General features: G+C 37.1%; 6 protein-coding genes across 8 annotated transcripts; 3 read left to right on the plus strand and 3 right to left on the minus strand.

Annotated features, from left to right (window-relative positions):
• The first annotated feature begins 890 nt into the window (after positions 1–890).
• On the plus strand, positions 891–27,663 carry rab3ab (RAB3A, member RAS oncogene family, b). Its single transcript, XM_067431185.1, has 5 exons — positions 891–1,023; positions 14,804–15,031; positions 23,679–23,797; positions 23,896–24,020; positions 25,324–27,663. The coding sequence occupies exons 2-5, from the start codon at positions 14,804–14,806 to the stop codon at positions 25,512–25,514; spliced, it is 663 nt and encodes a 220-aa protein (XP_067287286.1). The 5' UTR covers positions 891–1,023; the 3' UTR covers positions 25,515–27,663.
• Positions 27,664–31,282: 3,619 nt separating this feature from the next.
• Positions 31,283–46,956, minus strand: lsm4 (LSM4 homolog, U6 small nuclear RNA and mRNA degradation associated). Of its 2 annotated transcripts, XM_067431723.1 has the most exons (6): positions 46,804–46,956; positions 41,944–41,985; positions 39,078–39,176; positions 38,781–38,982; positions 35,994–36,074; positions 31,283–31,542 (listed from the first exon to the last, which is right to left on the minus strand). In XM_067431723.1, exons 1-6 carry the CDS (start codon positions 46,804–46,806, stop codon positions 31,538–31,540), a joined length of 432 nt encoding a protein of 143 aa, XP_067287824.1. In that variant the 5' UTR covers positions 46,807–46,956; the 3' UTR covers positions 31,283–31,537. The 2 variants fall into 2 exon arrangements, with proteins under 2 accessions (XP_067287824.1, XP_067287823.1); XM_067431722.1 differs by lacking the exon at positions 31,283–31,542 and having other exon boundaries at positions 35,974–36,074.
• A 137-nt stretch (positions 46,957–47,093) lies between these two features.
• ddx49 (DEAD (Asp-Glu-Ala-Asp) box polypeptide 49) lies at positions 47,094–55,349 on the minus strand. The gene is made up of 13 exons (XM_067431636.1): positions 55,098–55,349; positions 54,268–54,391; positions 54,051–54,136; positions 53,310–53,431; positions 53,017–53,204; positions 50,700–50,840; positions 50,225–50,300; positions 50,066–50,142; positions 49,857–49,954; positions 47,895–47,969; positions 47,648–47,736; positions 47,493–47,564; positions 47,094–47,332 (listed from the first exon to the last, which is right to left on the minus strand). The coding sequence occupies exons 1-13, from the start codon at positions 55,210–55,212 to the stop codon at positions 47,186–47,188; spliced, it is 1,410 nt and encodes a 469-aa protein (XP_067287737.1). The 5' UTR covers positions 55,213–55,349; the 3' UTR covers positions 47,094–47,185.
• A 63-nt stretch (positions 55,350–55,412) lies between these two features.
• Positions 55,413–79,210, plus strand: klhl26 (kelch-like family member 26). 2 transcript variants are annotated; one of them, XM_067431632.1, is made up of 4 exons: positions 55,415–55,683; positions 55,813–55,932; positions 59,949–60,134; positions 73,229–79,210. In XM_067431632.1, the coding sequence occupies exons 2-4, from the start codon at positions 55,883–55,885 to the stop codon at positions 74,808–74,810; spliced, it is 1,818 nt and encodes a 605-aa protein (XP_067287733.1). In that variant the 5' UTR covers positions 55,415–55,683; positions 55,813–55,882; the 3' UTR covers positions 74,811–79,210. The 2 variants fall into 2 exon arrangements, with proteins under 2 accessions (XP_067287734.1, XP_067287733.1); XM_067431633.1 differs by lacking the exon at positions 59,949–60,134 and having other exon boundaries at positions 55,413–55,683.
• A 176-nt stretch (positions 79,211–79,386) lies between these two features.
• On the plus strand, positions 79,387–98,326 carry crtc1b (CREB regulated transcription coactivator 1b). Its single transcript, XM_067431634.1, has 12 exons — positions 79,387–79,602; positions 81,932–82,048; positions 85,992–86,117; positions 86,202–86,263; positions 86,353–86,456; positions 87,506–87,611; positions 89,051–89,387; positions 91,043–91,255; positions 91,337–91,423; positions 91,818–91,898; positions 95,429–95,603; positions 96,669–98,326. Exons 1-12 carry the CDS (start codon positions 79,477–79,479, stop codon positions 96,878–96,880), a joined length of 1,746 nt encoding a protein of 581 aa, XP_067287735.1. The 5' UTR covers positions 79,387–79,476; the 3' UTR covers positions 96,881–98,326.
• A 21-nt stretch (positions 98,327–98,347) lies between these two features.
• Positions 98,348–114,937, minus strand: comp (cartilage oligomeric matrix protein). The gene is made up of 19 exons (XM_067431637.1): positions 114,835–114,937; positions 113,206–113,279; positions 112,349–112,400; positions 112,108–112,256; positions 110,056–110,193; positions 109,898–109,972; positions 107,759–107,911; positions 107,577–107,681; positions 107,347–107,454; positions 106,422–106,581; positions 106,232–106,350; positions 105,979–106,031; positions 105,700–105,893; positions 105,161–105,339; positions 105,023–105,071; positions 104,741–104,937; positions 104,483–104,655; positions 104,237–104,376; positions 98,348–101,328 (listed from the first exon to the last, which is right to left on the minus strand). Exons 1-19 carry the CDS (start codon positions 114,908–114,910, stop codon positions 101,273–101,275), a joined length of 2,250 nt encoding a protein of 749 aa, XP_067287738.1. The 5' UTR covers positions 114,911–114,937; the 3' UTR covers positions 98,348–101,272.
• Between the last annotated feature and the right edge of the window lie 2,665 nt (positions 114,938–117,602).

The following is a 117,602-nucleotide window of genomic DNA, read 5'->3' on the forward strand; positions in this document are numbered from 1 at the left end:
ATTAGGATACAGTAGTCCTTAAAGGTATTAGAAAGACATTTTTAGGTCATTTTTGTGGAAAATGATGAATGCAGGTTCAATTTTACATTTGAAATGTTCAACAAAAGGCAACTGTGTGTGCGTGCGTGTGCGTGCGTGCGTGCGTGTGTGTGTGTTTCAAAGGTGAAAAGGTAATTTTGCCAAGGTATTACACTAGATAAGAACATAGATAACCTCAACGCGAACCGGCATGCCACAAAACTTAGTTTTATTTTATGGGGTCATGTAAAGAATTACTCATAATTTTAGTTAACATGAATTGAACACTGGATGGCGCTGAGAGAGAGAGAGAGAGAGAGAGAGAGAGAGAGAGAGAGAGAGAGAGAGAGAGAGAGAGAGAGAGAGAGAGAGAGAGAGAGAGAGAGAGAGAGAGAGAGAGAGAGAGAGAGAGAGAGAGAGAGAGAGAGAGAGAGAGAGAGAGAGAGAGAGAGAGAGAGAGAGAGAGAGAGAGAGAGAGAGAGAGAGAGAGTTATATTATATTATTAAATATAATAATATGATTAGGAGGAAATAGCCTAATGCTTTTGTCAATATTGTTTTGTACCCTACTATTTAGGGGAAAACATCACCATGCTGACAATTATTATAGGCAAAATACAAATACAATAGTTACCACAGTTATTGTTACTACAACATGAGAGTCAAACATTGGTTACATATTAGGGTGACACTGACCTGCACCGCTAATGTAAACAAATCCCTGTGTCAGCTGCTCGTTTTCTACGGCCATTTTAATTGATTAATTATGGAAAGACCGAGGCCAGGCTCCTAAATAATGAATGATGCAGGTTTTAAAGCGTCTTGAATATTTTACGTCCTGTGGGTGGGATTGCATTGTTATTATTAGTTCTCAGAGCCGTCAATCAAAGCTCTGAGCCCCGCCCCTCTTGGCGTCACACGTCTTTTTCAAGTGACGTCAAATTGTCTGCAGGTGTTGGAAAAGGCGCAGTATTGGCGTAAGTGACGCTTCAAACGGCTTTTACGGTAAGAGAACGGCAGTAATATGTGTTTTAAATATTTTACGCGAAATAGACCGCAATCTTTGTTTACGTGTGTGTTTGTCACTGGGAAACATTGAAAAATGAGCTGATTGAAAGAAGTATAACCTTCATTTGACATGGACATCGCGCATCCCATGTTTCTATTTATACTCCCCATGGAAGATAGATCTGACACATCGCTTTTGAAGCGTTGGCATTACATTGTACGGATTCGAATGACCTTTTGCCTTTTCGTTTTTATATCGAAACGAGAATATTGAATTCACGACCGTTGTGGTCTTTAGCATCATCCTAGAAGATGGTGAATCAGGTGAAAATATCGTCCGCAGCAGCAGTGTTCCATGTACATGTGCTGTTTCCTATTATGTAAGGATGCTCAGATTTTTTTTTTTTTGTGGGGGGGCTATATTTTTCCTTTTTATAATACAGGGCTATATTTTATAACCTGTATTATATAATGCAGTAGTATAGCATTAGGCTACCATTCACGATATTGCACATGTTGTGTGGCTCTAGTATAGGCTATTAACCTCCATAATTTAGCAAAACCAAAGTCATTAGTGGTTCTGTCCTTGTTTTGGACAAATGTCTCATGTTTGGCACTGTATATATTAGGTTGCTATGTTAATTATTTGCTAAAAACGTTTTAAACCAGCCTATAATGGCTGTTGGTCTCTCAAGCTGGACTTTTGGCCGGGTTCAGACAGAGGGTTTTTGTGCACTTTTCAGCTGGTCAGGCCACCAGCTTAGCCAGGCTGCGAGACCAGCTCGACCTGCTTTTTAGGCTACTTCTTCTTCAGTAGTGTTATCTGGCTAGTATTTTAAATTTTTGATTTTGAAGCAAATCGGTTTGATGGTTATTGGACAGAGCAGCTCTAACACACTGTGTCCAGTAGTGCTGTCAGTCTCAATTTCTTTTGCATTATTGAGGATTTGAGTCTAAAGGAAAAGCGGTCTCTAGTCTAGAGCACAGCCTGAACATTTCCTGTTGTGTAATTGCTGCTGAAAACCTTTTCCCTCCCCAATAATATATAGCCATAAAAAAGAGCTCAGTCCCCTTCCCCAAGGCGGTCCAGCAGTCTGCTTTTGTTGGGCTGAAAGAGCATCTGATCTAAAAGTTAGCCTCTATTTTTAGTCAGTTCGAGCCGCGTTATCAGGAGAGATGCTGATAGGATGCTTCGGTGTTCTGTGAATCTTCCCGACACACCAGACGTGGAGTGCTGAATCGCAGAACAGTTTCCGCTGTCTCCTGAGGTGAAGCCTTTTTTCTTGAGTTTGTGCTGTGTCTGGTGGAAATCGTTTTCATTGTGATAAACATACATAACCAGATCAAAGCTGAAGTGGATTAAACTTGTATTCGAGATTTTAAGGTGTTTTTTTACATGTTAGAAAAAGTATAGGAACATTGTTTTCTCTTTAACCACCCTTGAGTTCTCTATCTAAAGATCATGTTGCCCTTTAAGTGAAATGCGATGCCAATCTCCAATCCCATTGAGTTTTTTTTTTAACCAGATTATTCCAAATGTCTCTGTTCAGAGTTAATTACTTGGTACTGAGTACTGCATAATACTTTGAACCTAATATGTGGCATTTAGTAGCATCCAATTATGCAGTGGAATCCAGTTTTTGATTTGTAAATAAAAATACAAAAAAAATATATACTTTTTTTTGTGTAAAAGTAAATTAAAATTGTAATTGCATGAGCAACCTGCAGTCTTTAAAACTTGTTGACATAAAGGTGAATAAATGGGAGAATACATTTTTTCTTAGTAAATTCAAACTTTAACATTAAGTGGCCTGTTGAAATAATGACTTGTTTCACTCTGGAAATATAAGGTCATGTCAAAGTGCTTTGCGTTGCGTGATACAGTAATGAACATGGGCTGAGTTAAAAAATGCTCCAATCCCTTAATCACCATTCCCTACCTTAGTCAATTAATGTAGTTCACTTGAAGGAGTCAATGAAACCGAGTGAATTTGGACACTGAGTGCAATGGAAGGCCTGCCGCTTTTGCAGTTTGTGCTTTCTGTTTAATAATTATTTGAAACTTAGCATACCGGCAGCTCCATTGGTTATGAAAAGATTTATCTTGAACTCTGCCATGGAAACTAGCATGTATAAACTGTAATTAAACAATATAATAATCAATCAAAAAGTAATTTATAATGTATGCTATTACGCTTTACCTACATTGGACCAGTGGTTGGGAAAAGTGATTGATGATGATTCCGCTGTGAACACTATCTTCTGGTCAGACGGGGGAATTAATTCAGCACACGGCCCTCGCAGTGCATTACGGGTATTCTCTAGCCATTGAGCGTGCATCAGTTGTACATTCGTTATTGTGGTACATTGTGGGAATGAATGAGTGCACTCATTAATGTCCAGTATGGTTTTGGACACCACTACAAATGACTGTTCCCTCAAATAGTCCCCTATTTAATGGATGGCCGATTTTGGTGTTTGAATTAACAGAGGCTATATTGTGAATGGAATACTAGCTTTTTATTGAATAATATTTTGCCTAATTGTACTGTTTATTATCTGTTTTCATTATCTGTACAGAACACATTATCCAATGGTAAACATTACGGACAAATTACCTTGTAACCCTGCATATTAGTGGGATCCTAATTAAATTCTCCTTAGATGTTAAAATGTGAACTTAAAGACATCATTTTACTAAAGATTACTATTTCTAATAGCTACATTCTATTATTTTGAACTTTCTATTTGTAATAGAATCCTGAACTTTGCTGTTTATATTCATATAGCAGTACAAGCTTTTTTTATACATTGAAAATAATAATAAATGTTACTTGAGCAGCAAATCAGCATAATGATTTCTGAAGGATCATGTGACACTGAAGACTGGAAAAATGATGCTGAAAATCACATGTTGAACATCACAGGAATAAATAAAAGATTTTAATATATTAAAGGGTTAGTTTACCCAAAAATGAAAATGTGATGTTTATCTGCTTACCCCCAATGCATCCAACATGTAGGTGTGTCTGTTTCTTCAGTAGAACACAAATGAAGATTTTTAACTCCAACTGTTGCTGTGTGCCAGTCATAATGCATGTGAATGGGTAACAATTCTATGAGAGCAAAACAAACAAACAAGAAAAAATGGTTAGACAACATGCACAAAAACCCTACTGCTCGTGATGACACATTGATGTCTTAAGACACGAACCCATCGGATTCTGTGAGAAACCGGACAGTATTTTTGTTATTTTTTTACCTCATATCCTGACGATTCTCATCTAGTGTTCCCATCCGTCATTAATTCCGTCTGGTGAGGTCAAACTGGTGCAATCATAGAAATACATATAGTTCCCTCATTAGCGCCTATGTGGAGCGGCTGAATGAGGCATCTACATAATATATATGTTTCACGCTAGTTTGACCTTATCAGACGGAAGTAATAGCGGGTGGGAACACTAGATGAGATTCTTCGTTATATGAGGTAAAAATATAACTATACTGTTTAGTTTCTCACAAAAAACGATCGGTTCGTGTCTTAAGACATCAATGTGTCGTCCCGAGCAGCAAGGTTTTTGTGCATGTTTTCTTGTTTGTTTGTTTTCTCATAGAATTGTTACCCATTCAAATATATTCTATGACTGGCACACAGCAACGGTTGGAGTTAAAAATCTTCATTTGCGTTCTACTGAAGAAACAAACACACATACATGTTGGATGCACTGGGGTAAGCAAATAAACATCAAATTTTCATTTTAAGTGGACTAACCCTTTAAAACAGAAAACAGTTATTTTTAGTTGTAGTATTTTTTATATTCTTAATCAAATAACTACAAACTTGGTGAGCATAACAAAAAATCTTACAAACCCTACATTTTGAAAGGTAGTGAGACTAAAGATTTTCACTAAACTATAGAAAGACAAAAAGAAAACAATTAATGTTTAAAAAATCCCACTTTTCCTGTATATTGCATGTATTAAGTCAAACGGCATTAAACAGCCCTAACATTTGAAAGTTTGCAGTTAAATCAATCCAATGATTTTACTACAACGGCACATCTGCGATTTAGGCATGCAATCCTTTCCAGGCATCTACTATTTTTAAGGTTTGTGTATTGATGATGAAATAACGAATCAAGGTTGAAAAAAAAATATATTGTCTAACTATCTGTGACCAATCAATGAAAATGCATAGTCAAGTCATTTGCATTGTATTTATTTGACACAGTAAAATACAGTGCTTCATTGTGTGCTGTAACTGTTTGGTAAATACAGTAGGTATTTATTCAATGCAATGTATAACCTACAATAGGTTATATTCAATGCATTTGGAAAATATGCTTACTTGCATATTACATTATTCTGCAGGATTAGTAATGATATGCTGTTCCGAATATATTCCAGCATCAGTATACGTGCATGGCATGACTTTAGATGAGCATCAGCCTATTTGACATTTTTCTTCCCCTGTCAGAATTAGCTTCATTTAATGATGTTGAACATTGCAAAGGTGGAATGGCTGATCAATTCTTCTAAGTAAAACCTTCCTGAGACAGCTTGATAAGAATCAAAGATCTGTTCTTGTCAATGTGAAAGACTTGCACAGTGTTTCAGCTCTTCAGCATTTTCTTTCTTTTATACCTACATTTGACTGTCTGTCAGGCATCCGTAAAGTCTGATTGTTGCTTTTCACTTGATCCCAATCTGATCTTCCAAGCTTTGTTGAGTCATTGTGATACGTTCAGTGTGTTACATTTGCCCTCTTTAACTTTCTTCTCTGCTTACCTTCAATATCCAGCCTGGTACTTGTTTTAAAGAAAAGAGTAATTAGTAATAATTCAAAGTTAACATGCTAACATGATTAATTAAATGTTTCATGCCATTACCGTTTTTTTTGAAGGTAACTTTGTTACAGTGTAACTACATATAACTTACTGTAGGGTTGAAGTTAGAATTTGGTTTAAGGTTAGTTGCTTGTAATTTATGCATAATTTGTTGTTAGTAAGTGAATTTAATGTTATATCACCTGAAATAAGTGTTTTATCCTTTTTAATCAACGTGATGTTAATTTCTTACAATTTTCTTCGATTTTTATAGGTTTCTTAATATATCATTGTGATTGTAATATATTTTAAGCCATTACATTAAGGTTATACAATCAGTGACCATCATTACATCAGCTCATGTAAACTTCAGATGGACTGTGGATAGTCATCTTTGTCACATTCTGCTGGAGGTGTTAAAAAGACTGTTTTATATTCAGAAGGTCCTGTGCCAAATATTGATCTGACACCAAAAAGAAAATGTCAGATAAATGCCAAGGCCTGGCAGGCGCTGAGACTTTTCTTTTTGTCCAGGGGATTCTTGCATGACTGATTTTCAGTAGCTGGTGACTCTACCGCTGCGGTTTGGTCACAGGTCTCAAGGGATGAGTGACAGACAGTGGATAGGACAAAGATTCACTCAGCCATAGTGAATCAAAATAAACAGTCATCTTGAAGTTGAGTCTGCTTGTCCTGTCATCTTCCGCAAACTCCTAAATGTACTAAATCACAATGGCTCTGTTCCAAAACTGTTAGTGGCCTTGCTGTCAGCTCACAAGGGAATTTCGCATAGGCATCATGCATCATACAAATGGTGCTCCTTATGTAATCAATTGTGAGACTTATCTCATTCTAGCAGCATAATACCAAAAAGCATAATAGGAGTGGACGAAACACTATATTACCAAGTGTATTGTGAATTGTGACACCCCTCCAAATCATTGAATTCAAGTGGTCCAATCACTTCCATGGCCACAGGTATATAAAAATCAAGCACCATGCAGACGCTTGTACAAACATTGTGAATGGATCGCTCTCAGGAGCTCAGTAAATTCAAGTGTAGTACCATGATAGGTTGCCACCTGTGCATTAAGTCCATACGTGAAATTTCCTCACTACTAAATATTCCACGGTCAACTGTAGGTGGTATTATAGCAAAGTGGAAGCAATTGGGAACATCAGCCACAACATGGTAGGCCATGTAAAATCACAGAGTGGGGTCTGTGCATGCTGAGGCACACAGTGTGCACAAGTTGGCAAGTTTCTGCAGACCTCCAAACTTTGTGTGGCCTTCAGATTATCTTTAGGAGACAAGTCTCAGATTAGGAGACTTGTTCTCTGGTTTGGCGGTTGCCAGGAGAACAGTACTTGCATGACTGTATTATGGCAAGTGTAAAGTTTGGTGGAGGGGTGATTATAGTGTGTGGTTGTTTTTCAGGGGTTCGGCTTGGCCCCTTATAGTTCCAGTGAAAGGAACTCACACAAAATCCTTTGAAATCGTCACTTGAATTAAGATTATAATCATTTTAATATTATATCACAGCAACCACAAAATCTGACTTTAGCACCTTTTTTCACTTTGAGATAGTTCTGAGTTAAAATTATTTTTAAATTCCCAGCACTGGAATGCATTTTTATCACTTGTCATGGTGGCAATTCTCAGACAGATTGTAGTACAGATTTCAGCTGCAATGTGGATTGATGTAATTGGCAGATGTGTTGCGCTGCAAATTCAAACAAGAGCCAATCAAAAGCCTCAGAATAGCATCACTAAACTGCTTTTAAATGGCAGGAGGCATCACTCACATCAAAGACAGGCAAAGCAACACATTTTATATTATTCATATCTAGTACTGTTTATACTCGGTACTATGATATATCATGCTAATGAATATGGATGATATTGTTATCTAGGGCTGTGTATTGCCAAGATTCTGGTGATACAATACGTATCAAGAATCACGATACAGGGGTTACGATACGATATATTGCAATATATTGCGATATTGTAAGAGAGGCAATATATTGCGATATTTCTTTTTTGTTTTTTAAAATTTAAAAGAATAAAGAACACAACCAGCCTAAAACACGAGACAAAGTATTTTATTCAATTAATACAGTATACATTTATATCACTAATCATATGAAATGTGCAATCTAAGTTAAGGGAAATGTAAAGTAACTGCAGGATTCTTTATGTGTATATATTTTAAAGGTTCACAGTATAGCAGTGGCTATTTAAAGGGATACTTCACCGTTTTTTCATATTAAACTATGTTATTCCCTTAACTAAGATGAGTTGATACATACCTCTGTCGTCTGAGTGCGTGCACTTAATCTCTCTGACGCGGGGTGACATTCTGATAGCATTTAGCTTAGCACACTAATCAAAGTTCATTCCTATGGAACCAAACAGAGATCAAGTTAGAAGCAACCAATCAACTCCACGTTTCCCCTATTTAAATACAGTTGCACGAATAGTTGGACGATCAAGTATGGTGACACAAAATAAAACGTGGCGCTTTTTTAACCGAGTTAAAAAGGAGAACTATAATGTATGGCGGAATAGCACTTCTGAGAGTACTTCAACTCGGCGCAGTAAAAAGTCCCGGCCGAAACATCCTCCCTCACATCTCCCCCTCCCTCTCTCATTTCCGTAAATAGAACCAACGTGACCTGCACGCCTGCATCAGTAGTAGTTTGAGCAGAGTTGACGAAGTACCAGTTTGTAGGAAGATAGTTTGAACAATCATGGGTATAATGTGCGTCGTAAAGGGTTGTGAGAACAAGGCGAAGGTATTTAGTGCCGTCATGTTTTACCGATTTACATCGCTGGAGATTCTGAAGAAATGGCGTGTTTACATAAAGTCTGATAAAGTGAAGGGAGAAGAATGGGGAGAAGCCTATAGTGAGCCAAAAGCAACGGGAGAAAATATTTAAACAACGTGATTCAGATTTCACTTTCCACAACTACTAGAAGACCTACAGCTGTCAGACAGGAGGCTCACATCACATCAACGTCGTCAAGCTCAGTCTGAGCCTGCGCAGTTCGCTCAGCCATCAGGAAGTGAGTGCTCCTTTACTGACATCACTTTCCACCGGTCAATGGGATAGCTCTATGCTTCAATGTGTTTCCCGAGTATTAGATTATAACTTGGCCTATTTTGCAAACAAAATGATTCTTGTCGATTTCCTTATTGGCTTCTTTTTAGCTGAAGCCAAAATGAGTCCACACTTCAGCTCTGTATACTGCAGGAGCGAATTAATGCTATCGTCTTGAGAGCTGGGTTTGCTAATGTAAACACTAGTGATGCACGCACTTTTACCTTGCGCTTCTCTGGCTCTGCGTCAGATATACGTTCTGAGATAACATCCGCCATCTAGCGGTTGGGTGTTATACAGTCTGTGGTTTAAACCGAACACAAAGCCACAAATCTTGGATGTAAATAAATAAATAAATAAATATCGATTACAGCGTTTTTGAGAATCGATACAGTATCGCCAAACATAATATCGCGATATTCACGTGTATCGATATTTTCTTACACCCCTATTGTTATCGTGGGCACCTCAAAATACCGTAAATAAAAATGTATTCACAATTATTACATTTTTTTATAATGCACTTAAGAATACTTTGCCCATCAACCGTATAAAATTCTCAACACTGCTGAATTCTGTGACAGAAGGACGTGTTCAGTTGTAAACAAGCCCAACGTGCAAGCTCATAACTAAAATCAAAAGAACTTATTTAATGGGCCTGAGATAAAACTAACAATGATCAGTTCTATTTCTTAACTTACATTAACAAAATACTATCTGCAACAAATGTAGCTATTGCTCAATCTTAGTTAATGCATTAAATAATGAGACTTTATTTTAATGTGTTGTTGTTCTTTAGCCTAATTCTTTTGCACTTGAATCTGTTTGAAAATGTTACTTTTGTATATTTTTGGTGGATTTTATTACTGTATTTAAACATTCAGAGTTATTTTAGTTATATAAACACTTTTTGCAACTTATTTTAATATTGTGGTAATATCGTGATAAAAGATTAAGCAATTAATTGCAACATGAGAAATTGAGACCGGCACAAGCCTATTCATATCCATTTTTGGTTTTTGTACAAAAAATATGCAGATGTAACCCCTTTATAACTGTTAACATTTTCATAAGTAACACTGATTTAATTACACATTTCTTTCTTAATAACTGTAACAGATTACAGTTACATTTATAAATTACGTAACAATGTTACATGTAACTAGTTACTCCTCAACACTGATATAATGAATGGGAGTAGTCACACACAGTATAGCTGTTCTTGTACAAGGAAATACCCCCTTCTAAATAAACAAGCCAGTCCCAGTTGGTAATGCCATTGCTTCACTGCAGCTGCTGCTAGAAGATAGAAATAGTGTTCTGAGACGCGCTCTTATTTAAGTGAAACTGTTTGAGACTTTATTGCTGATTAGAAAAATGTTATTGAAATGTGAGTTTAGTTAACATTTTTTGGTATTTTCCCATTCAAGCAGATACAAATACGTTTTTTCCTGTCCAAATATCTGCCCTGGAGTCATGGCAGTTCCTAGTGATTTGGATATGCTTAAATTAACCTAAATCTTTAAGTTGCCAGCAACCCCATGGTTTCATTGCTTGTTTCTGCTCCTTTTTCTTGTGTTTTGATTCCAGAGATTTTGTGGTCTTTCAGAAGTTGCGTAATAGCGCCCGCTACCGTACGGCAACAAAATGCGTAAAGCCTAAAAATTGTCAATGGCGGAAAAGTATTGTCTAATGAATGACAGAAAATTCAGAAAAGTTAAAAGTAGTACACACATATTGCAGGAAAAGTTCATGTTGATTAGCTTAAATAAGATGCGTTGTTTAAATAGCAAATGCATTTGTGCGCCCATGGGCGTGCTAGTCTGAAGCAGTACACAAACCTGCCAAATATTAAAAATAAAAGGATTATTATTGTGTACATAAAGATAAAAATGCCTACATGTCATAATGGATTGTCATTGCATGCATCAGAAATACCTATTTGCAGTAGTGACTAGGGATGGCGGTTTCTTGACCGACCACCGAGCCTCATTAGCCGGTTGAAACCGGTTAACCGATTAGTTTAAGATATGCTGCACTATTTGAAGTAACAGCCGCGAGCTGCGCCTGCAATTTCGCAACTCCGTCGTATCTCTCTGCCGCTCCGCTGAGGAGCTTGTTTGAAATCCGAGGACAAATGGCTCCTAGTTTCGAAATGGTTTGGGTACAAGGGGATCGCGTTTAAAATAAAGGCATTTGTCTAGCGTTAGAAGCTCATTTGAAACATTGCCGCGGTTCATTTAAGAAAATGAGCGCTGCATTTTCTTCACTTTTGCTAATTTTTCCTAAAAATGGATCCTCCAAGCCTGTCATCCACAGACTGTAAACAACAGTATTGCGCAGCATTACGCATAGCGCGTAAGCATTATATCGAGAATTTATGGAACTGTTCTTATCGTTTTATCGAGGAAAATTATATAGTGATAATTATTGTTATCGTTTTATCGCCCAGCCCTAGATGTAATATATTTCCAAATGTAAGCCCATCTTATGCGTAATGTTGTCTAATAGACTGCAACACGATATAACTAACTGTAGTAGTGTTTAGTTCACTGTCTATAATAGCCTAATTTAGAGATCACTTTTTGTTTTAACCGACAACTTTGATCGGTTAACATTGATACGGTCAACCATCGGTCAAACGGTCATCGGCTAACATCCCTAGTAGTGACGAATGAAAGTGGCTACTTACATGAATGAATCGTGGCAATACACACATGCATTTAAACTGACTCATCAAGTTGAGGGTGTCTATATTTCAGCATGTACAGTGAGGAAAATAAGTATTTGAACACCCTGCTATTTTGCAAGTTCTCCCACTTAGAAATCATGGAGGGGTCTGAAATTGGCATTGTAGGTGCATGTCCGCTGTGAGAGACATAATCTAAAAAATAAATAAAAAGAAAAACCTGAAATCACAATATATGATTTTTTTTTAAACTATTTATTTGTATGATACAGCTGCAAATAAGTATTTGAACACCTGTCTTATCAGCTAGAATTCTGAACCTCAAAGACCTGTTAGTCTGCCTTTAAAATGTCCACCTTCACTCCATTTATTATCCTAAATTAGATGCACCTGTTTGAGGTTGTTAGCTGCATAAAGACACCTGTCCACCTCATACAATCAGTAAGAATCCAACTACTAACATGGCCAAGACCAAAGAGCTGTCCAAAGACACTAGAGACAAAATTGTACACCTCCACAAGGCTGGAAATGAGTCTGAAAAGAGCTGGGACCACCGTTTCCAAGGTTACTGTTGCTAATACACCAAGACGTCATGGTTTGAAATCATGCATGGCACGGAAGGTTCCCCTGCTTAAACCAGCACATGTCCAGGCCCGTCTTAAGTTTGCCAATGACCATTTAGATGATCCAGAGGAGTCATGGGAGAAAGTTGTGTGGTCAGATGAAACCAAAATAGAACTTTTTGGTCATAATTCCACTAAACATGTTTGGAGAAAAGAAGAATGATGAGTACCATCCCAAGAACACCATCCCTACTAAGAAGCATAGGGGTGGTAGCATCATGCTTTGGGCATTTTTTTCTGCACATGGGACAGGGCGAATGCACTTTATTAAGGAGAGGATGACCGGGGCAATGTACACACTCAAAAAAAGGTAAAGTGCTGACATTGGGGCGGTACCCTAAGGTAAAAAATTGAAAAGGTACATCTTTGTACCTTACTAACCCCTAAATGCACATATCAGTACTTTAAGAGTGCATGATATTTGTACCTTAAAGGTACATATTATTACCTTTTCAGTTTTGTACCTTAAGGTTCCGCCCCAGTGACAGAAATGAACCTTTTTTTCTGAAAGTGTATTGCAAGATTTTGGGGAACAACCTCCTTCCATCAGTTAGACAACATGACAATGAAGCACACAGCCAGGATAACCAAGGAGTGTCTCTGTAAGAAGCATATCAAGGTTCTGGCGTGGCCTACCCAGTCTCCAGACCTAAACTCAACAGAGAATCTTTGGAGGGAGCTCAAACTCTGTGTTTCTCTGTGACAGGCTAGAAACCTGACTGATCTAGAGAAGATCTGTGTGGAGGAGTGGGCCAAAATCCCTCCTGCAGCGTGTGCAAACCTAGTGGAAAAACTACAGGAAACGTTTGACCTCTGTAATTGCAAACAAAGGCCACTGTACCAAATATTAACATTGATTTTGTCAGGTGTTCAAATACTTATGTGCAGCTGTATCATACAAATAAATAGTAAAACAAATCATACATTGTGATATCTGGATTATAATTTTTTTTAGATTCTCACAGTGGACATGCACCTACGATGACAATGTCAGACCCCTCCATAATTTCTAAGTGGGAGAATTTTCCTCACTGTAAATAGGGAATCCGCAACTGGTTTTTAAAGAGAATGGAAGATGAGACTAATTGGTTTATTGCATGTTATGCTCAAAACACACCCATGACTCAGTAACAGAATAGTGACGATGTACCAGGCATACCATTCTTTCCGTTGTGTGCTTTAGACCATGCGCTTAGATCGTTAAAATAAGGCCCATGGTCTTTGGGTTTTAAGCATCTCAGAATGACTCTAAGGCTGCATCCAAAAACCTAGGCAGCTGACTTGTTGCCTCGCTGCCTCATCAGACAATGACTCTGCAGGCAGCGTTTGTGCACGAAGGCACCTCACGGAACTAATTTCGGAAAAAAACATACATTTACACACAAACTGACCTGCAAACGCAACTTCTGGACGCCATCTTTTCCTCCCAGCTCAACTGTCACTGAATGGAAAGCACAGGATTGTGGGATATCAAAGGCAGCGAAGGATACATGAATGATGCCTTCAAAAATCATTCAGATGAAGGTCTCTCAGGAGACAGGAAGTAGAGCAAACATTAGATTCGGACGTGGCTCGATGCCTTCCTTCCTTGAAATGTGTCCTCCGAAGGCAGCATTTTCCAGGTTTCGGATGCAGCCGATATTCTGCTCCACACAAGTGCTGAGAATTTGGGTTGTTGCTTATAGCGTGCATTTGAAAATGTATAAAATATTAGAAGTATTCTTTTTTTGAATTACCGTTCAATCTTATTACTACTATTAACATTTATTTGACTTATTTTTATAATTTAATAAAACTATATATATATATATATAAAATGCAGAATTATTAAATAAATCTATTGGGGATATTTGTTTTTCTTAAACTCCATTAAAATGTTATATATATATATATATATATATATATATATATATATATATATATATATATATATATATATATATATATATATATATATATATATATATATATATATATATATATATATAATATACACATACATACATACACAGATACACACATACACACACACACATAGCAACATAATCACAATATGTTTTGGGGGTTAAACTGTGCCCTCACAAGTGATCCTGGAGTGCTTTAAAAAAAAATGCAATATACTTTGTAATCACAATTTCAACAAAATCACATTTGTTTCATGGGCAGTATATTTTCTCAAGTCACTGGCCATTGGCAAGTGTGTCAAAAATACTTTTGGCCCCTGGATATAAGTGATGCTGCTTTGATTAAATAGAATCCAGAAGGTATCTTAGAAGGCAGCTAACGTTTGTCATTTACAATGCTATACAGCGTATGCTAACTAAGCATTTTTCTCTCAGTATTTATTATTTCAAAACGATGTTTTTTTTTTGTTTTTGTTTTTTCTGTTCTGGTAGGATTTATGGTAGATTTTGGAACTTAACATTTTTGTTAATCAGCAAGACGAGAGTGGTTATAAACTGATGCCACTACAGCCTGAATGCAGTTATGCAATTATGTATAAATATCCTCTTTTTTTTCTTTTCTACATCCTATAGATGGCTTCAGCTACAGATAATCGTTATGGACAAAAGGAGTCTTCCGACCAGAACTTTGATTACATGTTCAAAATCTTGATCATCGGGAACAGCAGCGTTGGGAAGACAAGCTTTCTGTTTCGTTATGCAGATGACTCCTTCACCCCAGCATTTGTAAGCACAGTGGGCATCGACTTCAAGGTGAAGACCATCTACAGGAACGACAAGAGGATAAAGCTGCAGATCTGGGTGAGAGATTTCCCATCAGCACTGAATGCTTTGAGTCCTTCTGACAGATAAATGAACATATCTGTACCGGATTAAGGGCTTTTTGTGATGAAAAAAATGCCAAGATTTTTGCAATGTAGCTATTTTCTTACTGGAAAGTCCATAGTAGGTGATCCATTGATATTATGCTGTGGTTTAAAGCCACCATCATGGATCTAAGTGTAAAAAAAAACAACAACAAAAAACAGGCATTTAACAGAATGCAAAATTCGATCAATTGCATACAATTGTAATAATGTCATAAACCTAAGTATTTTAATTCAGCCATTGGAATCAGTTAAGCCATTGTGGTGTAATGAAATGTGGTCTACAGAGAAACGGAGAGATGGTCTGTAGCTAGTGTGGATGGGAAGGTTTGCTGATGCACTAGATGAGTAACCAATCAGAATCGCTTGCGTTACATCAGGACCCCTCCCCCAATGCCTCAAGTTTCCCTCTGGTGAAGACGACCCTCCCCCACCCCACAGACCGCAGTAAAGTCCTGACCAGATTTACACACACTAGAGAAAAGCTTGCTCTCACCATCTTTACGATGGATAAAATATACTGTGTGGCATACAGTATTAAATGACAAATTTGGCAATATTCAGAATTGAATACTATTGCTATTTATTAAATACTGAACAGTATATGCCAACCTCCTCCTCCCCCATTTATTCAAAGTATGCATCGATAAACATTTCACAGTACTATGCTATATTGTCGTCACATGACCTTAAGCATGATTCATAGAGTTGTGCCCATGTGTCACCTTGGAAATATACCATGTTATTTTTTATTTTATTCTCATTTTGTGTAAAAATGTCTGATCAAGTTATTTCCCAATAGATGTTAGGTATTGCAGTTGATACTGCTCCCAGTTCATTCATCACACTAGAAATGGAAAATCTAGTCAAGTGCATTGTATACATTGTATTCAACGGTGCTTCTTTCACCTGCATACTGTGAACTGTACTCTTTGAAAATGGCTCAGGGTGAATGTAATAGAAAACTGAAACACTTTACTGGATTGCTGCGTATTGTTGGAAAGATGCTGATGTATTACTGTGGTATCAGAGTCAAGAGCCAAAAATAGGCTTTCGTTCTCACAGATATTTTGGTATTAATAGGACCATCAGTGCTGCTCAGTAGACTCCATTTTGACCTCATGAGGACTATACGAATGAGAGGTTACATGGTCGTTGAGGATTTATCCTATTGATTTGTTAAACTAGGCTGATGTCCTCATAGTTCCATCCTCCTCATGTTTCTCTTAGAAAGTCTGATCATTGAATCAACTGGAGTTCATTATTTACTCACCTTCATGCCAAATGTTTTCAAATCTATTTTATTTTATATTTTTATTTTTTATTTTCTGGTAGCCTAATCAACGGCATGTTGTCGATTGTACAAATTGGAATTAATAGTCATTCAATGAGCCCCTGCACTTTCTTTTTACAAAAAACAGAAAAACAGGATTTAGCCGTGGTTTTGTTTTTTACATGCAGCTCCTCCTTATCAAGAAATATGAGAACAAGTATAACAGCATTCACCATGTAAGAAGCTGACCCCTGCATCACTGCACCAGAGAAATTAGCCTGTTAATCATAAACACACTCAGTTCAGTCATAAGAGGCCTGACTTATGCAGGAGACCAAACGAATGCTGGTCTCTGGACTAACAACAAACTACAGATTTTCAAATAAAGTGAAAATTAAATAATTTTGCAATATTTTTATTTCATAAATATTGAAAATGCATATTAAAAAAATATTTTGGTTGCTTGGTGATTTACATTCTAGTCCATAGATATGGCTTCAGCCCCTTTTTCAATGTAAATCCATTCGATTTTTCAATAATTGTATTGTCCACCAAAGACAATACAAGACGAGACGAGAGGCATTTTTTTTTTTTTGGCAGCGGCAATTTGTTAAAATAAAATTTTCTATGCGATAGACGATATTTACACTAAGGGAAAATAGTGATATATTCTATTTACACAATGTAAAAGTTCTTTGCAATATGCAACATACTATTTGCACCTCAGTATTGATGTACATTAACAGGATGCAATAATAACAGTGTAAATAAATTATTATATTTATTAAATGGATGCAGCCCTAAAAGCTCTCCCTACACCTACCTCTACTCCTAACTCTACCCCTTAAATACTTTTACAATCAATTTGTTAACACACTCCACAGAACCACCCAGTGCATTTAGTTATAACTGTGAGTTTTAGTGCTTGGGATTTATCATGGATTTACTGCATTTATGGCCACCAAAGTAAGTAAAATTTGCATAGTGTTTTTATTCTTAGAATTATAATTGCATATTGAATATACAAATATTCACGCACACCCCTAGTAGGGATGGGCAAGAGTACTCGAACGTGACTGCACGGGTCAATCATGAAAACGATTATTGCCCTGAAATATATTTGTCCAATTTTTCTTTTTTTTTAGGCAGTGGCTATTTGCACTAATTGTAATTTAGTGATATATTCTAGGGATGCCATTACTCAATATAATATTAAAACGTTCGGTACGGCATTCACAGTTCAATACACTCTTGTGAATTGCATTTTTTTTTTTTTTTCGGTTTTACATTTAATTAAAAAAAAAAAAAATCTATAAATTCTATAATTTGCCTCCAACCCAATATACTGAACAACGCGAAATACATTCACATCACATGTTAGCGTTAGAGTTATACTCATGGAAGACTATAGTTATTCACAATTGCGAAAGTTAATTATTTTCATGCGTTTTGAAGCCTTGTCGGTTAAACATTTAATTCGCGTCGATTCCACTTTTTAACATGCGCTTTTCCAGCGTGAGCTCTAAACGCCTGTCAAACACGTTTACAGGAATAAGTAATCGTATTACTGCGTTACTGTCAAATAAACAAAAGGTTTACATAAACACAGTCGGTTATGTCTAAAGTGAAAAATCGGCATGACATTAGATGCACGCAGGTCTTAAATTGACAGCAGGACAGCCTAGTGAACACGCTGTGCTTAAAGGGACAGTTGACCTCTAAAATTGTCATTTACTCACTCTAATATTGTTCCAAACCTGTTTTCATTTCTTGATGACCGGTTTAATTTTTGAGTTCACTTTTCCTTTAATGTTAACGACAACAAATGATAGAGAAAATCTATCACTGCTCTTGACTGAAAAACTAATACAGTAAGAATCAATGTATATTTTATAGTGAATATGTAGTGTTTTTTTTATATTTATTAATTTAATTTCACACTTAAATGCTGCTGTACAGCTCTGAGCTGCCAGTGTAACTCTTTTTGTATTCTGTATTATACAATAGCCTACACTAGGAATGTGTACACAGGTTTTTAAAAAAAGGTAAAGTTCTTAGTTTAAGTAAGGTTTTTTTTTTTAATTATTTTAAGTAAAATAAAGAAAGATTATTGCAATCCAAAAATGGTCTTTTTTCTCCTTAACTTCTTGCTGTTCCTGTGGCTTAAGAATGGCAAAAAACAAACCGAAAACCGCGGTTAAAAACCGAGGCATGTATTGAACCGTGGACTAACTGTATTGTTGCATCCCTAAGTAGCGGTTATTTGCCATATAAATAGTAATTAAATGTTATTTATAATTTTTTGCAGATACGTACTATTATTTGCACCTCAGTATTGTTGTGCATTGCAATAAGTACAAAGATGCAATAAGCGTGTAAATTATTTGTATTATTTAAATTATTAAATGCTGCCTTAAAGGGACAATAAAAAAGCCCTCCTTACACCTATCTCTAACCCTACCCAATAAATGCTTTTATTATTATTAAACATTTAGTTTGGCACTTTATTTCCACATTTAGATATTTTTTCTTAAATTTGTATTTAAAGTAAATGCCTTTCCGATATGATTTGTGATGAGAAAAAAGAGAAGAGCAAGCTTTGCAAAAGGCAGATACAAAGCAGTGTTGATTTCAGCAAAACAGTGATCTATTAGCGATGCATTCGCTTTACTGTCTGCGCCACTGAGGATGTTGAACTATGGGCGTTTATTTTAATCCTGTTTGGCACAGCCAGACATTTTTAGGCGGAGCTAGTGCGAATAGCACTTGCCAACAAGCCAAGCTATTTGGTGTGAATTTATGGAAGTTCATTCATTTCCAAAGTAAAAAAAATAAAAATAAAAAAATAATATATATATATATATATATATATATATATATATATATATATATATATATATATATATATATATATATATATATATATATTTATTGGTTATTAAAGCATTTTGGGCGGTACCTGAGGTCTGATTATTACTATGGTTAGACAGCATGCCTTCGATACTGGCAAAATAAAGTGAATCTGGATTTGAAAATGCTCTCTGCAGTGATGCCTGGAATCAGTTTTATCTTGAAATACAGTTAATTCCAAGATGTGCAGCACAAATCTGTCATATACATGGCATTATAATGAGAACAAGATTGTAATAAAATGTTGTAATTCTCTGCGCTTAATTTCCCAGTGTATCAGCGCACTGTTAAAGGAAATCCACAATGAGAGTTGTGTCAGACTAGCACGGTCAAGTTCACGTGTGCACTTGTGTCCTTTTGTGCAGATGAAAGTTCTAGGATTACTTTTGTTGTCGATATCTGATTAATCTCATATAGGACGTGTGGTTGAGTTTATTAACCAGCTAGCAGAATGCTGTGTTATATTCACTGCAGTTTTCTGCTCAAATGCAATGCCCGACAATATGCGTTATTTCGAGATGGTCATATTCTTTTTAGATAGGCTATTTATTTTTCAATCTCATTGATGATATTAAAGGGTTAGTTCACCCAAAAATTAAAAAATTGTCATTAATTGCTCGCCTTCATACCGTTCCGGACCCGTAAGGCATCTTCAGAACACAAAGATATTTTTGTTGAAATCTGATGGCTCAATACAGCTCACTACAGTGGTTCTACAATAATTTTATGATGTGACGAGAATAGTTTTTGCGCAAACACTGAGTTTCAGTCAATCTTGAGCACCTATAAAGTAGTATTGCATCCTTCATATCTCCGAAAAGTCTTTAGTTTTATTATATTTATAAAAGAAAGATAAAAAACAAACCGGCTACAATTTGCACAAGCTCACCAAAATTGGACATTTGAAGACTGGAAAAATGTTTCCTGGTGTGATGGGTCAGGATCAGTGGAGAACCGGCGACAGGGTCATGGGCGGCCAAGGCTCATTGATGCACATGCGGAGTGTGTTCCGATCAAACAGACGAGCTACTGTAGCTTAAATTGCTCAAGAAGTTGATGCTGGTTCTCAGAAAGGTGTCAGAATACACAGTGCCTCGCAGTTTGACGCGTATGGGGCTGTATAGCCACTGACCAGTCAGGGCTCCCATGCTGACCCCTGTGCACCGGCGAAAGCACTAACAGACCATGGAACAATAGAAGAAGCTGGCCTTGTCTAATGAATCACGTTTTCTTTTACATCACATGGATGGCCGGGGGCATCACTTACATGGGGAATACATGGCACCAGGATGCACTATGGGAAGAAGGCAAACCAGCAAGAGGCAGTGTGATGTTTTGGGCAATGATCTGACCTCAGGTCTTGCTATCCATGTGGATATTACTTTGACATGTACCACTTACCTAAGCATTGTTGCAGACCTTGTACAGCCTTTAATGAAAATGCTATTCCCTGGTGGCTGTAGCCTCTTTCAGCAGGATAATGCACCCTGCCACCAAGCAAAAAAAGGTTTAGGAATAGTTTGAGAAGTACAACGAGTTTGAGGTGTTGACTTGGAATTCCCCAGATGTCAATCCAATCACGCATCTGTGGAGTGTGCTGAACAAACACATCCGAACTATGGAGGAAGTTGCAAGACTTAAAATATCTGCTGCTAACATCTTGGTGCCAGATACCACAGTACACATTCAGGGGTCCAATGGAGTCCATGCCCTGATGGGTCAGGACTGTTTTGGCAGCAAAAGGGGGGGACCAACACAATATTAGGAAGGTGGTCATAATGCCATGACCTGTGTACTCACCAGATGCATCTCAACTCTCCATCTAGGCTACCACGCAATGTTTATATTGGATTTTTTCGGTTTTCTCAAATGCTCAACTTTCAGATTTATCAGTGCTAGATATCAAAACCATCTCTTACTTCAAAGAAAGAACAATTTATGAAAAAAGGTAATTTATTATTTTTAATCTCATCGCCAATTTAGCTGTACCAATCTCTTTTAGCCTACTTGCATTTTAGAAGCTCACATGCTAAATTCCCATCCGACTGGCTCTTCGCAGACTACTCCAATCAACCATCATTTTTATTAAATCCAGCATCCCAGCAGATCACTTTTAAAGTCATTCATTTCGCATGGATGCAGCAACCACAGCTGTTCAAAAAGGTCTCTCCTAGTATCAGATTCAAGCACTCTGTCACTGGTCGTCAGAGGCTTTCAAGAGCTATATTCGATCCAATCACTTCCACATCAAATAAGCTTAACAAACCCTTATCATCTAAATTTAGCTTCATCTCATTTTCATACACTCAAACCTACAGGCTCATCATATCTGCCTCAGTTTTAACACCTTGAATCCACTAAAATAGTGAAAATAATTGTACTTCACTGCCACAGCAGTGTTTTCCCACCCGCTCCTGCAGGAGCTCTTTCACCTAACTTCATTCTTTCGCTGCCACAGCAGACATGTCCCCTCCACTCCTCCAAGAGCTCCATTTCTCCATGTAACCTTCCCTTCACTGCCGCAGCAGTGTTACCCCCTCTGCTACTGCAGGAGCCCCATTTCTCCCTCTAACCTTGCCTTCACTGCCGCAACAGTAATATCCCCTCTGTTTCCACAAGAGCTCGTCCCATGCATGACCGTCTCCAGCCAACTACCTGCGAGGTTTACCCATCTGAAGCTATGAGTATCAAACTCTGTCCTGTGAAGCGAGAACCCTCCCTGTCCAGCAACTAACCCTCTCTCTGCCAATGGTGCACCATCAGCCTTGCACTCCACAATTTATGGGAGTTATCAGTATCTTTGCCTGGCTGTTGTCCCACATTGGTTTTGCATCTTTTTGGGGGGAGTGCTCTGGGTTTGGGCCAAAATACCATGGTCTGAGCCCTCTCCTCAGACAAAATGCTCATACTTTTTACTCCTAATATTAGAAAGTGAGAACGTAAAAAAATGTAATGAACAAAGTTTGGGAGGAACACATTTGAATAATCTATCCAATCAGCATGAGAGGAGGCCTATGTATGTATACGTAGCCAACACGCCTATGTTTCTCGAATAGTTTTCTGCATCCTTCCGCCCCCACCACCACACTCTGGTTTCCGATCCTAGCCAGGGATACGAGGGGAGTACTCTGGGTTCAGGCCATAATACTGAGCTCAGAGCCCTCTCCTCTGCAGCATGCCAAATACTCTTTACTCTATCCGATTATTTGTAAGTGTGAACTTGTGAAACTGTATTTTAAATATAACAAAGCAATACAGATTATTATTGTTTTTCATGCTGTTTGGTGAACCATAAACACCTATTTCACATGCAGCTGTGGAACAGTTCTTAAAGGGTTAGTTAACTCAAAAATAAAACAAACTGTCAATAATTACTCACCCTAATGACCTCCGTTCATCTTTGGAACACAAATGAAGATATTTTTGTTGAAATCCGATTGCTCAGACCTTGCTTGACACCAATGTCATTTCCTCTCTCAAGACTCATAAAAGGCACTAAAGATGTCATTAAAAGTCCATCTCACTAAAGTGTCTCTACAATAATTTTATGAAGCGACAAAAAAAGTTTTTGTGCACAAAAAAAACCCTAAATAACGACTTGTTTAGTGATGGGCCGATTTAAAAAAAAAATTTTTTTCGAACGGTTATGAATCAGCATATCGATTCAGGATTCCTAACACCAATGTCATGTGATTTCAGCAGTTTGACACGTGATCCCAATCATTAATCAATTTGCTGATTTATAACCGTATCTTTGTTTTGAAATCAGCTCATCACTATATAAATTTAGTTTTTTTTTACAAAACTATTCTCGTCGCTTCATAAAATTATTATAGAGACACTGTAGTGAGAGAGTCTTTTTAAACTACGTCTTTAGTGCCTTTATGGGTCTTGAGAGAGGAAATGCATTAGTGTCAATGAAGGCTTGTCTGAGCCATCGGATTTCAACAAAAATATCATCATATGTGTTCCGATGACAAACAGGTCTAATGACATGATGGTGAGTAATTAATGACAGAATTTTCATTTTTGGCTGAATCTTTTAAGACACTAACAGTTTACAGGCAGTAGACAATTAAGGTCACAGTTTCAATACCCTAAAGAGACCTTTCTGCTGTCTCTAAAAAACAACAAGGGAAAAATGGCCAGGGCTAAACCATTGATGGATGAGTAAAGTAACATCTCGGGCAAATCTGGTTTAGTCAATAAGAATTAGATGCACTGTTTGAAGCAGCTGGTGGACACATCAGATACTGACTGCTACTTTTGATTAATACATTTGAAATGTGTAAATCAAAATTGTTTATACAAATCATATTCTGTAAATTTGAAATGTTAAAATTTTACGTTTTGCATTTGTTCCCTTTTCATCTTGTGAGTTACGGCTATTTCTTTACAGGACACAGCAGGACAGGAACGCTACAGAACCATCACCACTGCCTACTACCGCGGAGCCATGGGCTTCATCCTTATGTACGACATCACCAACGAGGAGTCTTTCGCTGCAGTGCAGGACTGGTGAGTTTACTAAACATGCAATACATTCGGCCTCAACTGTAACAGAAGAAATTATTTAAAAAGCAATCATTTAATCACGTGTAATTGGTCTCCTGCAGGTCCACACAGATTAAGACCTACTCATGGGATAACGCTCAGGTGCTTCTAGTGGGCAACAAGTGTGACATGGAGGATGAGAGGGTGGTTGCCTCTGAGAGGGGCCGACAGCTCTCGGAGCATCTCGGTAAATCATATTTGGCATAGCTGTAACAGTCGTTTTATCAAGGTTATTTGTATAGCACATTTCCCACGTGCCAGTAGTTTTTTTTTCTCTTCTGTTTACATGATTTATTTTTTAGTGAGGACAACTAAAATCCATGTTGATAGTATTTATAATGTTAGCAAACATTTTGTTTTTTCACAATATTTTGTTCTTTTTGAATGTGACACTACTGTGAATTATTTGCAAAATTAGCAAAGCATTTGTGAAGCCACAACATGCACAACTTTGAGGTGGATGGGCTACTACAGCAGAAGACCCCACCGGGTACCACTCATCTCCTCTACAAATAGGAAAAACAGGCTACAATTTGCACAAGCTCACCAAAATTGGACAGTTGAAGACTGGAAATGTTGCCTGGTCTGATGAGTCTCGATTTCTGTAGAGACATTCAGATGGTAGAGTCAGAATTTGGCGTAAACAGAATGAGAACATGAATCCATCATACCTTGTTACCACTGTGCAGGCTGGTGGTGGTGGTGTAATGATGTGGGGATGTTTTCTTGGCACACTTTAGGCCCCTTAGTGCCAATTGGGAATTGTTTAAATGCCACGGCCTACCTGAGCATTGTTTCTGACCATGTCCATCCCTTTATGACCACCATGTACCCATCCTCTGATGGCTACTTCCAGCAGGATAATGCACCATGTCACAAAGCTCGAATCATTTCAAATTGGTTTCTTGAACATGACAATGAGTTCACTGTACTAAAATGGCCCCCACAGTCACCAGATCTCAACCCAATAGAGCATCTTTGGGATGTGGTGGAACGGGAGCTTCGTGCTCTGGATGTGCATCCCACAAATCGCCATCAACTGCAAGATGCTATCCTATCAATATGGGCCAACATTTCTAAAGAATGCTTTCAGCACCTTGTTGAATCAATGCCATGTAGAATTAAGGCAGTTCTGAAGGCGAAAGGGGGTCTAACAACGTATTAGTATGGTGTTCCTAATAATCATATAGGTGAGTGTATAAACTCATTCAATATTATCACCAGCTATCGCACTTCTCCAAAGTTCATTTACCCTCCTCCATCCCCAGCTCCTCTAGTCAGTCAGGATTTGGTATTCTGCTTCCCCTTGGATTAGACTAAATTTCTGAATTATTTTGTACATTAAATATTGTCATTAATGATATCTGCAATACATTATGTTTACCCTAAGATGATCAAATCTTAACTGACAACTGCTAAATACGGCGCTTAAATTAAAAGCTGCTTTTGTCAGTCACTCGTCTTGACTTGGTATCTTCTTTTATCCCCAGGTTTTGAGTATTTTGAGGCCAGTGCCAAGGACAACATTAATGTTAAACAAACCTTCGAGCGGCTGGTAGACATAATCTGCGAGAAGATGTCAGAGAGCCTGGATGCTGCTGATCCTGCAGTGACGGGAGCCAAACAGGGGCCGCAGCTCACAGAGCAGCCCGCCGCTCCGCACCAGGACTGCGCCTGCTGAAAATCCCATGGCTCTTTCTGCACTGCCTTGCACCAACACACACACGCGCACACACACAAAAACAAGTTTAGGTATTTAAAAAGATCAAGAAACATAAAACCTTCATTTCCCCTTACCGCCTCCTCTGGCCACACCCTCTAGCCCCTCCCCTCCTCTCTGATTTTAACACCTCAAACTTTGAAGTGATTTTATTCATCCATTACATTTTAAAATGAAAGCCATAGCACCCTTTAAGGGTTTGATTAGGCTTTATTAAAGATTTACTAAAGATTTAATGATTAGGTCCAAGTTAACATTTTTGGGGTGTGTTATTAAAACCAAGTTTCTTAAGCACACAGAATCTTAAGTTATCTTTTAAGTTTTCGATGCCTTCATTTCACGTCATATTCTTTTCTTGTACTCTTCGATATCCTTATTTATGAACAAATATAAAAAAGAGGAATGGATTTCTGTATATTTATTATCATTAGTGTACATAATGAATACAGTTCAGTATTTAAATGATACAGTTAGATATGCATATCTAAAATGTTTTATTTATTTTTTATTTTATTCGAAAATGACCAATTCAGTCAAATATAAAGAAAGTTCTAGAAGTTCATTAATGCTGTTTTTATGGTAATTCCTTTGCAGTGCGTGTCATCAACCTTGCTTATTTGTATCTGTGACATTGTATCTTGTTTACTGCCTTGCCTCATGCAATTTCAGTCCCAAGACTGAAAGCCAGATATCATACACAAACATTCCTTAATGTAAATTTGCATGGAAGGAAATAAAGCCATTTAGGCAAATAGTGGTAGGATTCCTTTCTAAATGCTTCATTAGGTCTAGTCAAGAATATTTCTAGTCAGTACCAGAGTCTGATTTGCAGCCATGTTGTTGCTTCTTTCATTACAGCAGCAGAGCCATAAGCTCAACCTACTTACTATCAATAATACTCTTATACACTGTCAAAATTTATCAAAGATTTCTCTGAAATTTCCCATAAAGACTTTCTAGACTGGCGTGTCCTCGTTAAAAAATGTATGTGGCTCTGTATAATACCAGGCCTGCAACTATAATACAAAATCAGTTTGCAAAAAACAACAACAAAAAAAGTCCATGACGAGTATCGACGTTTACATGTGTAAGACCCTCCCTTATTCCCGCATCTTTCCTTTGCTATTCTGTCTTCCTTTGTGAAAACTTATTGTAAATACATTTGAGTCTTTAGTTTTATGTGTGAACTGTGTTGTATCAATTCTAGGCTTTAAAAAAATCTAGGTGATATTAAGAAGAAAAAAATTCAAAAAGAGGATATAAAGGGTGTTCTTTACCTGCTGTTGTGTATGCCTGCTTGTGAATGAATGTTACTTTATTACAGAGCAATATTGAGAAAATACCTTTTCATGTGTTGCAGATAATTTATCATTCTGTTAACATAAACAGAATTTTTTTTTTTTTTTTGTTGGGGTTTGATGGAAATGTGATTAAGTGGTTTAAATCCTAGTTGAAAAGTACTGTTGTAAACCAAAGCAGGCAGATAGACTGACTGTCACATCTACCGTGGAGCTGGTCTGCTGGAATTCTAAAGCTTGACTGTATTTGTGGCAAATGCTGTTCATTCTTTAAAACATCAAATCATGTTGAGAAAAAACAGTTTGATTGGTTTCATGTAGAGTCGTTGCTAATTATTAGAACCATTGCTAAAACCCATGAGCCCTGGAACAAATTGTTTGTAGGTGGGTCCATCTCTACGACCATTGAGCAGACAATACAATACATAGAGGACCTTAGGGAGCCCATCTTGTGGCCCTGGAAATCAGAAGCGAGAAGATATGACTGAATCTTTATCAACATTACAGCTCACCGTGTAAAGTAGTCGCTCCACGTTCAGATCAGTTTATCATCGCTGAGTTTTCTCCATTTCCTACATTATCAAGAATTATTTTCATTCATGCTTTCCATTGTGATTTTTTTCTTCTTCTGATAATCGGAGTGTAATGTACAAGGAAAAAAAAAAACACTAATATGCAGTAGTAAATGTACTGTACTTACAATAAGGGGTTTGGTGTCAAAAGTGTCCAGTGGTGAAATTTACCAAATCAACTGTCTATGTAGTGAAAATGACTGAACTTATAAAAAATAAAGGTTTGTGCTGTTTACTTGAGTTTGTTGAATCTTTGCCTGTTTTATTGATTTGTCAAGTCTAGGGCCTAAATCAGGTGTCATATTCAGTTTCTCCAGCAGACTTTAACACCAACCCTAATTAAACACACCTAAACCAGCTGATCAAAGTCTTCAGGGTTAATAGGAACTTCCAGACGGGTGTTTTGGAGATAAAATTTGCAGGGAAGTGACCTGCGGAGTTTGACAAATGGGGTGCTTCTCAAAATCCTTCCTTGTTTCCTCACTCTATCCTATGACCCGGAAACCGATTGAGATCAGCCATCTTGTCATCTATTTCTAATTAGACCCCATTGACTTGCATTATACGAGCAACGGGTTGAAGTTAAAAATCTTAATTTGTGTTCTCCTGACGAAACAAACACACCTACATCCTGGGGATAAGCAGATAAACATCAAATTTTTATTTTTGGGTGAACTATCCATTTAAAGCTGCAGGCTGTACATTTTGCGCTCTAGCGGTTAATAAACAGGACAGCATGTGTCTTGCGGAAGAACATTACAGCCGGAGCTACTTCTCTCTTTTTATGTCCATGGCGAGTCAGGGACTGTGCTCCTCCACAGCGGTTCCTACCAGACCAGTCGGAAATAGTCCCAATATAAACACATAAGCGTACCATAATGATTAACGGTAAGACGGTTTGGGAAATGGATTCATGTTGTACATTCTAATTATATAATTTTGGTACATCTTGAACACAAAAAAAAGTTAGATAGCAGCTTTAATTATTATTATTATAATTATCATTATTGTTTACATGTAGCCTACAAGACACAAATTACAACAACTGTAGAACAGTTGCAGAATGTAATACTGCATAGTATTACAAACTGTAATATGCAAGAAAAACAGTTAAAAATTGGGAATAATTAACTGTTAATAATAACTAGTAATATTTAAGAAAATACAAACGTGGTATTTTGTGGAGATTGAAACTATTATAACATAAGCTAAATCCAGCGGTGCAGTAGCATACAATTAATTGACGATGCTTGGAAGTGACGCTATCACATTAAAGGGAGCAAGGATCTATAATTTCACTTGATTCAATTCCTCCATCCTCGTGAATTTTCCTTGCATGCATCCCTCACATCCTGAAGGGGTGATGCTAAGATGCGAAGAAAGGAAACGAGGATGCACAAATAAGAACTGAGAAGCACCCCTGGTGTAAATTTAATAACTTCCAATGCTGTTTAATTGGAAAGCTACCGATGAGGGAATTAAAGTTTTAACATTTATAGATGTATTATATATAAAAATAGCAGCACTTCTACTCTTGAATGAAGGCTTAATCAGTTGTCATAGTGTGCTTCTCAAACAAAACAGAAGGCTGCATCCTAGTAAGGCTGCATTTCTTAGCTGCCACATCATCAAGCGTTGCTGAAGACGTCTCAATTTGAAGGATCCTTAGAAGGCAGCCTTCCTTTCGCATGCTTCATTCACCTTATTTTGAAGGATGCATCAAGGGTGCTTCTCAATACTCAAATTGATGCTTACTCGTTTCCTCGCTCCTCAAGGCCGTGACCTGGAAAACAATCAAACTCAACCATCTTGAAGGACATCTCAATTGTACCACAAGGAGGTTAGGAACGAGGAGTGAGAAAGGTCAGCGAGGATACAGAGGCATACTTCCCTCACATCCAAAGGAAGTGGAGCTAAGACGTGAATAATGAAAGCGAGGATGCACAAATAAGAAATGAGACATCCCAAACGTGTTCTTCGCATCCTTAAATCACCCCCAATCCTTTGCACACATTTCAACTCACAAAAAGGAACAGATGGAAACTTGTCTGACTTCATTATGAAATGCTACACATGGGTTATCTTAATATGCGATTAATGTAATTATATTATAACATTACACAACCCAAATATGTACTTATTTCCTTATAATTTTTGTTATAAGGTGCAGACTGATTTAGCCTATATTCACCAAAAAGTGATTTGTGTAACCTGCTTAACCACTTAAAATCCACGGACCCTGTACAGGGTCCAGAATGACATCGTCATGTATATACTTTCAATTTAAAATGTATGTGGAGGAGCTATGATGTCGTGGCGCCATTTGAAAGCTTATTCTCTTCTTTCTGAAGATATGCCTCACTTTGGCATTTGTTTTAGACAAAGTAATGTATTTACACTAAATTACTCTGGTCCTCCCTTCAGATTCATTTGATATCTATCTATCTATCTATCTATCTATGTGTGTCAATTTGGGTAGGCCAAATCCAGGGCGAAATCCAAAAAAAAACAATTGGTTCCAGATTTTCACATCTATTCCTCACATTTCAGTCCTTATTTGCCCAAAATAATTTAAATAGTTCAGCATCAAATCAAATATTGATGCATAAAATTAAGTCCCAATCCAACATTTTTGGTTTCCAATAGACTGTTTCACTCAGATGAACATCAAAATACAGAAGAAAAGATGTCGCTCCTTCCTCCATTGAGATCAGATCCTCATCTAAATCCAATTATAAAACAAATTCGAATTAATTTAAGATTCTAATTAAATTGTAAGCAAACTTTGTTTTTGTTGTTTTACTTTAAGCTAGGTCAGTATACTGCTGCAACTACATATTATTTTGACTAAGGATTAATCTGTTAATTTGATTAATAATAAAATAAAAACAAAAATAATTTAATTCCGTTATTTAAAAAGGGCTGGCTCAGTGGGAAGCAGTGCTGAGCCTTTTTGTGTGGAGGTTAAATGTTCACTCTGTTACCATGAGTTTCCTCTTGAGTGCTCCAGGTTTCTCCACAATCCAAAGACATAAGTAAATTGGAGACCCTAAACTGTCTGTAGGTGTGAATGTGTGTGCGCGAGCCCTGTGATAGACTGCCATCTTTCCAGGGTCAATGTTCCACCTGTAGCTTGAGACGCTTGGATAGGCTCCAGCAAACCCAGTGACCCTAGAGGATACATGGTTTGGAGATTGATGGGTTGACGGATATGTCACGTGCAACAAATACATTAGATGTGTTCGACTTGATGCAGCACTTTTCATTACAACAAGATTCCTATGGAGCACAGTCATTCTGGGAATTCAAACATCTGCATGCTGACAAACCGAAGCAAGGACTGTCATAAGATTAATGTCATAACAGCAAGGGATGCTGTAAATAGTAATATAAATTAATAAAATATGATTATATGCATTAGTCAAAAAAAAAATTGCTAGCGTCTGATTAGAGAGATCAGATTTTTGAATTGACTCAGTCAAAAAAAAAAAGACGTGATTCACATGAATAATTCAATATCAGATGTGAAATTCACCTTTAAAAATCCGTATCCACTAAAATCACAAGTGAATGGAAATATTCATATGAATTCATAATTCAAAAAGTGTGGTAACCCTGAAAAAAACATTCTGCTAATCTCAGTTTAACATAATTCTTGGCAAGACATTTTTATGTTGGCTTCCTAAAATAATAGGTGTCTTTTTACCCATCTAAAGAGATCTCCAAAACTAAGCCAAAGAAATTGACAATTTTTTGGGAAGTCAACATGAAAATGGAATTTCAAGAAATGTTTTAATACATGCAACTTGTTTCCATTTGCTTAGGTGTAATGGAGTGTTCACAAACATATTTACAGCAATTGCAATATTTAACAAAAAATGTTTATTCACAAGTGCACAAGTTAAGTTACACCATGGTTGTATTTAAAAAAAAAAAACAGCTACAAAAAAAACCTTAAGAGCAAATGTGAAAACATGCACCAAAATGTGAGAGAACAGAAAATAAAAACAATTTAAAGAAAAGGGAAAAGTCTTTACATCAACTTGTCCAAATTAAAATCTTCGGAGATCCAGGACGTCCATTTCAAATTAAACTCACTCTTTTTGGTTGATGATCAAACTGAGAAAGTAGATGACAGAGTATCAGATATTTTATCAGAAATGACAAAGGTTCTTTAATTTGTTTCTATTAAAGGCTTTTACATTAAACGGAACAGTTGAAAACTGAACATAAACTGAGGCTTGTAAATGAGTCTCTAAGAGATAATCATGATATTAACGTATGAACATCAGAAGACCTGAAAAGGTGCTCTTGTGTCTAAAGCAGGGTTCCTCAAACTCAGTCAAGAGCCCCTTTTACACTGCACGTCGGACCCGCAATATTCCCGGAACATTGCCGGGTCACCTTCTGTGTGAAAGCAACCACGTCCCGGAATTGAACCCGTGTCTGGGACCTAGTAACATTGCGGGGTTCGACCCGGGACGAGCATTGTGTGAACAAAAGCCAAAACTAATGCCGCAACATGTACGTAGTTATCGTGCGACTCCTAGAGCTTGTTTTTTTCAATAATACAACCCTGCAGTGCCTGAAGAGCTAGTCGGTGTTTTAAACGCAGAGAGTGTTCGTATACAAAAGAAACTAAAATTAAACAAGCAGAAACGTGCAAACTGGACACAAGTAGAAACCACGGAGCTCCTTACTATCCGCACTGAAGCGGAGATCGCTCGCCATTATAAGTCACATCAGGATGTCACGTGTCAACTCGATCTGGGACCGTTACGGGTTGTGAGTGTGTATTTCACTGGCAGTGTGAATGGACCAAATCTAGCGGCCCGGGAACAAATGCCGGGTCGCATTATCCGTGTATTTGCCGGAATCGCAGTGTGAAAGGGGCTCTGGAGGGCCACTGTCTAAGTTTAGCTCCAACCCTGATCAAATACACCTGAGCAAGCTAATCAAGCTGACAAAAAATGTGTACCTTACAATGCTATGTAAGTCGCTTTGGATAAAAGCGTCTGCCAAATACATAATTGTAAATGTAAGCTAATTCAGGATCGCTAGAAAAATCACAGGACGGCGTGTTTAATTAGGTTGAGTTAGAGGAACCCTGGCCTGAAGGAAGTAAAACTTGTACTGAAGCCCTGTTTCCACCGAAATTACCCGGAACAATTTGTCCCAGGAACTTTTTTCCCCTCAGACCGAGAAGGGTATTATTCCTGCACAACCGGAGGCTGCAGTTTCAGGACCCTAGTTCTAAGACCGCAGTTTTAGGAGCCTTGTTTTATGTGACAGCACCACCTACCGAATTGAATCACCAAAACACTAATTTAAGATGGACACCGATCAGACTGTGAGTACCAATATTCAATAAAGTTTTATCCTATAACGTTTAAACAAAAAAAAAAAATGTACTAAAGTGAGCTGCTAACTATGAATTAATAATTCATTCACACGAATTAAGAATTTGTGTGCTAGCTTTATTAATTACTATGATGTTCTTGATCATGGCGTGGCCATGATTTATTAAATCCTTTTTGATTTTTAATGACTATAATGCATCTAGCCTGAATGCCAGCTGAACTTAGCCCCACCCACAACATTTTTAGGTCGGGCAGTTCGATCTGGCATTGCTCCATAGAAACTGTTCGGACCAATGAAATCATCGGGGCGGGCTTTAGACGATGGACAGATGATCAACAGTAACGTAATCATGCACGTCATCAGAGGGGCTTGGATTATATTAGTTTGAATCCAAACGGAGAGCTTGTTTGTATATGCATTCACCTTCACAATTTCTCTCAGAAATGATGATCATGTTGGGTAAGTACTCTGTGTATCATTAAATTATGTTATTTTTTTACAACACCGGCAAAGATCGTGTATTCCAGCCTGATTTCAGCGTTCGTGCAGACGGGTTTGCTAAGTTTTTACAAAAAAACCCGCCAACTACTTGCCCTAAACAATAGCTTCTCGGGGGGTTCTCCGGGGGGGAAAATGGTGTTTGGGGGGTAAAATGTTTGTTATTTTGGCAAGGTTGCCTGCTAAAATTCGCACTCATGGGTCTATACATCACATAATAGTCGCTTCAACCCGCGGACATAGAAAACAACCGGCGGAAAAAAACGCGGACTTGGCAACACAGTGCAAGTTGAACTCTGTCTGTTGACATTTCACAATGCGTCACTTCGTTGCTCTGATTGGTTGTAGGTCTATCCAATTGATGTGTTTCCTGGTTCGGTTAAAACGCCCCATAATCACAGCCCAATGGAGCAGTTTCAGACTCATATTCTGACTAGAGTTGAGTATGACCACGTCAGGCTACATCTAGCCAGCACATTAATTAAACTTAAAAAGATGACAAATGCATGTTGGTTTAAGGGTGTGTACGATTTACCTGTAGCTTACTGTATTAGTGGGGAAACTTGCTGAATACTAATTGTTTTACCAAAGTTAAGAATAAAATATTTTCACAAAACTGCACTGACTGCCTGGTTGCACTACAATATTAGTCTAAATGATGCATAATGTTTGACATGTTCAGCCATTTATACTTTGGCTACGTTCTTATAGCCTGTACTGATATATTTTTGCTGCGAAGGATTAAAAATATTCAAGTTAATCCTTTAATATTTTTTTGTTTTTCTGTATGAATCTTGCACAAATGTTTTTTTTTGTTATCTTTGGAGTTGGACTGAAAAGACGGGATAATATTGCAGTGATTAACAAATGCATATTTAGCTACTCCAAACAATTATTATATTCCATTCTGCATATCATAATGTAACCGAGATGGCAATGGCTTTTGACATGTATGTTACCTTTTTTTTTGCTTTTAGGGATTGCCACGCCATCTGTGGAAATGACTGGGATTTTCATGCTAATGGTAAAGTCTCAGTGTTTTTTTGTTTTTTTTTGACAAGTATATGCTAATATAGTATCTGTCATTGTCACACATCTTTCAGATGGACATTCTTTTCATTAGAAAGTGGTGGTGTCTTCTTCTGATGGAGTGCTTCAAAATAGAGGGTATTAGGCTATAACAATATATATTTGTATATTTGTTTCTGTAACACTTGCTGGGTTTTTATAACTTTATAAAGTTATAAAACTTTATTTTTATATTTTCTGGGTTTTATAACAGTTTTTTATTAATGTTTTTATGTTATCATCTACAGTTCATTTTGTGCCTTGGCTCATTTATCAAAATGACCATGTTCACCAGATTAGTATAATGACTGTCAGTCGTCATCCATTTAGCTAAGTAAGGTATATAGGAAATGTTTACAATAGTTGCCTCATGCTTTATGCAGCTTTAACTGTACCATGGTCTCAATTGGTGGGTATTGCTCTTATATACTTACAAATTTGGAGTTTGGAATTAGACATGAGTAACATTAATATTCTGTTTGGCTTTCTCACTTTACAACTCCAACAGTGCACAAGTGTTTAATCATATATATATATATATATATATATATATATATATATATATATATATATATATATATATATATATATATATATATATATATATATACAGCCATTCAGTCTGTGCAGAAACTGATGAAAAAAGGGGTCTTTTTGGTGATGTTGTTATGATTGCAAAAATGACAAATATATATTCTTGAATCATTCTTCAGTCTTGTCTTGCCTCACTACAACCTTTAAAATATCTGACTGTAATTTAGTGACTGCATATACTGATTCCATCTTTATTTTATCTGATAATGAACTAATTAGTTAAACTTAAGGAGGTTAATCAATATACAGCATAATTCAAGAAACTTTTTTTAAAAAGATTGATATCCATTTTTCATTTATATTTTGTGTAAATTAATTTGTTTAAATTTAAAATTGTGACTCAAAGCAGGTATTACACACTTTGTAATTAACCTCTGATGTATTTTGAATAAAAAAATAAAATAAATAAAAAAAAATCACATAAAATATACTCCTGAGATTAAATATCTTGATACTATGTAGGCTACTAACTAAACCACCTGGGGTTGTAGAACTGAGGTCCTGAAACTGCAGCACACCGCTATATCATCCAGTTCTGTAGGTGGCGCTGTCACACAAAAAAAACGAGGGTCCTAGAATTGCAGTCCTGAAACTGCAGGCTCCGTTGTGCAGGAATATACTACTTCTCAGACCAGTTGCTGTTTGCGCTTCCATCTAAAGTACCGTGAAGATTATTCCGGTGATGTAGCACTGCGCATGAGTCTTTGCAGTTCCCACTAGATTTCGTCCTGAACCTAGTCGTCAGATAATGTAGTATTTTTTAAACTCCATTGTTAATTTGAATAGTAAACAACTCTTACTGCTCGCACCGCAACATACTTTTAGGTTGAAATAAAATGCTGCGTGAACTCAAGTTCACACCCCCGAAACACCCGTACTACCTCGCAAGCAAGGCCGTTTTGAGGGGAACCTTTTTACCCAGAACTTTATTTAGATCGAGTACCACCCCAAAGTCCCTAGTTCCTGGGGAAAGTTCCTGCGGTGGAAACACTGCTAAACCTACACATAAGGGAAGAATCTGTTTTATAATTAGTTTTGATTTTTGACACCTTGTGGTTTTCCAGGCTTTTTGTCTTGTTGCTGTCCACGACCGGTTCCTTGCATTCCTCTGCCACGGCCACCAAAAATACCTAAAAAATAAAATAAAATGTCTGTCAACTGTTTTAGAGATGTGTGAATAAGCTCTAACGTCACCCGAATCTACTGTTAAAATAAATCATTGTGTGTGTGTGTGTGTGTATACACAGGTGCTGGTCATATAATTGGAATATCATCAAAAAGTTGATTTATTTCACGAATTCCATTCAAAAAGTGAAACTTGTCTATTATATTAATTCATTACACGCAGATTGATATAGTTAAAATGTTTATTTCTTTTAATTTTGATGATTACAACCGACAACAAAAGAAAATACTAAATTCAGTATCTCAGAAGATAAGAATATTGTGAAAAGGTTCAATATTGAAGACAACTGGTGCCACACTCTAATTAGCAAATTAACTCAAAACCTGCAAAGGCCTTTAAATGGTCTCTCAGTCTAGTTCTATAGGCTACACTATCATGAGGAAGACTGCTGACTTGACAGTTGTCCAAAAGAAGGCCATTGACACCTTGCACAAGGAGGGCAAGACACAAAAGGTCATTGCAAAAGAGGCTGGCTGTTCACAGACCTCTGTGTCCAAACGCATTAATAGAGAGGCGAAGGGAGGAAAAGATGTGGTAGAAAAAAAGTGTACAAGCAATAGGGATAACCGCACACTAGAGTGGATTGTGAAACAAAACCAATTAAAAAATGTGGTGGAGATTCACACAGAATGGACTGCAGCTGGAGTCAGTGCTTCAAGAACCACTAGTCACAGACGTATGCAAGACATGTGTTTCAGCTGTCACATTCCTCTTGTCAAGCCACTCTTGAACAACAGACAGCGTCAGAAGCGATATACAGCCATTCAGTCTGTGCAGAAACTGATGAAAAAAGGGGTCTTTTTGGTGATGTTGTTATGATTGCAAAAATGACAAATATATATTCTTGAATCATTCTTCAGTCTTGTCTTGCCTCACTACAACCTTTAAAATATCTGACTGTAATTTAGTGACTGCATATACTGATTCCATCTTTATTTTATCTGATAATGAACTAATTAGTTAAACTTAAGGAGGTTAATCAATATACAGCATAATTCAAGAAACTTTTTTTAAAAAGATTGATATCCATTTTTCATTTATATTTTGTGTAAATTAATTTGTTTAAATTTAAAATTGTGACTCAAAGACTCAAATTGTGACAAAAGGTCATTGCAAAAGAGGCTGGCTGTTCACAGACCTCTGTGTCCAAACGCATTAATAGAGAGGCGAAGGGAGGAAAAGATGTGGTAGAAAAAAAGTGTACAAGCAATAGGGATAACCGCACACTAGAGTGGATTGTGAAACAAAACCAATTAAAAAATGTGGTGGAGATTCACACAGAATGGACTGCAGCTGGAGTCAGTGCTTCAAGAACCACTAGTCACAGACGTATGCAAGACATGTGTTTCAGCTGTCACATTCCTCTTGTCAAGCCACTCTTGAACAACAGACAGCGTCAGAAGCGACTCGCCTGGGCTAAAGCCTAAAAGGACTGGAGTGCTGCTGAGTGGTCCAAAGGTATATTCTCTGATGAAAGTAAATTTAGCATTTCCTTTAGAAATCAAGGTCACAGAATCTAGAGGAGGGGGGGGAGAGGCACACAATCCACGCTGCTTGAGGTCCAGTGTAAAGTTTCCACAGTCAGTGATGGTTTGGGGTGCAGTGATGTCAACTGCTGGTGTTTGTCCACTGTTTTCTGAGGTCCAATGTCAAAGCAGACGTATACCAGGAAGTTTTAGAGCACTACATGCTTCCTGCTGCTGAAAACTTTGTGGAGATGCAGATTTCATTTTCCAACAGGACTTGGCACCTGCACACAGTGCCAAAGCAACCAGTACCTGGTTGAAGGACCATGGTATCCCTGTTCTTAATTGGCCAACGAGTTTGGGGGTCTATGGGGTATTGTGAAGGAGGAAGATGCGATATTCCAGACCCAACAATGCAAAAGAGCTGAAGGCCACTATCAGAGCAACCTGGGCTCTCATAACACCTGAGCGGTGCCACAGACTGATCGATTCCATGCCACGCCGCATTGCTGCAGGCAAATTCAGGCAAAAGAGTCTCAACTAAGCATTGAGTGCTGTACATGCTTATACTTTTCATGTTCATACTTTTAGTTGGCCATCATTTCTTAAAATCCTTTCTTTGTATTGGTCTAAAGATATATTTTAATTTTCTGAGATACTGAATGTGGGATTTTCCTTAGTTGTCAGTTATAATCATAAAACTTAAAATAAATAAACATTTGAAATATATGAGTCGGTGTGTAATGAATTAATAAAATAAACAAGTTTCACTTTTTGAATGGAATTAGTGAAATAAATCAACTTTTTGATGATATTCCAATTATATGACCAGCACCTGTATATATAAATCATCTTTTCCTTTGTGTTTTATGCAATGGCCACTAGGAGGTGATCAAGCCATGTTTTCCTTGATTTGTTGAAAACAAAGGTAAAAGAATGACATGCATATGTTGCATTTTACTGTGAAATGAGAGTTCTGTCTCTTTACTAAAATCAACACATCATATATGATCTCATTTGCCTGCAATACTTTTTTTTTTTTTTTTTACATATATAACCATGATCTGAGCATCACTAGTGTATATGCATTTCAAAAATTATGACTGCAATGTTAAAACTCACCCAACATTTTTGACTATTTTGTCTCACTATTTCTTTAACAAAGGCTTTGAAATCTGTCTTACCTCTGCCAGCTCCACCACCTCTTCCAGGTCCACCTCCTCTGCCTTTTCCCTGTGGCTTGTTCTGCTGCATACCTCCTCGGCCACGTCCCTTTGAAACGACTTCCTCTTTCACCATATCTATGATCTCATCAGGGATTCGTAAGTATTTAATAGTGCTTCCTCTGATGTAGCATTCCGGCATCCTCCAAAATTTATCTCCATCCTGCAAATCAGAGCAGGCATTTCAGGATATGCCATAATCACTCAATCAATAATATTCAAAGAAACCTTCATCTTGAGGAATGAGGTTTTATTTACCCGTGAGGTACAAATAACTTCTCTCAAGTTGATGTTCATCCAGTTGTCACAGCTGACCAGATGGCCATTGTACGTCTCACCATTCTTTAACTCCACCAGCTGAAAACAAAAGCAGAATAAATTAACAAACAGCTAAAGTTATTAATGGCCATTTCTCTGTATTTATGTTAGTTGGTTTTATTTTTAAATGTAACATGGTGGTAGAGCATAAAACTGAATACTTAGTTTTCAGGGTTCTTTTTCTCACTTTCACCATCGGCATTTAATTTTTTTTTTTCAATAAATAGTTAGGGTAAACATACCTAATAAGCTCACCAAAATCTACAATGAGACATTTTAGTGCACAGGGTACAAGAAGCTTTTGTACTCAAGAAGTTTGAGTACAAGAAGTTGTGTTAAAATAAAAGATTACTCTCTCACACAATAATATTTCATTTTATTTTAAATGACAAAAGCATTTAAATTAAGATATACATCATTAAATGCAAAAAGTCTGGCTATGCTCAATGGGTACATGTTTGAACCCTTTAAGCACACCCATGTTCCAATTAAGCTCACAATTTATTTTTATTTTATTTATTTATTGGGGGGGGGATTCTCTTTAAACAACATTTTTAAATTAAAATTGACATTTTTATAAAGATTAACTTGAAGTGACAACCATAAGTTAATATTTAAAAGGCTTTTTACGAAGTATTTACATAGACTTTCAGTGCGGATGAGCTTAAAAGGGAGCGCACTGAGCTTTTTTGGAACAGCATACATTTTTTTAAATGAATACATGTAAAATGTATACATTTAAAAGGACAATTTGCTAAATATCTAGGTCATGTATTAGGTTTATACATATTTGAATATGAACAGCTATTATAAAAAATAAAAAAAAATCTATGAAATTATACATTTCTTATTGAAATCACCTTTAAATTCACCACACAATAATTTAAAATCTTTAAAAATTGATATGAATTAGTGTATCGGTTCATTATTCGGATCGTGCGTCAAACAGCTGAAATCACACGACTTTGGTGATCCGAACCGCTGATTCGATACACTGATTCAAAACAAATCGAAGCTTTATGAAGCAGTGTTTTGAAATCAGCCATCACTATAGAAGTTGTTATTTAGGGTTTTTTTTGGGCACAAAAACTATTCTCGTCGCTTCATATTATTGTAAAACCACTGTAGTGAGAGGGACTTTTTAACAACATCTTTAGTACCTTTTATGGGTCTTGAGAGAGGAAATGACATTGTGGCCAATGGAGGCCTTTCTGAGCCATCGGTTTTTAACAAAAATATCTTTGTGTTCCGAAGATGAACAAAGGTTTTATGGGTGTCAAACAACATGAGGTAAGTAATTACTGAGATTTTTGTTTTGTTTTGGTTGAACTAACCCTTTAAGGGGCTACTCTTCTGGTGACATTATCAGGCAGCTTTCAAAATGGCCACCAGACAGTGTGAGCACATGAATAACCATATCTCATTGTGCAATGGTCTGATTAGCTTGAAATTACAGGAGGTATACCAACAAACACATCAGTTGGTTAAGACATCAAGTAGGATGATAAATATTTTTTTCTTTTTATAATCTGAGCTTAAAGATAGTAGTGTGCGTAATGGGTACTTGAGCTTAAAAGGTACATTTACCCTTAGTCTTTAACTAAGGCCCTGTCCACACGAAGCCAGCGCTTTCCCAATCCAATCTTTTTTCCCCCTCGTTTCAAGAAATATCTGCGTCCACACGAGATTACAAAAACGGACTAAAAACGATGTAGTTTGAATGCCAGGCCAGTGTGTGGCGCTGTAATTCTGCCACAGAAAGACACTAAAAACAGAGAAGAAGAGTTGTGGCTAGCAGGGGTATAGCAGTGGTCGGAGGTGAGGCAAAATCTCACAATAAAATAACAATAAATACATTTGCTGCTTAACAGATGTGTTTTATTAATGCCTACACCTACCCCAACCCAAAACATACCCTTACAATAATGCAGATACGTTAATTAAATGACGCGATATTGATGTGCGCATGCCCAGTGCCCGTAGTTGTATCCCTTACCTCTTTCACCGTGCTGGACGTAGTGTGATGACATCACCATTTCAGAAAATATACGGATTCGCTGTACACACGAAAACGGAAGATGATCGTCTTCAGATTTACCCACTTTGGGACCCGGTTTCGAAAAATATCGGATGCATGCTTCTAAAACGCCGGATCCGTGAGGACGAAATGCTGATACGGTAAAAAATTTATACGTATACAGCTAAACGCATCTCCGTGTGGACGGGGCCTAAACCAACTAGAATCACCAAAAACAATCACAAACTCTGATACAAAACTTTTGACTTGAACATATCTAAAAACAATATAGCTGCTTATTGTCAAATATTCAAATACATCAGCTGATTAAGAGTTTTGGGAGGCATTTCGTCATTTCCAATGCTTAACGGGAGTGGATGACCCATGCAGTGCTAGAATTTCCATTCCCATGGTAACAGTGACATTTCTGGTTAGTGGTGGTTTTTGTAGGATTATGGGTCGTGTAGTTTTTCCACTGTGCACTTTTTTAATCTCGGCTGAATCACATTTACAGTTTGACTGTCTACAGAAGTTAAATACTTAAAAAAAAATAATCTTGAAAGTTGTCTGGAATGTACTATACAATATTGGTAATAACAATTTTTTTTCTCTAAATGAAGAAAATGAATGAGAAAATTACTTGTGGACTACCTTTGTACTGAATGATCACTATACATGTACTATGGTATTGATACTGTACTGTATTCCAAAACAGCATAGACAATGGAACATAATATTATTCAAGGAGGTTCAACTCAGCGCATATAATGCAAGTTGTCTCATACTCACCATCGGGTGGTTCTGTGCTGTCTTCAGCAAAGATAACGGGAGCTAGGAGAGAAGACATCAAATGAGCAACTAAAAGTGATGAATCAATGACTATAAAAACATTTTAAAAGCAAATTAAAACTCTTGCTCTAAATGCAGAGTTGTTTCTCACGATTACTGAGTAAGCATTTCAAAAGTGTCCAAATATTGCATTCTGAAAGGGCAAGAGCTGACATATATATCATGCACATAGGTGGGTACTGCCAAAGGCCCACAATTTAAGTCCGTTTTTTTTACCAGTTCTTTTAAGTAATGACAACCAATAATTTGAATCCAAACCTGAATGTATGTTGTATGCTAAAAGTTGAATGTATTTTTCCAATGTGTGGGCTATGTAATAAGTGTTGTGAAATAATTCCCTAATAAAGTATGAACGCTACTTTAATGCAGCAAAAATACTGCACAGCACCAATATCTTCTTATCGGAGCTGCCTGTGGCCTGTCATGCCCCACAACTCCCCTGACTAGCTTGGGTGTGTGTGTGTGTACTTTATTAATAAATAGGCTAAAGCACCTTTGTTTGCTGAACAATTAGTGACCATACAAATCTTAAATGAGCTTCACAACATGAAACAAAAAAATCTTAGCTTAACAGTTCTGTCACGTGAATTTAATTTGTGATTTGTTTTTTAATTAATTGAAACTAAGTATTTGAACCTCATAAATTACAAACCCGATTCCAAAAAAGTTGGGACACTGTACAAATTGTAAAAAAAAAAAAAAAAATGCAATAATTTACAAATCTCATAAACTTATATTTTATTTCCAATAGAATATAGATAAAATATAAAAAGTTGAAAGTGAGATTTTGAAATGTCATGCCAAATGTTGGCTCATTTTGAATTTTACGAAAGCTACACATTCCAAAAAAGTTGGGACAGGTAGCAATAAGAGGCCGGAAAAGTTAAATGTACACCAGGAACTGCTGGAGGACCAATTTGCAACTTATTAAATCAATTGGCAACATGATTGGGTATAAAGAGAGCCTCTCAGAGTGGCAGTGTCTCTCAGAAGTCAAGATGGGCAGAGGATCACCAATTCCCCCAATGCTGCGGCAAAAAATATTGGAGCAATAACAGAAAGGAGTTTCTCAGAAAAAAATTGCAAAGAGTTTGAAGTAATCATCTACAGTGCATAATATCATTCAAAGATTCAGAAAATCTGGAACAATCTCTGTGCGTAAGGGTCAAGGCCTGAAAACCATACTGGATGCCCGTGATCTTCAGGCCCTTAGATGGCACTGCACCACATACAGGAATGCTACTGTAATCACAATCACAACATGGGCTCAGGAATACTTCCGGAAAACATTGTTGGTGAACACAATCCACCGTGCTATTCGCTGTTGCCGGCTAAAACTCTATAGGTCAAAAAAGAAGCCATATCTAAACATGATACAGAAGCGCAGGTGTTTTCTCTGGGCTAAATCTAATTTAAAATGTACTGTGGCAAAGTGGAAAACTATCCTGTGGTCAGACGCTGTAATCTGAAGGAAATTAGCGATGGTAAAGCGGTGGTAGGTGAGAGTGTAGCTAGGCAGCATAGGATGGTGGTGTATAAGATGACTCATAAGATGATGGGAGGAAGATGAAGAGAGTAGAGGCAGAGCAGAAGACAAAGTGGAAGTTGGAAAAGGAAGAGTGCTGTGTGGTTTTCAGGGAGGAGTTGAGACAAGCTTTAGGTGGTCAGGATGGGCTTCCAGATGACTGGACTACTACAGCCAAAGTGATCAGGGAGACAGGTAGAAAGGTGCTAGGTGCCTCTGGAAGGAGGAAAGAAGACAAGGAAACTTGGTGGTGGAATGAGGAAGTCCAGGAGAGTATCCAGAGGAAGAGGTTAGCTAGGAAGAAGTGGGACAGTGAGAGGACAAAGGAAAGTAGAAAGGAATATTGGGTGATGCAACGTGAGGTTAAGATAGAGGTGACAAAGGCCAAAAAGAAAGCGTATGAGGATATGTATGCAATGTTAGATATTAATGAAGGTGAGAGGGATGTGTAACGGTTGGCGAGGCAGAGGGATAGAGATGGAAAGGATGTGCAGCAGGTTAGAGTGATTAAAGATAGAGATGTAAATGTTTTGATAGGTGACAGGAGGGTGAGGAGAAGATGGAAGGAGTACTTTGAGGAACTGATGAATGAGGAAAATGATGGCGAGAAGAGTTGTAGAGGCAAATATTGTTGACCAGGAAGTAGAAAGTACATACAAGGGTGAAGTTAGGAGAGCTTTGAAGAGGATGAAGAAAGGCAATTGGTCCTGTTTAAGCCTGCAGTCTCCCTCTCATTTACTGAAGCTTTCGCGCCTCGATCGCCCCCCGGTGGCCGGTCCCAGTATAGCCGCCCCTCTGTGATTTCTAATGGACGCGAGGCAAACTAAATAATAAAATTGCACTTCAAATTTTTTTCCCGAAAGTTAGTTTATGTCACTGAAGGCAGTTATCATCACGATGATTTCATTTCAGGTGTTCGTTTTAAAAATAAGTTTAGTTTGAGTTAGTTATTTGATGCTATAAAAACGGGGAGTGTGACGTCATGATTGACAGCTGAGACTGACGGCTTCTCTGAGTGAAGTTGTCACTGAGGCACTAACGGACTTTTTTCGAAATTTTTGGGAGCAGATTGGAGCTTTAGCTTTAATTTCTACATTTCCATAACTGTTTATTTCACACCAACATAATTAATTGTTCTGCATCTGCGAGAGTGTGCGCGGGCTTTTGATATCGCAGCTGTACTTCCTGCGCTCTACTGCGCAACTCCGGTCCCGAAATCGCTACTGCGCAGACTCGGTCCCAAGATGTCCGCACCGTGCAAGGCCGCCTGAAAGCTTCAAATCTGCCAAGTGGAAACGGATGATGTCGAGACGTCCATATTTTTTTACGGTCTATGGTCCTGATGACATACCAGTGGAGGTGTGGAAATAGCAGGAGAGTTTTTAACTAAGTTGTTCAACAAGGTTTCAGAGAGTGAGAGGATGCCTGAGGAATGGAATGTTTTGTTGCCGATTTTTAAGAACAAGGGAGATCTGCAGAGCTGTGGAAACTACAGAGGTATTAAGCTGATGAGCCATACAATGAAGTTGTGGAAAAGAGTAGTGGAAGCAAGGCTAAGAGGAGAAGTGGACATTTGTGAGCAGCTGTATGGTTTCATGCCAAGAAAGAGCACTACAGATACATTATTTGCTTTGAGAATAATAGAGAAGTACAGAGAGGGTCACAAAGAGCTGCATTGTGTCTTTGTAGATTTAGAGAAAGCATATGACAGAGTGCCAAGAGAGGAGCTGTGGTATTGTATAAGGAGGTCTGGAGTGGCAGAGAAGTACGTTAGAGTGGTACAGCAGGTGGAAGAAAGTCTAGAGAGGTGGAGGTTTGCTCTGGAGAAAAGAGGAATAAAGGTTAGTCGCAGCAAGACAGAATACATGTGTGTGAATGAGAGAGAACCAAGTGGAACAGTGAGGTTACAGGGAGAAGAGGTAAAGAAAGTGCAGGAGTTTAAGTACTTAGGGTCAACAGTCCAGAGCAATGGGGAGAGTGGAAAAGAGGTGAAGAAGCATGTGCAGGCAGGTTGGAATGGGTGGAGAAAAGTGTCAGGTATGTTTTGTGATAAAAGAGTACCAGCAAAAATGAAAGGAAAGGTGTACAGGACAGTAGTGAGACCAGCGTGGTGACTAGTGATGTTGTATGGTTTGGAGACAGTTGCACTGAGGGAAAGACAGGAGGAAGAGCTAGAGGTAGCAGAGCTGAAGATGTTGAGGTTCTCTTTGGGAGTGATGAGGATGGATAGGATCAGGAATGAGTACATTAGAGGACAGCACATGTGAGATGTTTTGGAGACAAAGTTAGAGAGGCCAGGCGGAGATGGTTTGGACATGTTCAGAGGAGGGAGAGTGAATATATTGGTAAAAGGATGCTGAGGTTAGGGCTGCCAGGCAGGAGGTCAAGAGGAAGACCAAAGAGGAGGTTTATGGATGTAGTGAAGGAGGACATGAAGGTAGTTGGTCTGAGAGAAGAGGATAGGACTGGATGGAGGCAGATGATTCGCTGCTCCCCCTGAAGGGAAAAGCCGAAAGAAGAAAGGATGCCATGTCACCCGGACTAAAGAGGACAAGGACAACCCAAGTTGTTATGAGCGCTCAGTTCAAAAGCCTGCATCTATGATGGTATGATGCCATGGGCAGCGTACATATCAGGAAAGGCACCTTCAATGCTGAAAGGTTATTGCTGAAAAGCTGAAATTTAAAATCTTAGACATTTTAGTTAAATATAAAGAGCTGAGCAATTAGACTAGATTTATACGAGTTTAGACCGTTTTTCTTGTGTAATTTCCAAAATCTACTTATGATAATTATATTTTTAGCAATCAATCCACCTCCCCAAAAATGGCTAACTTACTACATTCGTATGGGAGTGGACATGCAATATTCATCTTTGTACATAACTATGTCTTAGTAATGCGAGTACATGGTGTAATATAAAAGTGTTATATTCAGTTCAGAAAATGTGTGCTTCTCTTTGGCTGACACTGAATGGTATTTTGTCGGCATTGAAAAAACAAATTGTTGACTTGACTAACGTTACTCAAGTGCATCGCATGTGTCTGTAGGAAGTTACTGATCTAAAATATATCAATCAGCCGGGTATGTAACGTATATTATTTAAGTCAATAAATAAATAATTAAAACAAGGTCCGCAAAGCTAGTTCGTTTAGATACGAAACAACATCAAGACGCGCTCGAAAATGTACGTTAGACCGGCAAACTGAGCTACAACTTCTCTAATAAACAGTGGTTCAATTTGACTAGTCTATAAATTTATATACGTTAGCTTACCATGTCAGCTGAACGACTAGTCAGTCTTTATAACCTCCTGTAAATTTTAATCGGCTGATGTCTTCAATCACGAATATTTGTTGGAAATCTTTTCAACACAAGGTGGTTAGCGCACCATTTACTGTTGTACTTCCAGGTGAAAGCGGAAGTTGTCAAAATAAAAGGCCACCAATGTCACGACCCTATGGTCACGACAACAATATTTAAGTTATATCATGAAAATATCATGATATTTACTGCAATATTAGTGTATTAATGTATAATATTTATTTAGGATAACACTCAACAGTTCATAAAATGCAGTTTATTTTGAAATATTGATCACAGCTATTATTTTATACACTTGGTTTATTTTATATACACACAAGTAGACAATATCACTTCAAGAGTCTAAAGCTGTCGTTTTTGCATTGTGTTTTTTCTTTTCCTTTTTGTTCTGGAGGCTTTCTTGAAATTTTCCTTTCAGTTTCTTCTTCTTTCTGCTGATCTTGTCTAGTTCATTTCTCCTTTTTTCTTCCAAATCTGGATCCTGTGATTGATATAAAACAAGGTTGGGACGACAAAAAAAAAAAAAAAAAAAAAAGTCATTCTGTTACCAAAACTAGACAAAAATGCTATTTATATAATTTAATTATTTTTTCTAATAGTGTAATATGTTAAAAGCATACATTTAGAATAAAACAACTCACTTTCCCCTCCAGGATCATCTGCTTCCTTTTGTTTATCTTCTTTTTCTCATCAAAATCAGTGGACTCCAGTCTCTATAATAGAAATGACAATATTGTAAGATTTGTATTGTTTTTTATATATAAAATATATACGTATATTTAAAGTCTTCTCTCACAATTTCACACTGTCGTCTTGTTACGTTGACTTGGGTGAGGATTTTCAACACCTCTTTCTCTTCAACAGGAAACTCCTTCAGTTTCTCCTCTAAACACATAAAATGGTAATCATAAATGTACTCTTACAGCAAGTAGTTTCCCAGAAAGACTATTACTATTACTTGCCTTTGCAGTGCTTTTAACAAAATTAGATTCTAGAATAAAGTGCTCTCTGAATGAGAAAAGCAGTTTTAGTTGTGAACTTACGGATCTGTTCCTCGATGGCATTGATGAGGTGGATGTCATACTGTGTGACTAGAGTGACTGACACACCATTTCGGCCTGGACAACAGGAAGAGGACATTATAAAACATGGTTCAGTCCTTAATTTGGATTTGTGTTACAGAAATCCAATTAGATCTACTCCTGCTGCATCAAAATATGCAACGCAGTTTTCAATGGTTCAGCTTTGTATCCAAACCACAATTTTTTCTTAATTTATAACCATGCAGCACAATGAAGCAAGTGTACAGCCACCATAGCAGGTGTTATGTCATGTCAGGGATTATGTATTTTAGGACCGTAGTTTTCCAACTGGTGGGTCACATTCACAACCGTAAAATGGGCAGCAGGTCTTCTGGCTGCTGCAGTTCTCTTAAAGCAAATAATACAATCCAACTGACCATATATTCAAGCAGAGTTAGAACACTAACCTCCTGTTTAATGCAATTTGCACTGACATATCTTAAAATATGTCAGTACCATTGTTTTGTGTCATGATGCAAGCCAGTAATATTATTTTCTAAGGCATATTTATAAAGCTATTTAAATATCCTAATTAAACTAAGGCCAAATCCTGGCTTAATCTAAGCCCTGTCTGTGAAATCAGGTCTATAAAACATATCAGCTTTTAAATTTAGTATAAAGACTTTCAAATGTTTTGCTGCTGATGCTGAAAGTCGTGTCCAGTCAAACTCAATGTACTTTTGAACAAATCCATTTGTCACTTTGAATTGATTAACACTAATACAATATCTGACCCACTGTTTGTAAAAACACTCCTGCTGTTTTATTATGCATATTAAGTTGTCGCTTTTAGACATTTGATTAACTTTGTTTATAGTTTGGAAGTTCATGGTAATATGGAAATACATTTAAAGTGGTGATGAATTGAGAACTTTCCCTTGAGCTTTTGATATATAAAAGGTCATGGTAATATAAAAATATCCTCTAAGTTTCAGAGTTGAAAACTTCCTTGTTAGTCAAAGAAAAGCTTTTATAGACACCAGGCCCAGCAAACGATCTTGTGCTTTATTTTTACATCATAGCGCTACGAAACACACCTCTACAGCACGTCTAATCCAGTAGCCTCGCCCACTGACTCATGGAGCTGATCGCCTTGTGCTAGTTGGTGAACAACAATAAACATGCTGAGGAAGATAGCAAGATATTGCCCTATTCCTGGTTGTAGATTTGGATTCGACAGGAATGGTGCAACACACTTATGGTGAGAAAAACTGCATTGTCATAGATCGTTTTGATTATGTGTGTATACCTTTAGCACACTGGACTCAGACACGTATGGACCATGCTTGGAAAGCCCGTCAGGCCGATGAATATCATAATATTCCATTCTTGATCTGTGTTGTTTTTTTCTCGACTTGACATTTGAAGGGCAGTGTGCGCATGGTTTGCGCTTATATCGACCGATCGTGTGCGCTGTGTAATACAGAAATAATATTCCAAACAATCATGGGTGGATGAGAAATAAATCATTGTGTTTGTGTGATAAAGACGTTTACGAGCCCTGTGATCGAGAAACTCATTCCGGTTACCGCTTCTCCCTCAATCTCTCATTAAATATGCAAATCTTAACCAATCCTAGCCGTTTATTTCCAAGTCTCCAGTGCAGCACGCCCATCAAAATTGTTTTTGCCCAGAGTTTAGTAGAGAGCTTCAAAACCAGTGTAGAAAATAGCCTATTACTTATTGGTTATGATGTTTTTGAATGTAAAAACCACACGAACATCATTAGTTGACCTCACACAACAGTATAAAAAAATTAAAACAGCCAGCTCAATTATTTTATATTATATTTAGGGTTTAACATTAGCTTTTAACTCAGCACCCAATGTAGCTACTAAATTTAAGTTACCAGCCATTCAGAAACTTCTACTAGCAATTTTTTTATATATATATAAATAATAGTAAAAAAAAAGATAAACTCACCAGCTCGAGCGGTTCGTCCCACTCTGTGAATGTAGATTTTTGGCAAACCTGGTGTGTTGTGATTAATAACAACTTGCACTGTAGGAATATCTAAACCCCTTAAAATAAGAACAGAACAAAAACATAAAAACACAAAGTGGAATAAATTAGAAAATGGCAAAGATATTATAATCAATGGTGAGGTGTGTTGAGAAATATTTGCTCTGTACCTGGCAGCAACATCTGTGGCTATGAGAATTTTAAAGACATTGGACTTGAACCTTGCAAGGTTGGCAAAACGCTGTTTCTGAAAGGGGAAGAAAATAAAAGCCATTAGTAGACATTAAGCACTGAGAGAATCAATTTTAACTACGTAATGCGTCACTTACCTGCTTCATCATTGAGTGCAGAGAGATGGTTGGGAAATTGAATTCACGTAGCATCATTGTGAGTATTTGACAGTTCCTGGAATGCCACAACATCATCAATTAACAGATTTTTACGTTTTCTTTTGAAAATGTGAGGTGCTTGCTTGCCTGTGCAAAATTGCAAACATACTGCTTGGGCAATCTGGGCAATTGCTAGAATATTTATAGTTCAGATGGTTTATTAGTGGCCCAATTCAAAAGAGCCCCTTAGATATGACTCAGTTTCCTCCTTTAAGTATAAGTCTATAAAAGTTGTCTCCCAGGTACAACGCTAAATCAAACTGCTTAGAAAAGCTCCTCAACAAGATGCCAATTTTTGAGGTAGCATTCATGCCCACTGAACATACATATGATTTAAAGTTGAATAGTAGGAATCTGCTTTAACAAGCACCACTGATTAACCCTGTATTTTTTTTTTCAGGAACTGAAAACTTACTTGCAGGTGTTGGTGAATATTATGATAGACCAATCATCATGTTCATCCTGGAACTTTTGGATGAGATGGACCAAGTACGCATCTTTGACTTTCTCAGGTGTGAGGATGAATCTCTGATCCAGTTCTTCTACTGTCTGCACACTGAGAGAGAGCAATTTCAAATAAAAATTTATATCAGGCCTTTGTCAGAACACTTTTAATGCCTATGGCAACCCTCGTTCACCTAAATAGTGTTGGTGTATCTATGAACATCTCTGAATGAGCCAATGTTTCCACTGACTGATGACGTAACTGCCTACATTACAACATAACCTGGCCATAACCTGGCCACAGGAGATAACACTAACACTAATCCAGTAATTTAATATTAATCTAATCCAGTGTTTTATCATAAAGTGTATATATACACACTAACAGTGCATCTGGAAAGTATTCAAAGTGCTTAACTTTTATTCCAAAATGTATTAAATTCTACAAACAATACCCCATAATGACAACGTGAAAGAAATTAGTTTGAAATCTTTGCAAATTTATTAAAAATAAAATCCCATGAAACAAATTGACTTCAGGTGCATCCTGTTTCCTTGAGATGTTTGAGATGTTTCTACAACGTGATTGGAATCCACTGGTGGTTATTTCGGTTGAATTGACATGATTTGGAAAGGCACACACCTGTCTATAAGGTCCCACAGTTAACAGTGCATGTCAGAGTACAAACCAAGCCATAAAGTCAAGGAATTGTCTGTAGACCTCAGAGACAAGATTGTATCGAGGCACAGACACGTGGAAGTGTACAGAAATGTCTGCAGCATTGAAGGTCCCACTGAGCACAGTGGCCTCCAACTCTACCTAGGGATGGCCACCCAGCCAAACTGAGCAATCGGGGGAGAAGGATCATAGTCAAGGAGGTGACCAAGAACTTGTTGGCCACTCTGACAGAGCTCCAGCATTTCTCTGTTGAGAGGAGAACCCTCCAGAAGAACAATCATTTCTGCAGCACTCCACCAATTAGGCCTGTATGGTAGAGTGGCCAGGAAGAAGCCACTCCTCAGTAAAAGACACGACAGGCCACCTGGAGTTTGCCAAAAGGCACCTGAAGGAGTCTCCGAACATGACAAACAAATTTCTCTGGTCTGATGAAACAAAGATTGAACTTTTTGGCCTGAATGGCAAGTGTGGACATCTCTGGAGGAAACTAGGCACTGGCCAATACAATCCCTAGAGTAAAGTATGGTGGTGGCAGCATCATGCTGTGGGGATGTTAATCAGCAGCAGGAACTGGGAGACTATTCAGGATTGAGGGAAAGATGAATGCAGCAATGTACAGAGGCATCCTTGATGAAAACCTGCTTCAGAACGTTCTGGACCTCAGAGCTTAGACTGTGGTGAAGGTTCATCTTCCAACATGACAATGACCCTAAGAACAATGACCCGAAGAAGTGGCTCTGGGACAACTCTGTGAATGTCCTTGAGTGGCCCAGCCAGAGTCCAGACTTGAACCCGACGAGTGAATATCTCTGGAGAGATTAGAAAATGACTGTGCACTGACACTCTCCATACATCCTGATTGAGCTTGAAAGGTCCTGCGAAGAAGAATGGGAGAAACTGCCCAAAAATAGGTGTGCCATGCTTGCAGCATCATACTCAAAAAGACTTGATGCTGTAACTGGTGCCAAAAGGTGCTTCAACAAAGTATTGTGCAAAGGCTGTGAATACTTTTATGATTTTTTTTTTTTGCTGTTGATTCATGTAAAGATTTGTAAAGAACATTTGTAAAGATTTCAAACAAACTTCTTTCATGTTTTCATAATAGGGTAGGCATTGTGTGTAGACTTTTGAGGGAAATAATGAATTTAAATCCATTTTTGAATAATGCTGTAACATTAAATGTGGAACAGTGAAGCACTGTATATGCATGTACACACACACACACACACACACACACACACACACACACACACACACACAAAATGTAGTGGAGTAACAAGTACAATATCATGCTTTGGAATGTAATGAAGTAACAGTTTCCACAACAACAAAAAATACTCCTACTCATACTCAAGAAAGTACAGATTCTTGAAAAATTTACTCAAGTACAGAAACAAAGTAAAACTACTTTGTTATTGTCCACCACTGGTCTTGTACCATTTCTAGTTTTGCTTTACTTGGTGAAAACATTTTCACCCATACCAGCTACTGATGGTGAACCATCGGATTTACAAACCAGCAGGTTTCACTCTAAAGTGCTAGGGAGCAATATTCTTCTCTGCTTTACATCTTTTAATATTCTCCTAACACACTTTTGAACATGACTTACTCTGATTTGTGCTCCCAGAAGAAGGGCCTGTTCATGGCGATGCTCTGCAACTGCTGCAGCGTGTCTGTGAGCGTGGCACTGAACAGCAGCGTCTGGCGTTTTGCGGGCACCGCGCTAAAAATGACCTCTAGATCTTTAGTGAAATCGGTGCAGCCCTGCTCTAACAGACGGTCAGCTTCATCCAGGATCTGCAGAGAAACAAACAATTGCATAAAAATGGCTTAAAAACAAACTATCTTAAAAATGTAGGTAGATAAAACAATCATTAGAAAATGCATATATATGAATCTTACTAGAAATTGGATTCTGTTCAGGTTAACTGTGTCAGAGCTTCGGATGTGATCAGCAAGTCGTCCCGGAGTGGCAACAACAACATGTGGCTTTTTCGACAACTCCAAACCCTGAGTGACCATGTCTAATTGAATAAAAAAATATTCAATCTCTCTTGAAGACATATTTTTTTGGATATTACCTTTCATGTAGTGTGTAATATAGTAGTTTGTGAAAGTAAAAGGTCTGCAAAGTTTCAAAGAATAAAGTGCAAGATAAATGAGTAAAGAGTTATTGTCTGCCAAAGAACAAATTCTGAACTGCCTAGAACAAGTCATCAGTATTTTTAACCTATGTAGGTTTGTAGCAAATTTGCATAATGTCAGCCTATAGCCTTCCAACATAATCTGCTTTGACCCGCCCTCAAACACTTTAGCTGTAGCTGAAGTCTGGAAGAGGTTGGTTTGTGTTGTCGAGATGTTGAGAAGACGATATTTTATATGCTGCGAAAGCAAATCCACTGCATGCAATTCCAAAGGATGAGGAGTCGGGCTCTAATGTATATGGTAAAACCGACGCCATCATTACTGTTCGTACCACTGTGTGTTTAAGTGTTGAGGAAGCCTCCAGAGACAAAATTCAGATATGACAATGGGTGTTTCACTTCTGACATGAGTTGTATGTGGTAGACCAATCACACCAGACTGGGCCATCTGACCAATCAGAATAGAGTAGGCTCTCAGAAAGGAGGAATATTATCTTACCCATTCCTCCCACAATGATACAGTCCTTTAAGCCTAAGGGCTTTCCTAATGCTCTGAACTGTTCTGCGATCTGGTAAGCAAGCTCTCTGGATAGAAAACAGACAAAAATTAATCCAAAGTTATTTCATTTTCTTGAAATATCTATATGCAAAATAAAAAATAAATAAAAAGCTATGAATGTTCAGGATATAACAATCAAAAAAGTAAATAAGTAAACCTGGTGGGTGTTAACACCAGGCAGAAAACACCATAAGGGTCCTCAGATAACTTCTGCAGCACTGGGAGAACAAATGCTGCCGTTTTTCCACTTCCAGTTTTTGCACAGCCCATACAATCCCGACCTGTGAAAGACAGAACTCAGCTTAAGCAAATTAAGAAACAAACAAACTAACTAACAACAACTCAGTTTCATTCAATATGACCCCCGATGACAGGAAGAAAAAAAAAAAAATCACAATCACACTTGATTAACACTTTCAATTCCACCAGTCACATTAGTTCTGAATTTAAGGGGTCTAAAAAGAGTTGGAGCATTCTGCAGATAGTCAACTGTAAATGAAAGGGAAGATTGTCTCAATAATGTACACATTTTTGTACACAAGTACATCCTATCATGATACAGATGCAACAGATATATTAGGCACCATATAATATTCCCATGTATAGTATTCATCAATAAGGTTATTCATAATAAACATGATCTTTCTGATCACAAAAGATAACAGCCAAATAACTAGGTGATCTAAAAACAACAACAGCTTTGTAAATGTAATAATGGAAATATATATGCATAATGATAACTGTCATGTATGTTGTGACAAAAACATCACCCTCCTTCAGAGTTACTAGCTAATAATAATATTAATATCAAACCAAGAATAAACGTTTTTGTTGTTTAGAAAAGGTTGGATTGTAGCGTCAGGGCATATATGCTCGCGTATTACTATCTACGTAAACCTTATTAATAAACGTAGTTTATTAATAACATAGTTGTTGAAAACAGTTGTTTTCATTGGTTTTACATTCATGCTAAGCAGATATCTTTACCCTCCAATATGGCAGGAATGCACTTCTCCTGTACAGCTGTCGGTCGGCTGATGCCCATCTGCTTACATTGCTGAATCAACCACTCATGCAGTCCGAGAGACTCAAAAGTGGCCATTTTCCACTTGGTTATTTAAAAACGAAACGCCCAAAACATAAAATAGTATGTACTGTTTCTTTGGGCGCGTTTAAATACCCTTTAAAGGTTGATAACAAGTTTCCTCGTGCGAATATGTGACGGCCGCGTGAATTAGACGTCATGCGATGACGTGTTGAAAAAAGAAAAGACCACGCCCTTACGTCATGAATTGCGTTATGTATGATAAAAGCATTGCAACAAACTCGCCAGGCTAGGTATGGATGCTTTATCCCCCCATGGAAATTTGTTTACAAATGCTTTATTCTGATTAGCTGTGTTATTTGGGGGCAAATGTCGTCCGAAGGAGCCCCTGAGTGGTGAGCTCGTGAGCGCGCTGCAGAAACCGCGGGGTCGAGCCGAGGGTGAGAGGCGCGTGCAGGTGAGCTGCTGCTGAACTCTTTCAGCACCTCCTGGACTGCCCAAGTGTACAGGCCGTACAATATTAATGGGGTAGAAATCTTTACCTTCCTTTCTAATGTTCTCATTGTTTCTTAACAGCCTATGCACTTGAAACTGTAAGTATAATGTGGGTTGTTTGTGGTTTGTCATTGCCATGTGTTTATTTCCTATTTTGTTAAGATTGAGCATGATTAGCGGTAATTTGGGTTTCTGCACATGATGACCTTCCTCATCCTCATCCTCGCTGAGCATGGCGCAGTCAGATGGGTTGGAGTTCTCTGTGAATCGAGCTCAAAGCAGGTAGGCATGCGTGTAGCTTCAAATGTTGCATACGATGCGTTTTATGCATGCATGGTTGCTACAAAATTCAACAGGGTTACAGTGCTAAAATTAGGAAAGAAAACAAAATTGCTTTATTGGTTTTATTCTGCAGTTTTTATTTATACATTTAATTAATTAATAATAATAATAATAATAATAATAATAATAATAATAATAATAATAATAAAGGTGCCTTCAGTAGTGTTTTAAGTCAAGACCACCTAATTTGAGACCAAGACAAAGTATGTTGAGACTTTAGAACAAGACTAAAAATCTTTGAGGGGTTATTCAAATTCATAAAGATCCACATTACCGCCTAAGGAATGACTTATTTTTAATCAATATAATAATGTAATTAACACTTTCAAGGCCCAGAAATTAGTAAAAAATATTGTTAAAATAGTCCATGTGACTCCAGTGATTCAACCTTAAAGGGGTACTTTAGCGCTGGGAAGATGAATCTGTATTTAAACTGGGTCATCAATGTAGTAGAAATGTGAAATTCTTTTTGAATTTGGTGCCTTCTATGTCTTTGTCTCATGGGGATGAAAGACTACAATTCCCAGAATGCTTTGCTGCCCTGTGAGTCCACTCAAAGCCACTGCTACTGGATTACAGTGACTGAGTTGGAGAAGACACTACATTTAAAAAGTGAACGTGTCTGTTTAATATAATGAGTGAGTCACCGCGCGAGTATCACAGCACTGAGCACTAACTGCAGGAGTGAGATAAATGAGCTGATGAGCTCTTGTGATGAGAGCTGAGGTAATTGCGACTAAACTCGCGGCATACATTCACAACGCGAGTTCAGTCTGGCGCGTTACAGTTCATGCCTTTCCAAGCTTAACTTTCATAGAAATTAATTTGAGAGTTAAAAGACTTACATTGCTCGGCATAGCTCCGTTTAAATGAGTGCCTGTAGCTGCGAGCTGAACTGTGAGTGTGATCTCCATCCCCCATGCGCGGGTTCAAAACATGGGGAAATGGCTCCCTCTGCTGGCTGTAGTCTTTAGCCTTTGGCCAAACATTCCTCCTATGATGCAAATATCGTCAATTTGCGTCATAGGAGGAATTTTCCAGAAATAAAATGCATAAATCTCTTGTCTCAGGGAGATATGAGGGGGGAAAGCACAATCATTTGAATATACTCCAGGGTTTCTACTGATACAAAGCCATATGCTAATCGCTGAAATAACCCTTTAATGTTATGAAGCAACGAAAATACTTTTCTGTGCACAAAAAGCAAACAAAATTAATGATTTTATTCAACAATTTCTTCATGTCTGTGTCAGTCTCCTACGCAGTTTACTTTGGCCAGTACCTGTGTCAGCATCACTTTCATACGTCGTGGTGTCACTTGTTGTTGGACGTGTCGGACAAAAAAAGCTGTTTTGTTCTGCATGAAGTGGGTCGCCCTCTCTTGGGCGCAGCCATTTTGACATTACATGACTAGCTTTGTAGGTATTCCATTTTATCTGTACCATATTGGTAATTGGACGATATCAAGATGTTTTTTTTTTTTTTTACATTGATTAATATCAGTTGTAAATTGGAAGTTGTGTTTGTAATGATCTTAGGTTTAGGTTGCCTTTTAATACTCATTAAAGATTAATCTTTGAAAATTGTAACGATTTATTAAGAGTGTTTAGCAAATATCAAAATTAGTATGTATTATTTTTACTTTAGGGCTGTGTAACTGACAATTGTTTTAATAATAGTTAAAAATATGTGTTATAAATGAGTGCTGTCAATTAATCTCATCAAGAATAAAAGTATGTTTTTAGCTTTTTATGCCATTTATGAACATCAAGGTAGACGTTATTGAGTGCACTCAATCTATCCCCCAATTCACAGCAATAACAAATGTACAACTAAAGTACGCTACGTGGCTAGCGGGAAAGTGGGTTCTGGAATGTGACGTGGAGTTAAACTCTGCAGGACAGTGACCCCTCCTGGTAGGGTTGGGTATCATTTGAATTTTAACGAGTTCTCTTCTGCTTATCGATTCTTATCAATTCCCAGTTTTGAAAAGGTAAATTTAATAAATATCTCAAACATATTTATTCTCTGTCTTTTTGCAAAACACCCTGTTGCAGCTGAATACCATGACGAAAAATCAGCAGCCTTCTGAGCACTTACACAAGGAACTTGGCTATGATTTTAACATAAATACTACAGCAAAAACAATAGAGTCTAGACTAACTGATAAAAATGTCAAACATTAAAGTAAACTGTCAGTAATACAATATGAACAAATAAACTAATTAGCAATAGCTCAAATAAATACAACTGAACAAAGCTGAGGAACAGAAATTGAAATTGATGTTTGAAATCAAATATAAAATAACTATTTCTTTTTATATGTAATATAGACAAATCTCCATCTAATTAAAGTTAGATTATATTTTTAAATTATTTAATTGGTCATAAAAGTACCATTGAAAGTGTGTGTGTGTGTGTGTGTACGCGTGCAGTTAGGAACAATGACATTATAGGAGTTTTAAGCATACTTAATGCACTGTCATCAAAAGAACCATTTGACTTGAGTAATTGTTTGGGTCCTAATGGCTACATGTACTTCTACTTTTTAAGTAGTTTTAAAAATCTGTCATTTTACTTTTACTTAAGTATGTTTTGTTTAAAGTATTGTACTTTACAATATTTCACTCTCAAATAGGTCTTCACTAAAACCCGTCAAAATAAACGTTTTAAGATATTAATTTTAAGAAATTGTGACAGAAATAGGCTATATCACTATTAGGCATACGATAGAATGTACTTGTCAAAATAATAACAATACCAACAATAATACATACTTTAATAATAATACATTCATATTTTTAATCCATGGTTTTATTTAGTAAATATGTTTTGCAGCGCTCTGCTAAAAAATAACAGGATAAATCTTTGCTATATTTTATTTGATTACCAGCGATTGCATTTGTAATAAATCATTAAAAGATGTCATACGCCTCTTATTCTTAAACATTTTAATAAATTAATGATAAAAATAAGATAATATAATTCATAATAATGTATTGACTTTAGTTTAGACATGTTTTATTGAAATTTTAATAAACCAAAAAAACAAACAAATGGTTTTTAATTTGTTATAATAAAGTATTTCAATCAACAAAAAATCCTTCATTCATTTAACTGCCATTTTAACATATAATAATAACCATAATTTATTAAAGTTTATTTATGAAATAATTGTTTAATACAATGATGCTGTGAAACTCTGTTTTCTGAGATGGTTATCATATTGTGAAAATCTCATTCTATTACAACAGGAGATTCCCCATCCCCGCTGTAAAAAAATAAAAAATTAAAAATATTTCGGTAAATTTTAAAGGAACTGTATGTAAGAAATGTATTTTAATTAATCCTAAAATGGCCCTGATATGTCACTAGACATTAAGAAATCATGTTAATTAAAATACTTATATCACTGACAACAGTAGTCCGGCCAGGATATTGTCATTTAAAAGTTGTTGTTGCAGCCCTCAACTGATGTTGATGTTGACATGTTGTGTTTTGGCCTGAAGGGGTAATTTGAAATTGATTGTACCAGTTCAGTACCAGTACCAGTTTTGGCCACAATCTTACATACACTTCCTTTAAATTAACTTTTTTCTTTTTTCTTTTACTTGAGTAGATATTTAGACCGGAAATTTTACTTGTACTTAAGTAAAATTTCATTGAAGTAATAGTACTTGAGTTGAATATTTTGTTACCCTTTCTACCTCTGGGTTTTTGCAAGGCTTATGGGTTCTTTATCCAGATGGGTTCTGTTGAATAATTTAAAAGTAAGTGCCATTACGGGGATCATGTTGATGCACCAGTTTAGAAACTGAGACCAGTTAGTGGAGCGTCAGGATACAGCAAACTCATCAAGATACTTCTGAAGCTCTATAGTCTGTGTAGCCAGAGACAATGATCAGGGAGTGGTGAGAGATACAATTCCTCGTAAACTGATTCTCTTTTTTTTCCAGCATGGCTAACAACAAGAATAGCACGCTCCGTTGTACTTTCTCGGCCCCCAGCCACAGCAACACTCTCCTGAGGGGGTTGTCTGCATTGCGTGATCAAGGTCAGTTGCTGGATGTGGTTTTGGCCATTGACAACGAGCGCTTCGAGGTTCACAAAGCGGTTTTGGCCTCCTGCAGTGACTACTTCAGGTGAGATATACACTGTTTGTTAGCACCAGCCAACTGAGCTGTAAATCAAGAAATTAGTTACAAGGTTAATCCTTGTTCTTATTGATGACCCAATTAAACGACTTGACTACTGCATATCTAGACTTAACGTGATCCCATTCTGGCCCTTCTGCTGTGATTGGCTAATACAATTGCATGGGGAAAAATATGAACAGTTAGAGAAGTCCTTGAAGATGGCAGCGTAGGAGCGAGAAAGCATCAGTTTGAGTATTGAGAAGCACCCCTAATCTTAAAACGTAATCCAGGACGCCATTAAAAATAATCTGCCAATTCATTATGCTGGGATCCTTCTGAAGGATGTGCAGATGCTACCATGGTTTTTAAACTGGACACATCAAAGCAAATGTTCCTTTAGGCTCGATCAGACAAAATGTATTTTTGCTCTGAGAGGCCCTCGAGAAATCTTTTTTTGAATAGATTTCTGTTGGCAGAGAGCGTTATGCTCACTGCTTATGTGCCCTGGCCACCTTGTGTTTTAAATGCCTACTGCGCCTCGCATTTTTTGAAAGAGCGCTATGAGTGCGTGAAATTCAACTCTGATTAGAAAAGACGCCCGACGTCATCGCATTTTTTTTCTATTGTCCAATCGAATGAATGGAGAGGCGGGCCTTCTGTTGTGGTGACCATTACCTTGATTAGACTGACACCACAGCTATTTTCAGGGTTACCTAGCAACATAAAAAAACGCAGAGCACTGCTCTTTTCTAAATTAAAAAATGTCAACCAAAAAAAGTCATTGCGGTGTGCCTCATGTTTTCAAAAGCGTTCTGTCTGATCGGGGCCTTATTCTTCCATTTATCCTGTTGTAGGGAATGGCTTAAGCCTAGTTCAGACTGCACGATTTTCAAACTCGTCGGGTCACTGCTCTATTCACACTGCATGACTATCTGGGGTATCATTCAGTCACTGCTATGTTCACACTGCAAGATGGTTTGACGACAGAGGAGTTCACACTGCATGACTGATCAAGAGGAAGAATCGCCGACAACTCTCTCGCTCTCCGGTGTGCAAACTACGTTTCCCAAACACACGTGCGATGTGACAAGTAAACAACGCGAGATCACACGTGCGTCAGACCGGAGTTCTCGCGCGAGACTTGGAATTGTTATTAAAAATGATAAACTGCACAAAGTTTGCTTCAAATTGTATGTGCGCTGATTTGTGGAGAAAAAGAAAAAAGATTATGGCGGAAGATATTGTTGGAGAGACAGAGGGAGCCAGGATTTTGTTCTGCAAAGACAGTTTGAGGTAAATAAATAATTATTTAATGTGCTGCTGCTGTGGCTGGATGTGCAAATGTTTGGCCTTTGTTTCTGTTTGATAGAATTGTAAATATATCTATTAAAATACTGAAATTCTGCGTTATAACTCCTCCCTGAACCTCCTGCGGCCCTGTATCTCACTCTCTCATTGGCTGTCGGTGTAATTTTCAGTCAGAACGCAGTTCACACAGCAGGAGTTTGAATCGCCGACAGGTCCAGATATTTAGCATGCCAAATATCTCACAGGCGTCGGCGACTCGTCGGCAATTCTCTCTGATCGCGTCTTTGATCATTCACACTGCGTGATTGTCACTCGCGTGCACGAGCACCGATTTGCCTGTGATTTCGGGCATTTGTCGGCGATTTCACAAAACCTGTCGGCGACTCAAAATCGGGGCAAAAATCGGGCAGTGTGAACTAGGCTTTAGGCACATGGAGTACATCAGAAATTGAACAGGTGTAGTGTATACTATATTTAATCAGTATTTTCATTGTGTTCTATTTGCTTTTGACATGTTAAGAGACTGAGTGCCAGTGGGCCAAATATACATTATTATCTTGCTCTGGAGGCAGTCATATGCAAATGTTTTAGCCCATGTGATGCCACCAGATCCCATAATATCCAAACGAGCCAAAGTTAAACCTGGATAACATTTTGATTCACTATGCATTCTTATTGTATGCATTATATGCCCTTACATTGCGATTGCCAACAAAACACACATTTGATTCAGTTTCACTTACTACCTGCAGAATCATGACGGGGATCTTTTATTGCTGGGACCACTTAGTCTTTCAGTTTCAAACGATCTGCAAATCCGGCGTCATGACTGGGTCTTGTTTATAAAACATTCGCCACCGAAATGCTGGCAACAAACAAACACACTTGCACAATTCAGTTGCTGCTCTAGAAAAACAAAAACAAAAGCATACTGTTCCCTTAAGGCTGGTTTCTTTGGGAAGCTGAACAAGGTGATCTTTCCCTCACAAACAAAAACACACTAGTGACATAGTTGATTTTGTGGTCTAAAATCTAAAAAAAACTTTCAGAAACGAATGCGAATCCTGAAGGAGTGTATTTTGGAATAGACATACGTCCAACTTATTTTTTAAAACATGAGAATTCAACTCTTTATAAATATGCAGTATATTGCCAAAAGTATTGGAACACCCCTCCAAATCCATAGAATTCAGATGTTCAAATCGCTTCCATGGCCACGGGTGTATAAAATCAAGCACCATGCAGACGCTTCTGCAAACATTTCTGAAAGAATGGGTCGTTCTCAGGAGCTCAGTGAATTCAAGTGTGGTACCGTAAGAGGTAGCCACCTGTGCAATAAGTCCATTTGTGAAATTTCCTCACTTCTAAATATTCCACGGTCAACTGTTAGTGGTAGTATAACATTGGGATGCAAACTGCACGTTTTTCGGTGCCTCCTGCTTTTTTCACATCAGTTTGGGTGACACTACGATACATTTCTCCCTGAGACCAGAGTTTGGCACTGCACCTTCCCGTCTTACTGGTAACTAGTGGGATCACTGGAGGTTAGGATATTTTTGGTTTATGTCATACAGGGTTTTTCCTGCATAGAGAATTATGAGGCCACCTTCAGAGACAGGCAGACACTTGTTCAGATTTGGTGATAATTAAATAATCGAAAATATATATCATCAAATGATCCTTCAGCAATTACTCTTATATTATGATATTATGATTTGCTGGTACAAAGTCATCAAAAGCCATTCCATAGCTATATATATATATATATATATATATATATATATATATATATATATATATATATATATATATATTAGGGCCGGGACTCGATTAAAAAAAAAAATCTAATTAATTAGAGGCTTTGTAATTAATTCATCGAAATTAATCGCATTTTAATTGCATATAAATATTTGACCTGAGAACAGTGAGAAGTAATTTTTCACATGGATTTAGGTATACCATTGAATAATGACTAAATACATAAGCTTAATTAAAAAAATAGTGTTTATTTTTTTCAGTCCAGCAGACCAGTGCAATGTTTGCCATTAAGTGTAGCAAAAGCGTATTTGTGATATTTGAGGCTCGATGTGCTGCGGTGATACGCAAATTCCTTGTTGTATAGCTTGCACACAACCATGCTCTTGTCGACGCTGCCATCCTTTCTTTTTTTAAACAAAATTTCCCATCCACGGGGCCAAGCAAAGCGGTCTCATCAGCTTCTTCGTTCATGTTCACTGTGATTTGTTGTTGTCGTGACGTGACTCGTGAACGCTAGTTGGTGTTCCAGTATAAAAGGTCCGTCGAAACTCATTCATTCCAAAACGTTAAGCAATCATTTTGCATCCGGGATGCGCATAAGCTCTTTGTGACGCTCTGTTTTGAAGCATTTCATATTGTGGTTTTGTGCACGGAAAGATTACTAAAAGCCTATCTTGTTCTCTCATATCTATCATATATTTGGGTGTGTTTACATGCACACCAGTAAGCTGATAACGCAAGTAAACGTGTTTACATGACTTCATTAATAAACCGGGTTATATAAAAATAATAATGTCCGTATCGGACTCTGAGTTTGTCATTTGAATTTGTCAAATGTTATGTCAGCTCTGATGGCTACTTCCAGCAGGATTATGCACCATGTCACAAAGCTTGAATCATTTCAAATTGGTCTCTTGAACATGACAATGAGTTCACTGTACTAAAATGGCCCCCACAGTCACCAGATCTCAACCCAATAGAGCATCTATGGGATGTGGTGGAACGGGAGCTTTGTGCCCTGGATGTGCATACCACAAATCTCCATCAACTGCAAGATGCTATTCTATCAATTTGGGCCAACATTTTTAAAGAATGCTTTCAGCACCTTGTTGAATCAATGCCACGTAGAATTAAGGCAGTTCTGAAGGCGAAAGGGGGTCAAACACAGTATTAGTATGGTGTTCCTGATAATCCTTTAGGTGAGTGTATATATAGTTATATATAGTTCAATAATATAGTATATTTTGAAAAAAAATTAAATTGAATATTCAAAATTAGTGTCTGTGTATTTTGATTTGCGTAGAGAGCTTTATGGAATTGGATTCCATGGCTGAGCGGCTGCATCCAAGCCTTACATCACCAAGTGCAATCCAAAGCGTCGGATGCAGTGGTGTAAAGCATGTCGCCACTGGACTCTAGAGCAGCGGAGATGTTCTCTGGAGTGACAAATCATGCTTCTCTGTCTGGCAATCCGATGGACGATTCTGAGTTTGACGGTTGCCAGGAGAACTGTACTTGCCTGACTGCACTTCCAAGTGTAAAGTTTGGTGGAGAGGGGATAATGGTGTGGGGCTGTTTTTCACGAGCAGGGCTTGTCCCCTTAGTTCCAGTGAAAGGAACTCCTAATGCTTCAGCATACCAAGACATTTTGGACAATTTCATGCTCCCATTTTTGAGGGAGCAGTTTGGGGATGGCTCCTTCCTGTTCTAACATGACTGCGCACTGTTGCAACAAAGCAAGGTCCATAAAGACATGGATGAGTAAGTTTGCTGTGGAGAAACTTGACTGGCCTGCACAGTCCTGACCTCAACCCGATGGAACACCTTTGGAGTGAATTAGAGCGGAGACTGTGAGCCAGGCCTTCTCGTCCAACATCAGTGCCTGATCACACAATAGTGCTTCCTGAAGAATGGTCAATAATTCCCTTAATCACATTCCAATCTTGTGGAACGCGTTGCCACAAGAGTTTTGTCTCTGTTATAGCTGCAAAGAATGGGTCAACTCAATTGAAAAATTGGGATATATTATCCAGCAAATGAACATTTTGTCCTTGATTTGTCCAAGTTGATGTGTTAGAAGCAGGAAAAAAGGGCAAGCGTAAGGATTTTATTGTATGGGGTTGCATATCCGCAGACCAGACAGGGTGCCCATGCTGACCCCTGTCCACCACCGAAAGTGCCAATAGTGGGCATGTGAGCATCAGAACTGGACCACGGAGCAATAGAAGATGGTGGCCTGGTCTGATGTATCACGTTTTCATTTGCATCACATGGATGGTCGGGTGCACGTGCGCCGCTTACCTAGGGAACGCCTTCTTCCCATAGTGCATCCTGGTGACAAGCTGCCAGAGGCAGTAGGAATCTGGGGCAATGTTCTGCTGGGAAACCTTGGATCCTGCCATCCCTTTGAGATGTAACACCTGCCTAAGCATGTTTGCAGACCATGTTCACTCTTTCATGCAAACATTCCCTTGGTCTCTTTCAGCGGGATAATGCACCCTGCCACAAAGCAACAAATAGTTCAGAAATGGTTTGAGGAGCACAACACAGTTTGATGTGTTGACTTTGCATCCAAATTTCCCAGATCTCAATCCAATCGAGCATCAGTGGAATGTGCTAAACAAATAATTCTGATCCATGGAGGCCCCACCTTACAAGACTTAAAGGATCTGCTGCTAACACATTGGTGCCAGATACCACAGCACACCTACAGGGGTCTAGTGGAGTCCAGTGCTTGATGGGTCATGTCTGTTTTGGGAGCAAAAGGGGGATCAACACAATATTAGAAAGATGGTCTCTGCAGATGCTCTCAATCTCTATCAGATGTGGACCTTCAATGAACAGTTATTTTTAGGTTTCTCCAGAGATCTTTGATTGGGTTCAAGTTCAGGGTTTGGCTTGGTCACTCATAAACATTAACAGAATTGTCCATAAGCCGCTCTTGTATTGTCTTTGCTGTGTGCTTTGGGTCATTGTCCTGTTGAAAATTGAATCTTCTGCCCAGTCCAAGGTTATAAGTCCTTGTTACGTGCTTTATAAGATGTAAACGTGATGATGATGCAACATTTGCGTGAGATGTGGCTGTTGAGCTGTAGGCAGCAGAAACAACCACAAACAAAATGTAGTGAAGTTTACTTAGTTTATTGCATAAAGTGTAAGATGTTAAAAAAAAAACAATAAATGTGAACTTGTGGCATAATAAAGAAACTGAAAACAATAAACAAGACTGTTGCCCATATCAATGAAATAATCAAAACAAAAGCCCCACTATTATTAACCCAAACCTCTAAACTAACTGACAAAGCAAGATGTAGAAACAAAAGTGAGATCTTCAGCGTATATACGACGCCTTAAACTACGCTGACCTCCAAACCAAAATACAATTAAGGGGCGCGCTCTCGCTCTCTCTTTAACTAACTAACATTGAACAAAAACGACCTATATAAATAATACAAATACACAACTCTCAACAGTCTCAAATCCATAACTGAAATTAATCAAAGTATTCAATACCTGGCCGAGTATAAACACGGCGTTTGTCTCTAAACATCAGCATGTAACATGTTGATCTTAAAATCAATTCTCTCAGACAGGACTAGTATTAGAATGATACATCAAACAAATACAAAAGGATGTTAACTCGGAACCAAGTAATCAAGCATCTAACCGATAACCGTTGTATTTTACAGGCCGAAAAAGAGTACAGGAAATAAGTGAGAGCTCGTGCTGATCAGCCCTCCCTGCTCATTCATAAAAACTGGGGCCTTTTAACATTCCGGCACGTCAGCGGATTGGTCGAACATCACTCATTGTATCGAATGTCCTCGTTACGTAAAGCGTGACGACACTTTAATGAACAGCTGTGTTTATCCAATGGTTCCAGGAATAACTAATACAACGAAGAGAAGGAGAGCAAGAGAAAACAAACCAAAACAATGCAAAACACATAGAATGTAACAGTCCCTGGACCAGATGTCTCTGTATTTTGTTGCATTAAGCTTTCATTCTACCTTAGTCCCTGCTGCTGAAAAACACCCCCACAGCATGATGCTGCCACCACTGCATCAGACTGCCAAACAGAGAAGTGTGATTCGTCAGTCCATATAACATGTTTCCACTGCTCCAGTGATATACGCCCCTCCATCCGATGCTTGCCATTTGTACGTGGTGATGTGGGGCTTTCATGCAGCTGCTCGGCCATGGAAACGTATTCCATAACTCTCCCATCAAACAGTTATTGTACTGGAATTAATGCCAGTGGACATTTGGAACTCGCTCGGTTTAGTCCTCTGTGACCCTACTCTGTGATTAAACGTGGTCTTCCACTTCGTGGGTGAGTTGCTGCTGTTCTTAAACACTTCTACTTTGCAATAACTTTCCCATTTCAGGGGTTACATTTCACAAACCGACTTATTGCAAAGATGGCATCCTATCTGAATTCACTGAGCTCTTCAGAATGTCTATTTGTTTTTCACAAACATTTGTAAATGCAGACTGCATGGCTAGATGGACCTGTGGCAATGGATCTGATTGAGCCATTTGAATTCAAGGATTAAGTGCAGTGTTCCAATGCTTTTCATATATGAATACATCAGTGAATGTTTGCACCTTTATATAAAAGTTATTTGCAAGTCCCTCATATGTCCTCAGTGTTATCATGCTGAAAAATGTACAGGATGTGAAGAATGGCGGTAAATGTAAATTTGCAACTACCTACTCACAAGGCAGATGGAATAAATCAACTAAATAACAATTAAGAGGGATCCAGCAGCACTTGTGATGATGAATGGAACTTTTGGGTATTATAAAAGTTTTTATTTATAGGATTATAATCGAACAAAGCTCTACATAGGCGTTATTCATGAGATAATTTATAGGACTAGTATTTTATGACTGGGCTCCAGATATCTCTCTCATCTCTCTTGTTCTACTTATAATGAGAGTACATTGAAAGCTGTGAAACTAACAATAATAAAGTCGATCAATGCTGTTTTTTGTTTTTCCCAGACAGGTACACTTGTATTTGTGGATTTAACATTTGTAGATGGTCTAAAGCCAAAGAGCTGTAAACATGGTTCGATTCATGTTAGTTTCATAATCCATTTGAATTTTTATATATATATATATATATATATATATATATATATATATATATATATATATATATATATATATATAATATAATATAATATAATGTGTGTGTGTGTATACATACACATGAATATATACAGTGCCTTGCGAAAGTATTCTGCCCCCTTGAACTTTGTTACTTTTTGACACATTTCAGGCTTCAAACATAGATATAAAACTGTCATTTTTTTGTAAAGAATCAACAACAAGTGGGACACAATCATGAAGTGGAATGAAATTTATTGGATATTTCCATCTTTTTTAACAAATCAAAAACTGAAAAATGGGGCGTGCAAAAGTATTCGGCCCCTTTACTTTCCGTGCAGCAAACTCTCTCCAGAAGTTCAGTGAGGATCTCTGAATGATCCAATGTTGACCTAAATGACTAATGATGATAAATAGAATCCACCTGTGTGTAATCAAGTCTCCGTATAAATGCACCTGCACTGTGATAGTCTCAGAGGTCTGTTTAATGCGCAGAGAGCATCATGAAGAACAAGGAACACACAAGGCAGGTCCGAGATACTGTTGTGGAGAAGTTTAAAGCCGGATTTGGATACAAAAAGATTTCCCAAGCTTTAAACATCCCAAGGAGCACTGTGCAAGCGATAATATTGAAATGGAAGGAGTATCAGACCACTGCAAATCTACCAAGACCTGGTCATCCCTCTAAACTTTCAGCTCATACAAGGAGAAGACTGATCAGAGATGCAGCCAAGAGCCCCATGATCACTGCAGAGATCTACAGCTGAGGTGGGAGACTCTGTCCATAGGACAACAATCAGTCGTATACTGCACAAATCTGGCCTTTATGGAAGAGTGGTAAGAAGAAAGCGATTTCTTAAAGATATCCATAAAAAGTGTCATTTAAAGTTTGCCACAAGTCACCTGGGAGACACACCACACATGTGGAATGTGGTTATGTTTGGCTCAAAAGCAACACAGCTCATCACCCTGAACACACCATCCCCTACGGTCAAACATGGTGGTGGCAGCATTATGGTTCGGGCCTGCTTTTCTTCAGCAGGGACAGGGAAGATGGTTAAAATTGATGGGAAGATGGATGGAGCCAAATCCAGGACCATTCTGGAAGAAAACCTGGTGGAGTCTGCAAAAGACCTGACAAGGACAAGACAATGATCCAAAACATAAAGCAAAATCTACAATGGAATGGTTCAAAAATAAACATATCCAGGTGTTAGAATGGCCAAGTCAAAGTCCAGACCTGAATCCAGTTGAGAATCTGTGGAAAGAACTGAAAACTGCTGTTCACAAACGCTCTCCATCCAACCTCACTGAGCTCGAGCTGTTCTGCAAGGAGGAATGAGCAAAAATGTCAGTCTCTCGATGTGCAAAACTGATAAAGACATACCCCAAGCGACTTACAGCTGTAATCGCAGCAAAAGGTGAGGCTACAAAGTACACTCCTGAACAAAATCTTAAGACCAGGGGATGCATTGCAAGTTTTAAACATTTCGCATTTGTGGATCATAACCGGGTTGTAAGTGCAGCTTCAAAATACCAAAAGAAGAAACGGGAGCAAGAGACAAAAAAAATTGAGAGTAGGCAATTTATTGAAAACTGCATTTAACCTCAAACATCAGCTGATCAAAAGTTTAAGACCATAGCCATAAAAAGGTCAAATCTGCACAAAAACATGGCTTTCATGTCATTGTCCTTCAAGCAGTCATACTGTTAAGATCTTGTGATGGCAAAGGCAAAACATGGGACATTGAAAAGTGGAAGAAAGTTTTATTCTCTGACGAGAAAAAAATTAACCTGAAAGGTCCTGATGGCCTCCAACGTTACTGGCATGACAAGGAGATCCCACCTGAGATGTTTTCTACGCAGCACAGTGGAGGAGGCTCCATCATGATCTGGGGTGCTTTTTCCTTCAATGGGAAAATGGAGCTTCAGGTTGTGCAGGGGCGTCAAACGGCGACTGGCTATGTGGATCTGTTGAAGCGGGCATCCCTCTTGACCGAGGGCTCCTGTCTGTGCGGTAATGACTGAGTCTTTCAACAGGACAACGCTGCAATTCACAAAGCCCACCTGACGATGGACTTCTTCCAGGAGAATAATGTTGATCTTTTGGACCATCCTGCGTGTTCCCCTGATCTAAATCACATTGAGAACATTTGGGGATGGATGGCAAGTGAAGTTTACAAAAATGGACGTCAGTTCCAGACCGTGGATATCCTTCGTGAAGCCATCTTCACCACATGGAGCAACGTTCCCACCAGCCTCCTGGAAACAGTCGCATCAAGCATGCCGAAACGAGTTTTTGAAGTGATCAACAAGAACGGTGGGGCAACTCACTACGGAGTCCTTTTTTGACACTTTTAGTACTGTTGTGCGTTTATTTTGGGCTATGGCCTTAAACTTTTGATCAGCTGATGAACGACCTGTTTGAGGTTAAATGCAGTTTTCAATAAATTGCCTACTCTCTATTTTTTGTCTCTTGCTCCTGTTTCTTCTTTTGCCATTTTGAAGCTGCACTTACAACCCGGTTAAGATCCACATGTGCGAAATGTGTAAAACTTGCTATGGATCCCCTGGTCTTAAGATTTTGTTCAGAAGTGTATTAACTTAAGGGGGCCGAATAATTTTGCACGCCCAATTTTTCAGTTTTTGATTTGTTAAAAAAGTTTGAAATATCCAATACATTTCGTTCCACTTCATGATTGTGTCCCACTTGTTGATTCTTCACAAAAAAATTACAGTTCATATCATTATGTTTGAAGCCTGAAATGTGGCAAAAGGTCGCAAAGTTTAAGGGGGCTGAATACTTTCGCAAGGCACTGTGTGTGTGTGTGTGTGTGTGTGTGTGTGTGTGTGTGTGTGTGTGTGTGTGTGTGTGTGTGTGTGTGTGTGTGTGTGTGTGTGTGTGTGTGTGTGTGTGTGTGTGTGTGTGTGTGTGTGTGTGTATTAGACGTGCCGATTTATCGATAATGCGTTTTATCACTCTAATGAATATGCACGATATTGTTATCGTGGGCACTTTAAAATATCGTAAATAATAATTTATTAACAATTAATATTTGTTGTATAATGCACTCAAGAATACTTTGCCCATCAACCGTATAAATGCTCAACACCGCTGTATTCTGTGTCAAAGGGACACGCGCCCAGGTGTAAATGAGAAGCACATGAACGAGTGAAGGAGACGCGCTGCTGAAGTGCCGCTCAGTGACAGCAGAGGGCGCTGATGAACTGCAGAATGCTGCGATTACCCCAGAAACCCCGCAAACAAAAGAAACCTTGTGTAGTTTTTAAAACAGCCATTAGTTTTTTGTAATCTCAATGTTGTTCATCACAGCACCAAATACTTAATACTTACAGACTTAATAGGCTATTTATTTTCAAACTTAAACATTTTTATGTTTTAATCTGGACTACAACATGCCCTAATGATTAGAACTGTTCTAATTATTTGTTATTGTTCAGTAAAACTTTGAGACATACGACTTCATTAGTTAACATGTTAATTAATTATTACCAGACTGACAATGAAAAATACGTATAAAGAATTAATCATTCTAAGTAATGTTATTTTCTTAGTTATGGTTTAATAACATTAAAATCAAAATCAAAATAACTTTTTTAATGGACCTCAGATAAAACTAACAATGATCAGTATTTCTTAACTAACATTACCAAAAACATTATACTTTCTGTACCAAAATGTAGCTATTGCTCAATCTTAGTTAATGCATTAAATAATGAGACCTTATTGTAATTTTGTTACCTGTTGTTCTTTATAGCCTAATTCTTTTGCACTTTAATCTGTTTGAAAATTGTACTTTTACAGCTCTGAAAAAAAATCAAGAGACCACTTAACATTGATTTCTCAATGTTAAGTGGTCTCATAATTTTTTTTCCAGAGCTGTTTTGGTGCTTTATTGTATTTAAACGTTGTTATTTTTGTTATTACAAAAATAGTTCTTAAAGCTGTTTTGCTATGGCAACACTTTTTTTTTTTTGCAACTTATTTCAATATCGTGATATCGTATATCGTGATAAAACTCCAGCAATTAATCGCAACATGAAAAATTGATATCGGCACATGCCTTATATATGTATACATGTGTATATATATATATATATATATATATATATATATATATATATATATATATATATATATATATATGCATGTTTGATTGGCATGAAATTAAATTTTTTATCATTATACGTAACACTGTTAATCAAATGGGAATGGTAAGGGGGATGCTGTTCTTCAGAAAATTGACCAGGCCATGCAAATTCTGTAGTTATGATTTTGAGAATCATATTTTCACATTTTAATATATAATTAAAAATATTTTAAATGTATTCTATTAGATTTAATATATAATAGAATGTATTAAGAGCCTGGGGATTCTAGCACTGCATGCTGTCATGAAAGCAGACACCAGTTCCTCATAGGATGAGGCCATACAGTCTTATGAATAAGAGACACGGATGATTCGTTAATGTACTAATGTTAATGTCCATTTTAAGCCCATAACAGGAAAACAGCACAACAAAATCCCAAAATGAACCTTTTTTTCCTACAATTAAATTTAACAGACACAATTACTGTGCTATGATGTTCAAAACAAATGTATCTATTAACATCTCAGAAAATCTTGAACATACAAATGGAAGAACACATCTTGAACATATCCTTAGTCAAGTTTAAAATGTGTTGGATCCAATTTTATTATTATTATTATTATTATTATTATTATTATTATTATTATTTTAATGCTTACAAAGAAATGATATGGGAAAATGTTTCGGAACCAGTGCTGCTAAAAATGTAAGCAGTCACTTTTGCACTTTAGGGTTGGCTTAAAAATGCAGATTCCTTCTTTACATTTGAACGGAGGTGTAAAATATTTTCTTCTTGATCCATACAGAGCCATGTTTACTGGAGGAATGAAGGAGTCAAACCAAAAGACCATAGAGCTAAAAGGTCTTTCAGCCAGGGGACTGAAGCACATTATTGATTTTGCCTACAGTTCTGAGGTCACTTTGGACTTGGATTGCATTCAGGATGTTCTTGGTGCAGCTGTCTTCCTTCAGATGGTGCCTGTGGTGGAGCTTTGTGAGGAGTTTCTGAAATCAGCCATGAGTGTTGAGACTTGTCTAAACATCGGCCAGATGGCCACCACTTTTAGCCTTGCATCCCTTAAACAGTCGGTCGACGCATACACGTTCCGTCACTTTCTGCAGATAGCTCAGGAGGATGACTTCCTTCACATTCCTATGGAACGACTGGTTTTCTTCCTTCAGAGCAACAAGTTGAAGAACTGTAGTGAGATAGATTTGTTCCATGCGGCGATCCGCTGGCTGCAGCATGATTCATCCAGACGAGCTGCAGCCTGCGAAGTGCTCTGCCACGTGCGCTTCCCACTAATGCGATCAACTGAGCTTGTGGACAGTGTCCAAACTGTCAACATCATGGTGGAGGATGTGCAGTGTCGACACTTTCTTCTAGAGGCCTTCAATTATCAGATCCTTCCATTTCGACAGCACGAAATGCAATCACCTCGAACTTCCATTCGCTCCGACGTCACATCACTAATTACTTTCGGGGGAACACCCTACACTGACAATGATCGCACTGTAAGCAGCAAAGTTTACCATCTGCCCGACATCACAGTGCGGCAGTTCAAAGAGTTGACCGAAATGGAGATGGGATGCAGCCATGCATGCGTGTCTGTTCTCGACAATTTTGTGTATGTCGTGGGTGGGCAGCATTTGCAATATCGGAGTGGTGAGGGTGCAGTTGACATCTGCTTTCGCTATGACCCCCATCTGAACCAGTGGCTTAGAATCCAACCCATGCAGGAGAGCCGGATTCAGTTTCAGCTCAACGTACTGCACGGACAACTTTATGCTACAGGGGGACGCAACAGGTCTGGCAGCTTGTCCTCTGTAGAGTGCTATTGTCCAAAGAAAAATGAGTGGACTTACGTGGATTCCCTGAAGAGGAGAATCTGGGGTCACGCAGGAGCTACATGTGGAGAGAAACTCTACGTCTCTGGAGGTTATGGGGTGTCTGTGGAGGATAAGAAGACTCTTCATTGCTATGATCCAGCCTTGGATCAGTGGGATTTTAAGTGTCCCATGAACGAGCCGAGAGTCCTACATGCTATGATCAGTGTAAACAACCGTATTTATGCTCTCGGTGGAAGAATGGACCATGTTGACCGCTGCTTTGATGTTCTAGCTGTAGAGTACTACATTCCAGAGACCGATCAATGGACAACAGTCAGTCCAATGCGAGCTGGTCAGTCGGAGGCTGGCTGCTGCTTGCTGGATAAAAAGATCTATATCGTTGGAGGATACAACTGGCACCTAAATAACGTCACAAGTATTGTGCAAGTTTATAATACAGAGACGGATGAGTGGGAAAGAGATCTTCATTTTCCAGAATCTTTTGCAGGAATAGCTTGTACACCTATCATACTTCCCCAAACGACCACCCAGCGCTAAGCACATACTTACATTTGCTGTTTTAAGCTTAAGGTTTCTTGTCCACACAGACAGCAGTAAAAGTAATGGTATATTTGGTTTATGTCTTCATAAACATGAATGATTTGAGGCCTGTTCACATCGGTGTGAGTTAATGACGTGAAAGCACAAACTTTCCTGATGAGTCTTTTGGGAATGTGAAGCATCTCTCTACACACTTCTCAAGCAGTAGCATTGTCCTTTTCCCTTCTTGTAGATTGCCCCATTTCATACTACTAAGGGTTTCTTACAAGTGCCTGTGGGATTTGCATTGACAACAGACCTCAAAGGACCAACAACACTGGCTCAATGTCATGGCCTATTCTCACTGATGTGGTTAAATGACACAAAAGTAAAAACTATTCACTAATAATATTAACAACAAAACGAATCAGTCTGATTTGAATTACAGCCATTTACTGAAAATAATAAATGTTTTGGCATATGAAAAAAAAAATGTTTCTGGGAAAGTGTTGGCAGAACTTTGCAGTATGATTTTTTTGAATTTGATATGAAGTTTAAGCTAACTATCTACCACTTTGGACAACGTTGTCGTCTTTGCCACTGCTTCATAAAGAGGGCCTAGGTTTATTATACAGAACCTGATTACTAAATTGTCATGTTAAAAACATTTTCTTGTAGATTACAAAAATCACTTCTCACAAATCAGGACTCTATGTCATGGCTTTGGAGGCAGGTGGACCCAAGCATTTTGTTTTGAGCCTAGCAATTTGGATTAGGACTTTTTTTCTATAAATTAGACATGATTTTATCTCATGAGTTATATTTCATTGGGTAATAATGTTTTTAACCTACCTACAGATTTGCTTTGTCACAAACTAAGCAAGCACATTTCATTAGGCACTTTAATGTTCAATATGGAATCAGCGATTTAATGACTTAATATGGTCTATACTCTGAACGTTTTTTTTACAAGGCAGTATGTCAAGGCACATGATCATGTACATGGAGCTAAAGCACAACATTTTTGTCATGATATTGTATTGGCATGTAATTTGAATGTGTAGAAAAAACACTACACTCTAGAAACTACCTATGGTGTTTTTTGTGCATTTATAGTATGATGATGTGCTTGATTTATATTTAATGTGTTTATATTTGTGTTAATTTTATATTTTTCCTCCTAAATTCCTTTAAATGTGTTAAAAGGTCTCATTCACTAATTATTGTGTGGATTATTTTGTACGCACAGGAGAACTTTTCACATAAAGTTTATGCCCAATACAGATATGAATTTGTTCTTAAGGCTGTTTTAATGTTAGTGAATTTGGAGTATTCTAAATGAGTGGCCACGTGCTCAAGATTAATGTCATTTTCAGAAAACATGCCCAAACATCCCCATCTAAGGACTTTCCACTCAACCTTTCCTTTACAGCCTTTTTTCATTCTCCTCAAAACATAGGCCATTCTGCAGATGCGTTCTCGCCAGTTCCTTGAGCAATGCCAAGTGTGTCATGCTCAAAATGAATTCAAACACAATCACCTTTTACACAGACCACAGACACTTTCATTAGCCAGCTGTACATTGCAGCTGAAACTAACATTTTCTAAATTTTCTTACTTTTTTAATATGATGAAATATATTTAAGATTAATACGGTTTCATTATTCAATCTTTATTTTCTAGTTTATCACTGTAAAGCTGTAAATTAAATTGTATTATATATTCATTTTTTTGTATACAAATAATACATATAATTATAGTCTTGTCACGTCACTTTACATAATGCTTTATACAATACATATGACGTCAAAGCAGCTTTACATTGATAAACAAAAATAATGATTCAATGATGCAAACAGTTCAATTAAGTTATAAAGAAGCTCTGCAGAAAACAGTGATTTCATCATTCAGCTAAATTGAGCTCTCATCCAATAGTGTCAGCTCAGTCAAATCAGTAATATTGCTGAACATTAAGTGTTCCAACTAAGCAAGGGCAGTGGCAAGGAAACCAAACTCCATCAGGTGACAGAAATGGAGTTTGGCCAATGAACAAACACGGTGTGATTATGATTCAGACTGCATCAGAAGTCAGGTTGTGGATTGGTATAGCATTTAAAATATTTAAATCTCAGTTCCTTCTGCTTGAAGATCAGATTCATCACGCTGGTATAGAGATGAAGCTGGTCTGAACTGAGCTGAGGACTTATCTGGTTCTTGTGGTCTTTGCTGAGGATCAGTGCTGATGGCTGTAATGTCGACAAGGCCATCACAGGGGATTGTCTTGGGGGTTGTCCATCATCTGATCTGGATATAACCCGGATTCGGCTGATTACGATAAGCTGTTGAGGCAGACACACTAATATACGCATAGATCCCGTACTTCTTATGACGTAACAAGTCCATCTAGTGTTATGGGAAGTGTTTCCTGTTCCGGTTGTCCGAATTTATGCAGCTTTACAATCCTAATGGATTTGAATTATAGAACTGAATTGTAGAAATGTGTTATTTGCCAGGTTGAAGAGATGTGTTTTAGTCTAGATTTAAATTAACCGAGTCTGCTTTCCGAAAAAAATTAGGAAGACCAGAGTTTAGGTAAATGGGAATCTTACCGCCTGCAGTCGATTTTGATATGCTAGATATTATCAACTGCCAGAATTTTGAGAGTGAAATAGACACGCAGGACTAGCACGTTCAGAGCTTGCTCAAGTACTGAGCAGCTAAATCATTTAGTCCTTTGTGAGTAATTGGCAAGATTTTAAAATTAGTGTGCTGTTTAACAGGAAGACAATGCTGTGTTGACAACTGGATTAAAATGGTCATATTTCCTGGTTCTAGTAAGAACTCTAGAGCCCCTTTCACACTACACGTCGGACCCGCAATATTCCCGGAACATTGCCGGGTCGCCTTCTGTGTGAAAGCAACCACGTCCCGGAATTGATTACCGAATTGAACCTGGGTCGGGGACCTAGTAACATTGCAGGGTTCGATCCGGGACGAGCACTGTGTGAACAAAAGCCAAAACTAATGCCGCAACGTGTACGTAGTTATCGTGCGACTCCTAGAGCTTGTTTTTTTAATAATACAACCCTGCAGTGCCAGTAGAGCTGGTCAGTGTTTTAAACGCAGAGAGTGTTCGTATACAAAAGAAACTAAAATTAAACAAGCAGAAACATGCACAAACTGGACACAAGTAGAGACCACGGAGCTCCTTACTATCCGCTCTGAAGCTGAGATCGCTCGCCATTACACGTCACATCAGGATGTCACGTGTCAACTCGATCCGGGACCGTTACGAGTTGTGTGTGAAAGCGCACATATTACGGTATTTCGCTGGCAGTGTGAATGGACCAAATCTAGCGGGCCGGGAACAAATGCCAGGTCGCATTATCCGTGTATTTGCCGAAATCGCGGTGTGAAAGGGGCTTAGGTGGTGCGTTTTGGACTAGCTGTTTATTAAGAGTGTAGGGCAACCACCTAGTAGAGCATTACAATAATCAAGTCTTGAGGTCATGAATGCATCTACTAACTGTTCTGCATTTTTTTATTAAGAGCATATCGCATTTTATATTTATTTTTAAAGATAAAATATAACTTTATAACATGATTATAAGGCCGCACAAGGAAATGCTTTTTGCATACATGTGGTTTCAGTTGTTCGTACATTTTTCATAAACTCAGAAAAACCTTTAGAACAAAAGTTGGGGAATCTTGATTTGTTTGTGAAAACGTTAATGCGCAGATTTCACGCACAGATTTCTGCGTTTACACATGCTTGGTGAATGAGACCCATTGTTCTTTCCAACAACAAAAATGACATAATTTACATTATGTATGTATAGTTAATTTACACAGGTTACGGCAGTAAATGGCTGTCACACTTCAGCTCAGGACTCATTTACTTGCAAGATGTAAACATAAATATGGACAGCATCTGGCAATGATTTTGAGTATGTTAGCTGGGTCTTTACACGTAAACAAATGGCCTTTTTTCTTGTATCAGACGTATGCCACAGATCAGCCTTAATTAACCTGTAAATGTAACCATTTCCTGGAGTTTTCAACCCAAGTAGCTTTTACAATCTAAGAAAACATTTTCAATAATTGTGTTTTTTTTTTTTTTGACAAATTCCATTCTAATTTTGATGTATAGTTTTTTAGATTTGTATTATATAAATATATAGACACTGAATGTATTTATATTGGTGGCACTTTTGCAGTTTTCCTTTTTTTATTCATCTGCTATGTTGTGACCATTTGTGATCTAAATAAAAATACACAAATATGTTCTTAGATTTTTAGTGATGTAGTTACAAAAATAATCTTTTTCCATGCACTTATATAAAGTGTTTTAATAATTATGTACTATTGTATTGCTGTGTGCTAAACAGAAAGGCTCATGTATAAAACAAACAAAAATAAATAATGGAATACAACCTTAGGCCTACTTGTTTACATTTTAATAAATCTAAATTTACATTTTATTTTTAATGTAAATTGTTTTAAAATATCGGACTTGGCTATATTGAGGATCCTGGTGGGTTGGTTTGTTTGTTTTATCAATCAGGCGCTCCTCCAGTGGACTGTCACTGGACTCCAATGCCCACAACTCTTCCCGTGATGACGCCGCCGCAGCAGCGCACAACCCGTCTCACGCAACGCTTTGTGTTTTGGAGAAGAACGGAAGATGGCGACCTCAAACAATCCGCGAAAATTTAGCGAGAAAATCGCCCTGCACAACCAGAAGCAGGCCGAGGAGACTGCGGCGTTTGAGGAGGTCATGAAAGACCTGAGCATCACGCGAGCTGCACGGGTACGTGTGTCTGAAACGGATACGTGTGTCGCGGTGTAAACGCGCGCGTAGCACAGCTGCTATGTAGGATATAGCATGTATATGATTTAAGAACACTGGTCGCCCCAGAGCCGTGACAAATCGGCGAAGGACGATAATGATGTCCCCGTGTTTGAGCGTAAACGCGAGGCCGGTCGGATACATGAGCGAGATGCTGAGGATGCAGAAGGAGAGATGCTGGCATGGCCGGACAGATGTCATGCACATCTGCACAGGGACCTGTTTTGGCCTTTAATGGATTGTGATTGCTTTGCTTTCCGGTTTTTTATTCCTCGTTCTCGTTGTGTGTATCAGGCCACAGTACTTATCAAATAATCAAATGTCATATAGTGTCACATGGGCAAGTTGTCACAAAATATGTAGCCAGTTACTATAGGTTTTGAGTTAAAAGTCTAATCACACGTGCATTCTGTAGCATTTTTTTTGTATTCTTGATTAAATCCAACTAGGATTTCAATATTATCATGTTTTTGTAAAGACTGGTAAAATAAGTTAATGCAGTAAAACCACACTGGGATGCATTTGTAATGATAACAATACATTCAGGATTATTGTTAAATACAACAAATCTTATAAAAAAATAAAAATAAAAATCCAATACCTGCAACAAAATAAACATGAAATACAATTTAAAATGTTTTTTTTTAAAAACATTTTTCATTTTTGTTCAGTTTAACTGAAGTACTAAAATAAATAAACTAAAACGAATAAACATGAATAAAATCTATATAGACATACAGTATGTTTAAACATTTTTAAACTCTTCATTTATTATAATTTGACCAAAACAATGTATGTTTTCTATGGCACTTTTCCATTTTTATTGTTCCATTATGATTATTGTTATTTTCTTTAAATTACTGATTAGGGGAGAGCGGGGCACAACCTAATGCTTTTTGATTTTCTCAGTTTATGTAAATCCAGTAGTATTTATTTTTGTACACATAAATTGCACTCATCTAGTACACTTATGTGGTTTTATTTCATTAATACAGTGAATACTTTTTTCCTGATTTACCCCGTAAGAATGAAAGTGGAATGTGACAACATGCCCCATAGGTGGGGTACATTGTAACACGACCAAATGACAGCTTAAAAAAATTTCTGATCTAACTGAAATATTTTTCAAGACAAACAATTGTGTTTTGAAAAAAAATAATGACATTTTATCAATTATAAAGAATCTACTTTTTGAGTTTGACAACAAACACATTTGCTAAATACAACTATACAGCATAGTTCAAAACGTGATAATTAATGATTTCTGAACATTGACTCTCAGTCATTATTCACTATTTTCTCATGGTTTCTCAATAGAATTCATAAAAGTGTAGAATATAATAGTGTAGTTCTAATAGGAGCTCATTGTAACGCAGTGTTAGAACCTGCGCGTCTGGGATTTAAACCAAGGCTCGTGTCTTTTGCTGTTAGATCAGCATTAAAGAACTATCTCAACTGTTAAATAACAGATATAAGATTACAATAATATCAGATTTGTCTCATTTTAAATAGACACAAAAACAGAGATGAAAAATTAAACTTAAGAAATGTACTTTTGCTATGGTTATGGTTTAGTTGCATTAAATGTTCAGTGATATCTTCTAAAGATTTTTTAATTTTGGCACATTTTTTTTTCTGTAAATGTTGATATGTCAACTAGTAAATACACTAAGTTTTGTCATCCTGGCATGTGTGGAAAGTTTTAAACGATGTGTGTTACAAGTAACACAGGTCCCCCGCTCACCCCTACCTTACATGCACAGCTGCATAAATTGCTGAATGGGCCTTTTTACTTTTATTTGATATTGTTTTATACATAAAAAGCTATTCTTCTCAAATCAGTGTCAATAAACAGAATGGCTTCATTGTGACAACTTGCCCTGCTATTGGTCAAAAAATGTTAAATTAACTGTATTTTGTTGTTGTTTTTTTCCTGTGAAATTTTCAACTTTTTTTTTTTTTTACTCATTTTACAACTTTTTTCAAGTCATGACTTCAAGTTTGAGTTTTGTAAATAAAGAAATATTCACTGGAGGAAAATGTATTGCAATTAGCGCCGGCCTCAATTTAAATACAGCCAGTATGTCCCTTGGTATTGAATCTATGACATATTAGTGTGCATCACAAGGTAATACCCATATTCTGCTACTTTTTATGAACTCTCACTGGTCTGCTTCTCTCATTCTTCACTTTATAAAGTGTTTTTACTCCACATTATCTGGTTTACGTTTCATTCATGCGTTCATTTCGTCATTCACTGCTGCTTTTCACGCACTGTTATTTTGCACAGCTGCAGTTACAGAAGACCCAGTATTTGCAACTAGGCCAGAATCGAGCTCAGTGCTATGGAGGGTCACTGCCCAATGTCAATCAGATTGGAAATAGCAACACTGACCTCCCTTTTCAGGTGAGACCTTAGAAACTTCATAAGTTGTCGTACACACTATGCTGTCACTTTATGTTTGAATTTCCCTTCAAATGATTAATCACAATTTTATAAACATCCTAACTGGATAAAACTCATAGTGCATTAGATGGTTCCTCTTATACACTACCTTTTCAACTGTGTAACTTGATGTACTCTGGTCAAGCATAGGCACTTTGAGACACTTTAACTCTAGTTATTATAGATTGATTATAGACACCACTGGTAAGAATATTAACAATATGTAATCTAACATGATGGACATAATAAATAAAGTTAGTCATTACTCTTACTTAGTCATTATTACTGAGATATTGCGCGTTAGCCTACATGAGTGTCTTTTTGTGTATATTGTGTATTTACTGTCAATTTGTGTGTGTGTGTATATATATATATATATATATATATATATATATATATATATATATATATATATATATATATATATATATATATATATACACTCACTTGAAGGATTATTAGGAACACCTGTTCAATTTCTCATTCATGCAATTATCTAATCAACCAATCACATGGCAGTTGCTTCAATGCATTTAGGTGTGTGGTCCTTGTCAAGACAATCTTCTGAATTCCAAACTGAATGTCAGAATGGGAAAGAAAGGTGATTTAAGCAATTTTGAGCGTGGCATGGTTGTTGCTTGCCAGACGGACCGGTCTGAGTATTTTACAATCTGCTCAGTTAAAGGAAATTTAACAAATAAGAAAAAGAGGCTACAATTTGCACAAGCTCACCAAAATTAGACAGTTGAAGACTGGAAAAATGTTGCCTGGTCTGAAGAGTCTCAAACTGTTGAGACATTCAGATGGTAGAGTCAGAATTTGGCGTAAACAGAATGAGAACATGGTTCCATCATGCCTTGTTATCACTGTGCAGGCTGGTGGTGGTGGTGTAATGGTGTGGGGGATGTTTTCTTGGCACACTTTAGGCCCCTTAGTTCCAGTTGAGCATAATTTAAATGCCATGGCCTACCTGAGCATTGTTTCTGACCATGTCCATCCCTTTATGACCACCATGTAAGCATCCTCTGATGGCTACATTCAGCAGGATAATGCTCCCTGTCACAAAGTGCAAATCATTTCAAATTGGTCTCTTGAACATGACAATGAGTTCACTGCCCTAAAATGGCCCCCACAGTCACCAGATCTCAACCCAATAGAGCATCTTTGGGATGTGGTGGAACGGGAGCCTCGTGCCCTGGATGTGCATCCCACAAATCTCCATCAACTGCAAGATGCTATCCTATCAATATGGGCCAACATTTCTAAAAAATGCTTTCAGAACCTTGTTGAATCAATGCCACGTATAAATAAGGCAGTTCTGAAGGCGAAAGAGGGTCAAACACAGTATTAATATGGTGTTCCTAATAATCCTATATAACTACACACTTAATCACAATTGTTTCTGTAATCGCGATGAATCACTTCTGACATTAAAGTTTTACATTTTTTAGGGCTTTCAAAATTAACGCGTTAACGCAAATTCATTTTAACGGCACTAATTTTATTAACATGCGATTAAGGCAGCGCACATTTTCTGTTCAATCCGTTGCCTAGTCCATGGTTGGAGAAATTGAGATAAGCCATAGACCTAAAGGATGCAGCAGCAAACAGAAATAGGGAAAGAAAAGGGTTAACATTAACATTACTATTCTGAAACAAGTGCAGTTATAGCCTACATAAGCTACCATGTTTTCTTTTATTAGACTCCAGGTCGAAAGAAAAGTTTTTAGCACATTCTCTACAGTCCAAGTAAGATGCGCAAATACACTGCAAGCTCACTCTCAGTCATATCTGAGGTAAATCATTACCACAATCACCACTTACAGTACACGTGTTTTATTGAAATAAATACATTACAATCGGCTAAAAACAAATACGCGGGTTACTTTTCTGAACAAGAGCGCTCCCGAGTCCGTGTTTCTCACACAGTTTACGTGAATCACGGCACAGTTCGGCACGCACACACACAAAATACTGGCAGTTCAATAGGGAACACGCATCGCGCAAAGGGGCCACACTATATTCCTCCTCCAGGTATGGTGTGGTACTGGTGCACTGCCAGATCAACTTGACAGCTTTCACATTACTAATTTTTCATATGAACTCTGCCCTGTTCGGAACTAAACTGCCTGTGTAAAAACTCCCTTTATTTATATTCTTAAAATGAGAGAAATCACTGCTTATTCTGAATTGTTAAGCTTAGGCTTAAGAGACATGAACAAGTTCTTTGAAAAACATCTATACATGTCTAGTCTTCATGTTCTGTTGAGTATGGTTTCACTAATAATAAATGTACATTTGCATAAAGCATGCATATTTGTCCATACCCATGTTGATTAGAGTATTAACAATTTGAAACATTAATTTACAACTGATAAAAATCTGCAATTAAGTTCTGATTAATCATGAGTTAACTTGTGACAATCATGTGATTAATCGCAATTGAATATTTGAATCGATTGACAGACCTAATATTGTGATACTTTCACATTGAAACTCCAAAATAATGTTGAAACAACATAAAGACCAGTGGGGCAGATTACTAATTCCAAATGACATGACAATAATTTTAGTAAGTAATGTAATCCATTAGATTACACATTTAAGGTAATATAATCTGATTACTTTTAGATTACGTTTGACCTAACTTGTTTATAATATCGATTTAAATAGGATATTATTGCGTCATATTGATATAAAAATACAAAGAGAAAGAAAATGTATTCCATCCTTTTTTTATCAACAGCATAAAGTGTGTTAAATATTACATTTATGTCAGGGTTTCCCAGAATGGGGATTTGTAAGGGATTTGCAAGGGTTTGTGAGTTTAATGAAAAGCTATTTCTGTGATAGGCACATGACCTGTTAGACCCTCTGATTGTATACAAGCAGTAGGCTTTTACTTAGAAAGGATCATTTAAATTTTTTTTTTTTTTTTTTTTTAAATAGTAGTGTGGAGAATCTGTGAATTATGAGTTATTTACTGCCACTATAAAAATAACATGTAATCAATAAATAGTAACTGTAGTCTGATCAAGAGTATTTTAAAATGTATAATTACAAGTAGCCTACTTATTTTTTGGAATCTGATTTCTTAATCTAGATTATACACTGCACGGCCAAAAAAAAAAAAAAAAGTCCCTGTTTGGATTTAAATAAGCATTTGCTTAAGATTCTGTGATTGGATCATTATTGCAGTGATTATTATGTTTCTAGCATGTTATATGTTTGGTAAAAACTCCTCTAACCCTAATTGATAGAGTGGTTAGCTTCTCATTTCTTAAACAACCATGTAGGAAGACACATCATGGCCATATTCCATGATGACAAGATTCATCAGGATCAAACTGAAATATTTGTTTGGAGGGAGCATGAAGAAAGATTTTTACACATGAATTGGCACCTCTGAATTGTCCAGACCTTAAAGTCACTGAAAGTCTTTGGGATGTGCTGGAGTAGACTTTGCAGAATGGTACATTTTTGGACTAAATGTCCAAACACTGTCACTACTGTATATATGATGAGGACATGGAATTGAGCCGCATTGTAGGGATAGCCCAGATCACCCACACCGAGAGCAAAGTATTCATATGATTTTGTTTGCTCAAAGGAGTGTATATTTTTAATAATTAGCTAAATATAACAAAGGCGATGGAAGCATGCATTTGCACAAGTGTCATTTCAAGTATAATTTTATCATTGCTCTTCATTTATGAGACATTAGCATAAAAATGTACAAGATGGTTCTCATTGCTCTAAGCTTTCATACTGCTAGTCCATCTTCTGTGTGGAGCCTGTTTAGTGCTTTTATTTGCCCAACACTGCAGTAAAAGTTCTGATGCCATTTCCTAAGAAAATGCATTTACTTTAAAAGAGCACTTAAACAAATCAGATTCTTTTACAGACGACAGTTCTAGACACCAGTCGGACATCCCGACATCATGGCCTAGTGGACCGTGTGTATCGAGACAGGAATCGTATCGCTTCTCCGCATCGTAGACCTCTCTCTGTGGACAAGCATGGACGCCAGATATCCTTTATACACAGCTAGTTTTGCCCGACGGATGTATTTGATGTGGGTGTGCATGTGAGACATTGTCCTTAGCCCAATTACATTGACAGCTGCCCCTACAGCTCTGTATATCTGTCACCACCTCCTGACACAAGTTGGAGGAGGTAAAGCAGTTTTCCTCATAAACTATGAAACAAAACATGTTTAAAAGTCATAATTCATAGTGTTTCTTCTGTTCCCACGTCTACCACAGGACCAACTCTGACTCCGCTCTACACCAGAGCGCCGTGAATCCAGCTCCACAGGACACTTTTGTTGGTGGATCTCAAGAATTGCAGTCAAAAGGAGTGAAAACATGTAAGTTTTTTTATGTTATGTTATGTTATGTTAATATGTTATGTTACAATGCGCCTGAACACACCTCGGTTTTAGGCCTATGGGCGAACAGATGGGCGCGAGTGCATTTGCTATTTAAGCACAGTGTCGATGGACATGAATATTATAACTGTGTCAGGCTGAAACGATCAAAAAACACTTTTGTCGCGCCTGGCGTCGCATTGTGTCGGGTGTATGATAGGGCCCGTTGTGTTTAATGCAGATCAAAGGCATAAAGCTAATTTGTTACAAACCTACGTCAGTTCATGCAGGAAATAAGAATGGAATTACTGACGGCTCATTTCAGGCAGTTCAGAATCAGTTCTTTCATTTGGGAAGCAATAACTCCAGTCATCGTGACCTTTGATCTCTGAAACATCGGAATACTTTTACATTTACAAACAGCAATATTACACACTACATGAAAGTTAATATCTGAAAAAGCATAATAGGGGCATTTAAAAAAAAGTTTGTCCCCCAAAAGTCATAATGTGGTGCAGCTAAGTGGCAAAAGCATGCAAAAAAATATCTTAATCGTATAGAACCCCTCATGAATTTGTATCAAGGTCAATGAGTCTCTTAAAATATCAGATCTTTTTTATCAACACGGCAAGGTTAGTTCAGGTTGTAAAATGTCACATTGGTGTGACTTTCAAAATATAATGGAATTTACTATATTAATGAGTAATTCAGAATATTTGTCAAAAAAATGTTGTTCCTAAAAAAAACTGATTTAAAAATGTTTTTGTACACTATTTACACTCAGTAAAATATTTTATTACTTTTTACTTTGACTAATTCAATTAAAAAGTTTCTTGAAAATGGTATAAAGGTTAAACATAGACTTGCGCACACAAAAGCAACATTAATATAAAAAGAACATTTCTAAAAACGTGTCAAGTGTTTTTAAAATATGTTTCCTTGTCTTTATCCTGGATACTCTATTTGTCATTGACTGATATGTAATTGTAATGAATGTTTTTTTTCTAATTAACAATGACATTCTTCTCTCCATCTCCCTCTTTCTTCAGTGCTGTTGCTCACCCCTCCAGATACAGAGGACACTGAGTTAGAGATGGAGAAAGACGAGCCCAAGTCATCTCTGCATACAGAGTCATGTGATGTTCCTGGGATTAAGTGAGTTTATCATGACATGGTTTTTATGTATATATATATATATATATATATATATATATATATATATATATATATATATATATATATATATATATATATATATATAATTTTTTTTTTTTTTTTTTTTTTTTTTTACCTGTGTGCTGAACAAACATGTAACGCTTCTCTATAATAATCTTTGATTTAACGTCAGTGGAGTCTGGCCCCAAAATAGGGTAAAAGAAATGTAAATGAAAGAAAACAAAAACAAGAAAGATTAAAATATCTTTTTGCAGTGGCCATTTGGTGAGTAATTTAATTAGGTACTGCAACATTATAATTGAACTGGTAGTATAATACTATGTGATATGAGAGATGTCAGACATACTGTAAATCTGTTATGACTTCTCTTTGATGTTTTACCCTTGGAGCAAACTGCAATTTTTACATGATGCCTAAAGTTTATTTTTCTCCATAATTTCATATGTGGATTAAGCGGCAACCATAATGAAAAAATCAGAAACAAGGTTATAATACTGTAGGTCTTAAGGTTTTTGTGATCGATATAAAATGTTATTTTATAACCATGAAGAAATGTTTATGGCTGGTAAATATTCTCAAATCACCAATCATTGGCAGGTAAAACATTGTTCATTTTAAGCCCTTCTTGGGTGAATTTAGAAATTATATTTTCCTTCAAGAAAATTAAGCCAGATTTTTGGGGCTTGTTTTACTGTGAGATGATTTTAATGGTAACTTAGCACTTTTCCCTCCAAATTCTTACAACTATAAACAATAGATAAAACAATAAAGGTAACACTTTACAATAAGGTTTCATTGGTTAATTACTTTAGTGAACATGAACTAAGAATGAGCAATACCTTTACAACATTTATTAATCTTAGTTAATGTTAATTTAAACATTTACTAATACATTATTAAAATCAAAGTTGCATTTGTAATATTAGTTAACACACTGTGAACTACATGAACAATGAACAGCTGTATTTTTATTAACTAACATTAATAAATAAAGATTAATACTGTAACAAATGTATTTTCAGCTCATTGTTAGTTCATGTTAGTTAATATAGTAACTAATGTTAACAAATGATACCTTATTGTAAAGTGTTACCACAATAAATAATTGTAGTTTTGAAAGTGTTTTACTGTCTTTTAAACAATTATTCAATTGAAAGTAAATTGTGATCAGTGTTGTTTTAGTTGAGATACTAAGAGGCAACTAGCTGTAAGTCATTTAAGTAAAATATATATTTTGTATCATTTTATTTCAATATTTTAAAGAACAAAAGTTTAGCTTTACTTAACTATGACAACCATGATTTAAATAATATCTAAAAATTGATTTTGTTTTAATAAAACTATAGTTTTTCATGAGATTTTGCATTGCAACATATTTCATAACATATCCCATGATATATTTTGTTTCATTTTTCCAGCATATTTCCATCTCCTGATCAAGAAATGAATAGCTCTTTGATGCCAGCTGCTCACAGCACAGGCGGCTCCTTACCTGATCTGACAAACATCCAGTTCCCTCCTCCTCTCCCCACCCCGCTGGATCCAGATGATCAGATTACCTTTCCTACGTCCAGCTCCAATAGTACCAGCAACCTGACCACCAACCTCACACACTTAGGCATCAGTGCTGCCAGTCACGTCCCTCCCTCCCCGCCTGCCCAGCACACTGGCCCCGTCACCTCAACCAATATCAGCTCACAGCAGCCAGCTCCCACGCTACCACCTGTGGTGTCACCTCAGATACCCATTGCACAGGTAAGCCAGCCTCCCTTAACATCGCAGCCTGTGTTTTAATTTGTAATGTGTAATTAAAGGGTTTTATTTCTTATTTCTATCAATCTATGGGGTCTTAATCTAAAAAATCTAATCTTTAGTATATATTTTTTCAATGATAAAACAATCAGGCAGATGAGATTTGCAGTACAGTATTATATAGATAATCGAAACTGCTTGAATTTTCATTGTTGAAAAATGTAAACTATATATAACCAATTGATATATGAAAAGTTGAATCTATAATACATCCTATTTTACCTGCATACATACAGTATACTCATTTAAAGCAGTATATACTATATAAGAAATCTTGATTGCATGATTATTTATATAGTTGATCGATGTAAACTTTATATATAAAATTGGATATATATTATCCAACTTTATCTGCATACATGCCTTGCACTCACATAAAGAAACTATTGATATACTATTTATATAGATCTCAATTGCCTGTTCATTTTGTTGCAAAATGTGATGTATACTAGTATATAAATATCTCATCTGCTTTATTGCTTCTATCACAAAATGTAGACTATCTTATGTAAACTTAAACTATCTCCATCATCGCAAAATGTAAACTAGCGCAGATAGGAGTGGAAAGTTATGTGTGTGATTTACTAATGATGCACAAGTTAAAGAACACAGACGCAGCCGGATCATTAGCATAAAGACTGATCTACCAAGAGCAGTGCAAATTCGTGTCTGGATTAAAACATGCTTTTTTGGCCAGTAAATAATGGTGAATAAGTAAAATGACAAGCGCAAACCTCAGTAAATCACCTTGCATGAGTCATTTTAAACACTCTCCTCCCACAAATGTTGCTTTCGAAAGGGAAAGTGCTACAAATGCTTATGCAATAAGGTCAGCTGCTAAAATATATTTTCAGCACCTTTTCAGCCACATTTTTCACTGCTTTCAATGTAACTGCTTTAGTAAGTCCTGACAATAGTTTTGTTGATGCCAAAAAATATGTCTGTCTAATCTGCTAAATGCTTCTATAAGACACGAAGCTATTAAGATATTATAATCATTAGCATCATGATTTTCTGTAAAGCTGCTTTGGAACAATTTTATTGAAACAACTAAAAGCGATATACAAATAATTGTATATGCCAATACATTTATTCTAGTGAGTAATTTGTGTCCCAGAATTTTAAGTCTTTTTGTGCATGTGTGTGTGGATAGACAAATCTTTTGATAAAAAAATTGCCACAAAATTATTATTATTATTTTTTTCATTTGAAGCTTCATCTATTTACTCTAATTGAGAATCAACTGAGGGATCAATAAATTAATAAATCAAGCAAGAATGCCTATAAATTCATGTGCACAATTTTTTCAATAATAAAAATAAATCATTAAATCTGTGATTTAAAACAGATTAATTTGAAATATCAACGGTTGATATATATCTTTTATTTTTAAGTTTTTAAGTCGCTATTATAAAGTGCTTAAAGGCATTTTTAGATTTTTGTTATTTTCATCTATTGACCTATTATTCTCAATTGATAATAGAAAGTGTATTTTATGCTGTTTAAAAACTTTTTTAATGCACTGTGGGATCATTGACAAGGAACTAGTAATACTTGTATGGGTTTAAGTTGTTTTTAATGGTATGTTATTATCACAGCCGATCACAATGGACAGTCTGTCACTGGAGCAGCAGTTGTCTCAGTACTCACTGCTGAGTTTACTGAATGACCTGCAGAAACAGCCGCACACCCTTCCTCAGAACATTCGACTCATACGGCTCCCTCCTCTCACCGTAAGCTCCACCCCCAGCACCATCCAGACCACTCTTGCCAGCCAATCACAGACAGCCACAAGTGGAACTGCCGACTCAGTACGTTTTTCTTTTTTGATATTTCAGTTTTGTCAAATTCAACACATTTCACATGATTCTCATGCTCTTTCCTCCCAACAGTACCGCAGTCAGACTGGCTCTTCGACCAATCAGTCACCAACATCTCCTGTATCCAATCAGGGCTTTTCACCTGGCGGTTCACCACAAGTAATTATGATACCTCTTCATTCTATTAATTTTTGTAATTTTGTGTTTATTGGCATCTTAGTGTACTCTCTATTGCCACCACTTTCAGTACACACACTTACATCTGTTTGTTGTGTTACATGTGGCACATTTTTTTTAGATTTGATTTGCGTGTGTGTGTGTGTGTGTGTGTGTGTGTGTGTGTGTGTGTGTGTGTGTATGTGTGCTCTTGTTTATATTACATTGTGGGGACCAAATGTCCCCATAAGGATAGTAAATCCTGAGATCACCTCCAAGCCATTCCTACAGTTCCTGTGTTTCTCCTCAGTGTTTTGGAATATCATAAAGACTGTCTTTTATCGTTATGCGTGCTTACCACAGCATTACAGTGTTCTTAATGGATCTTTTTTCATAGCATATTCAGGTGGTTGGGAGCATCTTTGGAGATTCATTCTATGATCTTCCATCCAGACAGACCAATGCCCTATCCAACCAGGTACATTTAAAATCACTCTTTATACTTTTCTTATTAAGATATACAATATATAACAAACTCTGAAACACTGTTGAATATTCCATGGATATTCCAATCAATTTGATATCATTTTTAAAGATACAAGACGTTAAAAAATATGGGATAAGGACTATGTGATGTCACATTACTTGATGAACAATCATTCAGTATCTGTGCCTTGTTTTAGAATAAATAAATCAAAATAGTATCAAATCAAAACGTTATTCTCTTAAAAAATTCACCAGCCATATCCGGTTGTTAAGGCTGACGTCATGCGGCAGCGCTTCTGGGTCCAAAAAAATCTTATACCCAAGAAAAACTACAAACGGTGCTAATATACACACACAATGTCCTGTAATACTACAAAAAAAGTTATAATAATAACCTTTTTCTCCATACCAAAATTCCAGATGCCCAGACAGTGATTCATCTTTTATAAATCGGTAAAAAATTAATGTCTGTAACGCTGTGACCATAGAGAATGTTGTGTAGACTGTAAGTATTTAAAATGTTTAACTTTTTTAAATGTTTTATGTTTAATATGAAAAAATAGCGCTCATAAACGGGCGTCAATGGCATTCTCAAGGGAAACGAGTTAAGGCTTGGACCCAGAAACGGTGTTCCTTACGTCACAACTTAACAAGTGGATAGTATTTATTCAGTATTTAATTGTATTTCATTCTTAATTAATTGCTTTAAGCAAATCAAATTAATGTAAAACTTTAAAATGTAAAACTTAAAAAAATAAAACATCTAAATATCTTACTGTTTCCTACTGTATGTCTAGTCTGTGCACGACAGCAACAGCAGAGGTTATAAAGTTGTGTCATCTGACTTCAAACCGACCAATGGACTGTTTGATCACCAAGCGAGGCTTTAAGTGTCTTTCATTATACCAAATATTTGTATTTAAATTAATATATATATATATATATATATATATATATATATATATATATATATATATATATATATATATATATATATATATATATATATATATATATATATATATATATATATATATATTAACTTCTGGATAATGGCTGGATAATGACATCAGGCCACCAGGAGAGAGAAAATATTGTCAAGTTCAACAGTATTATAAATAAGCGGTAACAACACAACTAATAGCTTAACCTGTCTGACCTTTTAATCAGTCAAAATGTCTCCATTTGCATTTTCTTCACCTTTAAGATAGCGCGATGTCTTTGTCTATATTAGAGATTTTCTGAAACTTTAAAAGTTTAATACTTTTATTAGTGTCACTTGAGGACTTTTGGTGCAAAGGCGCCTTCTGTTGTTGAGTATGAATTAAACAATTTGCATATATTTGTATTTGTATATATTTGAATATTCCTTCCTCTCTAAAGATATTTGAAGTAAATATTCAACAACAATCACACAAACAACAATAATCACATAAACAACAATAATCCACAAGTTTTTCTCTAAATGAGCACAGTTTTGGAGTAAAAGCTTTAAGGGATGTAAATATAACAAAACACAGAAAGAACTTACTTATTTCTCTGTATAGTGGTGAAATCTGCAAGATAGTGAACGTGGAGGTGGGGTGAACAGGTTTCTGGTATTGCCCCCTTTTATGCTCCCTGTTGATCAGCAAGTCCTACAGACTGGGTGTCTAACGGGTTCTCTAAATCCAAAAACTCCCATGCAGGCGAGCTTACTTTTTTAGAGTGTGGGTAGAGACTCTCCTCTCTATTATTGGCATGATTTTGATTTTGAGTTAATTGTATAGTACTTTTACAGTATGTATAGGTGCATCTCAATGAATTAGAATGTCATGGAAAAGTTAATTTAGTTCAGTAATTCACCTTAAAAGGTGAAACTTATTTATATTATATTGTATCGTGACGTATCATAACGTGACATATTTCAAGCCTTTATTTGTTATAATGTTGATGATTATGGCTTACGGCTTACGGCTTATAAAAACCCCAAATTCAAAATCTCAGAAATTTAGAATATTGTGAAAATGTTCAGTATTGTAGGCTCAAAGTGTCACACTCTAATACCGTAATTAATCCAAAACATCTGCAAAGGGTTCCTGAGCCTTTAAATGGTCCCTCAGTCTGGTTCAGTAGAATTCACAATCATGGGGAAGACTGCTGACATGACAGTTGTGCAGAAAACCATCATTGACACTCTCCATAAAAAGGGAAAGCCTCAAAAGGTAATTGCAAAAGAAGTTCGATGTTCGTAAAGTGCTGTATCAAAGCACACTCTTTCCCCGCCAGCGTTTTAAAAAAAAGTTGCCAGCCACCGCCAGGGTTTTTGATCATTTTCACAAAAATGTAACGGCCCATAGAATATTTAGTTTTATGAATGAATATCCGAGCATGCAATATATCAAAAGAAAAAGCTGACCCTCTTCTTTTAAAGAAAAAGAAGCAATTCTAGCTTCATGCATTCCTTTTTTTTATCAACACTTAAATATGGGTAAGTTTTATTTTAAAAAAAGCAACATTTTGAGCAAAAAGCTTAGAAAATCACATTTTTGTCAAATACTACATCCAGATCAGATTCAGAGCGATGTTCAAACACAGATGGAATAGATCGAGTTCATCAACACCTCTATTGCTTGCACAGGCTTATAGCTCGTCCTGGGTCTACATTTCATTCAGTAACATTAGGCAGTTTTGATTTATATGATGTTTAATATTGATTAATCACATTATTTTACATAGGAATCTTCTTACATACCACCATTTGTTTTTGTTTTTACATCTTCCTCGGTTGTGTTTAGATCAGGAGATTCATTAATCATTCAAAAGATTTGTAATAGCGCCCCCTCACATCTAACAGTCCAAACACGGAAACATGGAAAATTCCATGTTTGGCAGGGAAGCGTTTTTTCGCAAATAACAGAAAATTCCGTGTTTGGCAGGGAAAGAGTTAATAGAAAGTTAAGTGGAAGAAAAAAGTGCACAAGCAGCAGGGATGACCGCAGCCTGGAGAGGATTGTCAGGAAAAGGTCAAGTGTGGACTGAGCTGAGGCTGGACTTACTGCATCAAGATCCAGCACACACAGATAGGTCATGGACTTCAAATGTTTTATTACTCTTGTCAAGCCTAAAGAAAAAATAACTGGTCTGTTGCTCAGTGGTCCAGTCCTCTCTTCTGATGAGAGAAAATTTTGCATCTCATTTGGAAACCAAGATCCCAGAGTCTGGAGGAAGAATTGGGAGGCACGCAGTCCAAAATGCTTGACATCCAGGGTGACGTTTCCACAGTCTGTGTTGGTTTGGGGAGCCATGTCATCGGCTGGTGTTGGTGTCTATATAATATATTAGTTTCACCTTTTAAGTTGAATTACTGAAATAAATTAACTTTTCCACAACATTCTTGCCAACTAGAATTGCTCACTTTCTGGACTGGACTACTTTATGATTGAACGTGAAGGTGCAGGAAAAAATCTGCTGCTGTATTACAAATGTTATTTTATTTATTGTTCAAATGGTGTTTAAAACGTTCTAATGCTGATTGTGTAGCTTGAACAGTTCAACATGAACATGTTGGAGAATCCAGGCGACTCCAGTCACTGTTCAACGCTGAACTACACACAGGCAGCCATGATGGGTTTAACTGGGAGCCACAGCAGTCAGCAGGAGGCACAGCAGCTGAGCTACAGTAGCCATGGCAACATTCCCAACATCATTCTCACAGGTATAGTGTCTTTCAATTCAACAAGAATTGTGCAAATGTCTTTCGAAGAAATCTCACAAAGGTACAATATATACATTTGATCTTTACCTATACGGTACAAGTACAAGTTTTGAAGAGAACAGAATGTTTGCATAAATTTATGATTAAAACCCTGCTTAAAACCCATTTTTACTTCTGTAATCTGTATTTTGTTCATTTTGAGTAAAACAGGATATTAAACAACAACAAAAAATGTAGGATGGGAATTGCTTTGAAGAAGGTAATATTTTGAATTTATGATTATTTTAAAGAGTAAACAACCAATGCCATGCAAAATTGGTTTCTGTTGCCTTTACAAGATTTAGTTATGCCAGAAACAAGTCACTGATGTCATGGAAAATCTCCAACTCCAATAAAAAATAAATGTGTTTTGGTCAGTTTGTTGTCACTGTATGTGTGAACACCCAATAAATAGTTTTAATTGTGATTACACAAGAGTATGAACACCCAATCATACTCTTGTGTAATCGACGCCCCATCCTAAATAAATCCGTCTCTTCCGTGATACCCTGAAATGTTGAATATTCCAATCTAATATGATTTCTGACCTGTAAGGTTGCCAGAATAATAATCTTACACAGTGTGTTAATAGGCCAGAGGAGAACTGGCACCCCAACTGAGTCTGGTTTCTCCCAAGGTTTATTTTTCTCCATCATGCCCCGATGGAGTTTTGGTTCCGTGCCACTGTCGCCTTTGGCTTGGCTTGCTTAGTTAGGGACACTAAAAATATGATTAAAGTTATTCAACTTATTATACAAATAAAATGTATGAATTAGGTCTTATTTAATTCTATAAACTATAATACTGATCTGCCAACATTGTCGCTATATGATAAATTAAAATAAGCTGATAACATCACTGTTTTCTCCAGAACGACTGGACAGCCAAATCTAATTTTGTCGCAATATTGTCCTGTTTGACACTGTGAAGCTGCTTTGACACAATCGTAATTGTAAAAGCGCTATATAAATAAAGTTGATTGATTGATTAATAGTTGCTAACTGGCATTTTTTTCCTGATCGCTAGTGACAGGGGAATCTCCACCCAGTCTCTCCAAAGACCTCACCAGTTCATTGGCCAGCGTTGGTGACGTCAGCTTTGATGCAGACTCTCAGTTCCCATTGGATGAGTTAAAGATCGACCCCTTGACACTGGACGGACTGCACATGCTCAACGACCCGGACATGGTTCTCGCCGACCCGGCCACTGAGGACACTTTCCGCATGGATCGACTGTGAACCCGTGAATGCAATTTTTAGCGAGACATTCCGCTGCATGGCCTCTCTGTTCACCATATGGTCAGTGGCAGACCTTGTCCTTCCAACCACCCACACAACAGCATGCTGCCAAACCGCTCATGGCCAGGGGTTGGTGGTGGTGGCGAGGGTTTGGGGGGTGTGGAGGTGGAAGTGCTGTATCCACACTGGATAGTTTCCAATGCGCAATACCGTCCACCATCCACTCTCTTCATGTATTCATGTTTACTTTTTTGTGCTTTTTTTTATCTTGGTTGGTCGCCAATGTGCACTTTCTGTGTCTTGATGTTTTTTGTTTATCCTTTTGATTCCATATGCATATATATCTCATTTTATGGTTCACATCATTTTTGTGTTATGTTTATTCATTCATATTTACGTGTTTAATTATTTTTGCCTCATTATGTGATTTGCCAACTGTCATCTATTTAAAACGTTTACATAATTATGCCATATGTCCATGAAAAAATATCTGTCTGTGTAATTATGTGTGTGAAATTTACATATTTATTTATAATATGTATTTATTATAATTATTTTTTTAATTATAGATATATATATTATTATTATTTAATCATATTTCTGTAAGGAGCACTACTCCCCCAGATTGTGTATTAAGGGTTTAAGGGAGCATTGCTCATTGTATACTGAAAAGCAAAAAGTTGGCATTTACAAAATGGCTTCCATGGCATTTCAGTTTGCTAGCATTTTGTAACATCCAAACATCTCAAGATGTCACGAGTGGTGTTATCATTCTTGTTTTTTAATATTTGCCAGTAATTCGTGAAATTTTCTAGCAAACGGACAGCAGTCTCTCGATATAAATATAACCCATATTTTGGTGTTTTTGTGGACTGTCACGTGACTTTCTGTATGTTTTGCATATGTTATTTAAATTTAAGATTCAATTTACTGTTATCGCTGTAATGTATGCTTCAACAGTGGTCAGTTAACGTGACCAAGAGCTGCTGCAGAAATCTGCTGAACACTTCACTGTGAGAGGACCTGATTTTGCCTTATATGAACAAAATGCTGTTTTTAACTGTCGGTGTGATTTTCTAATCGTCTCCAAGGTGTTTTCCTCTCAATATTCTTGTTTCACCAATGCCATATTGTTTAGTATGTAATGCTGTGTAGTTTGTACTTGTACTGCCAAACATAAGTTAAGTTTCTGTGTGAAGATGATGTCATTCATCTGGCATGGGGAGAGTAATGCTCCTTATTCTGTGCTGTTTACTGGAGTTTGTGTTTTTTATTCCCACATGTCTGTTTGAGCCCCGTTGTTTGAGCATTTTTTTGCCTCATGTGCTACAGCAGAGGTATTTAACCCTACTGGGGAACCCACTGTCCTGCAGAGTTAAGTTTCAACCCTAATCAAACACACCCGCATCAGCTAATCAAGCTCTTCAGGATCGCTTGAACATACAGGCAGGTATGAAATAAAGGTTGGAAATAAACTTTGTCTAGTGGGTCCCCAGGAGCAAGGTTAAAGACCTCTGTGCTTTAAGAAGGAATTAAGGAATCACTCATTTACAGTGATACAGTTATGATCTCTATATGCAGTGGGGTCTAAAAAAGAACACTTTTTTTCATTAAAATCTGGAAAGTTGTAGGATTTAAAAAGAAAAGAAAAAGTAACTAACATAAACTAATAATGACCAGTTGTATTTGTTATTACCTATTATTTAAAAAGATTAATAAATACTATAACTGGATTGTTCATTGTTAGTTAATGATGGATTATGCATTAACCAATGGGACCTTATTGTAAATTGTAACTGAAACACAGAAATTTGACAACAATTTTATATGGTTTTATGATATGGTATCTTTAGTTAATGTTTGATAAAACATGAACTAACAATGAGTAATACATTTATTGCAGTATTTATTCATCTTTTTTTAAAGCTAGTTAATAAAAATAAAACTGTTCATTGTTAGTTCATGTCAGCCAAGGAATTAAATATTAACAGATAAAGTATTTTAATAATGTATTAGTAAATGTTGAAATCAACATGAGCTAAAATTAATAAATGCTTAAAATGAAACCTTATTGTAAAGTGTTACCAGAATTTGTATTTTGTTTTTTTTAGAGAAATTATCCATTTGCAGGTTTTTGGACCCCACTGTATCTAATTTGTCAATCAAAAACATTAAATTAATGTTACTGAGTTTAGCCCTTTTTGGACATTTGGAACCTTCAAGGAAAAAAACTCTTAAATGGTACAAATCCCATTTGTGATTCCTATGCAAACTAAAAGCATTAATCAACTAACAATCTGGAATATTTTTGTTTGAATATGAATTGTGTACTAAGGGCTGAGAAGTAAGGATTGGCTCAGATGGTGGATATTCTGTAGTTTATTAGACATAACAAAAACTGCAATACTCACTTAAGTTTTTTTATTCTTCAAACTGTGCCATTCAGAATATTGTTTTCACGTGTTTACCATGAACGTGTTTGTCTCAGAGACTTTTCCCCCCTGAAAATAGTGTACATAAAGCTTATCACAGAAATATGACGACTGCATGTAAAAACCAGAAAATACCTTTAGAGAACGAGGTCTTCATTAGCTTGGCTGATTACAAAAAAAAAAATCACTGCACATAAAATAATATAGACCCCCCACCCCCACCCCACCCGTGGACACAGTGCATGTATTAGTAAATGCTAGTGGTGTCATTTTGCTGGTTTAACACTGATAACCACGTCTATGATCATGTTTAGAAACAGAATGTATTTATGGGGCTCTGTGTTATGATTGCATTACACCAAATGACCTGCTTGGCAATGCTTGACCAAAGCACTTTTTTTTTCCTAATCTGTTATGTTGGATGTTTTTGTTTGTTTTGTTTTTTGGTGAGGGGTCACAGTAGCATTTTTCCGTTCATCACAGTTGTAGCATGTGGATCATCCCCCTTCCCTGTCGATTCGCTCAGCCCTTGCATCTTGAGTTTCCATTTGAAATCTGGAAGATATGGCAGCTTTCCCTCTGGTGGATGTGCATTTCTTCAAAATCTTCTGGCTGTTGCTCCTCGGGGCTTCAGCCGTGGCTTTGCTCATGAAACTTGGACTGTTTTACCTTCTGAGAATGCCGACTGTTCAACCCTGTACTTGCATTTCCCCACCTGGTTTATTGTGAAGGTGTTCTTTGTGAACTGTTCTCTGTACTGCACTGATAATTCAGAGGGAAAACAATTCTGGAAGCGTATGTGACTTTCCAATGCAAACCTAAAAAGGGCTCAGTCTGTTTCTTTATCATGTTAAACATTAGGAAATGTGGGCAGACTGCATGTGTTTATTGGCCAAATAATCTGTTGTTGATGAACATGCAGCATGCAGCCAAACTGCTTGTTTGGGGCATTTTATTGGAGCAGTTTTAGCTAACAGCACTTAAGTGTATGTTGGACTTGTTCATTTGTCTCCTGATTATTTATGTGAGAGCAAACCCCCTTTAGCGTAAATTCCCCTTTAAGCCTTAATAGAACTGCTAAGCAGTTAGTTACCATGATTACCATGTCCGTACCATTAAGACTAATAAGGACGTAGTTGACTAGATGGGATGTACTTCTTGATAAACGTAATAATAGTGACCCATAGGATAGCGCTGACCAGTATAAAAACCCTTCCCCTTAACTCATAGCATTAGCATTAACTAAGTGCCATCTACATTGATTTCTTTCTGTAAAGATTATATATTTTTATTTCATCAACTGTCATCTCACTTAAGACAGGTTAATAAGTATTAAAAGACAAACCGCTCATGAGAGTGTTAGATTAAAGAATGCGCATCAAATCTTTGTGATCTTTCATTTTGTGAGCATAAACAGTGCTCGCTCTTTATTGGAATTAAAGGTATATTAGGACATATCATTTGTGGTTGTCTAGAGCTTTCATTGGGTTGGATCTATCCAGATGCCCAGTTCTATAGTCGCTGTGCTGGTGTGGTCATCTTTGTCTCCTATTTGTGGTAACTGATTGTAGAAGGAACTGATTTCGTCTTTGTCGTTTTGCTGGTCATTTTCCTTTCTCAGAAAAAAAAAAGAAGCTCAATATGGATGTGCATGATGTCTCAGCTGCATATATCAGAGCCTTCTTGTTATATCATTTATATTTTGTAACCTGTATTTCTGTACGTGTTTTTAAAATACATATATATATTTAAAATCTGGTGTTTGTGAACTTAGTGCTAATGCAGTGTCATCAATGTATCTTTCTGTCATTTGGGGTTTTGAGGAAGACTTGTCTACTGTTGTTCATGAAGGTTAAAACAAATTAGTATAAAATATTACACACACACACACACAACAGAAATATACAACTTGCACACATTGACCTTGTAAAAAATAACTCAACTGATGTTGAGTTTGGGTTTAAAAAAGCTGGATTTGCTGGGTTCTGAACGCCTCAAAGTCCTCTGGGATTGTATCTGTGGGAAAAAAAGGAAATACAATAGAGTTGATTTATTAATTATCTCCTTAGAGATTGTGATTTGTGAAAACATAGCCTTCATAATATAGGGGGAAATGATTCTGCACTTTTTCTCAAAGGAAAATCTGCTGGATTCCGTAAAATGTCTTCCAGGTGAAAGGATATTTATCAAAATTCCATTGGGAACTGGGTCATGAAAAGTGGTCACCAAAAGAGGAATTATTGTTAAATTAAAAATTACTTTTTGTCATAAATTTGGAATAACATGGTTCAATGAATCATGCTAAAAATACTTGGAGTATTAACCTGGAATGTCTATAAATATTTTTTTATTTATTTCATGATAACTTTAAAAATATGTCAAACAGCTGGGAGTACTATACTCCAATTGGTAGTTGTTACAATCAGTGATGTGGTCTATATTCATTGTTTGTGTTTTCTCTTTGCCACTCAACAAGATTCGTCTGCTGTCTCAGTGTTGACGCCCACTGGAAGTATAAAAGGCGATGTCAAATCCATTTTCAAGAGGGCTGAGATGGGGTGGGGTGTTTGTGCAAATGTTTCTTTGAGGTTTTTGTTGTAGCTCAAAGTATTATTAATTTGGGTAACACTTTAGATTACAGCCCAGAAAGTACAATGATTTACAGCATAACGTTCAGTAATTATAGTGTAACTATAAAGTAAGTACATGTAAGGGAACAATATGTAATTTTTGGGGACTAAAGGGGGAACTACCTAGCCTAGAAATCTAGATGCACCCTAGCGGCAGCAAATCTAATCTGCCGCGAGTGTCGGACATCATTATTTGAAATGAAAAGGTTTTTTTTTTTTTTTTTTTTTTTTTTAATAATAAATTAATAAGCAGTGTCATAAATCTGTTTTGAAAGTTGTTTTTCAAATAAATGTTTCCAGGTGATTTCAGATTGTGTTAAGAGGGTAATAAACATCACTTCAATATATAGGCCGCAGATTCACACTTCCCCTATAACTACATGAAACAAGAAGGGAACAAAAATCACTTTAATTGCCAGCCTGTAGATTTACCCTTTAACTACATGAAACAAGAGGGGAACAAACACCCCTTTAATTTACAGCCTGCAGATTCATACTTACCCTGTAACTACGTGGATAAATACCCCTTAATTAAAAAGTGCTTCCAGTATAAATCATTTGTTAATTTTCCTGGTAGTTACCCCTTTAATCCCCAAATATTACTTATATACATTATTGTTCGCTTATACCTACACATACTTATTTTATGGGTACATATATTTACTATAATTATAATTACTATAATTACAGAAAGTTACGCTGTAAATTCATTTTACTTATGCAGTACTTACTGGGCTATGATCTAAAACACCTTCATTTAAAATTAAGTAATCTGTAAAGTAACTAAGTTACTTTTTAAATAAGTAATCAGATTACTTTTTCAAACTAACTGTAGCAAACACTTGCTATGATGTCTTATTTTTGTCCCTGTGTATTTAGTATTGTTTATTTGATTTGAGTGTGGTGTGTGTCCATGTTCTGGTTATTTGTCACGTGACATAATGCGCCGCACATAGTAAATTTTAGATGTTTTAGGTCACTAGTTTAAGAGTGTTACCACCCGCTGTAAGTTTTGTTTTGATGGTCAGTGGGTATAGCTAAGTTAGGGTGTGCGGGTAGCATGCTAAATATGTTGCTTTGATTTTTTTTAATTTTGATTATTATAGGTTTAGATTTAAATCCTTTAGGTATAATAATTTAGTTTTATTTAGTTATTTGATTTGGCAACATTCGTGCTCTCTTCATTATTTCAGTTGGGGATTTTTTAAATTAATAATTAATAAGTGTAAATATATTTTACACACCTTCAAATTGTATTATTTTTGTTATATTGGTTTGGGTTAAAACATATAAATGTCCTTTCTATCTCTTTGAATGTGTGGTGTTCTCTTCACTAGGCTATTTACCACTGTCTAAGTTGCACTATTAGGTTATATCCTAATTTGGTTATAAGGTTTTGTGAATGTTACATTTTCTTAGTATGCCTAGACAAATTGAAAAGGTTTTGGGGTAATAACAGTAGCTTTAAGGGGTGGTTGATTATAATTTCACTTTTTAAACTGTAGTTAGTGTGTAATGTTGCTGTTTGAGCTTAAAAAAAATATCTGCAAAGTTATGACGCTCAAAGTTCAAAGCAAATGGAGATTAAGGACTACAATAAACAACTGGTAGGGACGACACAAGCTTTCTCCCAGCATAGTGACATCACTAACCCTGAAGTTGACTGAAACCCTGCCCCTGAGAACACGCAACAAAGGTGGTGAGATTATCATGACAGAATATGCTAATCAATGACTTGAACTCCACATCAACTACATAAATTCATCAACTAACCATCCAGGAACATCTTGTTCCCTTCTACATGTTGTCACTTCTTATTGAGTCTCTCCATCATTGTCCAACTCTGGTTTAAACATAAATGGCTGAACAGTTCGATTGCCTGTCTGCATGAGGTTATCAGAGCTGCTAACTGGAGTTCTTGAAGCTCCACACAATGAGCAGCAGCTCAGTTGCATTTAAAGGGACCCAAAAAAACGGTATGATCAAAAGTGACAATTTTAACATGCTATAAAAAAGTGACCATTTTAACATGCTATAAAAATTGTCTGTGAGGTATTTTGAGCTAAAACTTCACATACAATGGCTTCACATTGGGAACATCAGAAACTTATTTTACATATTTTTAAAAGGGCAATCAACCACCACTTTTCAAAGTGGGTGAAGATGTATTAAACTTTGGGAATTTTGGAAATTCAGATTATTTTTAGGCCTGACAGTAAGTCTTTTGAGTGAGAGTATACTTGTTTACATATTTTCTAATGTATGTAAAAATATATTTTATTAAAAAAACTGACCGTTGCATCTGTAGCGCAGATTGGCCCAGATGATGTTCTCCTGAGAGAAGCAGAAAACTCCCAGTCTTCCTCCTCTCATGGTTGTGTCAATAATAATTCCTGTGTCTGCTACCATCTTCTGACCTTCGTAGAACCGAACCCTGCATGCAAGATATGCAGAGTATTTACCTAACCATGCATGAGACAATATTGCAAATAAAAAAACAGGAGGATTTGCAGATGAAACATTGTACAATCAGATTATACCTAATATAGCCTTCTTGGGGTCTGTGCTGCAGGAACCAGCGGTAAGAAGTCTTGTCTTTCCAGCCAACATTTCTGGAATCTTTCCACAAGAGTTTCACCTGGTTAGTTGAGTCCCCTGTGTGCCAGAGGGAATTCCGCAAGTTTTCTCCAGGTCCCGTGTCTGATTTCACTGCCTACCAACAGAATAAAAAAACTGACACTATATTTGAGCCGAGCAATGAAAGTTGTCATTCTGCACTTAAAGAAACCACATCACACCTTTAGTTGGATACCAGGCTCAGCTACAGCTCGGAAAGGATTGGCTTGCCAGTAAATCTGCTCAATTTGCTTCCACATTACCACATAGAAGCTTGAGCTGTCCTGATAGCCAAAGATAAAGCCTGCATAGTCATCATCTGTCTCAGTATTCACATGAAAGGTCCCTTCGAAGTCCACACCATTAAATGCTGTGTAGCCTGTTGGAGAAACCGGAGGGGATAAGCTTGGAATCAACTTGACAGCACATCTACTATGCTGTTTTTCCTTGTCTTAGTCACTTACCTACAGCCAGTCCAGGGTCACTGTTCATGGTCTGAACAATCTCTCTTCCCTGTTAAAAAGGATTAGCATTCCTTAGTACATTTACACTGTGAGAACTTTGACTGCCACCATCTATGAGGCCGAAAGAGGCAGACAGACCTGATTAAGCACCACCCAGTTTGGATCGATCTGCGCATCACCCTCTGGATCCAGAACTACAGTTTGATAGGTTCTGAAGTCGGTAAGAGTGACCTCAGCATTCTCAGGACAAACGTCAATGTTGTCACTAAATGTGTCATTGTCAAAGTCATTCTCACAAACGTTGCCAATACCATCACCTGCAAATCAAGTCAAGAAAATGATGTAGAGGATTGTGATCTGACATAAATGACAAGCCAACAACATCAGAAAACAGCTGAAAAAATATTCCCAAGAAAGCTGCTGAAAAGATAAAGAAAAAAGAAGAACTTTCCATGCTAGTCTTAGCCAGTTACTGGTGAGTGTTGGTTTGGTGTTGGTCAAGATGGTTGATAAAGTCTTTTAAATTAAACTAGTTCAGAATGATGGTGGTTATATCAGCATACCATATTGGGGACCATCATCCAAAACATAACATAGGCTGGTCTTTTGGACAGAATATTATTTTACTCCGAATAATTAAGAGTTTGATGTAAAGTGAGATTGCCTTGAAAACTGACCATCAAAGTCCTCTTGTAGTGGGTTTGGAATCAGACGACAGTTGTCTGGACCAGGTGGAAGGAGATCGGGAATGCCATCATTGTCATCATCATCATCACATTCATCACCAATGCCATCCTTGTCTGTGTCTAGCTGGGAGCTGTTGATAACTGCAGGACAGTTGTCTCGAGAGTCCTGATGCCCATCACCATCACTGAGGATAGAGACCAACGCATCGGATTGAACATTCTGATTATGGGTGTTACCAATGGGAATCAACATTTGGAGTTTTGTAATACCTGTCTTTATTGGTGTCACAAGGATCACCAATCAAATCATTATCCACATCCGTCTGTAGCAGAAAGGAGGAGAATTGTGAGTTACCTAGGCCTCAGATTCAGAGTTTGATTCCACCTCTATCACTCTGCAGGACTCTTTTTTACATTGTATTTATTTTTACTTTACTATTAAAAAAAATCTGACGTCAAACCGTTCTGGGTGAAGAGAGAAATTTTAAGTGAGAAATTAATTAATGTGGGGTGTTAATCAGACCTGATCAGGGTTGCGTACGTAGGGACAGCTGTCACAAGCATCACCAACATTATCACCATCTCGATCTTTCTGGTCACGGTTTGGTACCTTTTTGCAGTTATCCTTAGCATTTTTTATTCCTGGAAAGCAAATCTTCTTAGTTGGACCAATGCAACTTTTAACCCAAGGAATTCAATATCTAAAGTCTTACCATCCCCATCAATGTCATCATCACATTCATCACCCTGACCATCACCATCTGTGTCTTTCTGGTCATTGTTTTTCATCAGACGGCAATTATCACAAGCATCTCCATAATCATCCTGATCAATATTCTTCTGATTGATATTGGGGACGAGCACACAGTTGTCCTATCATTAAAGTAAGCAGTAAAAAAAGGTTATGACAAGTGGTTGTTGGAGATTACACCTCCCCAAATCTTAGTGAGCTGCCTATCTAGATTAATATTGGTCATTATCTCAACATAAAGTACGTTTTAAAAGCTAAGCAAGCTAAGCAGCAATCTTCTAAGATAGCTTTAAAATTCTAGATTCTAAAAAAGCATAACACATATCTTTATGAAGAAGGCAATCCAGAAATTCCCCTCAATAAGCTTTTTCTGTGATATGCATTTTAATGTAATACTTTTAATGTAATATTAGCTTAACAACATGCTAACATCAAAATCTGTTGGAATCAATAGTAAGGCAAGTCTCCTCTACATTTGCACGCGCCATTTTGTATGATGTACCAAACTGCTGCTATGTAGAATGTTCCAGTTCAGTGACTTGGATGAAGATCCATTTGAATTATGGTACTTCCTTAGAAGGTAGCTCTCTAACAACATACTAACATCAAACTCTGTTGGAATCAATAGTAAGTCAAGTCGCCTCTCCATTTACATGCAGCATTTTGTATGAGGTACCAAACTGCTGCTATGTTCTAGTTCAGTGACATGGATGAAGTTCCATTTAAAGTAGGATGCTTCCAAGGCAGCTCTCCATGCAGGCGACAGACAGCATGGCAGAACACCAGGTTTAATAGAAAAAACCTGACCTATATAAAAGATATACCTGACATATATCTGGTGCTATTATAACACTGCATTTAAACAAGATGAAGTAGTGAACTCTGACCTCTATGTTTAGGATACCATCTCCATCTGCATCATCATCACATGCATCACCGATGTTATCTTTGTCTGCATCTTCTTGGCCAGAGTTTGGAACAGTGAGGCAATTGTCCTAGAAAACCATTTTATTGTTTTGTTTTTTTAACAAGTTCTTCACTTTTTACTTTGTTTTTACTTTATGCTTAATGCAATACATTTTGTTCTTGTTTTTATGCTGTTGTTGTTGTTTTTTACCTTTGCACAGTTTCTTTCCACACATTCGAGTTTTTCATCAGGAAAGCCATCAATATCAGTGTCTGTCCCACATAAGTATCCATTCCCAGCCCAACCAACTCCACACTAAAACAGATTAGACCAGTCACATCTATATTGGGGTTTGCATGTGTTGCATGTGTGAAATATGATCATCGACTTACTGCACATTCAATCTGTCCATCGCGGTGAACAATGCATTCTGCGCTGGCATGGCAAGGATTAGGCTGACCATTACCACAAGACCGCTCAGGTTTGCAGCCTTTCACCTGATCCCCAACAAAACCAGTCTTACAGCGGCCACAACGAAAAGAGCCCTGCCATAAACAGAAAATGATGATTCCACTGATTTATATGAATCCATTTCTCAAACTTTTTAGGCCAGTCGTTATCAACAGGTTTGATTAGTTTTTATGTTGTATTGTGGTGACCCAACACAATAGCTGGGACCCAATTCATGGTTTACAACATGTTTCCATTTACAGTGGGGCAAAAAAGTATTTAGTCAGCCAACAATTGTGCAAGCTCTCCCACTTAAAAAGATGAGAGAGGCCTGTAATTTTCATCATAGGTACACTTCAACTATGAGAGAAAGAATGAGAGAACAAAAATCCAGAAAATCACATTGTTTGATTTTTAAAGAATGTATTTGTAATTTATGGTGGAAAATAAGTATTTGTTCACCTACAAAAAAGCAAGACTTCTTGCTCTCAAAGACCTACAGTATAACTTCTTCTTTAAGAGGCTCATCTGTCCTCCACTCGTTATCTGTATTGATGGCACCTGTTTGAACTCTTTACCAGTATAAAAGACACCTTTCCGCAATCTCAAACAGTCAGACTCCACTATGGCTAAGATCTGTCAAAGGACACCAGAAACAAAATTGTACACCTGCACCAGGCTGAGAAGACTGAATCTGCAATAGGTAAGCAGCTTGGTGTGAAGAAATCAACTGTGGGATCGATTATTCGAAAATGGAAGACATACAAGACCACTGATAATCTCCCTCGATCTGGGGCTCCACACAATATCATCACCATCATTCACACACTACACTGCCAGGGACCCTGCTTAGGCCATTACATGTCCGGGCCCGTCTGAAGTTTCCTATAGAGCATTTGGTCAGATAAAACAAAAATAGGAATTTTTGGTAAAAACTCAACTCGAGAAAAATTGCTGAGTTAAATCCAAATAACACCATACCTACTGTGAAGCATGGGAGTGGAAACATCATGCTTTGGTGCTGTTTTTCTGCAACGGGACCAGGACTTTCCGTGTAAAAGAAAGAATTAATGGGGTCATGTATCATGAGATTTTGAGTACAAACCTCCTCCCATCAGCAAGGGGATTGAAGATGAAATGTGGCTGGGTCTTTCAGCATGACGGTGATCCCAAACACACTGCCCGGGCAATGAAGGAGTGGCTTCATAAGAAGCATTTCAAGGTTTTGGAGTGGCCTAGCCAGTCTCCAGATCTCAACCCCATAGAAAATCTTTAGAGGTAGTTAAAAAGACCATGTTGCCCAGCAACCAAATACTTATTTTCCACCATAATTTGCAAATAAACTCTTTAAACATCAGACAATGTGATTTGCAGGATTTTTCTCATTCTGTCTCTCATAGTTGAAGTGTACCTATGATGAAAATTACAGGCCTCTCTAATCTTTTTAAGTTGGAGAACTTGCACAATTGGTGGCTGACTAAATACTTTTTTTGCCCCACATTATGTATGTACATAAAATATAGCATAAATTGTCTATAAAATATGTCAATATCTTTTGTCACTTGAACCAGTGTTTTTTTTAAAACGTTTGCATCGTTACATATTCATGTAATAATAGTGAGACTGTGAGGGACTGTGTTTTCAATAGTATCCACTGTAAAACGCTGTATACAACTCATAGATTACTTATAATGTGTCCATGATTGTAGTGATTTGTCCATAATTTAACTAAAACAAGGGACAATTCATTTACCTGTGTTTTGTGCATGTCACGTCTGTGACCCTTCAGTAAAAACAGTTTCTTAACCTAAAATTGTACTTTGTGTGGGTACATGTAAATTAACTGATTCAAGCCAAACTATTCCTTAATGGTTCCTTGCCTCACCACATTAATTGATGAAAGTATTGTGATAAAAGTAGTTTTTAGTGTCAGATCAGGTAGACACCCTGACTTAATGGTAACTACTGGCGGAAGTCTCTTTTTATAGTGTATCCGAACAGAACCAATTTTCAGGCTGCAAACCACCAGATGTGGAACCCCGCTTTAGACTGTAACCAACAGACCATAATGCATCACTCACTGGTGTGTTAATGCAGTTGGAGTTCTCCACACAGCCTCCATTTGAGTTGTCACACTCATTAACGTCTGTGCAGACCTGCATATAAGAACACACATTAACATTTTATCTTTGATTGCCGGTATTTGAATAATTGAAAGAATCTCATTTAAAAATAATACCTGTTTATTGGAAGATGCATAGGACAGTCCAACCCCCTGCACCTGAGGGCCCATGTATCCAGCTGGACAGGGCCCACATCGAAAACCAGGTGATGTGTTAATGCATCTCACCCCCATGTGACATGGCATTACAGCACACTGTACACAACAAAGAAATAGAGAACGCAAATCTTCCTGAAACTTAGTGAAGTACAAATTAAAAAAAAAAAAATCTTTAAAAATACTTAGAGACATTATTCCACAGTGCACTACAAATCCTTAACAGAAAGTGCAAACTCTTAGTGAAATTTTAGCACCCTTGAAGGGCACTTCAGGAAGAGGATGCCATTTGTGGTGGCATTTGAAAGTTAGCTGTGCCTCTGCCTTCGTCTTCAGGCAGGATATGCAGAGTCCATACCCTCTGATTGTGAGCTACGGACGGGGCCTATGCCAAAGTACTTTATTGCTTGCTGGGTTGTTAATAAATGGATAATTGTCACAGTATTTATTCTCCTGAGTCTTTCTGGCAGAACTGAAAATCTTCACAAAGGACCCTTGCACAAGACGGTTAACAAAGAGTGCATGCAATGGTCTCTTTGAGGAAGTAATTTTATAAATGTTATTATCCTTGTGATTCATTTTTTTAAAGCTAAATGGCAGGAGAGTTTGAGTTTGAGGAGAGTTCAATAAATAAAATAATTTATGTGTGTACATATACACACAAAGATTTTGCCACTGTCGCCTTTGGCTTGGCTTGCTAAAATTAAGATTTTTTGCACATTGTATTTTATTTTAGTCAGTATTTATTTTATTTTGAGTTGAAAGATTATGTGAATTTCAGTTAACTTTAGTCAGATTAATTTACATTGTTACTGTGCCTCAAGATCCACTCAGTTGAAGCTATGTCTGTAAAGGTGTGGCTCCACAGAAACTGACAGGTGTAGGCAAGATGTCCCAAACAAATCTTGTGTATTCAATCTTATGTATTGAGTCTCTGGTATAAAGTTCTGCCCCACAGACCAAACTCTGGGTTAAGATTGTTGAAGACTGACATTCTAACATCGCTGCTGAGGAACTGTGCTACACAACTACCTTCAAAAAATTATTCTCCCCACATGAAGTCTGGTCAATTATACCCTTTTCTTCCCTCCATCTCGTTCACTTGGATCAACACCATTGCTTATGTTGCGTGAATGCCCACTTCTGGCGGTAACTTTGTAATAGGCTGAAATAGAACATCCTAAGTCCTTTCTCACTTGGAATCCCCTATGGAGTTGATTTATTATATATTTCCCCTTACAAAATTGTTTAATCAGCATTATATATATATATTTCTATATATATACAAATTTCTGTTTGGGTTGTTTCAAATGTTTTTAAAAATAATTAATATATCATAGAGTTGTATGTGGTGGGGTAAATTAAATGTGATATGCTGTGACGTCACAATCATGTTGCATTGTGGTATATAGAGCTGACTAAAGTGTACATATGAAGTAGACTCTCTCCCTCGATTTTGACCAAAAAGGGTCTATCCATATAAACTTCCATTGTCCACTTTACAAAGTGGAACGCACTTAAAAAGGGCGGCCGGGATATCCCTGAGAGGACGTGCTTAGGGATGTTTGCAAGCGTGTGTCTAAAAGTGGAGTAGAACACAGCCAGGAAGGTTCCGGCACTGCAGGGAGCCAGGGAGGATCAGCCTTTGTGGCCTTGACAAGGGACACAAGCTCTCTGGTTGAGCTCTGAAATTTCCCTCACTGGAACAGACTCTGGAATTTCACTCACTGGAATGGACTATGAGATTTCAGTCACTGAAACGGACTCGGGAATTTCAGTAACTTGGCTGGTGGCTGGCACACTGGTTTTCTCCTCACTCTCGTTGATGGTAAAGGGGGATTGCAGAGGAGTTCTCAGTCCACATACTCCCTAAATACTCCCTGCTATTTTAAAAGACACAATTTCCTTGCTACCTCTAGAGCCCCCACTTCAAGAGCCCCCTTTATAAAGTGAGTTTAACATGCTCACTTCTGAATGGAATTCACCCTAATTCAGCTCAGGCAGCTCACTCACCTCATCAACGTCAATACAGTGAGTTCCATTTCCTTTCATGCCCTCTGGGCATGGGCCACACTTGATGCCACTGGGAGTATTAAAACATTCCACACCAGGGTGGCAAGGATTGGGATCGCATAAAGGCTGTGGATCTACTGCTCTCATGCCTACGATGAGAAAAGAGAAAGAATATCCAATATTTAGCAGTTTAAATCTCAATAATGAATATGATGCAATGGATAAGCTTAGAATTCCTCACCACAGGCTTCACACTCCATAACCGTGTTCTTCAGGAAAACTATTTCCTGAATCTATAAAACAAATAGTTCATATGTCAGTATATGCTTAAAACACACAGAGTACTTCCTTAAAGTCCCTATTTCCTGGGTCAATTTACTGTGGTGGAAATGCGTCTGAAAGCAGACAACTGGAAGTGAAAATCCACAGCTTCGACCCATTGTGGTAAATAGTTCAATTTACAATATAAGTTACTTAATACCATCTGTTATTAAGGAATTAATACATGATTACACATTTAATTAATAGCAATTAATATATTATTCATATATAATATTTATTAGTTGCTGATGAGATTATCATTAATAAATGGTTTGATTCTTTAAGAGTCATATACATTAGCACATGATTATCTGTGCATAATCTTTAGGAATACATTGCTAATTAGAACAATAAGTAAGTAGTAACTGATTACTGTTGATCTCTCTCTCTCTCTCTCTCTCTCTCTCTCTCTCTCTCTCTCTCTCTCTCTCTCTCTCTCTCTCTCTCTCTCTCTCTCTCTCTCTCGCGCGCACGCGCACGCTCTCCTTCTCTCTCTCTCTCTGTGTGTGTGTGTGTGAGTGTGTTCAACAGTTTTGGTGTATACAAGGGATACAAGTGGTATACATTTCAACAAGGGAATTTCCTTCCAAATATGGTTAACACATCAACATTTACATATGGTCTTTGACCTTCTCACTGCATGCTGTTGTGATATATTTAAATTAAGATTGTGATATGAGGCCAGAGGTTTCATACAAAGTCCTTTACCCGGAGTATTTGCAATGACATACTTTTGGAAATAATTGAAGAGCCCATTTGGTTTGATTTCTAAATTACCTGTTGCTTCAGTAGTTCCTTGATTTCAGCAAGTTCCTGGTTTGTGCCTTTAATCTGTTTGATAATCTCTCCATCTGTAGTAAACAATGTAATAAAAAGATGATTTAGCAACATGCTGATTTATAAAAAAGTATGAAATGAAAAATGAAAATGAATAATTTACTCACCTTTATGTTCCAAACCCAGAATTTCACCAAACATTGTGTATTAAGTTTAATTCTGTTCACACAATGTTATCTAATGTCTTAGCATTAAACACTCTTATGATTAAATATTATTGCAATTTTTGAGCTCTTTTAAGAATATGCTAAATGTCTTTCTTTTAATGACACAACATTTAGAATGACATGAGGGTGTATAAAAGTTAATATTAATTTGTGTTAGCTATCCCTTTGAAAAGCATATCAACATGAGAACAACGGGGCTGTTTCATGATTAATGCTTGTAAGGCCCCATTCAAAATATAATTACTTTTCCTGCAGGCCCTGTGGATGATGTTTCAGCGTCTGACATTAAAACAGTCAGGAACTGTATTACAGTAATTTGCCAAGAACTACATCTGTGTCTCCCTCTGAAAACACACATTTTGAGTGTTTATGCTGTGTGTTTTTGTGAATAGCAAAGCCCAGTCCAAGTTTGCTGTCTTGGCTAGAGCTAATGGTCAATTTGCTTTTTGTGTTTAAGCATGACCATAACATGTAATCCAAATATCATACGTCATTTTGATTAATCTTATGGGTGAACATGTTGTTATGACAGCAGATAAACTGTTGCAGTCGTGCATGGTGAGGCTTGATTTTATGAGCCACAGGATAGCAGCAACTTGAATGATCAAATCAACCTGATACCATTTCTTTCTCAGCTCTAGAGGTGGGTTAGGGTCCTAGTAAGGATTAGTTTTTCTCCATTGAGGATTGTGGTAAATTTAAAAACATGTGATATAAATAAGTAAATAAAAATCTAAGATATAAACTTAAAAGGAAGGGCTTCTGTCAGAGGTTCCCATCCCCAGAGGGCAGTACAGACAAACATAAGGGAAGTATGCTCTTTCCATTAGCAGCATCAATGTTTTCCATATGTATTTCAAGATTCCATAAGCTCAACTTATCAGTTAATCATTTTGACTGGTGTGCCACTTAAAATATTGATCTTTCTCTTGCAACTTCTTTGAATGTAAATGTTCTATTCAGCTGTATATATATATATATATATATATATATATATATATATATATATATATATATATATATATATATATATATATATATATATATATATATTGTTCTAAAACCTAGCTCTTATTTGACAAACAGTATCAAGATTCTTAGCGTAAACCCTTCTAGAAGCTTTGTTAAAATGTATGTTTATTTATGAGGAAACAATCAGGACATTTTATGTATAACTCTAACATATGCTTATGAATATACTCTCTGAAATAATCTTGCAGTGTACATTAGATAGACTTTTTCAGATTCCTGAATATATAAAAGATATGAAAAAATATATATACATTTTATGCTCACCTCAGAAGAAATAGCTCAGAAAGGGTGTAAGCCCTGTATATGTGTGTGTTACTCTTTCAATAACTTTTTTTACCCAAAGTGAATGCAATCATGCAGGTCAACTCACCTCTGGATATTCCTTGAGCAGAAACCAGAGCGCTGTGCAGATAAAAGCTGCAGCTGAACAAGAGAGTCCACAGCATGTTCAGTGCCGGTGTCTGGTGGGGGCAGCAAATCTGAGGTTTTGAGTGCGTCTGTGTCTCCTCTGCTTTTATACCACGTCTCTGACGTCATCTGCCGTCTGGTTCTTCACAAATCACACCTTTCAGTCCATTCCAGGGTTCACGTGTAAAGTCGAGGAAAAAAATGACTTGGATGTGAGTCTCTCTCTCACACACACACACAAAAAGCACAACAGATGATCAATAGTTGCTTGTTATCTGAGTCTCATGAGGAAATGCTAATAGTCGTACACCTAAAAGTTCAGTTTATTTGAATTTTCTACAGCGGTTTTTATTTATATTTTTTAATGTTTATTTTGCTTCAAGAGCTTATAATGAATATTCTGTGTTCAACGCAAGTTAAATTCGATCAACAGCACTCCTCTTCTTTAAAAAACAAAACAAAGCAAACAACAGTACGAAATCAACAATGCAAGTAAATGGGGCCAATCTTTAAATGTTAAAATACTCTTGCCAAACACAACACATAGAAAATAAGTATGTTAACACAAACTTGACAACTTGCTTTTCTGTGCAAGCTTTTCTGTGTAAAGTTTTATGTAATTGAACAACTTTGTTGTCATGACACCTTCAAATTACAAAAACAAATTTACAGCTCAAATAGTGGAAGTAATTTTTAGTTTCTCTAAAAATACTTCCATTGTAAGTGCCTCACCATAACCTATACTTTTTTAAAAAATTTTTAATGAAAACTGGGGATGAGTTAAAATGAAGTTTTGTGGTAGTAACACAAATGTTGTCAATTGAGCTTAACTCATTTAACATCTACACTGGTCAAAATCAATTGGAATCTACTGCTTCATTATCGCTTCATTATCGCTATTTTACACATTTTAGAATAGTAGTCACGGAAATAATAATAGGCCTAATAATAATAATAATAATAATAATAATAATAATAATAATAATAATAAAAACAACAAATAGTAATGTATATTGTATTTCAGCTTAGTAGTAGCAACTTCAGTAGACACTCTATGTTTAGATTCTAGCTCTGGACAGTCCAGTCATTCTCTCAAACAGCTACACAAGATGCATCATGGGATGCTTTTTAAACAACACTGAATGAGTTTCCATGCATGCTGAACACTTTTAGGCTGCTTCTCTTTTACTATTCAGCCCATTCAAAAAAACAAACAAAAAAAAAACCACAAAAAAAAAAACCCCACAAAAAAACCCACAAACAAAAAACGTTTTGCAAAGAAATTCATATGAAGGCACCATGTATATCTGCAAAACATATTTCAAGCATTTAAATATTGGCTAATCCTTTAAATCAAATGGTTTTGATGTAAAGGTCACAAGAAACATAAATTCAGTTGACTATGCCCAAACATTTGGTGAATCCTTTGATTTCTATGCCCCTATAAGAAAAAAACAAATTTATTTAGATCTATATTACAGTTGAACAATGTTTGCTCTTGAATGACTAATTATATATATGTATATGTACATACACTACCACCAGTCAAAAGTTTGGACACACTTTACCATCACTTTCCCATCAAAGAGAATGTTAGTATGTTAGTAGACTATGTTAGTAGACTGTAGTAGACTGTTAAGTCAGGGTTATGTGTTAGGGTTTGGGTTAAAAGAAGTTGATATTTGTGTGTTTCATTAAACGTCTTCATTAAGTAAGCCTTGTTTGCAGATAATTGCATCCACAGACGTGGGCTGAATTCCAGTTTCTGGACCCTAGAGCCACATGTGGCGCAACTTGAGGTCTTGTGCCTTAGTACATTCTGCTAAACCTGCCTCTCTCACCATGAGCTCTTCTGGAAAAACAAACAGAAGTTTTAGTCTCGTGGTTTTCAGCATTTTGAGGGATGACACAGGAAAAAACTAAACAGCTAAACATTTTCCTCTAAATGTGTTTTGTTTTTGAATCATTCTATTTACAAGGGAAATGCACTTGATGTATTAAACATTCAGAAGATTCCAAGGCTGTTACTGAGATGTATGCAAGGGTGTAATTTAATATATAAAATCTAAAAACCTCATGAACAGGCATTGTTCCTTTGTAATGAGCTTGGTGTGGGGCAGAGGTGTAAGGTCAACAATGGCTCAAAGGATGTAGGTTTCCAAAGCAAGTAAACAAATGTGTGCTCACAAATCACCAGTCTTTGTTGACAGAGATTACTAATTACTTTAAAAGATGTTTCTCATGTGAAATTTGGTCGGATTAAAAAAATGGCATTAACAGAAAGATAGCTAAATAACATATCACTATAACACCTAGTTCCCCTTTTTTGAAACTAGTTCAAATCTACAGTAAATTAACCTATGTCCTTCAAATTATAGTGGAATGACATTTGTTTCATTGGATCTCCATGGCAGGAATAATGTTTCCCTTGCCTAAAATCTTGTACTGCCACCTTGTGTTAATACAGTGAAACTGCATGATTGTAAATTATTTGTGGCGGGCCAGGGGCAACAAATAATATATTTTAATAGACAAGCTGCGGGCCATTTGAAATTCCTCCCCGGGCCGCATTTGGCACTTGGGCCAGACATTGGACACCCTTGTTCTACTAACTATGAATTTTCAACTACATGTTAACTTATTCTAATAACCCGAACCCTGACACCTTCTTCTTTTTGTTGTAAAAAATAAATAAATAAATGGTTTCTCTCTTGAAGCACATACACACTA

Source organism: Pseudorasbora parva, chromosome 22 (genome assembly GCF_024679245.1).
Source record: "Pseudorasbora parva isolate DD20220531a chromosome 22, ASM2467924v1, whole genome shotgun sequence".
NCBI lineage: Eukaryota > Metazoa > Chordata > Actinopteri > Cypriniformes > Gobionidae > Pseudorasbora > Pseudorasbora parva.

What these genes read in the sequence shown, in the direction of transcription:
- rab3ab (XM_067431185.1), top strand. Translation starts at nt 14,804, where the DNA reads ATGGCTTCAGCTACAGATAATCGTTATGGACAAAAGGAGTCTTCCGAC. An exon ending in TTCGCTGCAGTGCAGGACTG is followed by an intron (nt 23,798 to 23,895) that starts GTGAGTTTACTA and finishes GGTCTCCTGCAG; the next exon opens with GTCCACACAGATTAAGACCT. An exon ending in ACAGCTCTCGGAGCATCTCG is followed by an intron (nt 24,021 to 25,323) that starts GTAAATCATATT and finishes TTTTATCCCCAG; the next exon opens with GTTTTGAGTATTTTGAGGCC.
- lsm4 (XM_067431722.1), bottom strand. An exon ending in CAGCACAGAACCACCCGATG is followed by an intron (nt 39,177 to 41,943) that starts GTGAGTATGAGA and finishes TTTTGTTTTCAG; the next exon opens with CTGGTGGAGTTAAAGAATGG. An exon ending in AGGTGGTGGAGCTGGCAGAG is followed by an intron (nt 36,075 to 38,780) that starts GTAAGACAGATT and finishes TTTATTTTTTAG; the next exon opens with GTATTTTTGGTGGCCGTGGC.
- ddx49 (XM_067431636.1), bottom strand. Translation starts at nt 55,212, where the DNA reads ATGGCCACTTTTGAGTCTCTCGGACTGCATGAGTGGTTGATTCAGCAA. An exon ending in GCCACAGATGTTGCTGCCAG is followed by an intron (nt 49,955 to 50,065) that starts GTACAGAGCAAA and finishes TCTTATTTTAAG; the next exon opens with GGGTTTAGATATTCCTACAG. An exon ending in TGCCATCGAGGAACAGATCC is followed by an intron (nt 47,737 to 47,894) that starts GTAAGTTCACAA and finishes TTATGTGTTTAG; the next exon opens with AGGAGAAACTGAAGGAGTTT.
- klhl26 (XM_067431632.1), top strand. Translation starts at nt 55,883, where the DNA reads ATGGCGCAGTCAGATGGGTTGGAGTTCTCTGTGAATCGAGCTCAAAGC. An exon ending in GTGAATCGAGCTCAAAGCAG is followed by an intron (nt 55,933 to 59,948) that starts GTAGGCATGCGT and finishes TTTTTTTTCCAG; the next exon opens with CATGGCTAACAACAAGAATA. An exon ending in TCCTGCAGTGACTACTTCAG is followed by an intron (nt 60,135 to 73,228) that starts GTGAGATATACA and finishes TGATCCATACAG; the next exon opens with AGCCATGTTTACTGGAGGAA.
- crtc1b (XM_067431634.1), top strand. Translation starts at nt 79,477, where the DNA reads ATGGCGACCTCAAACAATCCGCGAAAATTTAGCGAGAAAATCGCCCTG. An exon ending in CCTGACACAAGTTGGAGGAG is followed by an intron (nt 86,264 to 86,352) that starts GTAAAGCAGTTT and finishes CGTCTACCACAG; the next exon opens with GACCAACTCTGACTCCGCTC. An exon ending in CCAATGCCCTATCCAACCAG is followed by an intron (nt 91,899 to 95,428) that starts GTACATTTAAAA and finishes CTGATTGTGTAG; the next exon opens with CTTGAACAGTTCAACATGAA.
- comp (XM_067431637.1), bottom strand. Translation starts at nt 114,910, where the DNA reads ATGCTGTGGACTCTCTTGTTCAGCTGCAGCTTTTATCTGCACAGCGCT. An exon ending in ATGGTATCCTAAACATAGAG is followed by an intron (nt 106,582 to 107,346) that starts GTCAGAGTTCAC and finishes CTTTAATGATAG; the next exon opens with GACAACTGTGTGCTCGTCCC. An exon ending in TGATGACATTGATGGGGATG is followed by an intron (nt 106,351 to 106,421) that starts GTAAGACTTTAG and finishes TTTGCTTTCCAG; the next exon opens with GAATAAAAAATGCTAAGGAT.